The sequence below is a fragment of the Pteronotus mesoamericanus genome, unplaced genomic scaffold (assembly GCF_021234165.1).
Source record: "Pteronotus mesoamericanus isolate MK-2021 breed Mesoamerican mustached bat unplaced genomic scaffold, CSHL_Meso_final scaffold_45, whole genome shotgun sequence".
In the NCBI taxonomy this organism is placed as follows: Eukaryota; Metazoa; Chordata; class Mammalia; order Chiroptera; family Mormoopidae; genus Pteronotus; species Pteronotus mesoamericanus.
This window is the reverse complement of record NW_026555317.1, coordinates 4,864,274-5,008,452: the sequence shown is the minus strand read 5'-3', so window position 1 is coordinate 5,008,452 and position 144,179 is coordinate 4,864,274. Positions and strand designations below refer to the sequence as shown.

At 42.0% G+C, this 144,179-nt stretch overlaps 2 protein-coding genes and 1 non-coding gene across 3 annotated transcripts; 2 read left to right on the top strand and 1 right to left on the bottom strand.

The window, feature by feature from the left end:
• The first annotated feature begins 17,660 nt into the window (after positions 1-17,660).
• BMP10 (bone morphogenetic protein 10) lies at positions 17,661-23,519 on the top strand. The gene is made up of 2 exons (XM_054593514.1): positions 17,661-17,994; positions 22,579-23,519. Exons 1-2 carry the CDS (start codon positions 17,661-17,663, stop codon positions 23,517-23,519), a joined length of 1,275 nt encoding a protein of 424 aa, XP_054449489.1.
• Positions 23,520-34,818: 11,299 nt separating this feature from the next.
• On the top strand, positions 34,819-34,920 carry LOC129086863 (U6 spliceosomal RNA). The gene has a single exon (XR_008530856.1). It is a non-coding gene; the product is annotated as a U6 spliceosomal RNA (small nuclear RNA).
• A 20,258-nt stretch (positions 34,921-55,178) lies between these two features.
• Positions 55,179-139,355, bottom strand: ARHGAP25 (Rho GTPase activating protein 25). The gene is made up of 11 exons (XM_054593497.1): positions 138,902-139,355; positions 99,288-99,487; positions 88,489-88,576; positions 83,099-83,215; positions 70,244-70,451; positions 65,421-65,553; positions 64,502-64,575; positions 62,836-62,957; positions 61,850-62,046; positions 58,589-59,118; positions 55,179-56,017 (listed from the first exon to the last, which is right to left on the bottom strand). Exons 1-11 carry the CDS (start codon positions 138,960-138,962, stop codon positions 55,810-55,812), a joined length of 1,938 nt encoding a protein of 645 aa, XP_054449472.1. The 5' UTR covers positions 138,963-139,355; the 3' UTR covers positions 55,179-55,809.
• Between the last annotated feature and the right edge of the window lie 4,824 nt (positions 139,356-144,179).

Here is a 144,179-nt window from a genome sequence, read left to right as displayed (position 1 = left end):
AAGTAGTTGCCTATTTCCTAAATTTCATGTATATATGAATTCATTACTCTAATTTATTAAGCATCCCCTATGTAGATAGCCCCTAGTTAAGTACTCAATTATACAAGAAGGAATAATTCTGACTTAAATAAACTTATAATTTGTATACCTGCACCTCCAGTCTTTGCATACCATGTTTCTTTTCTTATTTACACTGTTAAGGAGGTCAGTCTACTTAGATCTGATGGCAGCCAACATAAGCCCATCTAGAAAACACAGCATAAAGTTGAACCATAGGAAGTTACTAATATTCTACCATTTTTAATATGCAAAAATGATGATTTCAAATGGCTCCATCTAATAGAAAAAGAAAAACTTGCACTAACTAGCGACAGTGAATGCTTAAAATTTACCTACATTGGACTTTTATAGGCATTATCTCATTTTAGTCTCACAACAACACCATGATAAAGGTAGTTACTTTGATCTCCATTTTATAGGTGAGAAAACAGAGTATCAGAAGGATTCAGTAATCAGCTCAAGTTCATATGCCCAATAAGTAGTCTTACTGTCAGATACACAAAAAGGTCTGCATGACACAAAAGACTATGCTCTTAAGTATTGTATTAAAGAAAACATTAAAGGAATTGGAGAGAAAGTAATACCTTTGGGGATGCTTTTATCCATGTGTCTAGCATATAGTGTTTGCTTACTACATTTAGAAGTCAGAGAAGGGAATGATTAATGCCTTTAAAAAAGCTAAAATATGAAATCCTTTCTGTATCTGAAAGGTCCAGAAAAAAACAACTCCCTTCCAGCTGTAACATATGCCCCATTGAGTTCCATCTTCACCTGATTTTGTTTCCAGCGATTCTGAAAAATAGAGGATTTACTCAATTCTCCTATAGTCAGAAATCTGATCACTACCAAAGATTTTCAACCTGTTGAACAAAAATCTCACTTTCACACTAAGCTCTTCCTTTTCCAACAGGGCCTCAAATACCTCTGGTATCTACCCACAAACTAGCTGAAGATAAAATATATAGTCATGAAAATTAATACTGATAGAAAACATCCATAGAAGAGATATACAAACTCTAAATGGGTTCTGTCCTGACTAATACATTGCAGCAAAATTCTTCTGCATCTGTGATTCAAGCAGTCTTTGGGCAGAAGTCGTCTGTCTGGTAGGATACCTCTGAGTTTACTAACAACAATCAACAACTGATAAAACACCAATGTGTGAGCCACTTGACTCCATCTTGTGATGAATTCACTTTCCCAAAATTCTGTCCTTGTAATCCACCACTCTATAAGTTTTGTTTGGAAATTGTGTGCTAGCAACTGCTCGCACAGCTATTTCAGAATCCTTGACATCTATCGATGTTTTTTCGGCCATGGAATGATACAAGTCGTTCTTATAAATCATTGGTCCCAAAGGGCAATGCTAAATTCTTCCAAAGCATTCTGGGAAGAGCATCATGAAGGTGGCCATAAATGCTATCAGGCACTGCCTGCCACATGAGCAAACCATTCAGTGAGAGGAGAGATATAGAGGAGTGTGACCGGGGTGAGCATGTGCAGGATAACTAAAATTAGTTTCCAATCTGAGATCCTCCTTTCTGCCTTCTCTGGAATGGCTGTCATTATCCACACTTTTCCCCATACATGGTCCATTCTGAAATAATTGCCATTCAGAGGTCTAAATGTCAACTGCTCTGAAAAAGCTACTGAAATTGTTGCTGATGATGTATAACATTTCAAACAGATACTCTGTGCAATCTTATCAGTGCCAGAAAAGCAGCCAGGGAGAGAACCATTGTCATATATTGATGAAAGGCCTCGTTTATGGCCTTGTAAAGCAATGTCTCCTATATACAGGCACATAATTGCAGGTTGTTACCTCATCCCAGTAACAGATCTCCATCTTGACTACATGCAGTTCTCCAGCCTTCCCAGTGTTGCCTGAAGGCAGCCCCATCCCCCAGTGAGGTCAGAGGTTGGACTGTGAGTAGGCAAATGGAAAAACCTTCTCCCAGAGTCAAAGCATAGAGCCCCTGAGAGACTCCCTGTTGTATAGGCAATGATTTCCCCCAAAGTTCTCCTTCAGAGAAGAGGTCACTTTATATTTGAGGGCCTTACGACATCTCCTCCTACAATGACCATCTCAGTTACTTTCTTCTGATAAGGTACTGCTTGGGGAAAGCATCAACCTAACAACCTTATTTGAATATTTACTGAGGTCTGTCTGTTTGAATTGGCAAAATTTAAAAAAAGAAGCAAAAAAAATGTAACCCACATTTTGTAATTTTTCCTGGAGTTACGCTTCCCAATAGCAACCACTGACTGTGACGAGACAACAAAAAAACCCTTTTAAAGATCAGCTTTAAAAAGCACTAAAATAAATTGTTACCTTGGACAGGTCATAAATATACACCTCAGGACAATCAAAAGATTAACAGCTAATGCTCTCCAAATTCATGTTTGTGCTTAGGGTCAATTTTCTAGTGAATAGAAGTGAAGATGATAAGATCTATGAGTCATGCTGAATGACTCAAAAAATGGCTCAAGAGATGTCACTGATGTTGAAGATTCAAGTAAAGAGTTTACATAAAAAGGAATATAAATAGTTTCAATGTCTCGAGCTGAATAGAGCTCTACATTCATGGTAACAATTATTAGAATAAATCCTTCTTATACCAAGCACCATTATCCTTTCTTTGTAGATGATAAAAGTAAAGCTTTTTTGTTTTGTCTTGTTTTTGTCTTTTGGCTCCTCAAAAGGAGAGCAGCAGTTTCCACTTTAGGAGCAAGAAGATCAACCTAAAATAAACTCAGAGGTCTTGTAGTATAAAAGAGCCCAGGGGCCCAAGGCTACAGTGAAAAAAAGAGAAAGAAACAATTTGCTGGTATTTGATTGTGAAAATCTGGCCTATAAAAAGGAAATAAATTTCCCATGAACTTGGCAAAGCATTTAACCAAGCTTTTAACACTGCAATACTGCCTTTTAGTTTTACTTCTCTAGACTAACAACAAAAACAATGTTAATTAATGTGTATGTAATGCTTAGAATGCCCCACACACTGTCCTAAGCACTTTACCCTCTTCTATAATTTTTACACCAAGTGTGTGAAGAAGTACCATCATACCTCTATTAATAATGTGGAAACTGAGGCTCAAGAAAGCTAAACAACTTGCCTGGAGTCACATAAGTAGGAAGTGGTGGAGTTCATAGACAAATTCATGTTTGTCAAACTCCAAAGCCCTTTATTCTCAATTTAATTTTTTTAGAACACTCAAATCAATGAATTTGTTATAAGTCTGAATGATTTTCTGTGATCATGAAGTCACAGAATTTTCAAGAACCCTAAAAGTCTTGTTTTCTTTTTTGGATACATAGTAATCCCCATCTCTCTCTCTCACTCTTTTTTTTTTTAGTATATTTTATTGATTATGCTATTACTGTTGTCCCATTTTTTTCCTCCCTTTTATTCCCCTTCCCCAGGTACCCCCCTCCGCCCAGCATTCCCCACCCCCTTAGTTCATGTCCATGGGTCATACATATAAGTTCTTTAGCTTCTACATTTCCTATACTATTGTTAACCTCCCTTTGTCTATTTTGTACCTACCATTTATGCTTCTTAGTCCCTGTACCTTTTACCCCATTCTCCCCCACTGCTTCCCCGCTGACAACCCTCCATGTGATCTCCATTTCTGTAATTCTGTTCCTGTTCAAGTTGTTTACTTGGTTTGTTTTTGTTTTTTTAGGTTCATTTGTTGATAGTTGTGAGTTTGTTGTCATTTTACTTTTCATAGTTTTGAGCTCCTTCTTTTTCTTAGATAAGTCCCTTTAATGACATCATATAATAAGGACTTGGTGAAGATGAACTCCTTTAACTTTACCTTATCTGGAAAGCACTTTATCTGCCCTTCCATTCTACATGATAGCTTTGCTGGATAGAGTAATCTTGAATGTAGGTCCTTGGCTTTCGTGATTTTGAAAACTTCTTTCCAGCTTCTTCTTGCCTAGAAGGTTTCTTTTGAGAAGTCAGCTGATAGTCTAATGGGAACTCCTTTATAGGTAACTGTCTCCTTTTCTCTTGCTGCTCTTATCTTTATCTTTATCTTTAATCTTGGGTAATATAATTATGATGTGCCTTGGTGTGTGCTTCCTTGGGTCTAACTTCTTTGGGACTCTCTGGGCTTCCTGGATCTCCTGCAAGTCTATTTCTTTTGCCAGATTGGAGAAGTTCTCCTTTGGTATTTTTACAAATAAGTTTTCAGTTTCTCACTCTTCCTCTTCTCCTTCTGGCACCCGTATGATTTGGATGTTGGAACATTTATAGTTGTCCCAGAGGTTCCTAAGCCTCTCCTTATTGTTTTGAATTCTTGTTTCTTCATTCTGTTCTGGTTGAATGTTTATTTCTTCCTTCTGCTCCAAATCATTGATTTGAGTCCTGGTTTTCTTCCCTTCATTGTTGGTTTCCTGTGTATTTTTCTTTATTTCACTTTGCATAGCCTTCACTTTTTCCTCTATTTTGTGACCATGCTCAACTATTTCTGTGAACATCTCGATTCCCAGTGTTTTGAACTCTGCTGATAGGTTGGCTCTCTCTTCATCACTTATTTGTATTTTTTCTGGAGTTTTGATCTGTTCTTTTATTTGGGCCATATTTGTTTGTCTCAGCACACCTGTTTTATTGTAAGGGGCGGAGTCTTAGGTATTCAACAGGGTGGGGCAACCCACATCAATGTGTTGTGGTGTTGTATGTGCGGGAAGGGTCAGAGAGGGAACAAGGCCACTTGCTTGGCTCTCACCCAGCTACAGTCACTTCCCTGCTACCCACAAGCAAATTGGGCCCTTCTGGTGCTGATTCCTGGGAGGGTGGGTTTGCGTAGGTTCTAAGATGCTGTGGGTCCCTTCAGCGAACTCCTCTGTGGAGCTCGGAGTTTTTCCCGCTGCCACAACCCTCATAGACTTTTATAGCCAGAGGTTTTGAGGCTTACTTTTCTCGCACTGAAACCCTGGGGTGCATGGTCTCTCTTGCTCCCGAGCTGTTCCTCTGCTTTATCCGCATGGAAATGTAGGACCACCTGGTCTGCCAGCCACCGCATCACCTGCCCAGTCCAGTGCCTTGCCATGAGTTCAATTTTATGGCAGTCCTGGTTGTTTCTTTTTTTAAAATTTGTTGTTGTTTATCTTCTTTTGGTTGTGCAAGGAGGCAAAAAATATCTTCCTATGCTTCCGTCTTGGCCAGAAGTCTGATAAAAGTAAAGCTTTGAGGGGTTAAGAAAACTGCCTAATCAAAGCAGGTACCAAGGTTCTCTGGACACAGGTCACACTCTAAACAGCAGCAAACCCTTGGCTAGACTGTGTCTGATTCTGGGCAATACATTTTGATTTATATTGTCAAGCTGTGAAAGTGAAAATAAAATATGCAACTTTTTAAAAATTTCCTAGAAATAAAAAGAATAGAAATTTATCTACTGACTTAATTCACAGCCAAAGTGGGACTACTCCTTTGCTGAAGGGTAATGAACATTGAGGATGCTATAAAAGAGAACCCCAAAGGATTGACTACTTGCTGAAAGCCCTGCAGATGAAGTCTCTACAGGTTTCCATCTGCGGAGCATGGAAACAGGTGTGCCGTGTGTGCACAGAGCAAGGGAGTTTGTGGGCTCAGCTAACGGTGATGGGAAAGAGCAGATTGAGGGTCATGGGAAGGAACAGATGGAAAAGGCCTGAGAAACGTTGGTGATAATGGTAAAAAAAAAAAAAAAAGGTAAAGATCATGTTATAGACTTTCAACAAGTTACTTGGGACATTCATTAATTTAGTAAAACACTTGAGTGAGTGACACTGGAAACTGACACCTTTAATTGAAGAAATTTAGCAATGAAAGGAGGAACTTCTCTCAATGGAGAAATTAATCTCTCGTGGCTCTGTACCAAGACAAGAATAGCAAAGTAGCAAAGGAAATAAAGCAGAAGCTAATCTTTATCTTCTCCCTGGAAAACCCCCTATTTCTCCAAGGCCCTCTCCCTCTGGTCCTTGGCAGTTTCCTTTGCAGCTTCTTCCTCCTCTTTTCACTGTTCAACTCACTGACTGTTTCCATTGAGGACCTCGTCCTGCTGTAACGTGACTGCTTCTGGTGCTGCAGATCATTTGTATTCATCCTGTTTACCTGGAGGCTTGGCTTATGTACTGTCCCAGGGCAGCCCTCAGTATTTGTCATCATCCCAGTGGTTCTGAGGACCCAGGTTACTTTACTACTGAAGTTTACAGTGTCACTTCAATACTGCTGAAATTCAAAGTAGAATTGACTTTAATAATTCTGGAAATGGCTCTAGTCCTACTTGTGTTGACTAATTAAGATTCTTTAGGGATTGCTTAAAATTTGTTATATTTTATTGAACTTTATGGAGGGAAATGATATGTTTTAGTGACATTTACAGGTACTGGAATTTATATTTGGGTTGAGTTGTATTGCTCACGAAGTGAAAATTTTGGAAACTATAATACCTGCATGACATATTGTTACTATTAAAACACTACATATATTTCCTCTATTGAACTTCAGTTTTAGTATATCCAGCTACCTCCTCAATGTGTTGATTTTGCTGGTCCATTTTCAGTTCACATGTGCTAAACTAAAAACTTCCCCTACAAACCACCTCTAAGACCACCAATTTTCTAATTTTTTATATTTTAAATGAAAGTAAATTAAAGGTCATTTTTCATATGTTCCTCAGCAGTCTTCTCACTTTTCCCTAAGCTGCTTGGGCTCTGAAGTCAGGATTTCTGGATTAAAATTTTAGTTCTACTTCTTAGTACATGATCTGCAATGGGCATATTAGTTCACTTCTTTGAGCCTCAGTTTCCTGGAGTGCAAAATAGTGCCTTCCTCATGGAATTGTGAGAACTAAAAGAGATCACGCATGTAAATAAAGTACTGCATTGTCAAACACAGAGGGAACTCAATATTTGCTGTTATCATCATCATCATCATCATCATCATCATCATCATCATTCTTACTTTTACCTCATTCTTGCACTCATTTTACCCATCTGATGACTTCTCCTACTTCCCAGGCTATTAGGTATGAAGTTCCTCAACTTCTTCTACATCCACAAACATGGCTGTATTTCCACACATCTTTTCCTCTCTCTGTCCGTTACAGACAAAAGAGTTACATTTTTTATGGCTTATCTTCCTCTTCCCAGCTGTGGTCCCTCTGCCACCCTGTTACTTCATCGAATCAACTCCTCTTGGGAATGTGGGAAAGTGTTGAAGTGAATGACTGGACTCTGGGATTGTCAGTCTTGGATCTTCTCCCTGGCTCTCTGTCTTGCATCTTCACCTGTAGAATGGAGATGATGACAGCACCTACGTCATGGGGTTTGGCAGAGAATTAGGTGAGGTAATAAGCAGAAATCATGGGGCTCAGTACTTGGCACAGAGTAAGGACTGAATATATGGTAGCTTTTTATTGTTATTATTATGTCTGTTAGTGTTGCCAGAGCGGGCCTTTCTTTGCCAGCGTAGTGCCACTGTGCACTACAGAGTGCAGGTGCTTAATAAACATTTGTTCTAGTGGTGGTGGTGAATGATGAATTATTAGCCGTGATAAGTTGCCTCTGGCTGGGGCTCAAGATTCCTGATTCCTCAAAGAGCTGCCTGATATCACCACCACAAGTTCCAGAAAGCGACACTTACATAGCAGGAGGATGCTGCAGACAGAATAATGTTATTTCTATGAAGATTTTTTCCCCAAATCCAATATAGTCTCCTGATGAGCTGGACTGGACCAGGCAGAGGAACACTTCTTTTTTTTGCCATAAGCAAGTTCAAAGTTTAAAACCCAAGGGCAACAACAGTCTCCTCTTCTCTTTCCTTGAGGACCACACTTCAACCCAGTTTAGAAGAAAAAACAACCCTAGAGAAAACAGTCAAAAAAAAGAAGGGGTCTAGAGACCTTCATCCAGAAGGTGGGTTGGGAAGGATATGCCCTCCTAATGGAATGATGCCCAGACCCTTCTTGTCTCATCAGACACTGGGAGAACCAGGATTCTCATGAGTTAAACCCTGGCCAGTATTCCCTGGCCTGTATTCTACAGAGAAATAGTCACTGGGAATTTTAATATTTTCAAAGAGATTCCTGAGGAAGGAGAGTAGGTGGCTGTGATGTGGGACAGCAGGTGCATGGCAAGAGGCAAGAGATGTAAGTGCACTTAGGAATTAAAATGCACCAGAAGTTTGGAAGAACGCTGGGACATTTATGAAGCTTAGTATCCTTAATTTAAGTGTAGATTCCTTTGAACATTTCCATGCTTAATTCTCTGTATAATAATATATAAAACTCAAAGCAGAGAAATATGCAATAACATTGATCACAAATGTGCTCCTTTGTTTATTGATTCATTGGGCATGTACTGTGTGTCAAGTTTCATACTAGGTTGTAGGGGTAAATGAATAAAACACAGCCTCCCCTCTCAAATGTCTGTGGTGTTCAAGAAGACAGGCATTCTAACCTTATCTCAACGAAGCTGACACAACTCACAAGTATGTCAACCATGCAACAGAGAGTGGCCATTCCTGTGCCTGGAATGACAGCGTGGGGATGAACATTTTGGAGTTCTTTTGATCACAAATTTGGGCATTTGGCTTTATTACAGAGTTCATTTGGGTCTCACACCTTAGCTGAGCCAATGACTTGTGTTGCAAGAGTGGCAAAATCAGGGGACTGAAGAAATCACCTTAAAACAAGTCTTAACATTTTCTTATTAATCAGCTATCCAAACTCCATTTGGTTGTCTGTTGGGCTATTTAAAGAATTCTAATGTTATCCTCAACTAGAATTCTTTTATGTTCTGTTATCAATCCTAAATGCACAAAATCTGCAGAGGTAATTAACCAATAATCCTAAACGCAAAACCTTGATAGATAATTCACCGATAATAATTTTGGTGGGCGTGTGGAAGACCACATAAATGGCTTTATTCTCCTGGACTTCCACACAATGCGAATTGCATCAGAACAAGCTTAATTGAAGACGTGTATCTAAAATTCACGCTGTCATTTTTCAGTTATATATTCACATTGCTTTATAAGGATTGCTTAAAGAGAATTGTTGTCTTATGTCCTCATATGATTAAATTGAAACTTGACTCTGTCACCTGACCTTTTTCCACTAAAGAGAAGAAAGAAAAAAAGGTTGTTTTGGGGGGAGGGGGGGACTCAACCAAGCCTTTTAAGGCAGAACTCCCCACCCCTTTCTGTTTAGAAGCCAGAAGCTCGACTCAGTAATTAGATCTGCCATTTCCACATTACCTAAAACCAAAGATTATCCCTGGCTTCAGGTTTCCTCTTCTCTTTGTTCTATGCACAGCATTAATGAAGACGGGTTACATGCAGACTCTGATTTCACAAAGAAATGTATGACGTTCACCAGCAGTTCTGTCACAACACACTCAGGCTATCGCTCTGATACGGAAGACCTTCTCCAAGAAGCCCTTCTGGCATGCAACCTTCTGAACTTGTCAAGTGAAAGTAGTCAGAGAAAGTGGCTGCCCACTGATAAGGCCGGTCTCAGTTATTTCTCTCTCCATCCTTCTCTCTTCCTGCAGACTGTCTGAGGTCAACTGGGTTGACTGCCAGTGTCCTTTCCAACTTTGAGAGTCAACGATTCTAAGTGTTAGGATATGCCTCAGTGGGTCATGAAACTGGGGAGCAAGGGGTTACTTTTGTAACATTCTGTATGGTTATACATTCTCAGACCATGACACTGACTTTCACAGACTGATATGGCTGAAATAAATCTTTTTTTTTTAAATAAAACCATGTGTATTTTTCTTCTAGTTATTCATCATCTTGTCATAGTCACTTTCCAAGTTCAATAATATCATGGGGGTGGCTTGTCTTGACCTTGTAGCTCTAAATAAGGTCTTGGTGGTAATGACTCGAAGAGGGGATGTGTGTTGTTCTTTTAAAGTGTGTGTACAATGAATTCTACAGAGAGGTGACCATATTTTTTTTAAAATAAAAAAAGAAAAGAGATTCATGTTTTGCCTATACTTCTGGAGAAACAGGACAGAGCAGTTGAAATTGGAACTGTCCCAGGAAATTAAAAAATATTAGAGGATTCATTCGGCTTTTGGGAAAACCACACTAACACCAGTGCAGAGAAGTGTATAATCAAGCAAAGTCTTCCATCACGCCCTCTCCACCTTCTCAAAGTCCAACTCTATGGACTAGTAAGTAACGTATCAAAAGTTGTTCGGACAAATCGGAGGTAGCGGTGACAAGAAGGTGAGTATGAATCCAAGTTCCCCGGCATGTGACATTGGGGAGATTCATTTAACCTTTTGAACCTCAATTTCATCTGTAAAATGAGGACTCAAAATGCCACCTTAGATAGCAGGGCTCAGATAACACATGCAAGATGGCTGGCTCTGCGAGGGACTCAGTGTAAGACCCTGATGCTATTCATTTTTCTTTTCTTAAAATTTTATTTATTTATTTTTAGAGTGAGGGAAAGGAAAGAGGGAAAAAAGATATAAAAAGAAACATCGATCAGTTGACTCTCCCACATGCCCCAGCCAGGGGCCGGCCTGCACCCCTGACCGGAATCAAACAGGCGACTTTCGCTTTGCCAGGCAATGCTCAACCGACGGAGTCACACCGGTCAGGGCTGGGGTTATTGCTTTTCCACATAGTCCTTCTCAGGAAGCCCAGGAATACATGCTCTCCATGGCTCCTCATGGAACAAGAGTCAAAACAACTTGAAAACTACTCATTTCATTGACTGAAAAATAATTGTACTTATTCATGTCTCTTAGTTTTTCCTCTGAGCTGCTTTCCAGATCTGAGTGTCTTGTGAGGCATGAATGGCAGCTTATCTTGCTGAGAGTGTGGAATAAACCCTTAGCAGCCTCTGGTGTTAAAGGGCTTGACTTATCTCAGTGTGGTGGCAGAACGCCCTGGCTGGGTTTACATCTTTGTCTTTGCACTCTGCACGGTTGCTTAGCACAGCTGTCAAACACCTCTAGTGATTCTAAGAGCACGTTGAGGGACAGTCCATTCCACTCCAAGGATATCCTAAATCAGCGGGCATTGTCATTTTTAGCATTTACTACTTAAGAAACACATGCCAAAAATTTTTTTGTTAGATTTAAAGAACTATGAAAATGTTTTTAAAAATAGAAATAATGTAATCTCCTGCAACCTGTGAAGCTTGCCTCACTCTATGAACAAATGTATTTCTAACAGGAGGTTAAGTATAACAAACTTCATTTAAAATGTAACTTGGGAACTCACTATCCCAAGGAACTCTAGGTGAAGCTTTTTGTGAAGCTAATAATAATAATTAATAACAATAACAATACTTCGTTACTTTGGAATTTGACAGATAATATTAATTTACATACTTTTTCTAAATGTGGACTGTCTCCCCCACCACCCCACTTTTTGAGCTAAGAGGGAGAGGATAATAATTTATCTTCTTGTTCTCATATGAGGTGCTAGTTCTTAGGATGAAAGGAGCCTTGCTCCCAGGCCTTCTCCCAAGGGCCTTTATATGACTTAGATAAAGGTTCCAAATTGTTTTTACAAATTCAGCTCTTCTTTATCCTTTTGTCCTGAAGTCCATCTCACGCTGTGTTGCAGATCCCAGGAATGAATGGGGAGAGCAGCGAAGAAAGAGCCTCCAAGCCTCCATCAGAGTCCCCAAAGGCAACCAACACAGGTGTCGGCAAGGATGTGAAACAATAAGAACTCCTGCTGGGAAGGACAGAATTGGGAAAATCATCTGGGAAAACAATTTGGCTATAAGAGTATTCACAACACACTCTATATAATGGGGAAAAAGAAATAATGCAAGTGTCTATCAGCAGTGTAACAAATATATATATATATTATATATTTTTAAAACAGTGAAAATCAATGAACTACAGCTACATGCATCAACACGTGTGCATCCAAAAACATTCTGTTAAGTGCAAAAAAGCTAGAAAACATATAGCATGATTTCATTTATATATAAAAATAGGCACAACTAAACTATATACCTTTAGGGATGTGTTTGTATGTAGTAAAATCATAAATATGTAACAGATTGATTATCAGAAAATTGTCTACTAGCTACCTCTGTTGGTGAGAAGGAGATAAATTGGGAATGGTTGACCTGGAGGTTTTAAAGGTACTGGTCTTTGGTACCTGGTTGTGTCTGTTTTATTATTGTCTTCAAAAGTTTGTATATACTTTATATAAATATTTTGTGTATGTGGTACATTACATAATAAAATTGTAGAAGAATGATAAATTAATTCTTTGCAAATTTTTAGATGAATAGTGCATATGATGGTATATAAACCAATCTAGATATATAGTGCGTCTCGGAAGAAATGCATGCATACTTTCATAATGGATAGTCATTTTAAATGGCATTTAGGCCTTTATGATATTACTATAAGTAATCTCAAGATGAAAACATTTAGTTGTTTGCTATCATCTATTCCTTCAATGGTTGTTTATTAACTACTATGTGCCAAGCCCTTGGCATTTAGGATATATCAGTAAGCAAAACTAAGGTCCCTGCCATTGGGCAACGCATACTCTAGTTAGGGAGTGAGAGAGATGGCAGAAAGAGACAGGCAGAAAACAAGGAGCATGCTGTATTAATAAATTGTATCTTAAGTTGGGAGGTGATAGGTAAATGCTAGAGCAGAGCAGGTAGGTTCAGAGTTGCCTGATGGACCACCATTTTGAATAGAGGGGTCGGGGCAGGTTCCATTGAGGAGGTTAATTCTGAGCAATGACTAGAAGCGGTTGAGAGTGACCAGTGACCATGTGGACTATCAGGGGAAGATTGTTTCAGGTGGAGAGAACAGCTGAAGTAAAGTCCCAAGGTGGGATGTTTAAGAAATAGGAAGGAGGCCGTAGGGCTGGAGTGGGGTTAACAAGTGTCCATGATATCAGAGAGGTAACGGAGGGATCCCAGGACTTTTGCAGGACTTTGTCTTTTCCTCTAGGATCTGACTGTCATGCTGAGATAGACTGTTAGGAGGTGGTTGCAGAGGCAGGGACCCAGTTAGAAACCTGTTTCCTCAATCCAGGCAAGAGGCTATGTGGTACAGACTATGTCCATTTATTTCTGAGACCACTGTTATTTTACAGAGAATAAATGGTATTTGACCATTCTGCTTTTTTTCTTTCTCTGACCCACATTTTAAGTAAGCAAATACACGTTTTGTTAGCAAATGTTGGCACTTGTATTTCAAATCTAAAAATCCAATGTCTTTACATTTCAACAGAATTGTTAGTATTTCTTTACTACTTTAAAAATCCTCTTACGAGGTTATGGGACAGCCATCCAGTGGAATTAGGCAATTACTATAATTAATGGTTGTGAAGATTATGGGACAACATTAAAAACCCTTAAGCTGGAATGTTCAGAGAAAAAAAAAAAAAAAACAAGCAGCAAAGTTGTGCATTTGCATAGTATGACTAAAAAAAAAATGTTCATTACCTCCTAATTGGTCCAGGCTGCACTTACTCTTGGACCTCATTTCCTGTGACTCTCCCCTTTTCTTGATTTTCTACACCTATCCTGACCTGGCTGATGCTTAAGCCTCCCAAGTATGCTGTCACTTCCGAGCCTTCACATAGGCTGTTCCCTCTGCTGCAATGCCCTTCCAGCATGGGCCCAGGGACCTCCTTAACCTCCACCAGGGAGGACTTTTCTGGCCTTGACAATGAAATAGCAACCACTTCCCATGACGTTTCCTATCTGCTTACTTTGGCTTCTTTTTTTTCACTGTATTTATCACCACCCAACAGGCACCTCATTTTATTTGTATATTTGTTTATTCTCTCTCCATCCAACTGGAAAGTAAACTCCACAAGACCAGGGATTTGGTCTGTTTTGGACAGTACTTGACACAAAGTAGGTACACACAAGAAATCTTGTTGAACATAATACCCTTCAAAGACATCACATTTTTTGGTTGCCAGCCTAATTATGGATGATTATTCACAGTATAGGCCTTATTAGACTATGAAGAGCTCATGTGAAAGGTTACCGAAGGAGTGAGCTTAGGGACTCTTTAAATCACTTTACTGGAGGAGCTGAACTGAGTCGAGGAGATGGCCTCTGTGTGTTGGTGTGTGGGAGCCACTAGGCAGACCGATGAGCCTTGGGTAAGCAGCAACCTAAAGGCTGCAGGGTCACTGGAGGCAAGGAAACATTTCCCCCAGTGAAAACGTGGACTCTAGAGTATGGAGTTGATGAGAAATGCCACTGCCAAGGAAAATTCTAATCCTAGATGCAAGTGCTGGGGTAGATGGTATCAGAGAACAGCAGGGATCCCTGACTCATCCTAGGGGCAAATCTCGCCCCACCCCAATGGTTTCCTAGGTCTGAGTACAGTGAAGAACAAGGGGACAGACAGAGAGTAGATTCTGGCAGCAGTCAAGGGAATAACCAGTGCACACTATTTGTCCTCATATTGAATTTGTAAGTTCCAATGAATGTAGCTTGCAAAGCTCTAGCTTAGGAATTTTAGTCTGACCTTATAGTCACCTGTAATACATAGTACAACAGCACTGTGTAGTGCTAAAATATCAAAATATTACCATGCAAGTCTGTAACTGGCTACTGCCCGAGCCCGTCTCTCAGAATCCCGCTTCCTCAGGGTCCAAACCTTCACAGGTTAAGTTTGGGGCCTGTGGGATCTGGCTCTGGCACTACAGCTTGGATCTATTCTGACTGGCTGGGACCTGTTTTGTAGCTGGTATACCCCAAAGTCCTGAAAATTTCTGAGTAGGCAGATTCTGAAGTGGAGTCCAAGGTGAAGGGTGTTTCAAGAACCTGGAGTCATGTTGAGAAACCTCCTACCTTCACTGACCTCTTGTCAGTCGGAGCTTTACTGATTACATGGATCCAGGGTCTGCGCACTACTCACAGGAAACAGCACAATTCATACGGCTATTGTCTGAGGGGTCTCACCTTGTCTGGACCATAGATCCCTTTGGGAGACCAGTGAAATTCAGTGATCCCTCAAATTTGTACAGTTTTTGAAACTAGCCTTAAAACTTGGCCCAAAACTCCATAAAGCAGAGACTCTGGAACATTTTGCAGTGGGATCGGAAAGCAGTGGGATCCAAAATAAGGAGATCACTGCAAATAAAAGATGGCGTTCAGAAAAATCAAAGTAGTGAAGGCATGCAGAGATATTTGGACCTTTTAGAGTCAAATAAGAGTCATCAGGGACAGCTTCACTGAAAATTATAGGGATAATGAGATTGTGTAGCTAAATGATAAGCTCTCCCCGGCCTAGAAGAGGGAAGAAGCTCACGTCCCCTTCCTCCATGCACGAAGCCCAATCTCCTTCCTCATCTTCCCCAGCAGGGATGAGAGGCTTAAGGACCTTGCAGTTCAGGAAGTCACAGGCTTTGAGATGTGGTTATGGACATTTTCCTGTTCTATCTTTCAATCAGCCTTAAATATAAACATTCACCATTCGGAAACCTTTACCATTTAACCCCATAGTTACTCTGGCACAAAGAACAAGGCAGCGAGTGATACGTCAGTTGCACGTCTTACCCCTGAGAAAGTAAAGAACTAGAACTCTGCAAGTGGGATGCCCATCTCTCCTCCTGGCCTTTGAAACCAGCGCACCCAGGTTATAAGTACCGCCACTTACTTTGCTGTCCTGGGGCAGTTACACGCAGATGCCTGCCATTTAGACATTTGGAGTGTGCGTTGACATCGGTGTGTGTGAAGATAAACGGGGCTTGTTTTGATGCAGGGCATGATATAGGAGCCTTCCTGGCATGCTGTCAGAAAACTCATGCTAAAACGCACCACCCGCAGGATGTGGTCCGGCGCTTGGACTCACCCACTACTGGACCTGTTTGGGGTATAATATATTTTCAGTATATAGTTGTCTTTTTAATGTAAGAGCAGAAGTTTCCACTGAAATGGAGCAATGAAGCAAAATTAACAACTACTAAACAAATGGACAATTTTGAAGAGAGGTTTCTCCTCCAAATTCTGTTCTTTCTATGGCAATTCAAAAAAAAAATGGCTGCAAAATTTTACATTTTAAGAGAAGAAAGAATCAAAAGATGAGCATTAAACTTAGGAGCCCGGGGTGGGGGGGAAGGTGAAGTTATTATAACTAACTTATTGGGGTAAATACAGGAAAATTTAACTCAGAAATTTAGGCTATGCCAGTGTATCCACTATCTAGACACAGCCCTCTGGACATAGTGCCAGGGCACCTGAGTAAGCACACAGAGGGTGCACTTGGCAAGTCAGGGAGACACCATCAGCCCCACCTGCTCAGTGGCAAGACCCCCCTCACTGCCAAAGTCGTCCACAGGACCATCCTGACCAGGCTATGCTGCTGCCACCACTGTTTGGGGCTGGAAAGTGAGAAGAACTTGATTTGTCTTTTCTAAACCGGATAAACAAAGTGTTTCAGACCATGGCATTTGTCATTTTTCATTTGCCTAATAATGTTATGTGCCAAGCTTTTACTGGAGCCACTTAATAATCAATTTGATTGAGCCATAAAGATAGATTTGGCAGGGATTGGGTCACGTTAATAAGTCACTGCATGGGTGAAGGACTTACAAATTGTTGCCTGCCTGCTGACTGTGGACTTTCTGGGAAGAGCTGGGCCAGGGCTTAGTTAGTCTTTCTGTATCGCTGCTCATGCCCCAGTCAGAGGGAACGCTGGTTCAAAAGTCCGACTGTTTCATTTTTTAAATAAGAGTCAGACTCCCTGGGTTCAATTCCTGTCTATGTCACTTTGCAGCTTTGTGACCTCTGGAAAGCTATTGAACCGTAGTGACCCATATATACAATGTGGATAATAAGGTTATTACAGGAACACATTAGGTGATACACTTAGCACAACGCCTGTAGAAAAGCATCTAATAAATTTTGGTTACTTTTATAATATAGCACTGTTTCTGTTTCTCAAAAGCCATTTTAGTCAGGTCAAATCTGTACCAAAAGAAAAAAAATGGCTATTGATTGTGAAGCTTATATTTTCCTATTGCTAATGCATAAGATTCTAAAAATTTATATAAATTCATTTATATCTATTACCTTAACTTGGAGATTTTGGATATTTAGTCTTTCTTAAAAATGTTTATGTGAGGATGAAAGCCCCATTACTCAAATTAATACATATTGCCATTGATGTGCACTGTGTTGATTCTTAGTATTTATTACATTCATGTGTGAAACTGAACTGCGTGAAAGCAAACTTTAGGCATTCTTGCCAAAAGGAAGTGAATTGAAAGGAAGAGAAGCAGAGCTTTTGCAAGGAGAAAAGTGTCCTCTCAGCCAGTGTTAGAATGTGAAAATGTTTACAAAATGCTCATTAAAAGAAAAAAGGATTGCGAGATAGCAACAAAATCTGGTGCGCAAGTTTACACTAGAGAGATAAGAAAGGCTAGGCCCCTATAGGGGATTTTGTTATCCAATTACTGCAACCTGACTTTTGGGGGAAGAGGAAGAATGGTAGGGGGAGGGAGAGAGAGGAAGAGTTTCCAAACTTGTCTCCAGTGACAGGAGACATTTACTCTCAGCTCCGCAAGATAAAACTGCCACTTAGAGCCCAGGAGAGCTAAACCTTCCTGGGTTGGTCTGGGGGCTCGAGCAGAGTCATGGGTCCTCTGGCCCTGCAGCTGTGCGCTCTCCTCTGCCTGGTGGCTCACTCTGTTTCTGGCAGCCCCATCATGAGCCTGGAGCAGTCGCCTCTGGAAGAAGATATGCCCCTCTTCGATGATGTCTTCTCAGAGCAAGATGGTGTTGACTTCGACACACTGCTGCAGAGCATGAAGAATGAGTTTCTCAAGACGTTGAACCTGTCTGACATCCCTATGCAGGATTCAGCCAAGGTTGACCCTCCAGAGTACATGTTGGAACTCTACAACAAATTTGCAACGGACCGCACCTCCATGCCATCTGCCAATATCATTAGGAGTTTCAAAAATGAAGGTAAGTTTACATTTTATTGATGAAATTTGGCTTGGGTGTTTTCTCAAGAAGTGACAAGTAAATTTATAAGACATGGGAATAATATAGGTAAAAGGGGTGTGTACACAGATACACAAAGCAACACACGTTATGGCCTATACCATTTTAATGCTTATTTTCCAAAGGGTTTTATAAGGTACTAAAGAATATCTTTTAATTTGAAGTCATAAACTGTCTACCATTTCGACATTATAATTGGGTCTTTAAAATTTTTTAAATTTTGACAGCAAGTAATACAAAAAAATTAATGTTGGCTTAGTATTACACCTTTATTGTTGGTTTTCCAGAGAGGCCTTAGTTGGTTTTTGATTGATTGCAAAACTTTTCAACTTCTGCTTAGAATGAAAATTACGAAAATAGACACAAACCAGAAAGTTGTGATTTGTGTTTTGCTAAAACTTTGGATGAGTTTCCCTTTTGTGACCTTATTCAAACAAGATGGAAACTTATATTAGAGGGTCTTCCTAAAATTTTGTTGCATTTGATGTGACATGTATATCCTTGAAGCACTGTTTATAGTTCAGGAAGTAAGCATGGCCCAGGTAATGATGCAGCTTATAGCTATGTCTTTATGGAGAGTAATGCACAATCTTTAAATATCAATGAGAAAGTGTTTTTTCTTCCCAGATCATTATTCAGTAACTAAATCTAATGAACTAGAAAGTTAATCCTTTGTTTATTATGGTGTTAGTAGGCAAAAAAAAAAAAAAAAAAAAAAGGAAAAGAAAAAACCAGTATCTATGGTTAAAAACTGTAAGTCCAAAGAAACTAATTCATTAATTATACTTTTATAGTCATTAATCAGGTACACAAAAGGGTTTTAGATCAATGTTGGCCAGACATTCTTAAAAGAAGAAAGGTGGTGTCAAAGAAATAGCTCAGAATTTGGAATTCTGAGAGCAGGTTGACTTCGTAATTGTGAATAATGAGTTTAGTTTCTCTGAACCTCAATTTCCTCATCTGTAAATTGGGGATAATATAGCTATATAATACAATCGAGTAATTCAAAAGAGGTTCTAAGAAAGAAATGTTTGGTTTGCTATGAAGTGCTGAACAAATATGAGTTATTTCTGACTAGTTCCTTAGATTCTAGGCATTACAGAAAATGTTGAATAGGTGTTACTCAGTCCTGAAGATACCATTTGCCTTAAAAATTTAGTTGACAGACCAAAAATTCTAATATTTAGTAACAGATATATTATTTAGCAACATTTAATAACATTATGGAAAAGGCAAGATGAAAGTGAAGATTTCTTTGAAGGGGAGTCTGAATTGAAAATGAACAGTCTCCCCCCGTGGGAGACTTTCCTTCCTAATGTTTCTGAGCCCTGAGCCCTAGGTGCCCGGCTCGGGGTATGAGTGGAAAAATGCTCGCATCCTCCGAGGAAACTGGAGTTTTCCAGTTCTCGCTTCTCCCGTAGTGGATTTGGATAACCCAGGTCCAGAAGTGGAGTTTGCAGAGCTTCTTTCTCATTACTGGAGGTCATTGAGGGCAGGAGCATCTCTCCTTGGACAACTCAGGTACCTCTGCCAGTCTGCAGGAGGAAATGTGCAGCCCCCAGGACACGAATTTTGCACTGGGTTTGTCCTGTCAGCTGCTGTTGTCTCTCTGGTGACCCTTTGGGTCTGCTCAGTGCAGCTTCCTAGGAGGAGACAAAGTCCAACAAAACAAAACAACACAAAACAAAACAAATCCCCCAGTCCCTCCCTAACTAACTAATCAGAGGGAAACAATTGCCACCTCCAAGGTGGAAAAAGCACTACGTGTATTCCTGCCACTGCTGTGACCTAACCTTGTCATCTGGGGGAAGTCACTTCTCTGCCTTGAGATTCCATTTCTTCTGGTGTAAAATGAACAGAGTAGCAATGCCTGCACTGCTAAATAAAACCATGCTTGCAGAGCACCTGGAATAAGAAATTTGCTCAGAAACGTAACTACTCCCCCTATTACTATGTTTGCAAATGCACAGTGAACTTATTTTTAAACAGCTTTATTGAAATATAATTGATATACAATAAACTGCACATATTTACAGTATATATAATTTGATAGATTTTTTTTTATCCGCACTCGAGGACATGTTTTGGTTGCTTTTTTAGAGAGGAAGAGAGAGAGGAAGGGAGAGAGAGAAACATCCATGCGAGAGAGAAGCATTGATTAGTTGCCTCCCATAGGTAACCCGAGCAGGGATCGGATGCGCCCAGACTGCGGACTGAACCTGCAACCTATGTATGTACCCTGACTAGGAGTCAAACCTGAAACTTTTAGGTTGTGGGATGATGCTCCAACCAACTAAGCCACACCGGTCAGGGCAATTTGATAGGTTTTGACATGTGTAAACAGCCATTGAAACCGTCATTACAATCAAGACAGTGAACATATTCATCACCACCAAAAGTTTTCCAGTGCTCCTTTCTAGCGCTTCCCTCTCACTATACAAGCCTTCATTCTGCACTTTCCTCGTGGGTCAAACAACCAGTCTACTCCCCTATTTTTGGTCTTCACATGTTCCCTGTCCAAGGGGAATCATCTCCTCCATTCTTATAAATGGGGGAGAACTCCCAATCTACTTGATGAAATAAGGGCATATGTTATAAAACAGCTTGATCTGATGCCCAGAATCACCAATTACTCAATGTGTTTAAAGAGTAGCCTCTAAGGCGTCATAGCCGATTGTAGGTATAAAGTAGGGTTTAACATGTGGTACCTGCCAGCATGGTGACAGCCTAGTTGGGAAGATCCTTTCATAAAAGATCTTTTCATAAAAAAAAAAAAAATACAAGGATGTAAATGGCAAAAGTCAAAGGAGACATAGAGAGTGAGCGCTCAAGTGATTCCGAGGGGCGTGAATGTCCAGATAGGAGGTGAGGAAGGGAAGGTCCCACCAGGGGGAGTCACAGACTGCATGGGTGCAGATGAGGGGGTGGGGCTTCCCCAGGGTCAGAAGAGCCTCTCCAAAGGTGCAGTGTACAGTAAAGGGTTGTTTTGGCAAATGATGAAGATATCGGTCTACTTTAAATAGGAGGGCTTATACTTTATTTCATCTTTCAACAAAGATCAGTGGAACAGTTACAATGTTTCATCACTGGAGAGGATAAATAAAAGTAATGACTGGATTAAGAGGTTTAGACCTGGTTATAGCTGGTTTTGAGAGCCATACTGGAGAGTTTAAATTCTTGCCATCAACCAACATTTCCCACTGGCAGAGAATACAATGACCTTAGGCCATATCTAGAGGAAGCTATAAATCATGTGAAATCATTACACATTTTTATTATTGTGAATTAGAAAAAAAATCCCCGTATCACCTCAAACCTGTCATTATATAAATGCCATTGCTTAGGACAAGTCTAAAAGAGGTAGGAAGTATAAAATAAACAGACCAAGTTAAATAAAAATATTAAATTCATGAATTGGGTATACAGTTGGGAAAATGTTGCTAAAGACGGTAGAGAACCCCTCAATGGGTGGTCCTTAACCTCTTTGGTGTCATGGAACCCTTTGATGACAAAGGCCCTCAGGGATTCCTTTTAGAAGTGTATTACCTGGGGCAAGAATACAGGAGTTTTGGATTCCTATAAAATTCTTAGAGAGTCAACCTGACAATATTTGGAGATGTGCTTCTAAGACTAAAGGACCTTTAAAAATTTATTTCAGTAAGTATTCTTGAGTGATTTGTGTGTGCTAAACCCCATGCCAGGTCCTAGGGTTATAAGACTAAGGCAACCAATCTATCCCCAGCGTTCATTTCCCTCATTTCTCCTTGTCAAAGACAACATATCCAAAATCAACTGCTGTGACCCCCACCCCCACTCCCACCGGTTTCTGGCTATCTTCTTGACCTTTTCAGGCAGGGGTTAGCAAACTTTTTGGTAAAGGGCCAGACATATAGTACATATTCTAGGTTTTATGAACCCCATTTCTGTCTTATGAGTACTTATGCCATTGTAGTACAAGTCATCACAGATAATACAGAAACAGATGGGTGAAGCTGTGTTCCAAAAACTTTGCTTCCAAAAACTGGTGGCCCATGGGCTATCATTTATCAACCCCTGGTCTAGATGGGGGTCTTCAGGAAGACCAGTGCCCCACTAACTATGTGGAGATATCCATCCATTACAAATGTATATATAACCAATGATGAGACCCTTATCCCCAAAAAGCTTCAAGGGAACCACCACCACATGTTTCATTTGCTAGCTCTTTACTGGTTAGAAAAATTGGGGGCTTGCCCACACAATCTCCAAGGTCCTCCCAGTTCTTTAATTCTGTGGCTGACAAACTACACGAGCAAGGCTGGGTGAGGTTTCCACCATTCATTAAGTTGCCATTTTCCTTGTTAGTCTTGGCAGCCGAACTCAGTTTAACATTCTACCATTGACTCAGTATTCTCTGTGTCAAAGAATGCTAATATTGTGTTTATTTTCTTTTACAACCCCTCATTTTCTCTGTATCAAACTTCCTTCATGGACAGGCCCTTTAATGACATAAATAAGTGTCTGTTTTTCTCTGTAACATACTGCAAATTTCATTTTTTTTTTTAGATGTGTTTTCCCAACCAGCCAATTTTAATGGGCTCAGAAAATACCCTCTTCTCTTCAATGTGTCCATCCCTCACCATGAAGAGGTCATCATGGCGGAACTCCGGTTGTACACACTGGTGCAAAGAGATCGCATGATATATGATGGAGTGGACCGGAAAATTACCATTTTTGAAATACTTGAAGGCAAAGAGGACAATGAGGGTGAAAGAAACATGATGATCTTGGTGTCAGAGAAGATCTATGGAACCAACAGTGAATGGGAGACTTTTGATGTCACCAGTGCCATCAGACGTTGGCAACAGTCAGGCTCATCCACCCACCAGCTGGAAGTCCACATCGAGAGCAGACATGACGAAACTGAGGGCACTGGCAGGGGGCAACTGGAAATAGACACCAGTGCCCGGAATAAGCATGTCCCTTTGCTTGTCGTGTTTTCTGACGACCAAAGCAGTGAGAAGGAACGGAAAGAGGAACTGAGTGAAATGATCACCCATGAGCAACTTCTGGAGCTGGACAATCTGGGCCTTGATGGTTATTCCAGTGGACCGGGCGAGGAGGCTTTGCTGCAGATGAGATCAAACATCATCTATGACTCCACTGCCCGCATCAGAAGGAATGCCAAAGGAAACTACTGCAAGAGGACCCCGCTCTACATCGACTTCAAGGAGATTGGTTGGGACTCTTGGATCATCGCCCCGCCTGGATATGAAGCCTATGAATGCCGTGGTGTTTGCAACTATCCCCTGGCAGAGCATCTCACACCTACAAAACATGCAATTATCCAGGCCTTGGTCCACCTCAAGAATTCCCAAAAGGCTTCCAAAGCCTGCTGTGTGCCCACCAAGCTAGAGCCCATCTCCATCCTCTATTTAGACAAAGGTGTTGTCACCTACAAGTTTAAATATGAAGGCATGGCTGTCGCTGAGTGTGGCTGCAGATAGAAAAGGAGTTTGTTGCTTATTTAATAACCGTATATGTGTATATTTTGTGTCCCTATTTAATAAGATTATTTAATAAGGGTGTACAGATCATAGAGGCTTACTGCCCTAGGGAAATGAACAGGTGAATTTGTTGTAGGAAATGCTTATTATGTTATACAGTCTTGTTTCTTCCAGTCTGGTTTTCTCTGGACTTGCCATTTCCTGGCAAAGCCACCTTTAACGGCAAGTGGCAAGCCCCTACTACTTGTCTTCTATGTCAATTTGAAAACAGGAACCCCTAAACAGAAATATAGTATCAGAAGATAGATATTTGTGTATGTATATGTGTACATAGATAAACATAAAATTCTTTTGGTTCTATAGAGGTAGATTAGACTCACACATGTGCACAACTCAATCAAATGTGTATATATCAAAAGCCAATGGTACGTCCTCGGTCACCTCTTCTCTGAGTAGGATTTATGTCAAGATAATTTGCACCAGGAATTTAACCATCCTAGGAAGTACTACATTTCCTAAATGCCATTGAGAATGTAGATGAAGCTTTCATCAGTTGAATTTCTGCCATTGCTCAGAGCAGCAGGGTCTGGTAAAGGATGTTGTATGTTAGAGGAGAGGGTTATTTGATGCAGAAACCAAATGGGTTCAAGAGGTGATGGCCTTAAAGCACAATAGCAAGGAGTAAACTCATGGGGGTATCAACATGCTCTAGAGGACAGTGCCTGGTCAATGAAGGAAAACAGTGTGGCATCAGGGTGACATCTGTTTCTGAGATAAGAGGAAAGCAAGGCCAATGTTGGACTTCACTGCTGCAGAGGGTAGAGATGGTGGGTGGGGGCACCTAGGGGAGGAGGGGAAGAAAATCTAGATGTTACCCTAGGATGTGCCTGTGACATTATAAGCAGTTCTAATTGGAGAATTAAATCTTTTGGATGAAATAAAATTTTCAAAGAACAAGAGGAGAAAAATCAGAAGGGATCTGTCTGTTGGACTCTTCACTTAATATTTTTCTTCTATTCTTAACATTTCTCTCTTGCCTCTGAACTCTACATTTGTTCTGCCCACCTTTTTCCTTCCCTTTTCCTTCTTTGCCTCAGAACCTCATGTCCTTTTCCCATTCCTATGTCCCTTGACTTCATTGTTTCTGCTGTGACCTGGAGGGACACCTAAAAGCATTTCTTTTAAGATGAATGAAGTTAGCACTCTAATATCTAGTTTCCTCCTGACATTTAATTTGATTGGCTTTTAACAATATCCTTTATGAAATGGTTTGTTCGTGAAGTATTCTTAAGTATAAGGAAAAGAAAATGAAAGTCCAAATGGATCCACTTAACTAATGAATAAATAGACACACGAGCAAATGACTTAAGCTAAGCCTGAATTTTGAAATCAGGCTTGCTCCATGGTAGAAACCCTATAGCCTCTCCATTCTGCAGTCTTCCCACTTTGGAACTGGCCAGGACTAAGGGACTGGGAAGTATTGACAGGAATGATTCACTGGGTCAGCCAGCAGTTGGCCAGTGGGAAGGACAATGAGACTCTGGCTGTGGTCTTAGCCCCTTCCTACCCGCTGTGAGGGATCATGGGTTTTGTGCAGGAAGAACCAGAGCAGTGCAGTTCTCAAACTTATGACACCTCCAGACAGAAGACACAGATGGTTCACGTTAGAATCAGGAATGTGATTTCTAGTACATTGTCCCCACTCACCCTATTGAATGCTTCCTGGAGAAGTCTGGCAGGATTTTTACCCTGAGAAACCATCAGCCTCCCTTTCACATAACTCCTGGCATTATAAACTCATATTACACTGAAAGCAGAGTCAAGGGAAGTCATTTTGAAAGACATTTTACCCAATTTGGACCTCGGCTGTGCATATCTAGATGTATACAGATTCTGAGAGCAAACAGAGGGAAGATCCTGGAGAATTCATTGTCCTGAGAAAGTGATATTCTGACCACCAGGGACATATAGTGAGTGACATTTGAGACAATCATGCAATTCAGAATCATTCATTTATGGAATAGTCTCCATATACAATGGTGTGTATACGTGTGTGTGCGCGCACGTGCGTGCGTGTGTGTGCATGTGTGTGTGTGTGTGTGTGTGTAACTGGCTTTGGATAGCCACACTTAGAGCCCTCAGTGGGATGTGGTGCATCTTTTACATCCACGGTACACACTGTATACTTATATACTCTACGGTACTTCTAGTCTTTATCCTAAAGGACACTGTAATAGACATACAGGAAAACCTCAGTTGAACAAGATAGTTCTAGTTTGATAAAAATCAAACAAAATTTTGTCTAAAATATATAAGACAGCTGGTAAATGCTTCACAGCCAGCAGTCATAGGGTGAATATGCCCTGATTTGTAAATCTCCCACCATGGCCTATTTCAAGGTACCAAAGTGATGTCAACCGGCTTGCAAAAATTCCTGAACTTCACAGTCGTTCTCAAGAGCCACGCTTGCTGGCTCTGGCGCACCACTGCTATTAGCACTCTGCTTGTGCCCTCTGCCAGTTCACTAGTTTCCTGGAGCAATCTTGTTGCAAGCAGTTTTAATCACTCTGCTATGACAGACATGGGAAAGTCCAGGCTGTCTGCAATTAGGCTGCACATCCCAGATGCTCCTTCTTTTCCTACAGTCCAGGTGCAAACATGCATTTTCCTTTTTTCCTTCTTCCCTATAGAAAGTGGGTGCAGAAAGCCACATATTGGTTATTCAAATGTGCGAGTGGCTTTTTTATTTTTTGCTTTCTTCTCATCAGAGAATGAAAGGACATAAACCATAAATAGAGGAGCCCTCCCAGCTCTCATCAGGCCTCTTGAAGCATGCCTGCGTGTCTCGTTTGTTGCTGTGTTAATATGAAGCCATAAAGTTGTCAGAACTGTAGGAAAGTAGAGCTCACTAATGTTTTCTCTGATCGTAGACCTTGTCTACATCCCATGCTAGTATTTTTTCCTTACAGGTTAATAGCCAAATTATCATCACTTAAGTTGGTAAACCCAAACAACTCTCTAGGAGAATTGTAACAGGGAGACTTGGGCAGCCAACAACCACAATAGTCATGTAAAAGTTTCTAGGTGTCCTCCTATTTATTGATGGATATATTTATTTTTGTACTATAGTGTAGAATACCAAATATTTTATTTTTATGTTTGTAATTTCCTCTTGGATAAAATAGCCTTCTGTGCTTTTCAAGTAGTGCCTTTCCCAGATTACAGCTCTTTTACAATATCTGGCCTGTATTTTTATTCTCTCTTTTTGCATCATAATTTCCTATTATTTTAGGGAGTCTTGCAATAAGCTTGCCATCATCTTGTATATTTGTGTCTTGCCGGCATGCTGTGAGCCCCTTGGCATATTTACTGATGTGTAAATAGTACAGTTTTAACTGAATGCTGGCTTTAATTGAAGCGTAGGCATTCCAGAAAATATTTACCCAATAAATTGTCATGTCCTTCCATGAGTTGACATTGTCATTTTTCCATCAGAGACAAATGTTGTCAGGCTGTGAGGGACTATGACTGCTGCTCAGTATTTAACTGGCTTTTTTCATTTCCAAACTAAGTGCTTCCTTCTCCATCCCCCGACCTCAGCTGTATCCGTTGCTTTCCTTGGCCCACCAATTCAAGGACTTGGTTGGATAAATCCCTTTGTAATTGGACCAACTACTCTATAAATGTAAAAAATGTTCATTTAGTGATTCTCAAAAAAGTCAGCCTCAAAGTGTCTAATTCTTTGCCTGTGTATAATTTTTGACCTGGAAATTTAACAGTAAATACTTTTCCCAGCACTATTAGCAATTGTTTTGGTATTAGTTAGAATCTATATTCTTTAAGTAAAAGATATTTTCATAGAAAGAAATTTTACATATTACTTCTTACTGAACTCATTAACACCCCATGAAGCCCAGCAGTGTTGTGGCAAAACAATGTATAATATGTCTGTAGCCCAGAAGGGACATTGCCCTATTTAAGAATTGTTGATCTTTTCAAAGAGTCGCAATGGGTTACACTTGGCCCTTGGCCATCTGGTGAAAAAGGAACACTACTGTAACTGCATTTTCTTGTCCCCCAACAAGCACATTTAATTCACACATTAGATGGAAGGAAAGTACCTAATGCTGTGCAATAACCACATAAAAGGGTGTTTCTGGGTGTGGAAACGTATCCATAAAGTAATAACCTCATCAGGGAATGGCTGTTGTGATCAGCATGCGTGTGTTGCACATGAGCACTTGTTTTGTGAGTGCCTGGCCTGATCATAGCGAGGACGCGGACAGGCTCGTGCCCAGCTAACCAACTTCCACACATATGGGAAATCAGCTGATACCACAGTCACCCTGAATCAGCTGAGGCACGTTCATCTTCTTTTGTTCAAATCCTATTTGTTATCTATGTCCAAATGTTTGTAGAAATTACGAGACTAAAAGGAAGATGGAAAGAAATATTGTAACCATGTTCATAAATTAAATGTGTACATTCAGAGTTATCTTGTTAAATAAAATGGAAAAATTATTTTGATAATTATTTGAAACTTGTTTTTTCTTGAGATGAAATCTGTTTTGTTCTTCTTCTCCCATTTTTTTTTCTGTCTCTATTTCACAGGATTACATTGGGAATCAAACTTCTTTCTATGTTAGAAAAAGATGGCCTGAAGAAACAACAAGTAGGTTTTAGATTCCAAGTGGTCTCTCACCAGAGAGGGAAATTCTGTTGTTATATGGGCCTCCCACTTCACACAACTTTCTGTCTTTCAAGCCCATGGATTCCAGAGATATAAGTAGCAAATGTGCTAGTGGCTTTTTTTAGAGGAGAATAAGTATATTCTCTTCTTTGTCAATGACTGAGAAATATTTCTCCTCTGAGTTTAGAGTATTTCTTCTCTGAGTTCTCTGAGGCAGACTAAGGAGGAATTACTTTCGGGGAAATATCCAGGCTAAATTTCACTGAAATTTGATTACTGAACCTCATAGAACCTCAGGTTTGCAAGAGACTTTTAAAAGTTACCTGTCGTGCTCCACTCCATCCAGCAGCCCGGTAAAAATAGTTCTCTTCTTTTCTGCAAATGTAAGTAAAGAGAAGGGAGTGTGCTGCCTTCTTAAAGGTACCTATTACCTTTTCAGAGGATTCTGACTCAATTGTACTCAGTTTAGCAAATAGTTCAGCTCTTTATGCACGCAAGTCATGGCACAAGAGACAAAGATAAGCGGAGTTCTCCCTTACCCGGAACTAAAGTTTCTCCCAGTGTCCCTAATAAATTCCCAGTTCATAACTCTATCTAATCCATCTTTGTGACAGCCCCACAGTTTGCAAATAGCTCTCCTGCCCTTCTGGATGCACTGATCCCCATTTCCTGTGACAGTGTGTGTCTGACCACGTGGCCAGACACAGTGAGCTCCCTCAGCCAGACGGAAAAACATGGAAGCCTGCAATGGGCGTAGATCTGCCCCGAGTGTGTAATAGGCCTGGTGGACAGACAGACCCTGCTGCTTGCTCTGGAAGTTCATTCTTATGGCAGAATGTGAGTATTGAAGGACATTGAGTCCCATGTAGATAAAATTCCTGCAATCAGATAATCATCCTCCACTTCTTTTGGGGGGAATCCTCTGAAGTTCTGGCTGACAGGCTATGTCTGGCAAGTGCGTCAACAGGGAGCAAAGCCCTTGTTCCTCACTATCAGGACAACTGATAAGGGCGAGACAAGCATTCTAATCATGGAGGAAAGAAAGCTGAGAACCCAAGATGGGGCTTAAGCCAGGGCTGGATGAAAAAAGCCCAAAAAGCCATTCTTAGTCTTAATGTTGAATTCTTTACCAAACTATTCATTCCTTTCTGTAAATAATTCCATTTATGGATGTCTCTCACAATGTGGTGCCTGGGCCCATTCACAAGTGGTCTGACCAGAGTTTGGCAGCTCAGAACGAGCCACCTTTGTTCTAGGAGTTTCTTGTTTACTGGTACAGCCTGGGATTGCATTGGGTAGGCACGGCTGCAAGTTATTCTGGGGGAGAAAAAATTATTTTTAAAGCTCAGGTTATGCATTTAATAATATGTTAAGGTTTCTAATACTGCTCATGATGTGAATTGATCTTTGTGGTGTTGCAGGAAAATGATCCCATAAGACTGGCTGCATGTGACTCCAGTCACATGGCTGAGAGCCCACTTTTGCGCAGAAGTGACTATTTGTAAAGAAGGGGCCTATTTGGAGAAGGTGAGAGCTTGTTAACTTGGGTGGTTATAAATGGATTATGTGATTATCTCCGACTCACTCTCCCGAACTGTCAGTTTACAAGAACCAGTTCCTGCCCTCTCTTAACCTTCCTTAGACCATTAGCACAGATCCAAAGTGCTCATCTTGTCCTGAGAAGAAAGTCCAGAAATACATGGACACCACCGACCAGTTTTACTCTTAAATGTGGTTCTAAGAATCTTATCAAAAATTTAGGCCACTCAATTCAAAGTGAGGTTCTTTGGTGGAAGGCACGAAACAACACTGTCAAATTGGCTTCAGCAGAAAATTTTCACTCATAGGAAAAAGGGCCGACATTTTTGCACAATATGGGAATGATGTTAGAAAATCCAGTTCTATGCCTTATTACTATTTCTACTTAAAATGCATCATGTGACCTGACCAGTCATCAGAAAATATCAAATAAACCCATTTGAAGAACATTCTGCAAAATAACAAGACTGTACCCTTTAAAAATGTCAGTGGAAGGCAAAGGAAGATTGAGGAACTGTAATAGATTTAAAAAGATGAAAGGGACATGACCACTAAATGCAGCCTGTGATCCTGGATTGGATCCCAGATCCCCTCAAAAAAGGGCAGAAAGGACTTTTTCTTTTTGTTAAGTTCACCGCTGCTCAGCTGGTAGTGTCCAACTCCATCAATTGTATACTCTCAAGTGATATTCATTTTTAAAAATCTTCTGCATGATTACTGCTATTTTTCTAAAGCTCTGAGAAATTGTGTGGGAGGAGTAACTGGGCTTTGCCTACTACCATGTCTAAGCAACAAGCGGGCAGCGTTAAAAATAAGACCTTAGCAGAGCAGGAGAACTCAACGGAAGAAACAGATGCAACAGCCATCAGAGGAAGCTGTTGATCAGTGTGGCAAACCTGAGGTCAATACACCAGCTCCAGCAAAACATTTTCCTGAAATAACAAAGCTCGACACTGCATTCCCTGAAAAGAAGCGTGCTTTTCAGGCAACGAACCATCTGTTTCAAGTGTTTAGAAAACGGATCTCCAATCACTGGTAATTTAAACTTCCTTATACCCCAGTTCAATGTTTGATAAGAAAAGAGTGCTAACAGGATGGGAACGGAGTTACTATATTAAGAAGCCCAGCCAGGACAGAAACCAGCCCCCGGCAGTTATTTTGTTTATGCTCCAGACCCTTCTGCTTTAATTAACATAATATTTACACGAGACCAGCTCCTGTTACATCTTTTGCTGCAGCTGTCACATGTTTTGTTCTCTGTTGTTGTTCTTGCTTTTATAAAAAAGTTCCTGCAAAACACAGTTGAGAATATGCCTGAATGAGGTATGTACAGTGAAATCACACCATAGCATCCTACCTTCCAAAGGGCCAAGCCCACCTGCTTTGTGCAGTTTGGGGTCAGGTATCAATCAGGTTGCCAGGTAAAATACAGGATGTCCAGACAAACTTGAATTTAAGACAAACAACAAATAATATGCTTAGTATAAGTGAGTCTCAAATATTGCATGAGATGTACTTCTACTGAAATTAAAAAGTTTGTTCTTTATCTGAAATTCAAATTTAATTGGGTGTCCTGCATTTTTTTGTTTTCTTTTTTGTTGTTGCTGTTTTTGTTTTTTTTGCTAAATCTGGCAGCCTTAGTCAGATATTGCTCAGAAGTTTGCATGAGAGGAAAGAGTAAGAGAAAAATGAAATATCTATCACCTCCCTTCCCAAATGAGCTATGCAGAGGATCATAAATCAAGCCTATCTTGATTCATTGTTAAAGAACAGCTTTGAGATGTGACATTGAAATCCACTTGACCATAATACCCACTAACACTAAAACAGTAGCAATACCTAATACATCATCCTCGCATTTCCCTGGACATCTTACTTTCAAAAATTCTATTGTTCATGTTGACTTTGCTTATTTTAGATTTTGTTATATTCATAAAAGTGAAATTACTGGAAAGAAGATATGCACATTTAGAATATGTCATTCTGAAACAGGGCCGGCTTTAGCTCAAGAGGTTACTTCACCATGGCAGCTGCTAGAATATATCATTCTGAAAGATATTAGTAAGTTATGCTTCAAAATGTTTACTTAATTACACTCCATCAGCTGGTACAGGGATGCTGGATCTGTACAGTTTCCAATATGCAATACTATTGCTTTTCTAAGTGAAGGCTGATATGATTGACTTAGGTTCCCTAGAAAAGGTATGTTGAAGTCCCAATCCCCAGTGCCTCAATATGATCTTATTTGGAAATAAGGTCTTAAAAGAGGTAATCAGATTAAAAAGAAGTCATTAGGGTGGGCTCTAAGCCAATAAGAATGATGTCCTTATAAAAAGGGCAAATTTGGACACAGACAGACATGCACACTATGAGAACACCGTGTGAAGACGAAGGCAGAGATCAGGGTGATGCACCTCTAAACCAAGGAACCCCAAAGATTGCCAGCAAACCACCAAAAGCTAGAAGAGAGACATGGGACAGATTCTGCCTCGCAGCCTTTAGAGGGGACCTACCCTGCCGACACCTTGATCTCAGACTCCAGCCTCCAGGACTGTGAGACAATACATTTCTGTTCTTCAAGCCATGCACTTTGTGGTACTTTGTTACAGCAACGCTAGGAAACTAATGCAGTTGCTAAGTACAATAAATTTAATTAAATAAATTTAAATTTATTTCTGCAATGATTGGTGAGTTTGATTATATTTTCATATATTTCTTTACTAATTCTCTTTATTCCATCAATAGTCTTCTCCTGTCTTTAACTTATGGTTTATATTACTGATTTTCTTCTAACTGATTTGTTGAAATTCTATAATATGTACAATTAATGCTTTGTTATAGTCTACGAATAGTTTTCCTGTTTGTTCCTTATCTTTTAAATTTTCAAAAATAATGCATTTTGCTGTTCAAAAGTTTTACATTTTTATTTACTCAAATCTGTCAGTCTTTTCCTTAGTGGTTTTCTGGTTTTGTGCATCATGCTTAAAAATGACTTCTTCATGTCAAAATTATTCAATGTTTTGTCAGCACTGTTTGTCCTGACTTAAGAGGGAACAGGACAGTTGTCCCTGGATAGGGCCATTATAAGCCAAATTTTCATTGAGCCTGTAAAAAGTTTAAAGCTTCACTTTGTTTTAAATTCTTCAAAAACCTCCAATTTTGCAATTACCTCTCAATCTTTAGTTACTGTGACCTGAGAGCCAGTTGCTTACTCCTGTAATGCCTAGGGATCTGGGGGTCCAACCCCAGGTTCTTTTGCAATAATGGCCCTTCATGCCTTTAAGCAGTCTTCTTGGACAGTGTTCCTACTACTATTTATCACTGTGTGACTCAATGTACACAAACAGCTTGCAACAGCAATAATAAAATGGTAGCTGGGGCTTCGTCATCTTGAAGCCTTTCTCATTTACACATGTGACGCCTGACCGGTGGTTCCTTGAGTCCCTTTCTCTCTCTCTCTCTCTCTCTCTCTCTCTCTCTCTCCCCCTCTCTGCCCTTCCTCTCCATGCTGTGTTTCCACATCATTTCCTCAGGGTAACTGGATTTTTATATGGTGGCAAAAGATTGCCAGAGTGTGTGTCCCAGGAGCAGTAGTGAGGCAACAGCTGTATTGTCTTTTATCATCTAGCCTTGAAAGACATGCAACATCACTTCTGCCACATTCTATTTGGTAAGAGTGAGTCGCTAAGACCAACCCATAATCAACAGGATGGGAATTAGGCTCCATCTTCCAAAGGAGGGATGTGCTGATGAATTTTCAGACATCATTTAAAACTGCCATAGATAGTATCTAAGAAATCTCTAAGCCAATTCTCTCTTCTGGGCAAAGCCCATACCAGGTCCATGGGGAACACACAAGTGTCCCTTGCCTTGCCTAACGCTGAGACAGTGTGCCCATCCCTGCTCAACAGGAACCTTTCTTCTTCACTCTTCCACCAGCCTGACCGTTTCTTAAACTTTTCTTTTTCCTGGGTGGAGGTCAGACTTGAGTTCTAGACAACCCTCTCTGCAAAAATAGGAAACATGTATCAAGTCTTCTGAGGGGTACAATTTGAAGCAACTCTTACACTTGAAGAGGGAGCAGGCTTTCCTCCTCCTCCCCTTAATTCCAGCAATAAGAACTAGTCTAAGTAAATGAGATACAGTTAAGACGAATTAACTGTCACTGAAATCAAGTGTTCAAGAACACTTGTAGGTATGAAAAATATTTTTTCAACAGGAAAATATTTTTTTCTTAAATTAAGTCAAATCATGACAGATTTTAAAAACTCAAGATGGTTAAGAAATATGTTTAAGCTAGAACTATAAGCTTCTTTTAGTCATTTTGTTTATTAGATTTTAGAGCTCCATTTAGAATTCTTGTTCTTTGGACAAAGGAGTCAGAGAACAATTATCTAGTTATCTAAAGTTATCTAATCAGTCAGTGAAAAAATTAATCATGAGACCTAGATATCACAACTTGTATCAGGATTCAAACTCATGCAACCAAAATGTTTTTAGTGAAGTTATATCATAAGATTTGTCTCAATACTTGTTTATTTTAATGGTCAGAAAACAAAGAATTCCAGATCCTACTAGACTATCCTTTTCATTTTCTAGGCCTTCATGAATATATCTTTAACAAAAGCCAATATTAAACAAACAAACACTACTGAGAAATTTTATTTAGTGCATCTGGACCTACCTAACATGATTGAATGCCGTTGGCTTGAGGAGCTGCAAAGTGAGAAGCAAAGTGCTTTTGAAACAACCCAGGTCATGGTGTTGAAAAGCTACTTGTGGAGTTAAGCAAAGGTTGAAGACAGTGTGGATTCACAAGGCAAGTACAGTAACCAAGTCCCATGATCCATCACCTGCAGGTTTGTTGTCTTTGCTATGACAACTGCTTATCTTTGTTGGATGCTTTTGGATCCACAGCTGACACTTGAGGAAGCGGCTTTTCCTAACTGGCTTGACAAACAAAGACTGAATATGAACATTCAGCAACACAGCAAGAGATTTCCATATGGAGGATACTAGGGAATTTATTATAACTGATCTTTTTATGATCACATAAGTGATGTCAAAAAGATACTTGAGCAGCACATATAGTAAAATTGGAACAATACAGAGAAGATTAGCATGACCCTTGCACAGGATGACACACAAATTCATGAAGCACTCCCTACTTCTTTAACAACAACAAAAAAGATACCACATGGAAAATACTTGTTACTCTGAGCTCTGATATCCACCACTAAGTTAATCATCACCTAAAGCTAATTTGAGCCTTTTAGAGCTAAAACCAGTGCTATCACTAGGACAATAATTTAAAATCACTAATAGAAAGATCAATCTGTTAGCCTCTAGCCCTTGTGCTCAGGCAAATTGTACCAACCTGAAGTCCCAATGCTGGATTGGAGACTCTGGCATGCCACTCTGAGACTGTATTGTCATTGCATCCTCCGATACATCCCTAGTCCCTGTCTGTCTTCTTAGACCATGAAAGGACCCCACCAGTCTCTGTGAGTAGTCTAGAAGAGGGTGGCAACCAGCCCAGAGGCCAGACAAGTAACATAAACAAGTAAGGTGGCCTGATGACTAGGGACCACTAGAGGGCTCGGGCTTAGCCTCCAACTGTTGGCAACAGCAGCTGTGCAGTGCCAGACAGTTTGTTGCCACAGTAGAGTTTAGGCCCATGTGTGCCAGATCTTGAATGTTTAAAATAAACGAGAAATCTGGAATTTAAAAATTTTGAATTTTTCCATCTGATCCCAGAAAGTGCCTACATTTTGGAAAGTACAAATAATGCCTGTCTGTGATGCAGCCCATAATCAAATTTGGCCCATAAGCTACTTCTTTGCCTTTTCTGGCCTTGAGGTTCGTTGGAATGCTGGGAGAACCACATTCCTCCCGACTAGGACTCTCCACGCCCATAGTTGTAGCCATTATGCTCAGAACTGGAAAACTGTTCTTCTCAAGGGTCATTCTCTCTGCTTGATTCCCAGCAGTTTCACTTGGTCAAGATGGATCAGGATTTGGGCTCACCTTCCAGTTCAGGGGAGTCTGTCTCTGCTGCTTGGTGATGTAGAGCCAACATCATCCTTAAAGTCCCCAACAGCCCTGGCAGTGTTCCTACAGTTCAACATTAGAGTGAAACTTTCTTCAACAAAGAGGCACCCTATGTCAATGGTTCTCAAGCTAGTTTGAGCATCAGAATCATTTAAGGAATAATTTTTAAAACAGAGTCCCTGGTCTTACCCAGGACAATGAGATTTAGCCAAAAGGTAGAATGTGAGGCAGCAGCTCTCAAATGTTTTATTCTCAAGACTTCTTGGCATCCTTAAAAATTACTAAGAACCCCAAGAAGCTTGTGTTAATATGGGTTATATCTGTTTATATTTACTATATTATATTAGAAATTTAAACTGAAAAATTACAAAATGTATATTTTACCACTTTATTTAAAAATTAAACTCATTGTGCTTTAATATAAATAACAAATTCTTGTGAATAATATATATATTTCCCAAAACAAAATATATGCCATAAAAAGATTGGCATTACTTTACAATTTTTAAAATTTTTTCAATCATCTTGCTTAACAGAGAGCAACTGGATTCTCCTATCTGCTTCTGTATTCAGTCCATTGCCACATGCTTGTTTGGTTGAAGCAGATGAAGAAAATATGACCTTTGAATTTTGAGTTGAAAAAGGGGGACAAATTTTAATAGCTTGTATAGATAATTGTAGATATTATTCTCTAATACTACACTAAGTGTCAATGAATGACATTTTCTTAAATGCAAGTTGAAATCTTATAAATCAAATAAATGAACTCTTGGTACTCAGTTACTCTAAAATCCATTTATCTTCATGTACTCTTAAGGGATCTTTTATCTAAGAGTGATTCTATAACATTATGCATTTGTTATTTGAAAAATATCTGTTCACAGGTCTTCTAAACATTGCATTATACAGCATCATCACATATCATGTAGACACCAGAAAACCTCATTGCACACTCTTTAGGTTCCAGTGGCACAGTCTCCCCTATCACCCAAGCTGGGTCCTCAAGGTAGACCCTTAGTTAGGGCCAAGTACACATTCCTTTTGTAGCTGAGCCTTGATTGTTGTTGGTAGATCAAGGGGAGGGATTTACCCAGGCCAGTCAGCTGCAAGGACTGGATGTGACCACTGACCACCACCGTCTGCCCTCCATAAAGGATCAGCTGTTCAGGGATAGAGTGGTGGTGCTCCGACATGGTCTGTAGCTGCCCACTGTGTGTGCTGGCTCTGGGGTTTCCTGGGCGGTGCAGGGCAAGGTCAGTGGCACCTGTGGTTTGCCCTGGGCCACCCTGCCTGAGCTATAAAGCAATCTGAGATGGCTGCTACTTGTACTGTGTTTAGGTTCCCCAGCAAAGCCAAGCTGCGAATCTAGGCTGGACTGCTACTACATTAGGCCACACTACCAAAACAGAGAGTTATAGCATCTCTATGAAATATATAGAAACAAACACAAGGAGGCTGCCAAAATGAGGAGACAAAGAAACATGGCCCAAATCAGAGGACAGATCAAAACTCCAGAAAAAGAGCTAAATGAAATGGAGATAAAAGATCTATCAGATGCAGCATTAAAAACACTGGTTATAAGGATGCTCAAGGAACTTAGTGAAGACCTCAACAGCATAAAAAAGATCTAGTCAGAAACAAAGCATACACTAACTGAAATAAAGAATAATTTACAGGGAAACAAAAGTAGAGTGGATGAAGGCGATAATCAAATCAATGACTTGGGAGATAAAGAAACAAAAAACAACCAACTAGAGCAACAAGAAGAAAAAAGAATCCAAACAAATGAGGATAGCATAAGCAGCCTCTGGGACAATTTCAAGTATTCCAACATTCACATCATAGGGGCTCCAGAAGGAGAAGAGAAAGAGCAAGAAACTGGAAATCTATTTTAAAGAATAACAAAAGAAAATTTCTCTAATTTGGTGAAGGAAATAGATATGCAAGACCAGGAAGCACAGCGAGTCCCAAACAAGATGAACTCAAGAAGGCCCACTCCAAGACACATCATAATTAAAATGCCAAAGGTTAAAGATAAAGAGACAATCTTAAAAGCAGCACAAGAAAAGCACTTAGTTACCTACAGGGGCGTACCCATAAGACTGCCAGCTGATGTCTCAAAAGAAACTTTGCAGGCTAGAAGGGACTGGCAAGAAATATTCAAAGTCATGAAAAGCAGGGACCCACAGCCAAGATTGCTCAACCCAGCAAAGCTATCATTTAGAATCGAAGGGCAGATAAAGATCTTCCCAGACAAGAAAAAACTAAAGGAGTTTATCATCACCAAACTATTATTGTATGAAATGTTAAAGGGACTGATTTAAGAAAAAGAAGGTCAAAACTATGAACAATAAAATAGCAATACATACATATCTATCAAAAATTGAATTTAAAAAACAAACTAAGTAAACAGGAAGAACAGAGACAGATTCTCAGATGCCAAGAGCATTTTGATGATTGCCAGATGGCAGAGGGGTATGGGAGAATGGGTGAAGAAGTGAGGGGATTAAGAAGTACAAATAGATAGTCAGAGAATAGTCATGGGGATGTACAGTATAGGAAATGGACAAGCCAAAGAAATTACATGTATGACCCATGGACATGAACAATGGTGGGAGGATTGCCTCAGGGAGGAGGGAGTGCTGGGTGGAGGGAGGCATAGGGAGACAAATCAGGACAACTGTAATGGCATAACCAATAAAATATAATTTAAAAAATAAAAATAAATGAGGTCGATCTGGAACTGTCTCTGTTGGCAATGAAAGTCCCACAGATACAAGCCAAAATTGCAATGGACACTGAGAAGAAAATTCCAGATTTTGAAAAAAAGATGACCCTTGCTGAGTCTTTTCCATAGTAAGCATCTGAAAAAGTTCGGAAGTGAATCTTGGAGGAGTGTTTCCCCTTCTAAATTTGGCAGTTCACACCCTGGCTGGTGTGGCTCAGTGGACTGAGTGTCAGCCTGCAACCCAAAGGGTTGCAAGTTTGATTCCCAGGTAGGGCACATGCCTGGGTTGTAGGCCAGGTCCCCAGTAGGGGGCACATGAGAAGCAACCACCCATTGATGTTTCTCTCCCTCTCTTTCTCCTTCCATTCCCCTCTCTCTAAAAATAAATAAATAAAATCTTAAAAAAAAATAGTCTTTAAAAAAATAAAATAAATAAATCTGGCAGCTCATGAAAAGGTTGTATCTCTTCTCCTCCAGAAAAAAATATACTGATTTAGATTGTGCGTTCTGCTCTTTGCAGAACCTCTCCCTAGGCTCCAGAGAATTTTCACTTTCACATCACCAGAAAAATGAGGTTCTGGGGAGATAAGAATGCAAAGTTACCTACCAATAAGGTTAATTGTGCAACTATTTTCAACTTGGCTTCCAGCTGACTCATGGAATTCTGAGAGAAGAATTCTGACAGGTGTGTATATTTCATCATCCTTGCAGAGATAAGGGGGAGGTGACATCCTGGTAAAGCTTCTGCATGTCTGTGTGTCTCTGAATAAACACTCTGAAGTGGAGCTTCTGGATCTGTGTTTTTTATTTCCATTCTGAAGTGGCCTAAAAACTTGATCACTCTTCCCTGAAGCTTCTACCAATGACTAGTTTAAGTACTTGATGGGGAATTGGCAAGATGTTTTTAAGGTCTCTTCAACTCTGTAGCATATAAATTTACATATTTGTAGAGCTGGCAAGGGCTTTGAATTCATCCAGTTCAACCCTCTTATTTTTGACAGGGAAGTTGAGGCCAGAAAGGCTAAAATGAACTTCCTAGATCTGAAATTCCTTTCATAGCAAGAATGACTCTCTAGTTATTTCAGGATTCTTGAAATTGAGGTGCGTGTGCTTCCCTGAAGTTGTGTAACTATGTTTACAAGGTACACAAGAGTGACAGGATTCAACCTGACACATATTCTGAGAGTTTCAATTTTACCCTGAGGTCAATACTAAAACAATTTTCATATCACATGTACTCTGTTTATATCACATGTATCATACGTCCACCAGCTCTCAGAAAAGTGCCTGACATAGTAGGTAATCAATAAATAGTTGTAGGATGAATGAATAAATAAATGTCAAAAATAAAATATATTTCACCAAAATTTTTAACTTGCAGTGGCCTGAGGGATGTCAGTGGAAATGTTTGAGAAAACTGTACTGAAGCTAAAACCAGGTGTCTCAAAGAGGCAGCTATATTGTGGCCATGTGCCTCATTTGAAAATCTTTCTATATATTACCAACCTCCAAAGTATTTTAAAATCAGTGACTAAGGAAATTGCCTCCTTTGGTCATCTCTCTGGGACACAATTTCTCCCCTTTCCACCTGCCTTCCCTACCTTTTGCAGGGAAGGATTTCCCAGACCCCTTGGACTAGGCTGAATCCTCCAGTTTTGTGCTCCCCTGGACCCTGCCCTTCTCCTTTGTAACATTCAACACATTTAATTAATGTTTGTCTCCCCAGATAGACTGTAAGTTTCCTTCATGAAGCATGTCTTGTGCTGATCTTCCTCATTGTCTGAGATCTCTAACGCCTTGACCAGGACCTAGCGCATGGTAAGGACTCCATAGCAGGGACTGGAGGTGCCTAGTTTATGCTGCTCCAATCCAGAAACAATGCCTTTCAGGATATCAGCAGCTTCTGTCAGGGTCTAGACAGTGTCTCCTGCTGTTTTACTGTAAGAAGCTGAAACAGCTGCAGGTCGCTGATATTTCAAATCCCATGGCCACTCACAGTGACTCAAGGTATTTATCTGTCTCTCTCCACTAGGGTCCCTGGTTGCCAGGGTTTCTCTCTTTCCTAGTTGAGAGCTATGGGAGGTAAGGAGTCAAGCAAGGAAGTTGATAAAAGACATGGCTGGAAGCAGCCTAAGTGTTTCAGAAGGGAAAAGGATGAATTCAAGAGGTATTTTCAGAAACAGAATGAACTGAGTTTGGATGTGATGGGAACAGAGAGCAATGTGTTGAAAATTCCAGGTGATTCAGTATTTTGGAGCTTGGATGACTCATTGAATGGTGACACCAAGAATGGTGAAAGAGAGGGGGATGTCTGAAAGGGAAAACAAAGAGCTCCAGTTTGAAAATATTGAGTGTGAGATGCTCACCGCTACAGTGGATGTGCCCAGGAGTTAGAAATATGAATGTGGAAATGAGAGAAAGGTCAAGATTGAAGACCCATAGTGAGAAACTGGAAGATGGCCCAACACACTGCCACCAGATGACGCCCATTCACAGTCAACTACCTGTCTCTCTATTCAAGATCCCAGGGTAGAGACCCCTACTGGACACATCCTCTTTTTCAATAAGTGACCACTCTGCCTGTGGCCTTTGGGTCAGCATGACAGCGGCAGGGGAGTGGCTGTGGTGGCCTCAGTAGGAGACACACGGGTCAAGATCCTGGACTTAGACCAACCCCAGTTAAAGACTCATCCCTAAGCATGACCAAGAATAGGCAGTGGTTTCAGCACCATCAGTCTTCACGTTAATGATGATGCATTGGGACATGGAACACAGCAGTGAAAATATAATAGAAATACATGGGAATTTATAAACCTTGATAGAAAAATGGAAACTTGTAAACAATTTTATAGAAACACATGCCAAACAAGGTAAAACTGTGATGTGTGGCACAGGAAGACAGGAAAAGATTGCAGGTCCTCATTTTGTAAAACATGCTCTGTCGCCTGCCCCCTCTAGACTCTTAGCCAAATGTTCACTCTTCTGGCTTTCTGCTCTGCACTATCATTGACTCTGCCTATTCTTGGACTTAAAAAGGCTCCAGATTCCTTGCCCCCCACCCTTCCATTTTATCCTAATTTACTAGCTTCTCCAAGTTTCATCTCCTATCTATGTGTCATGGATCCACTATCCATCAGTCCATCCACTATCTGGCTTATATTCTCATGTTACTTTGTCTCCTGTCCTTTAAACTCTTCCACAAGGCAAAGCTCTTAGCCTGGATTTATATTACTTTTGCTTTCTTCACTCCTGCTCTGGGGCTGCTTGGGAGAAAAACTATACAGCCAGGAGATGGATTCAGACGCCCCATCATCACATAGTCTACAGATGATAAGACTGTCCAGGGGTGATGAAACAGGATCAAAAGTAAGATAAAAATAAAAAATAATAATAGGTAACATTTACTAAGCTCTTACTAAGTGCCAGGCAGTGTTCCAAGAGCATCACCTTATTTAATTCTCATGAAGTAGCAGATGAAACAGATCCCTTGCTTACTCCTGCTTCTTTGCTAAAAGAACCCCAATTTTGTTCATACCCATGGCATGACTCACCTTTGGTCCGAACAAAACAAGGTGTCCTGACCCATTTTGCCAGACACACAGTTCCCCAGCTGCCTTTATTAGAGACAAGTGGTCATGTGACTCTATTCTGAGTAATGAGAAGTCAGGAAAGTCTTCTGGGGATGATTCTTAGTCCAGATGAAAGGAAAGGTATTTCTCAAAAAGAGAAAGGCATTTGTATTATGCTCCTTGACTTTGAATGTGATCAAGTGGCCTGGAGTTGAGGTGGCCATTTCGGAGACCTCAGGTGACCAGCGTGAGACAAGCCAAAAGGCTGAGGCACACAAGGGAGGTGGAGCTAGAAGATGGCCCAACACTTCACCACCAGATGACTCCTATTCACAGGCAACCACCTGTCGCTCTATTCAGGATCCGATTAATCACAACTTGCAGGTTTTTTTAAATTTAATTACTTTCTTGTATCTGTCTCTCTCTCCCTCTTATACAGAAGGACCCTGTATAAGGGCAAAGACCTTGCTTTCTTGCCTCTGTCACAGAGGCTGGCATTCACTGGGTGCTCCAAACTATTAGGTAGAAAAAAAATAATAGCATGCCTGGCACACAGTAGTCAAAGATGCCTAAATTCAACCCAGGGCTGCTTTATTGCCTGTCTTTCCAAAAGTTAGTTATCTGTATTTTTTGTTATGAAAAACAGGCACAAAAAATGTTTAGGCAGAAATCACACAAAAAACTATTTCAGTGGGATGGTGTCTCACAGTGAAAAGGACTACAAACTCCTCTGGAAGTCCTGACTCTTCAGCTCTGAGCCAGAGCATACTCTGTCTTAAAATCGCTTCTTCGAAACTATTGGATATACCCTAGGGCATTCCATCTAGGTTTTAACAGAGCAGAGCAGGGCTGGACCTGAGGGACCTGCCCATAGCCAGTGTTGAGATACTTGAGATGTAAGCTCCAGCCTGGCACTCCACTCCCTATGAATTCATGTCCCAACTCACCTGTTCAGGTGGAAATGATGAATTCAGAAAATACTGTTTTTTCAGGAGTTCCTCCAGCAAAAGGTAATAATGGCTGCCACCGTGAAAGAAAGAAGAAACAATCTTTTATTTTTTTTCATTTTTTTTCTTGACGTCTGTCCTTGAGCGCACTACACAGATGATTGTAAAAGGAGTGGGATGAGGAAGGACCCCGAGGGTGCCCTGTCCACTGCTCTCACCCCATCACTTCAACACACATCACTCCCCAAAAGCAATTAAGTCTCTAATTAGATTAAGTGCCCTGTTTATGAGAGGCCCATGTGTCCCCAGAAGGCCACACAGCTCTAAAAAGAGCCACTGACTCATAGGAAGAAGCTTCCTCCGCCATCACATTTCTTAAAACTTCCAGCTCTCTCAGGACCACAGCACACAGTTACACAAAAACACAATGGAATTTAATGAGCCTGCTTCTCTACCCCTTGCTTTTGACAACAGTAACTATCCCTTGCCTGTAAGTAATTTTTCTGTCTAGTAACCAGGTTTTTCCCAAGAACTCCTTGTATCTTGCCAGCATTTTTAGCATGGAACACAACCTGAATTCAAAACCTGGCTCCGTCAGCAACAGCGGTGAGACATTGAGATAGAGACTGATCTCCCCAAATCTCCTTTATTTATCTGTTTGCTTATGTTTTTAGTTAGTGAATAGGAGTCACCCTAATAATACCTACTTCTTAAGACTTTATTATCAAATTAAATAGAATAATCCATGGAAACGGATTGCACGATGTCTGGCCTATTGTTAAATTTTAGCAATAGCAATCAAAGTATAATTACTTAAAATTGTAGCTAATCATGACAACTTATCAAAATTTATCATCATCTTTATCATTATGATGATTATGAAGAGAATGGGTGAGAGTATAAAGCCCATGTGCTTTTGAATGTTGTAGATACCACTTTTCCTTTTTGCGCTGTTTTTCTTCTATAGAACAGTCTCCCCCGAAAGATTGCTGGAAGAATTAAGTGAGGGTCCAGTAAAATGTTAATAAATAAAAACTTAGGGCCTGGCTAGTGGTTAAGCACTCAATGAACAGCATGTTGCTCAAAAAGAGAGCTCAGTGACAGAACTGCACTCTGTGAGGGAAAACAGAAGTTCAGCGATGCTTTTTCTCCAAGGGGGTTTTTTGTTCATTTTGAATTACTTTGTAGGCAAAGTGATTAGGCACAGAAGTGCAATCCTGAGTTCCTCAATCAACAAATTTTAATTAAGCCAGAGGTTCCCAAACCTTCTTGGTTCACAGTGCTCTTAGTTTGTCAGGAAATGGTTCATGGTATCCTTGTGCCAAAAGAAACACCAAGTGACACTGTTTACTAAATAGTTAAGTCTAAACAATTTAATAAGCTTTTATGTCTTAGTAATTTAGTAGCTATTTTAAAAAATATGTATACATCAAAATAAAAACAATACTAGTTTTTATTTCATATTTAAACGGCATAGAAGGAGAGTAATAGTGCCAGAGTGGCCTCCCTTTCTAATTTTGTACATGATAAAGTATGCACTTTATTAAAAATTATTAATAATTACAATTACTAATAGGATATGTGTTTTTGTTAGGCACTGCACGATTTCTCAAAGCTTGGAATCAGATTGGACACTGCTCCGCATTGATCTTTGTGCAACACATTTTATCATAGCAACAACCAAAAAGCCCAGCTTCAGTAGATTTGATATCACTGAAAGGAAGGCAGTTGATCAAATATTGAAGCTGTGAATTCCCTCAAGCTGGTTGTCTGCTCTGGATCCCATAAATGTCAAGAATTGCTGTGTTTCCCTTAAAAATGTAAAATATTGTGGTGCCCTTGTGAGTTTGCTATAGTTCCCAGAGCGGGGTGCCTCAACCCACAGTTTGGGAAGAACCAGGGTGCTCAGTTACTGTGTGCCAGGAACTCTGCTACACACACGGGCTCTAATGAATGAGCGCAGTCTGTGTCCCATGAGCCTTACAAGTTAGTGGATGAGACCAACATTAATCAAATCATCTTACCAAAACATGCATTATTACAAACTGCTATAAGCACAATGAAGTAAAATTAGCATGTTTCCAGAGGAATCTCATTCTTAGGCCGGAGGGAACACTCTATCCGCATTCGGTCTCAGCAGGTGTTTCCTTTGGCAGCCACAAACCTTCAGTTGTACTCAGCACCATCCTTCCTAAAACAATGATTTGGACAGAGAAGAAAACTAGTACATTAAAAATGGAGGGATTAAAAATAACAATGTTAGTCATAATGAGATGCATCTGGATGGGGTCAAACATGCTCATACCTAACTCAGTGTCATCTTGTTACCCCTGGTTCTCAGTGACGATATTCAGGGAGCTCTCGAAGGAAGAACGCTTTCCTTCAGCAAGGCTTTTGCTACAAATAATAGAGGTTGGATCAGAGTGAATGTCTGGGCCTTTTGTCCAGGTCCCAGGAAAGCTGGAACTTACAGCCTGGAGGAAGGTTGTCTGGTCTCCTGGGCCTCTGTGCTCTGGGCCTTCCTCCTCATCTGTAGATCGCATCTTTCAAAAAAACTCACAATGTGTAAAGAATTGAAGAGGTGGGCAAAGCCTCTGGCCTCTCTCGCCACTTGCTGTGTGGAGTAATGAGGCCCTTAGAAGATAACATTGTGGTGGAGACTTTTGATCTGAGTCTCTCATCCATGACCCTAGTCCAGCCATTTTCAACATTTTTTTATCTCGTGGCACACATAAACTAATTACTAAAATTCTATGGCACACCATAAAATATGTATATGCCAATCTGACAAAAAAAAATTGGTATAATTTGGATTGATTTACAAAAAAAAAAAAACAAAAAAAAAAAAAAAAACCAGTAGTAATCACCTACCCTTCTTGCTCCAAAGTAACTTTTAAAAAAATCACGTGCCTATACTTAAATATAAGGATTTCTGGTACCAAGGATTAGCCAAGCAGAAGCAAACATTATGTAACATGACTAATGAGATGAAACTCTGTTATATGACCTATCTACTTACGGTTCCAGACAGGGCATTCACACAAGATGGCTATTGTTGTGTTGGCTGTTGTTTTTTTATTTGACAATCTGAGCGAAAAGAGGTCAGTGCCTCTGACTCAATAGTCAGGTATTGCATGTTTTAAAAATTCTTGCAGCACATGGTTTGAAAATCACTGACCCAGTCCAAGGCTCCCCCCACCCTGACCCTCCCTGCCCCCCCCCCCCCCCCCCGCCACCAAAAAAAACAAATACCCTCACACTATGTTCTAGCCCATCCTGGGGTTGATGGAGAGGTATGAATCTAGAGCTCCCACTAGTGGCAGGAGTGGACTGCCACCATTTCTCATCTTTCCTTTTGTTTCTTCCCTGTTCTCATTGGGTTTAACAGCCAAGCCTATGGTCTACAAGAAGCATTCAAAAATGTTATCTTCACCTTTATGGGGACATTTCTACACACACTGGTCATTCTCTATGGACCAACAGAACAATGATGCCTCTAGGCCTTTATGAATCTCTTGTCCTTATTGACCCCCAAAGCTTCAGTTACCAGGAGGGAAGTGTAAATCACCTCATTCCTACCACCACCTCCCCCCACACCTTACTTCTTTCTTTTCCTGAGGACTGTTCAGAATCAGGAGGTGTGAATTTTACACACACCCACACAATCAGGTTATCCCTGCCTTGTACCAGCTGGGAGATAGGTTGGGCTGCTGCCGAGTCTGGAATGAGTGGTTTGGGAAAGCTCTACACAGAGAGTAAGAAATATACTCTTCCCCCTCCTTTCCTTGATGATGCTTCTCCCCTGTCTGCCTTTTCTCGGCATCAGCGTAGTGAGATTAGGGGCGCCCAGTGCAAAGGGCTCAAGTTCACTGCCCAGGTACAGAGGGTCCCTGTACTACCACGAGGTCCTGCTCAGGTCCCTGAAGGATTAAAATGTAGTTTTGAGGAAAATATTTATAGTAATAAAGAATGTGTCACTGTTCGGAATTTTCCTATAAATCTACCACAATAATAGCTGGGTGAGTGTAGGTTTGGCCATGCAGGGTTCTTGGGTCAAATTAAATACTGTTTCATTACACATAACTAAAAAAATATTCAAATAATAGTTTAATAAGTAATCTAATTAAAATGCTGTACATTACACATGAAAGCTAGATTTTCTGACCCCTACCCATTACCCTTTTTATGAGTCAGCAAAATCTTAGATTTATGATGTTATTCATCTCCTCCACAGGAAATTTTAAACAAAATGAAATAATTACCCATGGTGTGTAGTTATGAAGATATTAAAATTTTTACTGGTGTGCAGAAGAATTTCTGAATTATGGGATACCACTTCACGAGAGATCTCAGTGACAGTACCACAAAGGTTACCAAGTGTTATGGGCTGAATTGCGTCCTCCTCCAAAACTCCCATGTTGAAGCCCTAACCCCCAGTAGCTCAGGATATGACTGTAGTTGGAGATACGGCCTTTAAGGTGGTTAAGGTGAAATGAGGCAATCCAATGTAACTGGTGTCCCTATAAAGAGGAGATTAGGACACAGAGGAACACAGAGGGAAGACCACATGAGGACACAGGGAGAAGGTGGCCAAGAAGATGGGCCTCAGAAGAAACCAATCCTGTCGACGCCTTATCTTAGCCTTCTAGCCTCCAGAACTATGAGAAAATAAACTTCTATTGTTTCTGGCAGCCCTAGAAAACTAAGACAATAAGTCTGGGCTTTTTTCTGATAATTTTAATGGTGATACAGAATTTTAAATAATGTTATTTAATAGAGTAGAACTGGGGTTCAAATTCAGGTAATTCTCACTTTGGAGCCTTGAGGTAAATGGAAAATGGTATTAAATGTTTACAACCTTGGGCTGTTTTGAAACAATGGCTTTCAAACAGCTATTAAAGAGTGTTTTGGAGAATTTTTTTTTTTTTTTTTTTAGTAGAAAGGTTGCCTTCTAAGGGGCGTGGAAGGGCAGGTACATCAGGGTCACTTCATTTTTCTGTCCAGCACATGACGCTTCCAGCTGAAGGCACACCTCTGGCTTCTGATCTCTCTCAGGTGTTTCCTCCACTCTTAATGCTCTTCTGTGAGCGTGGTTCCTGGAAGACAAATCTGAGGAGCCAGATCCCTGTGTAAACACATTCTTACACATTGGGTCAAGGACTTAAACCTTCCCATAGTGACTTTGTGTACAATAACAGCCCATTTTCTCAGGCTACATCAGGAGGCCCAGATGCCCTCACTGTGGACAAAGATCCTCATCCTCCAGCCCAGGAACTCAAAGGAGATGGGACGACTCTCTTCTGGGAGAGTACAGCAGTTGCCTCTTATCCATGGTTTCACGGTTCGTGGTTTCGGTTACCCTTGGTCAACTTCAGTCCTATATTTCCCCAACCATCAATACCATGTGCTCCTGACATCCAACTGTGGACATTGTCACATCTCTATAATCCGGGATCATCCAAAGCAGATGATTCTCCTCTGATGTACGTCCGAAGGTCAATGGCAGCCTATCGCTACATCAGAAAGCCCACGTCACTCAGCTCACTTCATCTCACCGCACAGGTGAAGCGAGATGACAGGCAGTCTGTGGCCTCTCATCATCCCAGGAGGGGTCAGTGCACACAGTAAGATGTTGGGGAAAGAGAGAGGCCACATTCACATAACTTTTATTATAGTGTACTATTATAATTGTTCTATTTTATTGTTAGCTGTTGTTAATCTCATACTATGCCTAATTTATAAATTAAACTATATCATAGGTACTTATGTATAGAAAAATACAGAGTATACATTGGGTAGTGTCCTTGGTTTCAGGCATCTATTGGGGGTTTGGAATGTTCCCCAGGAAAAAGGGGGGAAGCTCTGTAGCGTGGTGGCAGGTCTTACTGTGAGAGCCAGTACGCTAACAAGGCACTGGGCCGCAGAGCCTGTTTTAAGGAGAATTCTTCATTCTGGGGGTCTTGAAGTGCAGAACACCCCAATCCTCAGGCTAATAGCTCACATTTGTATGGCTACATGTATCACCCTTGTGCAGTGGGGGGAAAGGGGGTGGCTCACACCATTACCCCAGTTTACAGGTAAAGAAAGTGATGGCTCACAGGTGACTATGGGGGACTCTTACACTGCCAGTGAAGTGAATGGCTTGACAACGTGTACAGAGAAGACACCTTTAAAGCAGCTAAGTGCAGGTTTCTGAGGCATCCTTGTCCTGGCCATTGCCCTGGGTCCCAAGGAAACACAGCCAAGCTGGGCTGAGGAGTGTGTTCGGCTGACAAGGCAGCAATGGGAGGAATACAGGCACCAACAGTGTGTGCGCGCACAAAGGCAGGGAGGGGGCAGACACTACAAAAGGGGCTCTGGCCTGACCTTTCTCTAGGTGCCCACTACACCAAGTGAAGGTATTTGAGCTCATTCTGTTGGTAAAAAAAGGTTTATGAGGCTGAGTCTCCTGAGGAAGCTATTAGATGTATAGTATGTCTGGAAGGAAACTAAATAATTACAAACTTGCAACAACTGCCCCAAGGTTATACCCCTGTTTAAACGTAACCAGGACCACCCAACACCTAGACAGGAGTAAGGAGGTAATTTTAGAATGGGGAGTCTGTGCTTCTAAATTTGCAGCTTACTGGTCTCCTCCATCACTAAACTTTTGATACCGACTTCCTTATCTACAAAATGAGCTTCTCATCTGTCGTAAGTAGTAATGATAGCTAATAATAATAGAGGTAGATTTACTTACTAATAAAAGTCTACTTTAAGATGGACCTCTTGGAAAATCTTCTGTGATCTAAGAATCCTCTTATCCCTCTGTCTCTGAGTTTTTCTGGAGGTCCCTGTTACAAGGGAGGTACGCCTGAACCGGCCGGTTCTCAAGGGGCTGCGCTGCCATTCCTGCCCCCGGGACCCCCTGCTGGAGGGCCCGGCGCAGCCTGCGTGGCTCCTTGGTGTGAGTTGAAAATTGTGCTCACTGTGGGCTGGCACAGCCAGCATGGCAGGCCCTTTATCTCTGTGAGGAGGAAAAGGCCTCTTCCCCTGGGGGAGCTGTCAGGGTTCAAGGCTCGGAGGGCAGGCTGTGGACTTGGATCGGCACTCGCCCCCTCAGCTGTACAACTGCACAGGGCAGCGCAGAGGCAAGGGGCTCTCACCACCCCCAGGCAACCCCTGCCCCCAGAGTTCCAAATGGCGAGCTCCTTCTGCCTTCTCATCCTGTCTACAGGGTTTCTAACCACTGCACCACCGCACCCCGCCTCGGCTAAGATCTTCAGTTCAGTGGTCCAGGAAGAGGCCTCAGCTTTGCATTGTACTTTCTGTGCAACTCTTTTCCTGCCAGGTGCAAACTTCACTTATGCTGTTGCCTCCTTTTTCACTTCACTATGGTTTCCAGTAAGTGTTTCCAGTTGGCCACACTTGGTTGTTAATACATGGAAGCAGGTTAATTTGCCAAAAGCCAATTTGTCAGATGAGCAATTCACCCAATTACTGGAGATTGTATGAAGCGTTAGCATTGCCCTAATGTGCCCCAAGTCCATCTCTGACCCCAGAAGCTGTCAGGAGAACGTTTTCCTCAGGACGTGAGACAGTTTGCAGAGTCAGAGTTAGAGGCAGGAGGAGCAAGAGCAGAGCAAGTTACTTTGCTGCGAAAGAGGGATACTGCTCTTGAGCTCTGGGGTTTGTTAGGATTAAGTTGGTTAATACAAATAAAGCACTGGGAGCAGTCTGGCAGGCAATATTCAGTACCCAATAAATGTTAGTGATTAGTACTATTAAAACAATTATAATTTTAATTTCACATGTTCATTTAAATTACATGAATTAAACTATACATATAAAATATAAAACAATATTAAAGTGAAAAATAAAAATAACAATTTAAATGGGAATGCAAAGAAAAGCAATCTGTAGGGCCAATTCAGTGGTCCATACACTTGGCCTTGTTGTTTCCTGGCGAGGTGAGGGGGTTGGAGATTGAGTTCAATGACCAATGGCCAGTGATGTAATCAATCATACTTATGTAATGAAGGCTCCATAAATCCCCCAAAAGTTGGGACTCAGAGAGCTTTGAGGTTGGAGATGTGGGAGAGCACAGAAGCCCTGCACCCCTTTCCCCATATCTTGCCCTATACATCTCTTCCATCTGGCTTTTCTGGGTTATCGTCTTTTATAATAAATGGTCATTTAGTGAGTAAAGGGACTTCCTGACTTCTGTGCCCTGCTCCAGGAGCTCTCCAATCCCACGGATTTGTTCATGACTAAGTTACTGTTATATTGAGATTTTTTTTAGGTAACATTGATTGTCAGGCTCAGTTTTCCCCATTTGTAAAGTGGGTATATAACATAGATCCATTTTGTATCTCTTAGGCACGTCTTATCCTAAATGAGTGAATATACAGGAAGCCAGCAAGTAGGGTAGACAGGAGTTTCGCTTTGTTTATTGGCCATGTGAGAGGGGAGCAGGTAGATTTAATATTATCATTAGTCATGACTTGAGCCAAACTTAGTGGTTTTAAAACCGTGCTTATAACACTGTCTGCAAATTAAAATGAACAGAGGAGGTTTTTTAAGCACAAAAATTCTTGGGCTCCACCCACTGCCTCCAATATTCTTACTCAATTGATATGAGGTGGGATCTAGGCAACAGAAGTTTTTAAAAAGTTCCTGAAGGTGATTCCATTGTGTAGCCACGACTGAAAACCAGTAATTAGTAATATAAATCAGTAATATAAAGTAAGTGAAAATGACATGATATAAGGTGGGTCTTGGCTGTGACCACGGGCTGAGCCCAGCCCCGCATTCTGGAAGCGCTCGGCAGCTGACGCTCAGGGAGTTTCCAGTCATGATCTGGGGAAAAGGACATTTGCATAAAGGCCAAGAATCACAAGAATCACCGAAAAGTAGGTTAAAAGGAGGCCTCAGAAATCATCCAGACTTAATTTTCTACCTGATTGCTGTGTGAACACTGGCAGTTCAGCTTAGATCTTTGGGCCTCAGCTTCCCTAGCCATTAAATGAATAGGTTAGACTGGATAAGCTCAAGGGTGTCTCCCCGTGCTGTTATTCTACGATCCTAAGATAGTTTTCAAGCATCAGAGAAAAGAGATGTTGACCTTGCACGCTTGTATTGGTATTCTCTGAGCATTCCTTGTCTGAAGTCACTCAGCAGCTCTCTCTGACGCTGGCTGAACACCAGCCTGAGCTCCTCAGGTGAGAGGCAGCTGGAGCTCCATCCTTGAACTTCCCTCTTCCCAGCCTTTTCTGGCAGGATAAAGGCTTTTGTGAGATTCCTGTAAAGGCAGCTCATTTGAATTGCAGGAGCAGGCTCCGAGTGATCTCTCTGCTCCCCAGCAAGCACGTGGCCTGACCACGGATGGTATCTGCAGAGGAAGTGGTGGAATGTAGAAGTTAACAGGACGACAGTGCACGCACATCCTCCTGTCTTGAGCCAACGGCTGCCATGCCCTGATTCTCCTTGCTTGTCCTCTTGCTTAGCAGCCTTGGGCTGCCTCAGAGTCTCCTGCTTCATGCTTTTCTGAGGGGTGGGCCTCTGAGCAGGGCTTAAGGTATCAGTCAAAACAACAACAGAACCATTCATTACTTACATCGTCCGCTGAGGCTCTGTACCGGGGATGTCACACTAGATCTCTGGGCCTCAGACTCGGACCACACTCCATTGGAAGGCAATTGCTGTGTCTGAGTGTTTGTTCCCACCCCCCAAATTCAAATGTAGAATTCCTAACCCCCAAGGATGATGGTATTAAGAAGTGGGGCCATGGAAAAGTGGGGCCTTGAAGTGGAGCTGGTGCTCTTGTGAATGGGATTAGTGATTTATAAAAGAAACCGCACAAAGCTCCCAGCCCCTTCCACCTTGTGAAGATGCAAGAAGTCTGAGACTTGGAAGAGAGCCCTCACCAGGCTTTGATTTTAGACTTCCAGCTCCAGAACTTTAACAAATAAATACCGCCCAGTCTGGAATATTTTGTTATAGCAACCTGAATGAACCAAGACATAAATCATCCCAGCCAATCCCCTAATGCAAAGTGTCCTCTCTGGTGCACAAATATACTAGAAAACTATCCCCAAATGCAAGAGAAAAGGACCTAATGTGCCTAATGTTCTCTCTTGACGTTGTGAGGGAAAGGAAGAATTTTAGTAGGAAGAGGGCAAGGGGTTTTAAAGTGCATAATACAGATCTTTTTAGGCTCTCAGTCTCTGTGCAGGTGGAATAGGGTAAAGGGGGCAGGAGGCTGGGAAAAGGCAGATTTAGTAGATATTGCCCATGGAAGGGCTCTGAAAGTAAAGGTGGGAGCCCCAGGGCCCAACCCAGAAGCAATGACATAGGTCAGCTTCTGGGTTCTGCTTTCCAGAAACCAGCACCTTGGTCCAGGTGAAGCTACCTTGTCAGGCATCTCACGTGCATCCTTTTGGGGCATTGAAGATGGTAATACCAGACCCCAGATCTCCTTTCCTGGCCCTTCCTTGGTCTCAGGAGTTCTCAGAATCCTGAAAACACTCTTTCTTATGGTCCCTTTTTACGGGAGGTAGCCCAGGAGCAGGTAGAAGCAGAATAAGCAAACACGGTTCCCTCTTGAACTTTAAGAGGAAGTGACACTCCAGCTTCTGACGCTGGAACAGCAGCGCTGCTATCTCATTGTAGTGGTGGAAGGAATAGGACCAGAGGCATCGTGAGACCAGATGCAAGTTGGGATTCAAACGTGGCCGTTCCACTCAGCCTGAGCTCCTGCTCCAAGACCCAGCAAATTCCTGTTAACACAGACCTCCAAACATGACGCACCCTATAGGCTTCCTGCTTGCACCTTCAAACAAATGTTTGTCCACATTGGAATTGTGATGCCAACAATAAAACCTTGTTATGCAAGGTTTTAGCACCCAAACAATCAGCGTGAGGAACTCACGGGAGAACACGGGCGGGAACAGATGCCTGACAGAACTGTACATACTTGTCAATGTAAATTAGGTGTTTGATAAGTGTTTCTAAGGTTGTTACTCTGTAATTTAAAAAAAAGTAAGCCCCAGGAAATCATATATTTTATTACTTTACTTAACATGTTCCAAATCATTCCCTAGCCTCCCAATCTTCTGCAAGCAGGCCTCTGAGAGAGCGCCCCAGGTGTTTTCTCGTCCTCGACCGGTCCTCGGGGCTGGGGTGGGGGGAGCAGGGCCTGAGTAGCAGGACTGAGAAGGCCTTCCCCCCCCCCCCCCGCCCACATCTGTACCTTTCACTCTGTGAGTAATAGGTCATGGCCACAGGCCAGGGGAAACTAACCAGAGCGAAGGACACAAAGAGAGGAGGAGGAAAAAAATGAGAAAACAAAGAGAGAAACGGAAAAATGGAGGAGATACAGACACTGGGGAAGGCTGAACTTTCACTGTGGTAACCATAGATTTCAAACCACCGACTAAGCCACGTGGCTTCAAGAGTTCAAGTGAATCTATGGGAGCAGTGGGATGACTCACCCAAAACCCGTGCAGCTAATACCTGCTGGGAAATTGGGCCAGTAGCCTCCACAGCTGAAAGCATATTTGAGACCATCTGTTTATTTTTGTTGTTATCGGATTATCTGATTTCTGTTCTGCGTATGTTTTATAATATATACAACATAGCAGTACAGTAATAAGACACATATATAATTTATAAATAAATAAATATTCCTATACTAGGGGGTATATGCAAAAATATTTTGTACTAAAGGGGTACATGGTCAAACCAGATTGGAGACCACGTAACTAGAAAACCATTAAAGACTCCACCATCCTACCTGCCAAGGCCTGGGGCCTCTGCCAGTTGGCCGACTGCAGAAGGAAAAGTCTGCTGTCTAGAAAAGCCTAGTGTCTCTTGTCCCCTTAAAGGGTGAAATCACCTGTATTTTGGTGAAATAGAAAAAATATTATTATGATTGTCGCTGTCTAAACCCCCAACCAGCCTCTAAGGGAGTCACATCAGAGTGGGTCTAACTATGCAGCTGTGGCCACTGAAAGGCAAGAAAGGACCGGAATCCAGTCCCTGTCCTGCTCACCAAGCTGTGTGTCTGCAGGGGGGCGCATCTGCCCCAGGCGAGGGGCGGGGGCTTTTACTGACTCTCACAAAGGCAACTGAATCAACAACCCTGCTTCTTTTTGTTTGTTTATTTGAGTATACTTTTTTCATTGATTTGCTTTCATAAATACAGTTTATTGTCCATTTTTTCTTAAGCTAATAATTTTGAGTTTCCAAGTCCTGGAGATTGTGCATCACTATGGGAGCGGTAGCATGGGGCTCTGGCTTCAGCAGGGCCATCCGCTCAAAACCATGGTGAGCACTTAAACGGGGAAATCATTTTCAGCCCTTGTGTCTCAGAGATGCCCTGAGGCCATTTGACTAAGTGAATTGTTCCACACAGAAAACAAAGAACTGAGCCTCAGCCCAGCCTTGTTTGGGGGAGGCCTGCTCCCTGGGTCCTGGGATGAGGCCCGCCTCAAATGCCTCCATTGGACATAGCCATCCAGCCACGGAAGGTTCCATTTCAGCCTGAGACCACAGTGGAATAATGCAATCCTTTTCAATACAGCCACAGGCAGTCATAGATGTCTGCAGACATCCTGCTCACGCTTATCTTCCTGCAAATTCCACTGATTTATTTACTGGGAAATGTGATGTTCCCCACCTCCCACCCCCAGATGTCCTCTCCTCCTAGGGAGTACTTTGGCTTCCCAGACATCAGGTAGCAAGGAGAAAGGGAGCAGTGTTGGGCCTCTGTGGGCCCCTGGGACCTTCATGCATCAACCTTGGGCTCCTTCATCAATTTGACAAATTCCTTGACCTCTGCTTCTAAGGTTTTGTTCCTCCTCTCAACATCCTCCCGGGAGCGCTCCACGTTGCGGAGGCTGATTTCCAAGGCTGCAGACCTCTTCTTCTCCTTCTCTAGTTCTTCATTGAGCCTCACCACCTTAGCCCAGACATCATAGTTTTCCTTCTCAAGGCTACAAGGAAGGAAAGAAAAGAATGAAAGAATTGGGTAGTACCTCTGGATTTGATCTTCACTCTTGCTTCACTCTTCTATTTTCCTTTCCCCATCGTAAGACCCATAGCCAACCTTACCACTTATTTATGTTCCAACCCCCACGTGAGCACTTCCTAGGAAACCTGAATTCCCAGAGCATATCTGAGCCCCCATTTTGTCATTTAACACCGTCTTGTGACATCTCTTGTATTGTTTTTTATGTCATTTTACATTTTGTATCTTCTACCAGTTAATAGTCTTTGAAAGAAGGGACCATGTTTACTTATGTATATTTCAATTCCCCCACCCCAAGCACCTTACATCAGTCCTGCCCAGGCCGTGAAAGACAAATACCATGTGGACTCACCTGTAAGTGGAATCTAATGAATAAAACAAACAAACAAGCAAAACAGGACCAAAGACATAAGAAACCAGGAGCAGACTGACAGGGACCAGAGGGGGAAAGGGATAACAGGAGAAATAAGGGGAAGGGTCTAGTCAAGGAGCATGTATAAAGGACCCCTGGTAATGGACAACAGGGCGGGGGCTGACTGAGGGAGGGGAGAGCAACGGGGGGGAAATTGGGACAGCTGTAATTAAAAATCAATTTAAAAAAAAAGAAATGTTGATTGACTGCTGAAGCCCCATTCATATTCCAGATTCCCAACACCTTTGTACACATGGGTGCCTTCTCAACCTGCTTCGGTGGTGAGTATGGACCAGTGCCTTCCCTTACTAAGGCCCCCAGGGACCAAGATTTGGCGGGGTCCAGGGAACTTCCCTTTGAGAGCAGCAGTCCTGGCATCCCGCCCTCACTTCAGAATCCTGCTCCCGGGGAGGCAGCTGTTGGATTTCTGAATTCAGAGGATTTTCACTGTTACTGGCCGAAATCTTAGTCTACCCCCGGGGTCCTCTGCCAGGCTGTGCTGAATTAACTCTTAGGAATAAGAGTACACATGCCATTTTTTTTTTTAAGCCAAAAGAGGAAATTTCAGGCCTGTGAGGAGATTGTGTGGTTGGAAATTTGCTTCGGAATTTCATTCTGAAAGGTGCTGTCTCTTATCGCCTGAGAGCCTGACCATTTTATATGGAGACCAGACCTCCCATTGGAGCCCAGGCCTGACTCCTGTCTTCAAGAGCTTTGCCCCATTCTGCATGTAACATCCCCTCTTCAGAGTCTTGTCTACCACTGCCTACTGCTTCCTAAAACTAAATTAGTTTCATTCGCTGTGGTCTTCCCATTACAAATCTAGTTTTCTTTTCCAAATTCTCCACATACCTCTTGCTTTAGGGGACATCTCAAATGAGACACTATGTTAGATCTTGACCAGTGATTTTGGTGGAGAGGTGAGATCTGAGTGGGCTTGGGAGCTAGTCGACCCAAGTTCAAATCCCAACCCCACCAGTGAGTAGGTGTGTGACCTTTGGGAATCTTTTTGTCCTTCCTGATCCCCCATTTCTTCTGTAAAATGGAGATATTACCTATTTCAAACAATTGCTGTGGAGGTTACATGAAAAAGTGTGCCTGAAACATGAAACTTAGACACTGTAGACTGTTACTTCTCCCTCCACCAAGGGTGGGAGGCCCCTGACAGTGGATTCAGAAGACCATTCCATTCAGAAGCAGTGGCTGCCTCCATGGCAGCCAGTTCTTTCCACACCCTGTCAATGACACTCATGTGAGAGCACAGTGGGAGTCTCTCCAGGACTGTTTTGATCACTGCCAAGGTGTCACATGTCTTGCAGTTCTACAAACGATTGACTTGTGCCCTGGTTTCCTGAACTTCTCTGCCCTCTCTCCTCTAGGTTACTTCCTCCTATTCTAGCTTATCCCTGCTCTGCGGTGCAGGAACATCCCAGACCTGCTCCCTTCCCCTGCCCTCTGCACCTTTGCTTCCCTCTGCCTGGCCTGCTCTTCCCCCGCAGGAAGACCTGACTTCTTCCCTCTTCTCCTTCAGGCCTTTGCTTTAATGCCATTTTCTCAGGGGGCCTTCCTGACCACGCTATTTACCACTGGGATCCCCGTCTTGAATCCCCCCAACCTCCAGCCCTGCTTCATTTCTCCCCACGGCATTTTCCACTACCTGGAATAGAACATACTTTCATCACTTATTTGTGTTGTCCATCTGTTCCTGCTGGAAAGAAAGCTCTAGTAACACAGGGACTTTCATCTATTGTGTTCAGTGCTACTCCCCAGTAGCTGGATGGTACCTAGCACACAATACATGCTCAATAAATATCGTCAGAATGGATAAAGCATACTAATATGAAAAAAATTTAAGCTCCTCTTAATTCATTAAGGCATGTTGATCCTTAAAGAATCACCATTTGGAAATAGTTGACTAAGCTACTCAAGCTACATAATTTTCCATGAGTTTAATTTAAAGCTTAGAGTTCTCACTAATTAGTCATCTCATCCTTCCTTTCACTGCACTAGATTACTGTATTCTCCAAACTAAAGGTTTATAATGTCACTTTTTTGGCAGATGAGAACAATCCTTACTGCTTCTAAAGACAGAAGCTGAGTGGTTCCCCTCTGTAAGTGACTTACTTTTTAATCTGTTCTTCATACATTTGTTTCTGTGTTTCTATTGCCTTTTGCAGCTCCTGAACCATCTTTTGCAAAGATTCAAGTTCCTCTTCTCCAGAGTTCTTTGTCCCAGGCCTGGTTTCAGAGTTTGGGCTGGAAAGAGTATCTCTCTTGGAGTCACAGGCATGGGAGGAGAGTGTGCCTGCTTCATTCCCAGGGGACCCTGGCAGCGTAGGGATGTTATCATAGGTGGAAGTCCTCTGGGAGTCAGAAAGGTTGGACACACCTTGAGACATTGTTCTCCTATGCCCGTCCCCTGCCTTCACTTCTGAAGAAGACCAGAACTCAGTTTTAAAGATCTCCATTTTGCTGCTGTTGGCACCTTGAAAAGATGCTGTCAAGAAACATTTCCGATTAGGGAGTGTCTGAGTCCTTTTTCGTGATTGCAGCTTCCAGTCTCCTGGTTTTCCCCTGGGAGCTTTGCTACTGTCTTCCAGACACACGTCACTCGGCTGTTGTCCAGTGGGGCTGGTTGCTTCCGAGTCGCTGGTCTAGAAAAAAATGACCATGAATGTTGCATAGGTTGTTTCCCACACATGTCATGTTACCAGGAAAAGAATTAGAGACTTGAAGGAAAGTATCTCCGGGCTGTATACCTGTGAAACTCTTAATTAGAAGACACTCTCTTCATTTGTTACGTTAGTTGATTATTTGACTGGCATTTGTTTTTCCTAAGAGAACACTGTTGTTAAAGGAACTCATATTCTAGAAGTGAAGAACTAACTACAAGCATTGTATGTTTGTCGTAAAAGAGTCATAAGCCAGGATTCTTTTATAACTTTAGAATGGGAAAGTTTTTCTAACTATAACTCAAAATCTAGAAGCCATGAAAGAAAAGCTTGATAAATTCAACCTACATGGCATGACCCCCAAACTAAAATGAACAAAATTAAAACAAAGAAGTCACTACACACTAAATCAAGTGAAAAATGACAAACTGGAAAGAATATTTGCAATGCATATCACTGACCACAGGCTAATTGCCCTAATGTATAAAATTCATAAAAATTGAAAACAAAAAGACCAATAACCAACTGAGAAGAAAAAGACCAATAACCAATGGGCAAAGGACAAGATAAGATGGTTCACAGAGGAAAATGCGGCTGGCCTTTACACATAAGAATAGATGTTTGGACCCTCTAATAATAGGAGAAACTCAAATTAAAATGACTGAAATATCAGTACTCACCTATTAAAAGGATACCCTCCCCAAAAAACCAAAATCTGACGACACACTTCTGCTGCTGAAGCAGGAAGCAGGTTGTTTTATGCATTGCTGATGGAACTATAAAATGGCACAAATTTCATTTGATAATATTAATCAAAATTACACATCACAAATCTATTTACCTTCTGACTCAGCAATCCCTGTTCTGGGAATTTAGCCCAGAAATACATCTTTCTGCATACAAAATGAAGCATGGTCAAGATTATTCATTGCAACCTTATTTGTACTGTAAAGGAATAAAAACAACCTGTTTATCTGTAGGGGCTGGTTAGGTAGATTATGGTACAAGTGCAGAATGGAACCCTATACACTGGCTAAAAACATGAGGTCATATAAGGTAGTTGTCTATGTATTGACATAAAAAGCTCTCTAGTATCTACCTTTAAGTGGAAAAATTCAAGATACAGAGTAAAGTGTGTGTGAGTGTATGTGAGTGTGTGCGTGTATAGAGAGTATGTGAGATTATGTTACATTTTGTAAAAAGAGGTATATAAAAATTTACATTAATATCTGTTTATATTTGCATAAAGGAACACTGGAAAGATATATAAGAAAGTAATAAGGGCAGGGAAGGATGGAGTGGGTGGACATAGAGAAAGGAGCAGGACTTCTCAGTGTCGCTCTTTTTCTTCTTTTTTATTTTTCTCAACTACACACACACACACACACACACACACACACACACTCTCACACACATTATACTTTAAGTTAAATTAAAAGGAAAAAGAAAGAAGAAATGAACCCTAAATGTAAAATCAGAAAATCAGGGCTGAAGTTCTCTTTCCAACCCTTCTAGCTAATCAACTGCTTCAACAGCCTCACCAGGGGTCAGAAGGACCTAGGCCTTGAGGCGAGAACTCGATCTGAATCTCGTTCCGTAACATTCTAGCATGCCGTCTTGGGCCAGCTGCTCAGCCACCCTGAGACTCAGATCCTCAAACATAAAATGTGCATGATAGATTCTGCCCTACAGAGTTTGGGAAGGACTCTAGAGGTGATCTGTTTATATCTCCCAGCACAGTACCTGTGCATAGCGGCCCGTACTTACACAGAAACCTGTCAAGTGAGCATAAGAATGTCTAGTCTCGAGGACTATTAGGATGATTCCATTGTATGAGGTATGAGCACTTCTAAATATTAATTTAATTTTTGAGTGTTAGTAAGATGCATTGTGCCAAGGCCACCCAAGAAACATTTCCACCACCACTACCCTTACCTACTTTTTCCCCCCAATCCTTTCTTAAGCACCCTCAGGATTAAAAGTACAATAGGTAACTTATATTACTTGGTCAACCCCAAAATTTTAATTCATTTCTTGGTCACACATAAAGAATCAGGCTGCTATATAAAGTTCACATGTTCTTTTATTTTTTTTAAAAAAAAATTGTTTCTATAAATATGTGAAAATATTTGACCTTTGTGACTTTTTGCCCTCAAAGAGTCTAAATTTCAGAGTCTGCAGAGTTTTCTGACATTGGGAACGTGAGCGCCAGCCCCTCAGTGTGAAGAGGGGGTTGGCATTGCTGAGACAGCTTATCAGGGAATGAGAAATATGACACGAACACATCACATGCTTTGAGGAAGAAATCACGTTTCATGGGTTAGCAGGAAACCAGTTCTCTCTGGACTTTGACCCAGAATTTTCAACAACCCTCACTGAAACATTTACAAGGTGATATATCTTTTTCTCCATTGAACTTCCCTTGACTGTGCTTCAAAGTGTTCCCCTTTGGGGTGGGCTTCAGTGAAGAGTCCCATTACTCAGTGATCTGGTGATTGGCACGCATGTCACTAACTCCACCTCCAGGTTGCAAACAGATGAGATTTTGAAAGAGGCCAAGCTTCCAAGATGCACTCAAATGAGCCTGTACCAACTGTGCCCACTGCCACGGCATCATCCCAAACTCCCCAAATTGACACCCAGAGCAGCTCTCACATGGGATGAGCTGGATTCAAGGAATCACATGGAAGGGAGAAGTCTCTCTACACCGTACCGTGTTACTGAAGCTGTTTGTCCTAGAAATTGGAGCGTCTTCAGAGGCATCCCAGCCCACAGAGCTTCGAGCCACTGGAGGCTTCTTGGGGTCATTTTGGGGGGCTGGGGGTGACAGGGGTGCATCCTTGGACTTGGGGAAGAGGACTTCATGGTCTCGGATCATCATGGTCATCACTCTTTGGATCTGAGGAGTTCCTGAAAGAAGGGAGAGATTGTAGTGCTGGGCCATGGGGCAGGAGGAAGGCAGTCAGTCCTCAAAGGTCTACCCATGGGATGTCTCCAAAAGTGACTAAAACCACACAGCCCCAAAGGACCTCACTTTTCTTCTCATAGGACTCTTCTTAATTGCTTGGGGTGGGAAATTACAGCAAAAGGGATAGAAATGAAGAAGGATGTGGGTTGGGATGAAAGAGGGTTATTTTCAGCCAACAATCCACTTGATCAGTTTTTAATCAGGAAATTAGCAATCTAACAGCAGAGAAAAGTAAGACATCTGTCTCTCCTCAAGTGGTCTTCAATATGACATCTGGTTTCCTATTGCACACACAGTGAACACAGGCCGGGCATACTGCCTCCCCAATTCCATGGCAAACGTCAGGACTCTATGGCTGGACTTTTGCCCACTGATCCAATTCACAGCCTCAGAAGCCTCTTCAACACAGCTTTACAAGTGTAGCCCTTTTTTGTGAGCTGATTTGAAAAATAAAACTTGTCTTTCTCTCTAAGGGAATTTAAACATAATAAAAGAAACACTAGCTGTTTTTGTGCTAGCCTATTGTACTGTATTAGGCAAATCTTTAACCTCTGCTTTGATCTGGAAAATGGCTATAATTCCTGCCCTGCTTACTTCACGAGGCTATTTTACAATTCAGACAAGATAATCAGTTCAATTCATGGCAAACTGCAGATCAGCGCACAAACAGAAGGGCTAGCGTTGTAACTGTTCATTCCTCTGTATCTGCCTTACCACAGGATCAGCCGTACCTCTCATAATCACAGCAGGGTCTTCTATCTTTGACCTGATGAGATTCACACCAATCACAGTAGCCAGATTATCCACACTCATCTTGTTAACAGCACAGTTCAGCTGGATTTCGTGTAGGAACCTGTGGATAGCCAGGAGATCCCAGAGTAGGAAATAGGAAGTTGCCAGAAGGAAGCACTTCCAGATACCAACGAGATCTTAGCACTGGATCCAAACTCTCCTCCTGATCTCAGGAATGGGATCAGCCTGCTCTTCCCCCAAGAGTTTAGCTTCACCCCAAAAGACTGAAGATCAAGGAACAATAGAAACCAGGAGGGGCCTACCCAGCTGTGGTGGTGGACCTGGGCTGGGAGCAGGGAAGGGAGTCCCATTGGTGGAAAGCAGCATCTGGTCCAGGGAGCTAAGAGGAGACTAAAAGGACTAAAATGGGTATTTGACTGCCCTTGTTCTGCCTCTATAAGCTTATTTCCCAGGCTCTTAGCACCCATTCCACCCAGGTCTCCAGACAGAAAAATCTCAGAGATGGGAATCCACAGTGCCTCCTTGTTCACAGCCTCCAATCACAGCACCACGCATCTCAGATTCTCAGCAGTTGCTCAATAAGTAACCATCAGTTTGTACTATGGTTCTATTCATGTGAGGCATGCAGTTCTCAAATTCACAATTTAAAAAAAATCAACAAAGGAATTTCTAAATACTTTTTCTAAAAACTATTTTTAAGTAGGTAAGCTAAAGCACAATAAAATTCCAAATACAGAAAAATCATCAAATAAATGTTGGTGTGTCTGAGCGAGGAAACCTTATGAAATATTATGAAGGTATTTATAACCCTGTTTTATGACATAGGGGAATGCTCACAATGAAACATTAAGCCAAAAAAGACAGCAGGATACAATCATTTTTACACACACACACACACACACACACACACGTGTATATTAAAGATATATCATTCTAATTTGGTATTAAAAAAAATTGTTCCAGTACATTTATATTGATATATGTAAAAAATACATTATAGAGAGAAAAACATCAAGAAGGAAAAACATCCAAATGTTAGTGGTAATTTTTGCTGGGTGAGAAGATTGTGGGTAATTTTTATTTCTCATTTAGAGTATGTTGCATTATCCTGGTTTCCAAAACAAGCATGCATCACTTTTTTTCATCTGGAAACTACAACAAATTATTTTATTTTTAAATTAAGATAAATTTCAGCTCTGTCTGGCATGGATATCCAGGCTCCCGACTCAGCCAGAGCTGGATCAATCCACATGCTACATGCTGCCACAGAAAGAGGAATTGAAAGCGTGGCCTGGAATGTGTGTCTCTGGGACAGTAATTTACGGCCCAGAGTCAGGAAGATGGGAAATTATCCTAGAGACTTTATAAAGATTCTGAGTTCTACTGCGTGTCCCAGGGCTCTGGGCAGTGCTGGGAGGGCCTAAGGAGGAAGCAGGTACATTTTGTGTGCTGATCAGATTTTCAGGGGATCATTTAAAGTATCTTGTGGACACAGGAACCTACCTCAGAGATATGTATAGAGATGCCCTTGTAAAGATCTGAACCAGAATCCCTGAGTTCACAGAGACCCTCTTTCCTTCTCTACCCAGGGGTTTCTTTCTGCTGTGACTGAAAACTGTGGAACCGATAGCAGGGGACTCTTACCTGCAGATGTAGCTCAGGAGGCTGTAGTTGTCCCGAGGAAGGACGGAAAGCTGCTTCATCAACTCCTGCTGAGCCTGGAAAGAGATTTTTAACACCAGTAAATGAGGCTGCTCACTTGCCAGCAATGAGGCCCTGGAACGTAATTGGTGTGTCTGCGTAGAAGCTACACTTTGGCAGTGTTATTGGAGTGTTACATTTCAAGCATTCATTAAGCAAACAATTATTGTGAGTATGAGTTGTTGAACAGCCCTTGCCTCGGGGTAGCACCAGGAAGAGAGAATAGTAACAAACAAATAAAAAAGTAACCCTGTACAAAAACAATGAGCCTCTCCATACAACCAGCTGACACCTTGCAACATTTGTGAATTTATAGTTATTTAAAAATAAAAAGTTATTGAAAAACACACACAAAACTGAGAAGAGGCGTTATCACAGGGAGCCACAGCTGCTACAGGCAGCTGCTGCTGAAAGGAACAAAGGAAAGCTCCCTGTCCTTCCTCTCTCTGACACATGGATTCTTTGTATGCCCATGTCGGATACTCACAGTCATCATGGAACTGTACATTCTGACCTTTCATCTGCTTTCCAAGTTGTTCAGCCTGACCTTTTGTCCCAGTGGTTCTCAACAAGGCCGTATTGCTGGAAACCCTTCTCAGATGCATCCTCCTTCTCTTACTGATTTTAAAGTGGCTTGGGGGTATTTGATTATAGTCCAATTCTTTATTGGACTCTTCCATCCATTGAAGGCTGTCACCAGGATTGGCTTCATTTGCCTTTTGTTGCCAAGGAAGTTCCAGCTAGACAAAGTATCTCACAAAAAGGTACCGGCCCCCAGCCCACTATTGCTTGCCTACTGGAATACTGTTCAGTATCCATCACCTCTTTCCAAGCAGGACACCTAACTCTATGAGACACCAACCTTTGCCTCATCGGCATTCATGAGACGCCCGCAGAGCAGGAACCCCTCGTACTGGCTCCAGGGAACCACCGGCTCTGGGAGGTCTCGGAGGTAGAGCTTTAACAGGGAGGCCACTGTGTGCACGTCTGTATCTCTGGAAGAAAATAAGCAAAGCTCTTTAAAAGCAAAACTCCAGGAGTCTCCTCACCTCCCCCTTGATGATCCACTGAATAGAATCCCATGTTCCAAAGAGGAGCTTTGCAGAGGAGTAGAGTCTGATAAAGGTGTATCCAACAAAAACATTTTTGCTAAGTCCCTTTATGGAATAATAACCCTCAACAACTTTCCCTTTATCTATTCTACCCAACTGCCTCAAAGGAAAGTTGAAGGTTTACTTTTTCATTAAATCTTCAACAGTTTAATCTTCATCACTTTCTTCTTTCTCCAAATCACTTAGCACTTCACAATTTAGCATTCTGTACTTAGTGCCTCATTTTTCATGTGATAACTGCTTTACATCCATGGTCCATCGACCTATTTGGCCCCTTAGAGCTTTAAAGTAGTTCTGGGATTCATTCATATATTTATGCAATCACTCATTCGATCAACAAGCATTGAAAGAACTCACTAGATGCAAAATACTTTGTCAGGCACTAGGACTTCAGCAGCAAACCCAAAGGACACACAGGACCCGTCGCCTCATTGAACCACAGGGCTGTGCAAACTCAAATCTTACCAAGTCATTACAGTACTGTGTGGTTAGTGCCATGATAAAGGAAGTCCAGGACCTAGGATCCTATGGAAATGTGCGAAGAGACACTGAATGCAGAATTGAGAGCCCTAGGAGACTCTTCAGACCAGATCTGTAGAGTGATGAACAGTTACAGCATGAAACAGGCCTGGAGGGTGAGCGGAGGAGACCCTGCTGCAGGAGCTGAGACAACATTCATTTGATTGCCTGATTAGCAGAAAGAGAGGCGGGCTCTTCAGCTCGGTTTGCCTGGTTTATACTAAGGGCCAACACACCTTGACCCAGGAGCCAAATCTGGCCCACTGCCTGTAATTTGTACAGTCAGCTAAGAATGGATTGTACATTTTTAAATGGTTGGAGAAATAACTCAAAACAAGACTATTTCATGGAATGTGCAAATTATGTAAAATGTGAATTTCAGCATCCATAAAGTGCTACAGGAACCCAACTATTCTCATTCATTTTTGGATAGTCTTAGGCTGAGTTGAGCTAAGAGCAGAGTTCAGTAGTTGAAGCAGGGACCATCTGTCTAGCCCACAAAACATAAATATTTCAGATGTGGCCTTTTAAAAAACATCTGCTGACCCCTGGTTGATAGAGCTATTGCATTTTTTGCATAGAGAAAATAAGTCTGAGTCTACCACATACTTGGAGGTCATTAGTGAAGAAATATTCATTTATTTCATATCAAGAAAAACTGGTGTTCTTAAGAGACAGTCCCAGCAGTGTTTTGAAAGCTGCGATGTGGTAAGAGGTTCAGATAATCTGAGTGTTCCCTTTTCTCAGCAGTTAGGAATATAGAATCTGCTGGGTGGAAACAGCTCCTGGATGAGAGACAGGAGGGGTGGATTGCACAGGAGGAGAAGGGAGGCATTTGCGGCAGCAGAAACAAGAACACCAAGACTTGACAATAAAGCTCTGTCTTGGCATTGCGTGCAAATATTTAAAAAATTTGTTTTTGACAGCCCATGGTTGGAGCTGCCTTCTTAAAGGCTCCCCTTTGCAGCTTGAGGACTGTGTTCCTCCGCTGGCGAGGCCCTGTCGGTGCTCCATGGCTGCCCTCCGGAAACCAGGGGTGGGGATTCTGGAAAAGACTTCCTTGCTGAGTCACTGCCTGAAAATATCCTGGGCAAAGTCCTCTTGTTGAAATACACAGGCAGTTCCCAAGAAAGTGTCAGAGATACAACCAGCTGGCTCCTTGCAGGAGTGGCATCCTTCCTCCTAGTGTCCCTACACGACGGCCCACCCAGGTCTTAATCAGAATCCAGGGTCTTCAGTTTGATTGGGGCCTCTACCTCACCCCATATCCAATGAGACTCCCAAATCCCCTCAATTCTGCTATCCAAAGGTCACATGAAAACCTCTAAGTCCCTCTCCTCCTTCCATTCCACATTTTCAGGACATTGTTGTTTGTTGTATCTGTTGTTTGGTTGTTTGTTTGTTGCCAGGATTAGGCTCAGCCTTCTATCTAGCCTCCTGCCCCCAGGCTCCAGCACTCAAAACACACCCATGGAAAGAATGTAGAAAACAAAGAATTTGAAATGAGAAAACAGGATAGATGACACGTCAACAAAGCAGAATCTTTTGAAGAGAAACAACAAAAACAAAAGAGACAAACACTAGACAGTTTAATCAGGAGAAACTAAGGCAGTAAAAATATCCAGCACTAGAAGAGAAGGGGGTTATAACCACAGATACAGTATATATCTTCAAAGTTATAATGAAAGAACACAGTTAGCTATATACAAAGCATCTTAGAGCACTGAGATCCACAGAGAGCTGCCCATTCATTTTACCAGGGGAAGATAAGGCTGCTTCCCCTGGCTAACTCCTCATGTTTGTTTATTGTATTTCAACTTAAATGTTATTTTCTTGGGGACCTTCCTAACTCTCCCAGAGCATATCAAAAGCCCCTGTTCTAAATTCTCATAGTACCATATATTTTTCATTTATAGCATTTAATACATGAAGATTATACAGTTATTTCTGTAAATTTTTGGTTTAATGTCTGTGCCCCATTGGAACAGGGCTGACTCAGGCGTCGTTATTATAGTCTAAGTGTGTAGCATGATATTTCTTGAACTTGCTCTTCCTCCAACCCCATGAAACACCCTTAAATATTTTTTTAATCAAGGACTAAGAGCAAGGCAGGAACAAGATGGCTTCTGAGTTGGACCCCTGGTCCACCAGAGATTAGCCAAGCCTCCTCAGATGGCTCTGCCCAGCCTTCTTTGAGGCTCTGACCTTACAATGCAGAATGTCTATGTGTGTTTCTCACTGAAATAATGGGCATCAGAAGTATATCAGCTTTGTAACCGGGCAGTATCGAGCCTAGTAGAGACTGGACAAAGAGATTATTAAATTCATATTTATATCTTTAATGAGAGCCAGACACACCTGCGCTAGAATCCTAAATTAGAGCTCCCTTGCTTTTCTTTGTTCTAGTGAGGTAATTTGGGGGCTTTCGTGGTGGAACTGCACATATGGTCAGTGAAGAAGATCTCGATGAGTACCCGCAAGAGTCATGTGGGCCCAAGAGTCCGCCCTGGGTGGACCCTGAGGAGCCCTTCCTATTTCTAGATGTGTGAACCCCTCAGCTCTGGTGGTGGAGATGTGTGATAACTTTGCTCCTTCCAGTCCCAAATATTTCAGAGGAATCAAAGACTCTGACTCTAACACCCAGGCTGATTTTATAGATGCATAAGCCCAAGCCTAGGGCAGGTATCTGGCAAACCCCTAAAATTACCTCTGTTCGTCCTGGCTGACTTCACATTGCTTTTGCAACAACCCACCTGTATCTTTTGATCAACAACCCACCTGTATCTTTTGAGCTCATTAAAAACATAAGAAAACTGAATATAAATATGTTGAGCTTAATTGAATAGGTGCCTGATAATTAAAAGCAATTTATGGTGCTGCTGAAAGGTCCTTAACTTTCATGCCCATAACCCCCTATAGTTCCAGTAACAACTCCGCCCATTGCTTTCATATTAAAATATAGCACTCTTGCTAAATTAACCTATTACATGCCAAGGACAGCAAAGACAGACCTATGGTGGTCCCAAGTCAGTGGCTGTGAGAATGGAAAGAGATGGGTCTTAGAGAAGCTTTGGAGGGAGAATAGACCAGGTTGCGGACTGAAGTGAGAGGTGAGGGAGAGGTAAGCAGTGAGCCTGTTCACATAGCATGGCTCCCAGCTATTCACTCTTTCCCCAGGGTCAGCCCTGCTCCTCAGTCCTAAATAAGCGTGTGAGGAATTTCAACCTTTGGAAACTGGATAGTGTTCAGGCCTGTCTTGCTAAATCTTGGTTTATGGGCTGCTGATTTGGAAAGAACAATGGCTCTTTCTTGTCCGCAGGACAAGTGCACGCAGGCAACCAAGGCAAATATTGCACAACAGGCAGAGCGTGTGCTATGTCGAGGTGGCAGTGTCTGAGCTGAGCATGGCAGGCAAGAAAGCCTCGGGAGGCTGAGACAGACAAGGAGAGGAGGGAGACCTTGGGGGAGAAATGCCCCTGCACAGGACATGCCCCAATCAGGGCTGGTCAACTCCACGTAGGAGACTTGGGAGAACACCAGGCTGCCAGCCTGTTAGTATGTCCTTCCTCCATAAGGGCTCAGATCTAAATTCAGAGTTGGATAATACTGTGCTTTCCCAAACTAACAAGTCCTGGTTCTTGCCACTCCAGGAAAGCTGAGGAAGACCATCGGAGACCTTAGATCTAGACATGGTGCATTCTCTGCCACATGGTCTGCTGTACAGCCAAAACAGCTCCAGGGTTCTTACCTGCCCCAAAGGCTGGGACTGAAGCTAGGACCTGTCTTTCTCCCCTTCCCCACACTCTCCCTCCCTCTATACCCTAAACACCTCCTGACTGCCCAGCAGGCTCCTGTCTCTCAGGTAATTGATCACCAGGCTCTTCTAACTATGCTCCAGGCTCCCACATTCTGAATAATGAGCAATACAAAAGGCTCTTTCTGTTTCAAGCCAGGGCTCTTGGAAGTGTCTGTGTGAGTCCCAGAGCTCAAATGGAAGAGAGAGGTCCTCTTACCCAAGCAAGGCAGAGGGGAGGGCCAGGTGGAGACAGCATACCTGTCAAAGGAGGGCCTCTCCCCTGCATCAAAAGCATCTCTGAGCTGCTTCACCTGGTTGTCCTGCCCAGGCAGTCGGAAGATGCCCTCTTCATTCAGGCCGTGCTCGAGGATGAACTCCGCACACTTCTCCACAAGGATGGGCACAAGGTGGGGGCCAAATTTCTGCTCGTAGGCCACCGTCTCATCCAAGCGCTGGCCAAACACCGCTGGGAAGAGAAAAACAGGACCTGCACATCACTCTGACTTCCCTAGGATGAAGTGACAGGCCAAGCTCTTTGCCTAGTTCTGGATTTCCCATGCTGTCTATGACCTCAAGGATTTTTCAGGAATGATACTAAACAAAATAAAGGAAGCGAATAACCCAAAATATTTCCTGGGACTATTAATTTGGGGCTAGAAATTGGGGCAGTCTCTGTCCGTCTTTTTCTATTGACACAGATGTTTGTGTATTTAGAATAACAATCCACTTTTACTGGGTACTGTGTGCTAGGAAGTGTGCTCTGCACTTTACACATCTTTTCTCTTTTAACCTTCACAGCAATCCCATAAAGCGTTATTATTGTTATACCCACCTTATTGTTAAAGTCACCGAGCCTTAGGGCACTGATGAACTTACCCAGGTCAGGTGCCAGAGCGTGGCGCAGTCAAAATGCAAGCCCAGGCAGTGAACGCAAGAGAATGTGCTCCTAACCACAGCAGCCACCAGCTGCTGTCATATAGCATTAAAGCAAAACAGTCTATCATATGGATGTCTCAGAGTGTATTAAACAATTGTGGCATTTTTAATAATCTAGGTTGTTTACTATGTTTTACCATTATGAACATTGCCACACAGAGAACAAATTCATTCGCCTAGCAGGGTTCCTGGAATGTACATAGTACAATGTATTATTTCTAATTCATTGTTTAATTATTTGACATTTGGATGAATGAACATAGGCTTTTTATTCTTTTGAACTATTTCCTTAGGGCAAAGTCCCACATGTAGAATTACTAGGTCACATGGTTTGAACATTTTTATCACTGGATGGTATGCAAATTGCTTTCCAAAAATATTGTTCCAAATTACACTGCCTCCAGCAAAGCGTGTGCGGACCAGCTCCACCCTGGCCCTGCCAGCACTTGGCTCTGGCCTTCCCCCACCCCAGTGGTATGACAAGTTTAGTTTATAAGCCAGGAGAATCATTGGCTACTCATTTTTTTTCGCTCCAGGCCCCCATGCCCTTTGTATCCTGGAGGTTCAGGATACAAAGCTTCGGCTCTGTCCTGCCTGAGTGTTCCTCTGTTATAATTAGGACTCTGGCACTGACCACTTCAACCCATGGACACAGGTTCCCAAAGCTCTTTGGTTGTCCCCATGATTCTTTCTTTGGTGGGTCTCCTAGACCCAGTCTCTGATTAATGTAGATTCCACCTGTAAAGAGCTTTAATGGGTTCTTGAGTCTCCCATGTTCTTTCCATCCGCACCCACTGCCCTAGGCCAGGCCAGGCTGGACTCCTCTCTCACCAATGACTTCTTCTCTTCCAATATGTTCAAAGCCCCCCTGCTACTTACCTTTCTAAATCTCTGGTCTACCTGAGCATGTTCCCCCTCTTTTTAATAGACATCCACTTCTTCCCAAATTGCCACACCAGTGTTTTTCAAATTACCCCTCAAAGTCCTAGGGGTTCCTCTGAAGCCCTTCCTTCATCACATCAAGTGCTTGAGAGGCGAGGGCATGGGGTCTAGGAGCAGCTGAACCAGTGGGTCTCTATTCTCCCTACTGCCAGGGGTGTCCAACCTGCGGCCCATGGGCGCATGCTGCTCAGGATGGCTATGGATGTGGCCCAACACAAAATCATAAATTTACTTAGAACATTATGAGATATTTTTGTGATTATGTGTCACAGTGTATTTAATATATGGTCCAAAACAGCTCTTCTTCTTCCAGTGTGGCCAGAGATGCCAAAAGGTTGGACACCCCTGAGTCTACTCCCAACCAGACTTTCTGGGCTGTTGTATGTTTTACTTGTGTTTCAGTGAGAGTGATTAAAATTTTTTCTTGGCTAAAGTTTGAGAGCTGGTGTTGGCATTCAGCCTGGCCCCCACCTACCTTTCTGGCCTGACTTCCTGCCTCTCCCCCAAAGGCACCTCACCCTGGTGTTCCCAAAGCCCACAGTGCTCTCCAGTGTTCATGCCTTTGGATGGTCTTTTCTCACTGTCCAGTCTTTTCATCTCTCCCCCTGCTGTCTGCAGGAATTCTGTTTGTCTTCCTTGGTCCAATTCAAATATTGTCACCTCTGCTAAGCTTTCCCTGACCCTGGCCTGAGAGATTCTCTCTCTACTGTGTGTGCCCATATCCTTCTCAAATATCCCAATCCCTTTCCACACTGTGCTATTATTATTGGTAGGTCCCTGTGCCCTCTGTATGACTGACTGTAGGCTCCCTGATGCTAGAAATATGGGATGGTCTCTTTTTATTCCCAGTGTTTAGCATACAGCCTGGCACAAGGTAGAGAGTCAACAAATTTTGCTAAATTACTTAATGAATTATTTCACCTTCAAGCAAATGATTTCCATGATTAATAATAATTTTGCCATTTATTTAGTTTAAACAGTAGTAGAGATCACCTCCGTAGGTAAATTCAGCTTCATGCTAACATTTTTTGAGTGCCCTGACATGTGCCAAGAGTTGGCCACATGTAATGGACTATTCAGACAAAGGAATGTTATATTCAATTAGCTTCCCACCAAATTGTGTAAATAAAAGGACCCCGTACAAAATAATGAAAAACAATTAAAGAACGTCAATACAATATAGAATAAGATTCCTATTTGTCTGTGAAAGGAGCTAGATAGATATTTTCACCAAATTGTAGGGAAATAATTGAAGTGATATGACTGAATATATATGACTGAAAATATAAACTGCATGGCATTTGTAAAATTCCCTTTGAGGAGTCCAGGGAGGAGCACTTCAAAGGAGAGGTCGATGTGATTCAGAGCAATTGAAATTGGAGCCCAAGTGCCCACTGGACCCATAAAGAAAGACCTCCCTAACATAATATGAGAGTGTGCACGGAGATGCCAGAGCTGGCAAATGTGAACTGCATTTCTGAGATCCCCAGGCAGGAGCTCCACTTTACAGGTGACCTGGAACCAAGCTCCTTTTCACATCCCTCTGCACAGTCAGCCCTCTAACCTTTCTCCTCCTCTGAGTCTCTCAGCCTTGCTCTGTGTTCATTCTCTTTTCCTCCCCTACTCCACAGTCAGTCATTTCAATGTCACTCTCATCAATACACTCATTTCCCAAATCCCCTTTTCTCTCCATCATCTCCACTCTCCCAATTTCCACCACTCCCCTCATGCCTTCATCAGGCCACTGAGAGCTACGAGGGAGCATAGCATAACGGATCATGGAAATTTTCTTTCCAATCTCTGTAAGATCTTGGTTCCAAACCTTCACCACCTGCCTTGAGCTCACCACCACTCTTCTCTTATCTCAGCAGGTGAAGTTGTCTCTTCTTTCCCTTAAGTTCCCAAATTGAGGATATCATGACTGAACTTCCTCATTTCCAGCTTCTGCTTCTCTCATCCTTCCTCCAGTCTGTCTGCCTGTCTCTCTCAGGGGAAGAAAAGGACCCTGTGCTTTTCTCTAAGGTGGTGTTTCCTTGAACTGAGGGTTTCATCCCTTTTTTTCTCTTTTGAGATTTCACTTCTTCTCTTTTGTATTTAAAAATTTTCTCTTTCAATTAAGAGAGCCCCCATGAGTTTAAGTCTTTGCCAATTTATTAAAGACTAATTTCCTACCCCAGGTCTCAAACAGCCAATACTTGCCTTGCTTCTGTTTGCCAGTATTCTGGTCAAAAAAAAAAAATGTGCCTACTTCATGCCCTGGCTCGTGTAGCTCAGTGAATTGAGTGCTGGCCTGTGAATCAAAGGATCGCTGGTTCAATTCCCAGTCAGGGCCCCTGCCTGGGTTGTGGGTCAGATCCCCAGTAGGGGGTGCATGAGAGGCAACCACACATTGTTTCTCTCCTTTTCTTTCTCCCTCCTTCCCCTCTCTATAAATAAATAAATAAATCTTTTAAAAAATATGTCTACTTCTCACAGCCTTCACTTCTTCCCTTAGCTTTCACTTCTCCACCCCTCAACCCATCCTCTCAAACCTTCCCCATATGGTTTAATCAGCCTGCATCTTTTCACCCAATCTGCTCAATAAAATTTCTACTGTCCTCTTAATGGGCAAATCTAACCTGTGTTTATTCCACACTCTACTGGTCTTCACTGAAGACTCTGATGGTGTTGATTCTCCTTCCTCCTCAAGACTTTATCCTTACATTACTACACAACCGTCCACTCTCATTTTATTCCCACATCCCTGTGGGCTCCTTTGCAGTCCCCTTTACGGTGCCCCTTCCTCCACCTGCTCACTCCAACTCAGTTGTTCTCCCACTCTAGACATTCTCTTTGGGAAACATCATATAATCCATACATCTGGATATTACCTACAGACCGGTAACTTAAAGTCCACATGTCTGGTCCAGATCTCTCCATCTCCATTCTCTCTCTCTCTCTCTCTCTCTCTCTCTCTCTCTCTCTCTCTATCATTTCTTTCTCTTCCTCTCTCTCTCCCCTTCTCTCCTCTATTCTATAAGTCCAACATCTAATGGCAGTTCTCCCAGTGTCCTCCAATTTCACTCTCATCCTGCACTCATAAATCACCCATTCTCCTGTAGCCTTCCTTGCAGGCAACAGCATTCAGTCAATCCAGCAATCAAGTATCAGGCACTTTCTTAGGCACTAAGAATACAAAGCCATTAACACAAGGTACTTGCACTCGACTAACCCAAGGAGCAAATGTGTGAGTGTTCAAATTACCTGCAACATCCCTCTTTCCCTTGAGATAGATCAATACATTCTAAAATACACTTTAAGCTGTCTCTCTTCTCTACCCTTGCTGCTACTTTCAAAATTACTATAATAGTTTCTTTTGCAAATTCTGTTTTTTGCATATTACTCTCACTGGAATTTACAAATCATTCAGCAAATATAGACTGAGCATCTGCTATAGACAAGCCTCTTTGGTAGCTGGAGATTATGACAGAAACAATGAAAAATGGTCTTTGCTCTTGTAGACTCTAGATCAAATGCGATTCCTCCTTCTCCCCAGGATTAGAAACCTGATCTAACTGCAGGCTGAGTTCAGATGTCTTCATCTCAGAGGGGCTTGCTCACTCTCCTCTGTGCTCATAGAGCTCCATGTATATACCTCTATTCTATCACCTCTCCTAGAGTTTTACAATAATTTATTTAAACATCTCTCTTTTCCACTGGACTGTGGGCTCCTCAAAGGCCGACAGCCTGTCTGGCTCACCATCTATTTTTATCTCCTGGCACAGAGCCTGGCATGGCACATGATGGACCAGTCCTCAGTGAGCTGTTATTACCTGCTGTCTCCCATCCCTCCTGTTCTTAGCCTTGTCTCTCCTGAATGCACTCTGATCAGCATTTCTTTGTACTTGCACTTGTCAAGATCAATGGCCTAATTTACATGTTTTAATCCTCGGGACACAGTCTCTGCCTTCATATTAATTTCTCTATCAGCAACATGAGACACAGCAAACCGCCCCTTCTTCCTGAGACACATTTTCACATGGCTTCTGGTCCACCACTCTCTCAGCTCTCCTTTTCTCTCATCTCTCAGCTCTCCTTTTCTCTCATTAGCTCCTTCTCAGCCTTCTCTGATGATTCTTCCTTTTCTCCCTGTCCTCTAAATGTTGGAGTGTCCCAGGCTTTCCTTTCCTCATCTGTACATCTCAATGCTTTATTAAATATCACCCATATGATAAAGACTTCAAAGTTTACATCTCCAGCCTGCAAATCAGCCAAAGCTATTCTCCCCAGCAACACATAACTGCTGCATGCTCTACAGATATCAGAACCAACAGGGTCCCTTCTCTTTTTCTTTTTTTTTTTTTAAGATTTATTTTATTTTTCAGAGAGAGGGGAAGTGAAGGAGAGAAGGAGAGAATCATCAATGTGTGGTTGCCTCTCATGCGTCCCCTACTGGGGACCTGGCCCACAATCCAGGCATGTGCCCTGACTGGGAATCGAACCTGTAATCCTTTGGTTTGCAGGCCAGCACTCAATCCACTGAGCCACACCAGCCAGGGCCAGGGTCCCTTCTTATGTGAGAGAAAGAGCATCCTTGTTTTTTTTTTGAGGGGGGGTGTTTTTTAACTGATTTTTTATTATTATTGTTTTTAGTTTGTCTACGTCAGGCTTCGTCATTCTTCATCTCAGGTCATATATAAGGAGTTTGGAGTATAAAACATCCCCAGAACTCCAGAGACCCAATCTTGTGTTCTACCCACCTCTGACTTCTGAATCCTAACTACCACCCTCTAATCCTGGGCAGACATGAAACAGCCTTGATAAGGGGACATAGATGAATGAGACATCCCGATGAAACTCAGGAAGGTTCCGGTGAAGGAGGAAGACAGAAGACAGGGGTGGGAGATACTCAAAGACCGTTCTCCAAGGATGCGAAGAGACCAAACCCGGCCTCCCATTCTGTGCCATGCCCTCCTAGGTTGCACCTGCCCCTTCATTGAACTGCTGCTCATAGCTCTTTCTACCCTCTGCCAGCCACTCATTCACTCGGGACCACCTGTCATGTTGAGACAATGAGAGAGGCATGTCCATCTTAACAGATACATACTGTAGTTGATTAGCTAATTATAATATGTCATATAATAATTCTTAATAAATTTAATTAAGCTACTTCTATGACAAACTGCCCTAGAAGCTTTCACATGTGCTCTCACTTGGTCCTCATAAGAACCCTCGGAAGTAGATATTATTGTTCCATTTTACAGATGACAAAACTGAGGCTCAGAATAGGAATTTCCAAGATCATATATCCAAGGTCATATTTGCTCCATGATTATAAATTCAATGATTTATAATCTGCTATAAATCACTCTGTTAAAAGTCAGTGGAATAAAATTATCTAGGAGAAATTTGAGACATTAGCCAAGCCTCAAGGGGAGGGAGACAGAGGTGGAGAGCTGCCCAGTCTCTGCTCACAGGCCATCCTCCAGCCCTTATTTCCCAAGACCCTTCCCCAGTTTTGATCAAAAACCCCAGGACATGAGGTTGGTTTGGGGAAGTGAAAAAATAGAAGGACTAGCTCTCACCTCCTTTCTAACCTGGCCCCTCCTTCATCATCACTCAAACACTCCTGGGTTCAGGAGAAGAGCCCCTTCCCACCCCAGGTCACCAGGAGAGCCCGCCCTGCTCCCCTCCTGCTCCCTGCTTCCCCCTTCCCCACTGGCCTGTGGGCCAAGAGCTGGTGCCTGCTTCCCATGGGCTCAATTCCAGGAGCCTCTCCATCCCTGCCAGCAGAGGGAAGAAGGGGAGGCTGGGCAAAATGTCTTTTAGTGAAAGAATTGAATCATAAAATAGGGAAGAAATACCTTGCTTTCGAAGCTTGCGGATTTTCTTCCTGAAATTCCAGCCAAAGAGCAGGACCAGGGAGGGAAAGCCACAGCCCATTTCCCACTGCGGCATCCTGGGAATATGAGGCAGGCAAGGACGAGGAATCGCAGCCTCTGCTGGGCCAGCCTCAAGCCTTTCCTCCTCCTCGGGGCTGGAAGAACCACCCTCTCTCGCTTTCAGACCAGCACATGCTTGTAAATACTGCTCGGATTCTGACTCCAGCACAGAAACTCTGGGATCTGCAGGCACCTGCCCCGGGCCCTCCCTTCCTCCTTCCCACACCACTTCCCCTCCCCACTCACCTTTACACACATGACTCTTGGCTTTTAAAGAGTGAACATAAAGCTGTCAGGGCCCACAATAAAAATAAGTGCCTCCTTTTACTTAGCAGCTAATTGTCAACTGCCATTCACGGGATACTACGGAGGTGGGTTAAAAAAAAAATCCCTCCCACAAGCCCTTACCAGCATTGCTCCATATATCAAAGCTTCTGGCAGGAACACAGGATTTCACTTAGCATTGATGAAGCCAGCCCACCCTCCCTGGAAATGCTTTCACCGCTGCAGGTGGTTCAGTCAAGCCTTCAGAAAGAATGGTCTTAGACATGGGTTGTTGGATAAACTGAGATGATTCTCCTCCTCCCATTGAGGTAATTTAGCAAATAGAGCAACAACCCTACCAGACAGGCCCAGGAGACTTGAAATGGACTCTTGGCATTACTGGGGTGGGAGATGGGGGTTGGGGCTAACAGATGGGGGTGGGGGTGCCGATAGGCCAGAGGAGGGCGGACAGCCAGGAAAGGTCCTGGGCAGCATGATGTTGCCAACCGAGTGTTCATCCCTCCATTCACTCACAGGCCAGAAATAGAGGACTCACCTTAGATACCACGTTCTCATTCAGAGCGAATTCACTCCCATGCCCTGACAACATTACCTCTGAAATGTTTCACAAACCTATTTACTTCTCTCCGTCTCCACCACCCCTACCCTCTTCCAAGCCACCTTGAATGAAGACCAACATCTTTAACGAGGCTGCCTCCACTGTTATCACCTTCCTCTCAATCCAGAGCCTGCTTTTTCTGTCACAGGACTTTTGTACATGCCATTTTTCTCACTGAGACACTTCCTCTTTCCCTTTCTCTGCCTACTTAGCGTCTATTGTCCCTTCAGATTTAAGCTAGTTTGGGGCTTCCCTGAATTTCTTGACAAACAATTTTTCCCCCACATGTTATCATATGTTCTTCCTTTGTGGTACTCCAGAGTTATAATTTTATGGTTTTCTTCAGATTTTTAAAAATTAATTTCTGTGTTTTCTACTATACTGTCAGCTCCTTGGGAGAATGGACTTTCCTTTTCTTTTCCTCTCTCTCCTCTTCTCTCTCTCTCTATCCCTCTCTCTCTCTGCTGCACTCCCGGTGCTAGTGCAGGGCTTAGCATAGGACACGTGATCAGGAAACACTTATTGAGTAAAAGAATAAATTTGTATCTGTCTGGTGGTAGGATATGGGGGGAGGGAAATGAAGGAATTAACAACAATAAGTAAAAATCATTTTTCTTAATGTCCAGTTTAGCTAGAGAGAATGAACCAGAACACATGGAATAACAATGAATCACAGCAACAGCATACTCTCACAGGCTGAACTCTGCTATAGATTGTGAAATCATGCTCTGAAGAACACAGAACTTAAAAATGGGAGGAAGTAAAGGAACCTAGATATTTAACAGTTCAATATTTATATACTGTATGCCCGGTGTTGGCAAACACACAAAGGCGCTTAACACATGGGACCTACCCCAGGGTCTAATAATCTAGTAGGGCTGAGCAGAGCCATGCACAATTTTAGTGCAGTGCTTATGCACCCAGCAACGGCTGGAAAAAAACCTCAGATGGCCAGGCTCCAGAGGAAGAAGACAGAGCAGGTCCCAGCTGAGTAACAATTTGCCACGTGAACTGCCTCCTCCCTGGGGACGGGACAGAGACCAGGTTTCAATGTGGGAATCCAGGGAAGGCAGAGCCTTCTTACTAAAGAAGGAGGTGTTTTGGAGAAAATGGGCAGCTGTGAGCCTGGGAACAGAAGTGGAGATGAGATCTCCTCTCTTCCTTTTCTCCTACTTAAATCAGGAATAGCTGGAATTGCATCCGGCACTTGCTCTCTTAGGTGTGATGGATAGTAAGAAATATGTATTTGGTCTTTGACATCTTTCTGGCACAGGGCTCCTAAAACTCTTGGAATTTCCTGTATGAGAGTTATAAAAGTGTCTTTTATCATTTGGAAAGTACCTAAGGACAGGGGGCTTCTGGCCATCAGAACAAACCATGTGATTAGAGGTTTGGACCTTTCAGTCCCACCCTCCGAACTCAGAACTCAGGGAGAAGAGAAGGCCTGGAGCTTCACTCAATTGCCAATGGCCAATGATTTAATCAATTATACCTGTGTTATGAGATCTCCATAAAGACCCCAGAGGACGGGGTCCAGAGAGCTTCTGTGGCAGTGAACACGTGGAGGCGCAAGCAGAGCAGAGCTCCTGGAAAGGCAGAAGAGGCTCCACATCCTTTTCTCCACATTTTGCCCTATGCCTCTCTTACATCTGGCCATTTCTGAGTTACATCCTTTTATAGTAACTGTCATCTAGTAAGTAAACTGGTTTCCTCAATTCTATGAGCCACTGTAGCAAATTAATGAAATCCAAGAGAAGGGTCATTGAAACCTCCAATCTGTTGCCAGTCTGTCAGAAGCACAGGTGATAATCTGTGCTTGCATCTGAAGCATGTATGTGATTGGGGTCGGTCCTGTTGGACTGAGCCCTTAACCTGTGGACCTGTTGCTCTCTCTGAATAAACAGTGTCAGAACTGAGTTAAACATAGGACACAGAGCTGGTGTCTAAGACGTGTAGGAATCATCTACGCAACTACATTGGAACTGGTTCCGGAATCAGATAAGGTGAGAGGAATGCTCCTGGCCGGTGAAGAGGCAGGAGGAGCCCCAGGGAAGAAGTTGGGTGTGCTTTGGAGACCATGTGGGCCCTTTCTCCCATCAACAGAGAAAGGGAGCCAGAAAGGAGGCTGGGGCAGGAAGAGGCCTTAGCACTGCACAACTATCACTAGAGTGACTTTTAAAACTTAAAGTTGGGATTCATTACATGGGGCATATAGATGGACTACAGGAGTCTGAAATTATCCTGTAGTTGAACTCAAAATTGTTTTGTCTGAACATTTTTTTAGGGAGAGTATCCAAAGCTTTTATTGAATTCCTTAAGGGGTCTATGAACCCAAAGGACTTCACTAAAGCTCACCATCAATGTGCATGGAGGGAGATAATTCTAGAGGGAGCAAAAACCCATTTACTGAATAATCTTGCAGATAAGCTGGTAGTCACTTAATGAAGTGGAGAGCCTGGGGGAGTAGAACACAGCGCTGCTATGGGAAGAGGAGACCATTCCTTTGCCCATTCATTTAATAAATATTCATTGAGCATCTATTCTGTCAGGCACTGATTAGATTCTGAGATACAGTACTGCCCAAAATAGAGGAAAAAATTCCTGCAAAGTAAATTGAAGCTTTCATTCTAGTGAGGGGAGAGCAACTGTGAACAAAACAAATGGGTAAAAATGTTAGAAGGTAAATGCCAAGGAGTAAAGTGAGGCAGGAAAGGGGGACAGGGAGGGCTGGGAGTAGGGTGGGGAAGGGGTTTAATGTTAACCCCTTGATCAAGGGTAGGCTCATTGAGGTGATGTCTGGACAAAGACCTGAAGAAAGCAATCAACCAAACCATACAGCTACCTGGGGAAAGAATTTCAGATAGAGGAAACAGCAACGCAAGGACCCTGAGCCAGAAAACATTTCTCTTCTTTAGAGAAAAGCAAGGAAGCTGGTGAATTTAATGGAATGAGTATGGGAGAAGGGAGAAGGTTCTGGAAAACAAGGTCAAAGATAAGGGAGGGGGCATCGTGCACTATGAGTCATTAAAAGGCTTTTGATTTTTCCTCGAGATAGAAAAGAAGCTATTGGACAGTACTAAGTGGAGAAAGACCTTGATATGACAGACAGGTTTAACTGGTTCACTCTGGCTGCTCTGCTGAAAATAGATTGTAATTCAGACAAGACAGTATGGCATCTCAACCAGGAGGTAGGAGGGAAGGTCGTGAGCAATGGGCAGGTTCTCAGTGGAAAAAGCCATAGATAGGTTCACAAAGCATTGCAATAAGGCAGCAGCAACATTCTCAGAGACTTTCCAATGGTTCAGGGTACATATCCTGCTCATCTAGCAGACCCTTTACAAGTGGCATCCTGCTGTGGGGAAAAGAGCCACCTATAGAGACAGAAGCCCGGGCCCCCTCCTCTACAGCTGTGTCCCTTGGAAAAATCATTTACTTCTGAAGGACTGGAGTTTCCTGACTTACAAACAGGAAGAATATACGTCTGACTTGCTCCAGGACCTCAGACTGGACTCTGCTGCTTGCAAATGTCTTCTCATCCTGAGATCTATTATTTTGGGTTCAATGGGAGGCTTAAAGAACATCTGAAATACCACATCAGAGCCAAACCTTGTTCCTTGAATAAATAAATAACGCTGTACTCTTCTTTCTCCTCCCTTGGACTTTCCCCTGCCCACAGGACTTATGCTTGACTTGCTTCTCAGGGCGGTGGCCCTAGGTTGAGGGGAAGGAGAAACCCCTGTGTGTATTATGACAGTGGAGCGTTCACCATGGCAAGGCTGAGCTGACCATCAAGGACACAGATGCTGATTACAATTCAGAGGCAGCGTTTTGACTCGAGGAGTGGGTGAATGATTAGACAACATCTACTACCATCGTCAATACAGACAGCCTAAAGCACTGGGCTAGGGAAAACAGAAAATGTCAACAATTTCACAATGCAGAGCAATAAGGAAGGTCAGCTAAGCTTATGTAGGTTGGATAGCATATAATAGAACTTTAGTAAATAAAAGAAAGACTCATCTCAGCCTGATTAGCACCATAAAAGTATAGTGTTTAGGAACTGGGAAATGGTTAACAAAACTATGCTACTGTTTTTTGTAAAAGGTTGCCACTGTTCAGGAAGACAAAGGCACGCACTCTTGAGTTTGGCTGTCTCATCCAAGTCACTGCTTTTCTTGTAGCCCCCACTGGGCAGGTTACAAACCACAGAATTGCCTCCCTGCCCCAGATCCTGGGTTCACAGGTGGACTCCAGACACCAGCTGAGATCACCTGGGGAGGGAAGCTAGAGGCTTGACAGTGAGCATGGCCTCAGAGTTGTCCTCTGGTCTTCTCTGAACATTGTTCAAGGAAAGATCATGTCTGGAGATACTTCCTCCCCATCCCTGAGATGTTACAGACACCTGTCCAGAAAAACCTGCCAGGTCCTTACCTCCAGACGGTGTGCCAGCAACTCTCCTAAGGAATTTAACCCACTCCTCCATCTCTGCCTGGGAGCTGGCCATGAGGACATGGGAGTCCTGTCCTATGCGACTCTGGTCCAATGAACCTGGAGGAAGAAGTAACAATAATGAAGGTCTCAGAGTGGTAAGGAGCTAGAGCATGGCAAAGCAAAGAGAAGCTGAATCTAAATCGCTTCCTTGGTTCAACTAAACAAGCAATGCCAAACAATGCCAAAGCATTATCTAATCCTCAGTGGCACTGAGTATCTGTGCACTCTTATTGTTTTCGGGGGGAAGCTCTAATTCTATAGACAAACCATTGACCATAATAGTTTGCAATCAGGATGACTTGGGCAGAGAGCTGCTCCCATGGGGGACAGACACTATTTGCTGCCAAAAAGGAAGGGGAAAGGCATGGGGTAGTTTCAGTATTAGAGAAGACAAGATCAGCCCTTACAGATTTGAAGACTTCTGTTCATCATGCCAATCATGGCTACTTTCCTAAGCTAACCTTAAAGTCAGTTGTAGGGGTGGGGAAGGGAACAGCAACTCAGGAGGAAGGGACAATAGATATATGTTTGCCTTTCACAAAATTGGTGCTTCCTGTTCAGGATTACTGGCTGCTCTCCTACCTGTACATTGCTCTCCTGCAAGACATTGCAGATGGTAAGTTCTCAATACATATCTAATGGACAAATGAAGATTGTTAAGACTTGCCCTGGCTGGTGTGGCTCAGTGGATTGAGCACCAGCTTGCGAACCAAAGGGTCAATGGTTCAATTCCCAGTGCAGGGCACATGCTTGGGTTGCAGGCCACGTCCCCGGTAGGGGGCACATGTGATACAACCACACATTGATGTTTCTCTCCCCCTCTTCCTCCCTCCTTTCCCCTCTCTAAAAATAAATAAATAAAATATTTTTTAAAAAAAGATTGTTAAGACTTTTTTTTACCATTTTTACTTTAAACACAAGATTATAAACAGATATATGTAGTGTTTCCTGAACTGGTGTTCTCAAATTGACAAAATCATAGAGAAAATGACAGGGGGTCGGGGGTGGTAGGGGAGAAGACCAACAGAAAGGATGAGAGAAAGTGACAAAAGGGAAAAATAGGGAGGGAGAAGAGAAGAGAGGAAGAAGGAGAGCATCAAATGTAGGTCTTAGGAAAGACAAGAAAATAATAGCAATCCCTTTCAATTACAAGGCACTTTTATCATTTCAAAGTGCCTTTGTAGACATCAATCCATTCTTCTCTCAGTGTCAGACATTTCCCTCAAAGAGAGCCTGTGGTAGCACCACATTTGTGCTCAAACCTGTATTTACTTGCAGGAAAACGAAAGACTTTCAACTTCCCATTGGTTCTGTCCCTTGAACTTCTCTTAATGTCACCAAGCCTCACCTTCTTTTACCCTTTGTAATGACCTAATTTTGAATCTACTTTATCTTGGAGACATCAGCTCTTCTGAGCAGAAGTGTCAGTCCACGGAAGCCCTGGATAATCAGGAATACCTTGAGATCTGGGTGTTTCCGAAAGTAGAACGGGAAGTAAAACATTCTCAGGCCAGAACTAAAACTTTCCATAGAAATCACAATAACCCTTTGCTCTAGTATCATTTCCACTCTACAGATAATGTAACTGAAGCCCAGAAATGCCAAGGCACCTGCTCACTGGTACTCAGCAAGTTACTGCCAAACTCAGGGCAAGGCTACTAGTCTCCTTTCTTCCAAAAGAGTTTCCACTAACCCATTTGACCTTGGTCAAAATTCATATGGCATCCTTCCCCACCACGGGTGCACTTCAATCTCGTCCATTGTTCAGAACATGACTTTTCAGTTTACCCTGTTTCTTGGGGGATCCTTCAGTGTTATCATGGCAACCCCACTGAGAAATATCCAGCTCTCCAGATGTGTCTGAGTAGCCAGGGCTTCCATGGACTCACCTTTCTGGTCAGAAAATCTGATAACCCAATAACAAGATAAATTTAAAATCAGGTCATCCCAAAGGGTGATGCACAGGGATGTTAATACAGGTTCTAGAAACCAGGACTAAAGGGAATTTGAAATCTTTTGTTGCCCTATAAAAAATAATGTTTGGCACATTGAGGTGCCAGGAAGAGCTCTCTTGGGGGAAATTGCCTAACACTAATACAAAGCCCATGAATAGCAACTCTTCCCTCAGGGACATACTTTCTCTAACTTATTTTGTTCAACATGTGTCACATATTGAGCTGTTTTCCTTGTCAGAAAGGAGCCTCCCTTCTTTTCTGTCCCTGCCTAAGGAACTCATCCATTTTTGAAACCTAGCTCAAATGTTGTCTTCTCTAGAGACCCTTTATTAATATCTTCTCCTCTCCAAATTAAGTGGAGAATCCTTATTCTATAAGTTTCTTAACATTTCATGCCTACCTTTCTCACAGCAGTAGCTAAATTATCCTGAACATGTTTCCTTATCATTAATATTAAGGTAATTACTTAGTATGTCTCAAACTAAAACACTGTTCTTCCCCAAAAAACTTGCTACATGCACAAATCTCAGCAAATGCATCCTTTCCGTTGTTTAGGTAAAAACCTTGCAGTCTGCCTTGACTTCTATTCCCTACATCCAATCCATGAGCAAATGAAGTCCCCTCTACCTTCAAAATGTATCCATAAAATGATTATTTTTCACACCTTCACTGTTCCCATCCCTGAGTTGGATAATTGCAATAGCCTCTTCACTGGTCTCTCTTCTCCATATTTGTCCCTTTTTATTCCCAACTCAAAAAAAGTTTTAAAACATAAGTCAGATCATGTCACTTCTTTGCTTAAAACTTCCTAATGGCTTCTCATCTTTATAGAATAAAAACTAAACATTTTACAATTGCCCGCAAGTGCCTGTGAAATCTGCTCACCCCTGACTCAATCTCCTACTCTTCTTTTCTGTCATTATTCCATCCTAACCACACTGGGCTCCTTGATGTTACCTGAACACGTGAAATAGGCTCAGAGACTTTGTACTGACTGTTCCCCTTCTTGTAATGCTCTTCTTCCAGATATGCACTTGGCTCACTTCTTCAGCTCCTGATCTCTCCTCAAAGGTCACCTTCTCAATGACACCTACTCTGCCTGCTCTATTTAAAATGGCAAATCAACAACTGCCACCTTCACCTTGACTGGTACTTTCTCTTTCTTCACTTAATTTTTTTCTATAGTACTATTCCATCATAAAAACTATATAATTTACTCATTTATTTGGTTTTTTGTCAGTCTCCTCCCATGTAGGCTGCACGCAGCCTATTTTATTCTTTGCTGGATTCCCAGTTCCTACAACAGTGCCTGGCTCATAGCAGGTACTCAATATATTTTTTGAATAAATAAATGACATCTAATAAGGCAGCATGAGAATTAAAGGCAACGTATGCAGAAGAAATAACCCCCCATCCCTGGTGACTCCCTGTGAATGGGAGAACAGACAGTTTTTCTGCTAGAGGTAACAGGGAAAGGAAAGCTTGCCCTACATTTTTGCCCGTCCCAAATAAAGAAAAACATAACTACAAGAAAAGTTTTCTCTGTGACCTTACGCAACTAACACTGATGATCACAGAGAGAGGGCCCTGTTTCAGAAGGTCATTTCTTATGCCAGCAATGGCCCCTGAGAATCATCTTGCACAAGAGGATGACAAAAAACAAAACTGAAAGTTCTCTGCATCATGACATAAAGGGTTGTCTCACTTTAGATGGGAAGAGCCTTGGAAAAGATGGCACCTTTAGGCAAATTCTTCCTTGCCTTACTATTGCTTTAGAATTGTTGTTCGTCCTTATGAGACGCTGTGTATGTGTGTGTGCATGTGTGATTCATCTAAGAATTTCCCCAGCAGCCCAGAAGACATTTGCAGGTGTGAGTGATAACGAGAGAACAAATCTTCATTTTACCCTAGCACGGCAGTTTATGAGGGTGCTGGACTTGTGGTGCACAGACTGTGGTGAATTTGCAGCTGGGGCTTTCAGTAGGGCTACCACAGATTGAAAGTTTAGGCTTTGGGATATGTGTTAACCATGGATGGTTGCACCGCATGAACTGTGCCGGGGAAGTGATGCTAGGAATGGAAGACACCATAGGGTGAGTTTTCCTGGAGAGGAGAGACTGAAAAAGTAAGCACATCCTCTGAGGAGGAGGAGAGATGGATAGACCTTCAGATAAGAAAATGAGTGTGCCTATGAGGGAGCTTCCAGGGAAGAGTTGCACTTTAAAAACAAATGTTTTTCTCTGTTTTCAACAAAGAGTCATAGCCAATTTTAGGATTGGCTTCTACATTATAATTTCCTCTAGTTCTTCCCAAAATAATAAATGCTTATATGGCACTAACTGTATACCAGACACTATACTAAGTGTTTCATATATATTTCTTTATTTAATCCTTACTATTGTCATCATTGTCTCCATTTTACAGAATAAGACACAGAAGCAGGGAGAAATTACGTAACTCAGTTAGAGTTACACAATTAGTAAGTGGCAGGGCCAGGTTTTGAACATGGGCAGGATGGCTCCAGACTGGGCATGGCTAACCTCTCCGCTATTCGGCCCTCTCCATCATATTTCATGTGCACATAGCTGCCGTGCGTGAGTGGTAGGGAGGAAGTTAAGGGGAGGGGCGTTGGGGGTGGCCTCCCCTGTCGTGTCAGCAGGGTGGCAGCAGTCTGGCTGCACAGCTGGAGCCACAGTTCTGAGGTTCCTGGTGGGGCTGGGATGGCAACTGAGCGAGAGACAGGGAAAAGCAGCCTCAGTGTGACAGTCACACAAATACAAACTCCCTTGAGACAAATTCCCCTTGCCCCCTACGCATTCCAGGAAGTAAAGTAACTCTTGATTGGTGGAAGCACCCTCCAGGGTGCTGCTAACATGTGAATTACAGCACCTGCCACGTGCTAAGTGCCCCTGTAAGTCGGCTCTGTCGCTTCTTATTAGGTCACATTGAACTATAGGACACTGTTGACTGTGGACCACTGTTCCACCTACCAAAATGGCAATTTCACATGGTTCAATTTATAGTTTAACTATTAATTGTAATGTCCTATTCACCTCCTAGACTTAACTTGTTTTAGTGAACAGGAGGGATGTACTTTTCACATCAGTGTCCCACTGCCTAGTGGAACACCTGGCTCCAAGTCCACACTCATGAAATGCATACAGAGTTGAACCGAACACACACCCACATAGTTCGCTTGCTAGTTAATGAACAAGTATGGGTCTGTTGACTATATACAGAACTACTATGCATTCTTATTAGGTTGGTAGGTGAGTTGTTGACAGACTCACTGAATATATCTCACTTCCAGGATCCAGAAGAAAATGGGAATGTAGTGAAATGTAGTACACCTCTGTCCCACCTTTCCTTGCTTACCTGGAATGATTTCAAAGACAAACTTCCCTGCTTCTTCTGGGTTGGTGGCAATCTCCCTGATCGTACTCCCTGGTAGATACATACAACCCTGAAAGATCAAAAGTCAGGACTTTAAGATGAGCAGCAACTTTATCATCTATTAGATAACATTAAGTTGAAAGACAGGTAGAGGGATAGAGAAGAATATGGAAAACTAACTTTGACTGGGGCCCTTCTGCTATTTAGGCCTTGGTCTAATTAAGTGGTAGATCTCTGAGAGCAAGCAAGGTGTCTAGAGAGAAAAGAACAAGGTCCTGACAAGAGAATGAGCTGAGGGGGAATCATTACCAACACTTGTCTCTTCCCATTTTTCCCAGGACCCAACTTTCTGGCCAAATCAGACACCAGGTCTGTGTGAAGGCAATGCTGAGACTGGGTGGACCATATATACTGCCTTGAGAACTGAACTACAGTTAGCCATTCAAAGGGGTGGAGTCTCCCCCCTTGCTAAGCACCTTGAATATATTATTCCTTTAGTCCTTCCAGCAATCCTCCAAGCGAGGTATTATTATGCCCACTTGCAAGTCAGAAAACAGGGGATCAGAAAGATTCTGTAATTTTTCCAATGTCATCGAGCCAGTAAGTGGCAGAATAGTAAATCATCTCAAGAGTGAATTCAAAGCCTCTTATACATGAATGTGTTATTAGAAAAACAAGTCACTTCCACCACGTGCATGCCCAGTGCTTTACCCTTCACGGTGCACTGTCACATGCCTGTCTCATCAGATCCCCACAACGGCTCAGTATCAGCAAGATTTGCCACTTTTACTTTACAGATGAGAAACCAACACTTTGAAAGTCTAAGTGACGGCACAAATGGACATAGTTCATATGTACTAGAGTTACTGACTCATAATTTATGTCACACTAGCATGTCTGATTCTGAGCTAAGTAGACATGCATATCTCTATTGTAGAAAAAAGTGTGGGTGTAGAGGACTGGCCATGAAGAAGCTATGAAGGCAAGAGTGTTAAGAAACTCTCAGATCAGCTCAGGAGCTTGAAAGAATAAATGTTTCTTGAGCGTCTAGAAATAAAAATGCCTGAGACAGAGTGAGAAAGTAGAAGAAAAAAAAGAAGGAGGGGAAGAGGGAAGAGGAGAAGAAAAGTGAGGAAGAATAAAAGGGAAGGAAGAGGTGGAGAGGGAGGGGGAAGGAGGCGAAGAAAAAGGAAAAAAATAGTCTGTAAAAGGGAATTCTGCATTTTTTTTTTTACACTTCTCTAATTTTGTTACTCAGAAATAACCTCCACTTCCATGGTCCTCACAATCTTTAAATATCAATGACCTCAGAAAAAAATTACCCTGAGGTTGTGCTGTGGGGCTACTTTTCATGAGTTATGGCACCAAAATAAAAGGCTGTGTTATCTTTAGATAGAAAGGAGCACTGCCTGAGAGGAAGGGGGAAAAAAGATGTACCTGCCTCTCCTAAGTGCCTCTCTAAACTATTACTTGATACCCCAAACCATTTCATCCAAAAATAATAAAAATAAAATATCAAATATATAAATACCATTTATTGAGCAATTACTATGCTCTGTGTTAAATGCCCTGAATATATTATCACTTCTATCTTCAGAAGAACTCTTTGAGGGATGACTGATATTTTCCTCATTGAAGAGATGAAAAGGTAAGGCTCTGAGAGGTTAGTTAGTAATCACAAAGATCACAAAGCTAATTAATAAGAAAACTATAATTTAAATCTTGATCAGTGGGATTTCAGAATTACAAGGCTTTATTTACAGATCCCACTTTTTTGCTGAAGGAAGTACTGATCAGAGTTAAACTAAATCACACCAAGGCATAAGTGACAAATTACAAGACATTTCCCCATATTGAGCACCATGGCCTTGAACAAGAGAGAGGAAGAGCAGGAAATAGTAAAAAACATTAGTAGGGGTGGGGGCAGGTGGGGTGGGGACAGTTATAAGGAAGAAGTATTATCTGGGAAAAGGAAGGACCTAAGTTGCTCATGGCCACTTTCGCCTACTTAGCAAGTTGATCAGGGTAGACTTTGTATAAAGATGGAAGGAGGGAGAGGTGTATCCTGGAGGCCACAATCCCTACAGTAATGATGCCGAAGAGAGAAGTGTGTGGGTGGTATGCCAGAACTCGCTTATATTGGCTTAGAACTGTTACATTTTCAGGAACTCTGTGAACCAAATGTTAAACACAGCCATTACTAAAAGTTAAATTATATAAACTTACAATGAAATATTTTATATTAAAAATAAAGGTAATACAAAATCAAGATGGTGGAGGAGTGAATGGAAGGTCACACTGACCCCTCGGGACCAATCTGGAATTACAACTAAATTGTGGAGAAATCACCTGGAACAAACAACTGAACAATAGCAAGAGAGGAGTCTTATAACCTTGGACAGACAGAAGAATCAGCATTAGCACAACCTAACTGCCACTTACCCTGGTCTCCGGCAAAGGTGGGGACAGAGGTGGGTAGAGACCTGAGGAGAGACTGGGGAAAGAGGCTTTGGAAAGAGAACTGAGAGAGTAGCTTGTGAGATCCTAGTGCTGACTCATCCCCCATACGGCATCAGCCACCTTGCTCAGGCAGACCACTCCCCTGAGCGCCAGCAATGTGAGAGGACACAATAGTCCCACCCCTACAAGACTCTGCCCTGGTCTGGTGGTGCACAAGCAGGACTGCTGAGTACAGAGTGGCAGCCACAGATAGTAGATTGCTGGCTAAAGGGGCACAGAGTGGTCTAGGGACACTTGAGGAGAGATTGGGGATGAAGGCTTTGGGGAGAGAACAAAAGGAGTATCTGGCAGGATCCCAATGCTGACTCCTCCTCCACATGGCAGCAGCCATCTGGCTCAGGCAGACAAATCTCTTGAGTGGCAGCAGCGTGAAAGGACGCAATAACCCTGCCCTCAGGAGGGACTCTGCCTCACCCTGTGGTGCCTAAGCCTGACTGCTGAGTGCAGAGTGACTAGATTAACAGCTGAAGGAGACAGCCAACAACAGTAGATTCCTGGAAGTCTCAAACAGACTGCCTAAGGTCAGACAGGGTCAACACCTGACATCATCAGAGGCAGATCCAGAGAGAAAAAACAGTGGTCTCCTTCCATAGAAGGTCACACCACAAAGTCAGGAAATCAAGACAGATCAATTTAAGAAGCAGAAGCAAAAAAGAAGTCTCACAAATCATGGGAAGACAAAAAAATACCACCCTCCAATCAAAGGGAAAGGAGGAATCTCCAGAAAGAGAACTAAATGAAATAGAGGCAAGTAAACTATCAGATATTGAGTTCAAACAATGATTCTAAGGAAGCTCAATGAGCTCAGTGAGCTCAGAGAGAATTATCAAAAACTACAGGGAAACTATGAGGAACCTACTACAAACTGGATCAGCATGAAAAAGGACATAGAAACTATCAATTAGAGACAGGAGGAAATGCAGAATACAATTTATGAATTGAAGAACACAGTAGAAGGAATCAAAAGCAGGCTAGATGAAGCTGAGGACCAAATCAGTGAGCTGGAGGACAAGGTAGTAAAAAGCTCCCAGAAAGAGCAAGAAAAAGAAAAAAGACTCAAAAAGAATGAAGAGGCATTGAGGGAAATGCAGGACAACCTGAAACGTAATCGTATCCATGTAACAGGGATATCAAAAAGCGAAGAGGAGCAAGGGATAGAGAATCTGTGTGAAAAACTAATTATGGAAAACTTCCTTAATTGGAGGAGAGAAAAAGTCACAGAAGTCCAGGATGCACAGAAGGTCCCATTCAAGAGGAACCCAATGAGGACTACTCTAAGACACATCATCATTAAAATGGCAAATATCAAAGATAAACAGAGAACCCTAAAGGCAGCAAGGGAGAAACAGGTAGTAGCATACAAGGGAGCCCCGACATGGCTAGCGGCTAGCTTCTCAACAGAAGCACTACAGGTAAGAAGGGAATGGCAAGAAATATCCCAAGTAATGAAAAGCAAAGGCCTGCAACCAAGACTGCTCTACCCAGCAAGGCTCTCAAAACAAAAGGCGAAATAGGGAGTTTCCCAGATTTTAAAAAAAAGCTAAAAGAATACACCTCCACCAAACCAGCATTGCAAGATATGCTAAAGGGACTGCTTTAAGAAGATGAAGAAAAAGAGTGTTTGAATACCCAGTTCCTTTTGCAGTCACCAATACTTGATATTACCAATATTTTTAATACTTATTAATCTGATTGTGACAATGATGTGTTATTTTAACTGTTACTTTATTGTTTGTTGAAACTAAACCTATTTTTGTATATTTCTTGCCTATTTCTATTGTTTTTAAAAGCTTTAAATGACTTTTTGGTATTCTTTATCTGTTTTTTGACTAAAGGTTTGTTGAATTTTTTTCCCTAAAAAAACAAAACAAAACTATTAACTCTTTTTTAGATCTGTTGCAAATACTTTCTTATTTACTATTAGGAAATACTATTCTATTACTTGTCCTTTAACTTTTTCATATGTATATTACTGTACAGTCTTAAATGTTTAATATAGTCATATTCTCAATATTTTACTTTATAGTTTCTGGGTTTGAATATTTTACTTCAGGGTAAGAAAAATATTATTTTATATTTTCTCTTAAAACTCTTTAGATTTTACATATTGATTTTTAGCTCACCGGAAATTTTTTGTACAATGGGTGAAATATAGGGCTCTATATTTGTTTTATTTGATGTAATAGTTAGTCTCTGCACTTCATTTGTTGAATACATTTTATTTTCCCCCATTGATTTAAAATATCAATTTAATCATATATTACATTGTTATACAGATATATACATTTGTTTCTAGAATGCTCATTTTATTTCATTGATCTACTTGATTATTTCTGTACTGGTGTCATGTTGTTTTAATTGCTGAGACTTTATAATGGATTTACATTTTTTAATATTTTATAATGGATTTTGACATTTAAAAAAATAAATAAAATCAATCTGCATTTTAAAAAAAAAAAAAGAAAGAAGGAATGATGGAACTGGAGAATGTTTTGCTAAGTGAAATAAGCCCGATAGTGAAAGTCAAATACCATATGATCTCACCTATAATTGGAATCTATTCAACAAAATAAACTAATGAAAAAAATAAACCACAGGCGTGGAAACATGGAGCAGACTGAAAGTGACCAGAGGGGGTAGGGAAGGAGGACAATGGTGGAAAGAAGGGGAAGGGACTAGACAAAGAACATGTATAAATGACCCATGGACATGGACACAGAGTGGGAATTGACTGTGGGAGCGGGGTAGGGGTGGGATGGGTAGAGGAGGACAAATGGGGAAAAAATTGAGACAGCTGCAATAGAATAAACATGATTTAAAAAAAAATACAGGTAATAATACGAAGAATTCATCACTTCCTAATTATTTACTATATTTAACCGTGACTTTTCTTCATGTGTGTGTTCACGTCTAATCTATCTGTGTGGTAGAAATTCTATATAACATTGCGCTACTACTGTACATTTCTTCTCAACTCTGCATTCAGTGACATCATGCTAGTAGCTTGAATCAACCATAGTGGGACTATTTACACCACAGAAATTAGCAAATGCTGCATCTAAATCAGCTCCCCCGCCACAGTATTTCCCAGCAAACCACCATAGACAACCACCTGGGTAACTTCACAGAAAGCAGGAGATGAGACTATGGGGCAGTTCGGTCAGGATTATGTATATCATCATTGTAGCAGAGACTTGAGGGCAAACTGCTGAGATTCTGTTTTAAACAACTTCCCTGACAAGGAACCTTTTGGGATGAGTTATATAAAGGCTAGGTCATAGAGTTACAGAGCATTATGCTGTGAGAGCTGCAGATCTTTTTGAGAATTCAGAGGAAAAAAAATGCACAGACTGCCTTCCATCAAGCCTTGAGGTTCTCAAAAGCATATACACAGAAGTCCATCATTAGCATTCCATAGCTACTGTAATCATTCTCCTTTGTTGGACATTAGGTCCAATATTTCTCACTATAAATAGCACTCCATATGTCATTACTTTTGGATAGGTTCTTAAAACCAGAATGATTGGGTATGATATTTTTTTTGGCTCTTGGAAACCTGGTCAAATTGTTCTCTAGAAAGGTTGCACCAACTTATACACATATCATCAGTACACTTGAGGGCCTTTTCACCTATTTGACTGCTCTTAGATTTTTAGGGTGTCTTCATCTTTGAGGTTTTCTGGAATCAGTGTGTATTCTTTTTAAATTTACAATGAGTTTGTATTTTTGTCATAGAAAAATTAGAAAGTAAACAAAAAAGAGGAAAATGTAAAATTATGTGTAATGCCAGTACTCAGAGATAACCAGTTAACAGGTCTATGTATTTCCTTCCAAACTTTTGTACACTTCATCCTTTGTTGTAAACTATTTTTTTCAAAACAATAATATTATGGATATCTTCCAATTTCAACAAGTACTAATTAGGGTGTCAATGGAGTATTCTAGTGCGTGTGTGTGTATGTGTGTGGAGAGAGAGAGAGAGAGAAAGAAGTTCCCTGATATAATTATATAATTTCACCCCTACCACTGAGCATTATTTCCATATTACTGTTACAAACAACACAGTGGTGAAAACGTGCATAGCTAAATTTAATTATCTTCATCAATGTTAATCACACATTTAGGTTAAATCACTAAAACTAGAAATGCAGGGTGAAAGGGTTTGCATTTTTAAAAGGTGTATTACTCGCCCGGAAAGCTGTATGAATTTCCATTTCCACCAGCTGCACCTGAGAAGTCCCATTCCCTACCACAATGAAATGTTTAGAAAATCTTTGCCAATTTGATTAAAAAATCTTTGCCAATTTGATAAAATGACAGTGGTATCTCATTGGCTTACACTGCATGTTTTTAATTATTACTGAGATTGAAATTTTTATAGGCTTTTTGTGCATTGCATTTTTAGGGAAATTGACCATTTGTGTCATTTGCTCATTTTTCTATTGAGCTGTTTCTTAGAGACTCGAAAGAATACTTTAAATATTAAGAATATTTGTTAACTATATGTATATAAATAATTTTCTGTTTATTATTTGTTTTCTCACTTTATTATGTTGGTTTTTAAGGTACAGATATTTTCATTTAAATCTGCTTTCCTTTGTGCTGTTTTGTTGCTATGCTTAAAAACTTCTGCGTCCAGGAGAGTATGGGAATAACTACATTTTCTTTTAGCTAATTTTTATTAACTCATTTTTTTACAGTTAAGTCATTTTTTAATTCGTCCAGAATCATGAATGATATGAAACATAGTGTGCAATTATGCCTTTACTTTTTCTGAAGAATTTAGCTCACGTCTGTTACTTTCATTTCATTTTAGATATTTGCAGCGTCTATGAATCCCAAAACAATATTAAATGCTAATATAATGAAAGCATTATATTTTGAATAGATTTTTCTTTATCTTAATAATTTAAGCATGGATATATAAAAAGTCTACAAAGATATCCTTTTAATTCTTGTTCATAATGATAATATAGGAACATCAGCCCAATGACATTCCTATATTATCATGAATTATAAAATGAATTATAAAATATCCATGCAATAGATTATTTTACTACCATGAAGAATTACATTGTAGAATATTTAATTATAATGAACAATATTCATGACAAACTGTTCATTTTTTATTAAAGAATATTATTATACTTTTGCATTTAGAATATTGTTAATTTTTCATTAAAGAATATTATTATAATTCTGCATTTAGAATAGACAAGTTTCTAAATGTGTATATATGTAGAAGAAACTGGAAAAAGTAAGGATTTGGGCAGTTATTTTTGCTGATGGGATAATTTTTATTTCCTACTTTGTGCTTTTTGACATCTTACAAATTTCCTTTCATGGAGCTTTTGTACGCATATAGCTTTTGTAATCACAATATACACATCTACATAAAGTAAAATATTCTTTCTAAGAAATTCATTTCATTTGTAAAAACTTTTTAAAAAACTTTTTATATATGAAATGAGTATTTGATTTTACCCAAAGCTTTTTACAGCCATTGATTTAGGGGTTGTGTGGTTTTCTTTATTTGACTTATTGATTTTGACCTATTGATCCGATGCATTATATTAAGAGATTTCCTACAAAATAACCCATACTTGTCATCCTAGAAGCAGCTTTATCTAATTATCTCAAGATAATGTAATCTTGAGAGGACTTTGGGTTTCCTTCTCCAGAAGTAAGGGAGAAAACCTAGGAACTTCAATAAATTATTTTACCCTTTGACATCAGTTTATGCTTTTATAAAACTGCATTTTCTTTTTTTTTAAGATTTTTAAATTTATTTTTAAAGGGAGGGAAAGGGAGCAAGAAAGAGAGGGAGAGAAACATCAATGTACAGTTGCCTCTCATGCACCCCATACTAGGGCCCTGGCCAGCAACCCGCGCATGTGCCCTGACTGGGAATCAAACCAGCGACCCTTTGGTTCACAGGCTGGCACTCAATCCACTGAGCCATACCAGCCAGAGCTATAACTGTATTTTTTAAAAACATGCTTTATATCATTTGATTCTGTGACAAATGTAGGCCAGCTATGATTGCCTCATTTTACCAAAAAAAAAAAAAAAAAAAAACCGGGGTCCAAAAAGATAAATAATCACATGGTCAGATGGTAGTAGAGCCAGAAAAATAACAAGCTCATAGAGGACATACCTCTCATCCTCTACACCACATGGAAGTAAACCCCACTGAGCTGTCCTTTCCACTGATTCTGGAAAGCCCACACATTGTCGCCATCTCCCTCACTCTCTGCTGATGGAAGACTTCTGGCATCAGCTATAAATGCGCCAGTCACCATCATCTGAGCCTGTAATTACCCAGCTCTGATAGAACTCGGTTGTTCACAAAGTAAAGAAAGTCTGGTCACAATGCAAGGACGCTGAGCAAGAACCAAGTCTGCAGTGGGGTCTCTGGGCCTTCTGTAGCCTCTGCAGTGACAGACACTCACAGCCCTCAGTGGAGGGCCTTGTTAACCAGGTACTGCTGATACCTCATGCATCCTCAAGTCTGTCCTTAAAGAGAACTGTCCTCTACCGAAATGACTGTCTCCTTTCTTTACATACCCTGCCATGTACCCCCAATATCTTCACCCTTCTTGGGGCTTTTTGGGGGGGGGCGTCCAGAAGGATGTAGAGTCTATCTTTCCTAATAAGTTCTTTCTGGCCAAGCCCATTCTTCTACCTCCAGAGAGACATGAGCTCTAGATAGGGTGACCAGTTGTCCTGGTTGCACCAAGACATGAAGTTTATACCTGGGGTCTCAGGATAATTGTTAATAACACCCCCTTTCACTCTCATGCACTATGACAGCCATAAAGAATCGTGATGCAGCAACCAAAGATCTAGGCCCAAGCTCTGGCTGCGTGGCTCAGTTGGTTGGAGTGTCGTCCCCTATACAAAAACGTTGCAGGTTGAATTCCCGGTCAAGGTACAAACCTAGGTCATGGGTTCATTCTTAGGTTGGGGAACATACAGGAGACAACTGATCGCTGTGTGTCTTCTCACATCAATGTTTCTCTCCCTCTCTCTCTCTTAAATCAATAAACATATCCTCAGCAAGGATCAAAAAATAAAAGATCTAGGCCCAAAGTTCACGATCAAAGCCCTCTCTAGCCCCATTCAGTACACCAGGAAATCCTGTTAGCTGTACTTTCAAAGTGTATCGGGAATCTGATCGTTTTCCTCTAGCCCACAGCTCCCACTGAGATTCTAAACATCATAACCTCTCACCTTGTGCCTCCTCCCTCTGGTGTTGAATCTATTTTTGAACACTGTGTCCAGGGCCATCTTTTTACAACATAAGACAAAGAATTTCCCCCTTTCTGCCCATCACCTTCAGTGTAAACACTCAAGTCCTTAACATGACATACAACGTCCTTTGCAATGTGTCCCAGCCCTTCATCCATCCCCCCACCTGTCTGACCTCAGCACCTCTGATTCTCTCGGTCCTTAGCTCTGCTGACCACACACTGACCCCTTTGCTTTTCCCCACACATGTCAGACATGCTCCAACTCAGGGCCTTTGCACTGGCTATTCCTTCTGCCTAATGTGCTCTTTCCCCAAGATCTGCCTGACTTCCTGTCTTTCCTCCTTAGTCTTTGCTCAGATGTCACCCTTTTCATAGGATCATTTTGACCATCCTTTTCAAACTTGTAACACCTCTCGCAAACGCTTGACCCACTGTTAACCGATTCTATTTTTTCCTCATAGAACTAGTGATTTTCTAACATACTACATAAATTTTATTATTCCTTCTGTTTTTGCTCTGCCTTTCCCCTCATCTTCTACATTTGACATGGCAAAGCTTTTTATTTATTTTACTCACTGGTTTATTTCAAGTACCCAGAACATGGTCTGGCACATAATAGGTGCTCAATAAATATTGAGTGAACGAACAAATAAATGAAAATCCCCAAATCAATTTTCCTGAACCCAAATCCACTCTCTCTAAGCCCTCATACTCAGCATTACCATCAAGACCATGTTGCCAGCTGTGCCTTAGAGCTGCATTTAGGAAGTCCCACAGTGTTCATCTCAGGGCTTCCTGGAGGAGGATCACCCTGCCATCTTTTCAGCTCAGGATATGTGACTAGAAAATGCTGAAAAGGAGAGAGTAACCTCCTCTCAGATAAATGTGTGTCTAGTCCTAGGAAGAAGGCCCCAGAGAGTTGACAGCAATTTAAGTGCGCTCCACACCCGCCTCCTGCGTGCCTGGACAGAGAGCCCTGGGAATCGGTAGAGACAGCCTGGCTGGTACCTGTGGCTTCGTGTCCTCTTCGTCCTTGTAGTAGTAGAGCTGCTGTGCCCTCAGCACGAAGTACCTCTGCTGCCAGTTTTTCACGATGGACCTCTGTTTCTTCAGCCAGCCCATCTTGATAGGCCTTTCCAGCGGGTTGGGAGTGGATGACGCGTGGAAGGCCGCCATCGGCTCACCGGTCATCACACTCTTGGACCGAGCTGTGGGGAGGAACACACAGGCAGTCTGACTGAGGGACATGAAGCAGTGTGCAAAGAGTGGGTGGAGAGATGAGAGAGGAACCCCCGAGGGGGCCGAGAGGTGGGTGGATCCCCAGCCAGGTCCAGCTCAAAGGTCCAGGTCTGTATCAGAGAAAATCCCCGGCGACCCAGAGAGCCAACTGCTCCCGACGAGGCCGAACTGCGACCTAGTAGGAGGTGAGAGCCAGCGGCCAGTGCACACGCAGTCCGGCAGCTGGGGTCGGCCCCCTCATTCTGCAAAGCGAAACATTGGCTGGAGACTTCTGAAGAGGAAGTGGCCGCAGCATCTGACAAAAGGTGCTTCCTTTTTCCTGCGTGGGAGTCAGTATCTGACAAGAAAGGGGAGAAAATAATGCCTCGCTCTGAGGGTGCAGGGTGAGCCCCACACAGCTGCACAGGCGCCGGAAACTGCCGGGCATTCTTCTCCGAGGAGGAGCTCCTGTGCGTCGCTCTGGCCTCACTGTCAAATAGAGTCCTTCCCTGGCGGACCGCAAAACCCAGGCGCTGTCCACGCAGCCAGCATGCAGGAAACTGGCACCTCCTGAATTTTCCTGACGAGTGTCATTGAGGGCCATTCTGTCCCCTGTCCACTGAGAGTGTTTACAGCCTTTTCTGCTGGACCAAGAGCCTCCCGGTAGCTGCTCCCTTTTCAATTAGAGTGCCCCTCCCATGCGGCTGCAGCACAGAGGCATTAGAAAGGAAAATGAATCAGCTAACAGAAGGCAGATGCAGAATTTGAATCCAGGCCCCTTAGCCCACTGCATCGTGTTGTTGCCTTTTGTTTTTACATAAGAACTCTGCCTGTCATTGGATCAGGGCCAGATGTCCCGTTTGCCTCCACAGTCCTTTCCATCCAGTACAACGCTCTCCTTTTCTTTCCTACACATTTATGAATCACCTTGCCTGTCGTCCCATTTCAAAATGTCTTCTGAGCCTCCCCTTCCTTCTTTCCCAGACATTCAACAGTGCCCTCGAAACTATGCTGGAGCTCCTTATCTCCTTGACCTTGCGTGGTGCTCCACACTTGCCAGGCCCCAGTGTCTACATTCCTCTCTGCTGGAGGAAGTCTCCATCTTCCAATGCCTTTGTTCAGCTTTTGCCAGTTCCCAGAACATCCACAACTGAACTTAGCCAGCTCAGCTCTCCCCACATTGCATTTCACCTTGTTAGAGACCAGTTCTTCGCTTCCTGGCAATTTCACCCTGAGTCCATTGTGCAACTTCTCTGTGTCTCAGTTTCCTCACTGGTTAAACTAGGATAATAATAACCCCTTCTCTGTGGAATTGTTGTGAAGATTAAACAAGCTTACATATATAAGCCCCTTAGCACAACCTCTGGGCCAATGTAGCACATGTTACTCATTTTTATCAACAGCTAACTTTACTTCTTACTGCGAGGATGGAGATCAGCTTTGGAAGCTCCTTAAACTTCTCTCTTCATTTCATAATGTCACTCCATCATCAAGCTTTCTCTCTTCTTTCATCCCTATCTCTAATGCATTGAACTGTCAACTTTTCCCATTGCTTTGTGTTCCTTTCTTTCTATCCCATTCTAGGCCTGTGGTTTTCAACCTCTATTTATGTTCACGGCATACTTTCAATTACCAAAATCTTATGTGGCTTTACAGAATCTTTCTTCCATCAGTTCTAATTGCATCCACAGTTACCACCCTGTTTACATGTGTCAACTTTCAATCCTGAATAGCCATCTGATGAGGACTCTGCCTTAACTGGGCTCCTTGGACCCTCACAAGGGGTTTGAGTTCTTGTCACATACCTTTATTCTCAGATGCCAGCTTGCAGTCACCCCTTACCTCCCACCAGGGACTGCAGAGGTCAAACTATGTTGTACATAAGGGACAAGACACATTTGATTCAACAGCCTCCTATTGGACAGACATCATCATAAGAGTGCATATACTCAACTGTAGTAAAAAGTAATTTGACATTTTGATGACAATTTGTCAGCATGATTACAAAAAGTTTGCTTTACATCTGCGGGTCCTGGAATCCCAGCTAAATTTTTTTAGTTAACTGCCGTCTTCCAAATCTTCCATCTGTAACACATAGAACAGACATGGGCTAATCACTTATTCTAAGGCTGCACAAATGATCTGAAGGAAACATAGGAGGGTTTCAGCAGAAATACAATGGAGAGGAAAGAATCCAAAGAACTGTATACAGCTCTGTGTTTCTCTAGGTCTGAGACTGTAACCTGCAAAGAGTCATATCTGTCCTAGAAAGAGAGTAAGTAGTAGGGAGAGCTGAAAAGAATGGTTCACACACACACACACACACACACACACACACACACACACACACACAGTGGAAGAGACATTGTGGCAAATGCTGGGGGATTCTCCCCACCTTCATATAGCCTCTGTGTGGCCCAGCCCAGTGTGACTTTTGTAACCATGAAACTATTGCCCTGGAACAGTGCTGGAGCACTTTTCCTATTGCTTTAGTTTCATGGTTACAAAAGTAACATTAGACTCGGGAGGGAGGACCTTTTCTAGCAGGGGCATAATGCAGATTCTTCATTTGGTTTCTGGGGGATTATGTTACCACATGAAGCCAGCACAGGAGAGAAGGAAAACAGACAGATGCCACCTGATGAATACAAAGACTTGGACTTCATGGGCTACACCGAGAGACCCAGGGAAATCGTTAAAACCACTAGAGGAGATAGGAGAAACTAAAGGTCTCCAGCAGCATTAAAGAAGTGGGTTGGGGGGAGCAGGAGCCAAAAAGACACTGTAGATTGAAGAGAATTAACTCAGCACAGAAGAACTCATTGCTGCGATATTATTTTATTGTTAGTTTTGAGAAAATATTTTCTGTTCTGTTGTGGCAAAAACAAACACACATAAAAACAAAACCCCCCTCTAGAAGCATCTGTGCATTGCAGAATGGCCTAGCAAAGGTAGGTATGAGGATCTAATGTTCTTAGATTTGGCCAAGAGGGGCTTGGATGCCACCTTGTCGGCCCACATATTGTCAAGGCCTTGACTAACTTTTATATTCCAGATATGGTGCTTGCTGTTCACCAATACATCCACCCAGCATTTCTTGAGTGCCTGTCATCATCCCCCGTGTAGGTGGTATGTGGTCACTGGGTCATGCGTTAAAGGTTAGAGTGTGGATGGCTCAGTACCTAGCGCTCCACACTGCTAACATCAGTCCCAAACAAGGGGGAGAGGATGTCTGGGGCTTCAATGAGCCAGTGACTAAGCAGGGGAACTTTCTGTCCTATTCAAGGCCATGTTTCACCCCAGCCCTCGGCATTGCTCATCAGCCAGGCATATCATGAGATGACTGAAATATCAAGGAAGAAAGCCTGCTGGGCCTTGAGTTTGATTAGTTTTGACTAACTTTCCTTATTAGTTCTTTTGAACAGTCTCTCTTTGTGGGTGTGACTTGTTCCCGGATAAAGTAAACAAAGAAATCCGTTACTATTAATGGAACTATTTCTCATAATGAAAATAATAACTATGATAAGCTTTGCTTGTGATCCAGAGGTTGCACACTGAATGCATGCTCCCAGCCCTTTGGGAAGGGTTTCTGAACCAGGTTGTGGGCTGGAGAGGGGGCTGCAGACAGACCAAGGAGGCAAGATGGGAAGTCAGATGCAGAACACTCTGGGGAAGGGGGAAATGAAGGCCCATTAAGTCAGAAACCCCCCTTTATTCTAATAGAAAGAAAAAGAACAGCCCCTAGCATTGTGCTGTTCAGTACAGTAGACAATTGCCATGAGTGACTATGTACATGAAAATGAGTTAAAATAAATGAAATTCAGTTATTCAGTCATAACAGCCACATTTCAAGTGCTCAGTAACCCCATAGGGTGGACAACACAGATAAAGAACATATCCATCATGTCAGAAAGTTTTATTGGTCAGCACTTCCCAGAACATGGGTGTTATCGTTACTAAACATGGGACAAAATAGGTCATAAATATTGGGCAGCATCTCATCAAATAGAGAAATCAAGCTGGAGAAAAAGTAGCTTCAGGTGGCAGAGTGAGAAGTCCAACCTTGATCTAAAAGATAATAGAGAGTCATTTCACATACTTTAGCAAGGGAGGCCCATGATAAAATACAGACAAGTTCAATAATTGTACTGCGTATTCTGAACTTTAGTGTGCAGGAGAGTGAGGGCACCAGAAAGGAAAGAAGAGAAATGAGAGAAGTGTACATTCCCAGGAATGCTGTTTCTGCAGAAGTTGGATGGTTTTTTTGCTTCAAGTTGGATCAAGAGAAAATTAAGGAAGTATAGATAGAAAGGTCAAAAGGTCAGCTTGAGAAGCATTATCACTTCCTTTCTTTATCTTCCCATCCTCTGATCCCCGCCCGCTGCAAAATAATCAATCACAAAATCTTCTAGGGTCTACTTTTGAGCTAGTCCTTCTTTCTGTTCTTAACTCTGTCTCAGTTTAGATTCTATTTTAACGATGATTCCAAATTTGTGGGTGAGATGGAAATAGTTCATTGAAAGCTGGAGAAACTACTAAAGGTATTTTCTCAATATGCTGACAAGAGAAGTGCGTTAGTCTAGGAACCATGTTTCAAAAGAGAATAGAATTTATATGCTGTCACCCAAGAACCCTCTCCTGAGCTGCAGACCCATCTATCCAATTGTCTGCGGGAGCCTTCATGAGAATCTCAAGGTCATCATGATGTTAGTTGAACTTACCACCTTCCCCTCCTCTCCTCCCACTGTTCCCCTGTGTTGCACCAATAAATACACCCAAGCCTGCTTTGCCTCCACTGGTCTATGTGATGTGATGTGAGTGACCTCTTCCAGCCAACCAACCAAACCAGAAAGATAGCCCATTCCTAGAGTCATCACAATCAAAAACTCCTTTTTTTCCTGATCCAGTTTTCTTTTCCTCATTACCCTGACCTGGGTTCCCCCCTTTCTATCTTTTTCCTGGATTTCTACAACAGTTCTCTGACCTATCTCCTTCCTATCAGACCCACCTCTAGTCCATTGCCAGACATTGTCTCTGACATGGTCCTTTTAAAACACAAATCTGATAATGTTATTCTCCTGCCTAAAAGCCTCTGATGACCCTCTAACATTTTGTCTTAAAATATGAAGGCTGAACTCCCTACCATGGGGTTTAGAGTCCCTTGTGGTTTTCCTACTGCATTCCCTACTCTTCCTCCATACCCATCATGAACATCATCCATTACAATAAGCTATTCCTTTTGCAGGAATATCCTCCCACCCATGCCCATCTGCCTCTAATTTGACCTCTTGAAAAGCTATTGTTCATCTTTCAAGATTTCCTTCAGGCCCTACCTTCTCAGCCCACCCAGACTCAATTACTCCCTGGGCTCTGTTACTTCTTAACTGGGTTCATATGTCCATCAAAGCATTCCTGCCTTGCCCTTTTTCTTACTGTCTTCCCTCTCCACTACCTCTAAGAAGACAGGGACTCTGCTTTGATGTTTTGGGCTTGCTCACCCTTGTATACCCCACAAGCAAGGTGAAATAGGGCACAGGCTTCTACATATACAGCCTTGGGTGAGTCATGTTCTATCTCTGAGGGTTTGTTTCCTCCTCTGTGAAATTGTGATAATAATATGTACCTTGTGGGGTGGCTAATCTGTAAGAATCAATAATGATAAGTAGAAAGACTCCAGCCAATATCTGCTTCTTAAAACATAGCCATTATAAATGGAAGCTATTATTATTAGCATTATTAGTATAGTATGAACTCATTTTTATATTAAAGGAAAGAAAAGAAAGAAGGGATGAACAAGAGAGAGAGAGAGAGAAAAAAAGGGAAGGCTAGCTGAACATTATATAATATTCCAAGTGCAAATCCAGAGTGTGAATTAGGATGGTGGCAGTGGAAAAGGAAATAATAAGAGAGGCCTCTGTGAAGCAAACCACCAGACCTCAGCAGCTGGCTGAACAAGGAGGATGGGGAGGCAAATACCTTTGTGAGATTTGGGGTTTAAGAGGCCCAGGTAAGGCAGTCTTCTCTAGCCACTCATTCGACACACATTGGCTAAGCACTGGCATGGATCAGGGACACTGTTGGGTTCTGGGATACAAGATCAACCAGACACAACTCTGGCCCGAAGTAGCTCATAGACCTGGGAGACCTGCTCATGGAAGTAGGGAAGGAAGTCAGAGAATAGGGTAGGTGAGAACAGGTAGGGCATCAAGCTCTGGGCATGATGAAATGTGAGGGTGGACTAAGAGCTTAGACTTCCCTAGAGTTCTGGTTTTGACAAGTAAAGCCTGTGGATTAAGAAAGAAGTTAGGGAGAAAAAAGAAGTACAATGGAAAACCAGGAGTTTTGAGCAACATGAAAATCTCAGATCTGAAAAGAAACAAAATAGGTGTTTAGAAACCGAAGAGAAGAATGAGCATAAAAGACACTAGCATCAAGGGAAGCATGTTTAACTTGAAGCTATAGAGATGAACTTAGATACAAGACAGAAAAGGATACTTTTCCTGTATTTCCTTTGGGACTTTAAAGAGAGCTTGCACTAAGTATGAAAGAAACAAAGTGCATCGAGAAAATCCATTATCCGCAAGAGCTTGGCGATGGTACAGGGGGTTGCAACCTGGAAGGGAAATGGAAGGAAAGAGGCTATCATCCTGTGCCAAGTAAAGATCTAGGGCCAGTTCTCCCCATTTCACACCCTTGGGGAACAGATGGTGCTTTTGGGTTGAGAAATAGTTTCCTCTGCCTTCGAGTGGATGGATGCAGCCATGCACTAGGGTAACAGCTTGATGAGAGGAGCACCAGCTGGGTTTCATCCCTACTCAGCCTTTTTGCTAAGACCCTTGTACAGTGCACACTTACACAACCTTACATGCTCTGCTAGAGGCTATTTAAGGATATACAGCATCACTCAAAAGCAAGAAGTCCTTTTTAAAGAAGTATTTGAGTTTGTGATCTTTTCTGTCTCTCTCAGAAAGGTGTACTGGACTACAAAGGTAAGCTGAAGGCTCACTCTGTGACCTCAGGAATAAACATCATTATGCTTCTACTGCATGTCTGCAGGGTATAAGGAGCTGGAGTTATAAAAAGGTTATTGAGGACAAGGACCATGTATTGTTCACTAAAGTATCCTGAGGACAATCCGGTGTCTGTCTCAGAAAAGTTCATTGGGAGGAATGAAGAAAGGGAGTGTATGCCTGTGTGTGTATGCGCACATGTGTGCATACATTATATGGAGAAAAAATAATGTTCAAATAAAAGATTCAGAGGATGGGTTCTCTTCAACAAAGAAACTTGTCTTTCTTATCCCTTTAATTAATCAATCAAAAAATTTATCAGGTATTTCTTATGCACAAGGCATGGTTTAAAAAATAGAATAAACCCTCTAAATTAGTAAACTCAAGACGTGTGGGATTTCAAATATTTACTGTGTACCCTAACAGACAAAAAATGTGTCCAATGGCTGCTTCAATTGCAGCCTATTTGATGATAGTCTCCTTGCATGAAAAAGAGGGGATTAGCAATCGATCTTGAACCACAGTGTTAAGGAGAGATAAGCATCTCATTGAGACCTTTTTTTTCTGATAAAATCAGAAAGGGAAGAGTACCACCGATGAAGAATATAAAATGGGCCCTGACAAGGTGACTCAGTTGGTTGGAGTGTTGTCCCCATATACCGAATGGTTGGGGATTTGCTTCCCTGTCATGGCATGTACCTAGGTTGTGGGTTTAATCTGTGGTCAGAGTACAGGGCACATATGGGAGGCAACCAATCAATGTTTCTCTCTCCCTCTCTCTCTCAAATCAATAAACATGAAAAAAAAAAAAGAAGAATGTGGAAAGGAAGCTCAACCATCAGAAAGTAGGTTCTCATGGGCAGGGGGTTTTACAGATTTTCTTCATCAATCTAACCATACCTCCTAGAAAAACATCTGGCCAATTGAAGTTACCCAATAAATAATAGCTGAGTGAATAAAATAAACATTTTAGAATGAAATGTGAATCACTATCATGTATTTTATATTTGCAACAAACATTGACCAATTTACCTACATGTGAGGTTTTTAGATAGGCTCCCTACGGCCCACTCGAGTAGACTGGCCAGTAGAAGTTGTCATTACTGATGTAATAATAATCCACATCAAGAGTGATATGTTTATTGAGTATATACCATGTGCCACAATGCAAACAATTTATAAGCCTAGTTCCATTTAGTGATCACACTAATGCTTTAAGGGAAGAACCATATTGTCATCCTTGCGTTACAGAGAAGGAACTAAAGCTCAGAGAAGTGAATTGGTCTGCCCCAGTTACATGCCTAGAAATCTGATTTCAAAGCTCAATATGCATATCCAGGTCATGCAGTCCCCAGAGAAGCATGTGTTCTAGTGATGAAAGAGGCACCTAAATTCAAAATCAATGTGTAATAATTCACAGGGTTGGACAGAGTCAAGTGAAGGAGAGACAGCACCTCTCCTCCTCTGGGAAGGGAACAAAGCCATCTTTGGGTTACTCCCAACCCATCCCACAAGACACTTGCCTCAGCTTCCACCCATTTTGCCTTAATATTATGTATAAACAATTTTGTGGGTTTTTTTTACCCCGTCTAACATATGCTCAGCAAGGCTTAGCAGACCTTGAAAAAGCAGTGACAACGCAATGGCCCTGAAACCTCAAGTCCATCACCCAGGCTGTACTGATACCCTAACAGGAAAATGGACATATTAGGTGGTCCTGCTATGTCTTACTAGCTCTCTGCCCAAGCTCATTTGAAGAGACCTAAGGATTCTGACCAAAGCCCAGTGTGGCTGAGGCGTGGGAGGGAGGAACACTGAACTAACCCAAAATGGACCCAGTGCTCAAGTCATAGCCCGGTTCACAGCCTGCGCCCCACCCCAGCTGAGAAGGCAGCTGCTGGGGAACGCGTGAAACAGCAGGCCCATCGTCACTGCCTCCCTGATAAACAGGGATTTGTACACCCTGCACACACACACAACCCCTGCGTGTGTCTTCCACACACCATACACATGCCAATGCTCAGTCTGTCCAGTTATAGCACTATGGGAAGATGGTCCACATAGGAGAAAATTAGGTTTTTAACTTCAGAACATCCAGTATTTCTTTCTTTATCCCCTCTCCAAGGCAAACTGCCCTCCATTTAAAATCACCCACCATTCAGGAGGGTGGGGAAAATTTTAACATTTTCTTCTTCCAAAACTGGAAATTTAGACTTTAGGATAAAGTTATCCTGTGATTACTCTCCTGGATTCTTTTTTTTTAATTGTAAGTTTTGTTTTTAACTCTGGTATAAAAAACTTGTCCCCCTGCCAAAGGCAACAAGCTATGACTGAGGACAGCAATGGGGCTTGCTCTGTGCACCTGAAATTCAACCACACAGGCTCTCATGGGTAAGAAAAATTTATGTAACTTCAATAAAAGAAATATCTAAGTGTTGTTCCTTTGCTGTTTGCTTCCATTTGCAGCAATTGAGCAGGTTGAATTTTCCCGTGTTCTATAGCTTATAGAAATCATCTTCATTGTTTGACAAGTGAGCATTACAGCCTAAAAGAGCATATTCTGCTTTGGAAAGGGACTAAGCACACATAGCTATGTCGTTTGCAGGAAGAGGTAAAAATGTGGTCTTGATAGCAATGTGAAGAGGAGAGAAAGAAAGAGAGAGAGAGAGAGGGAGGGAGGAGGTGAGGGTGGAGACAGGAAGGACAGAAGTGAGAGAAATGGTTTTCTGTTTCTTCTTCGACTTGTAAGATCTTCTGCACTCTGGCAAATTCCTTCTGCCTAGGTTGCCTTCCAGGGCCACCCCTCTGGGTGCACAGTTGGTTTGGAGCTTGTGTGTTTGAATTTCCAGAGCAGTTGCTTCTTGTGGCTCTGTGTCTCTATCAGTTGCAACACTTCACTGGGCCCCCTCTGCCTATCTTTGCATAACAGGAAGCCAAGCATAATAACAAGAAACTTAGAGAATTGTGAATGCTTCCTCCTAAACACTGCTTGGGGCTGCCTGTTCCTCAGCACAAGGTGAAGTGAAAATTTGGCAACTGGAAGTAGACACTGTGGCTGTTAAACTGTGCATCAAGCTAACTGCCTTCCCAGACACCCATCTAAGGAAGGACTTGGCATCGCGCAGGACTGGGGGACACGCTCTGAAGTAAAGTGGTGTGCTGAACCAAGAGGGCATTAGGAGTATTGACCTTTCCATCGTCAAAGCTAGTCATTTATTCTAGGCCAGAGGTTTTGCTTCATCACTAACATTCATAAATAAATAGAATTTTAGAACACCTAAAATATTTATATTTTATAAACCAAAATGAATTCTGTGGCCCCAGTATTTCACAGCAGCAATCAAGCCAGGGCAATCCTCAAGGGCTGGCACCAATGATCGAGCACTAGACCTTGACAAGGCTACTAGCCAGCACCTGCCTTACAGATGTCACTCTTGGGGCCTTCACTGTTTTTCAGAAATAGTGATCCTTAACCTTGAAATTCTACTAAGAGCGTGAACCATGAACAATTCTTGCAGAGGGATGGGCCCGGCATGCAAGTCATAATAAGTTTCTCTTATTCTACAACCTGATAAAAAAAATTCTATCAAATATTGGGGCAGTTAGATTGTGGAGAAAAGGTAGATGATACCAATAAATTATTAATTAGTTTTGGTAAGTGTGGTCGATCAGGAAAGGTGGCTAAAAAATCAAGTGTTCTTATTTTCAAAGGTATATACTTAAGCATGAGGAATAAAATTACATAGTTTCTGAGATTTGCTTTAAAATATCCCAGCAAAGAAAAGAAAAAGAAATGGATAAATAAAGCAAATGTGACAAAATTTTGATTGTTGTTGAATTTTAGTTATAGATATACATGGGGGTCCATTATATTTATTCTCCATGTTGAGGTTTGAAATGTGTAGAAATATGCTCTTTTTCAAGATTCTCTTAGGCTTCACAAAATAGATTCTATTAGGCGGTTTTTTTTTTTTTCCACACATCAGCTATCACCCTGAATTTCAACTTGCTTTTTTTCCCAGGCCTGTTTTTCCAGACCTGTTAGCTATTCCTCTGAGCACAGCAAAGTGATACTATGCAGATGTTATACCACACACGTACACATTCCCTCCGGGACAGATTCTGCCCCTCCATTTCCCCTGCACTGTCATTTTATCAGTTAATGAAGGGGAAGAACCGAGGGACTCCTGATGTTTCCAGCTATGGATAGTATTTCCTGTAAAGTCAACTTTTATTCAAACAGTCAGTGGTGTTGACTCTGTGTGTGTGTAATTCCTCAGGGTAGGAAAAGGAGGAGTGAACAATCCCACCTTGAAAAACAGCAGTTGCAAGGAAAGCAAGAAGGCTTTGTCTTGCATAACAATTCCTTGTGAATGGGAGTAACAGTCTGGGTCATCTGAGGCCTACTACAGGTTCACTTGAAAGAATGGAGGGACTGATTATCAATATGTGCAATGACAAAAGTTAGAGGAAGTGCTAGCCCATAGTCTACCACTGGAACAGGACAGATTGTCAGCACTTAATGATAATTCCACTGGCCTTGAGGTAGAGAGGCAGGCAGTATGGTGCCGTGAAAGGTGTATTTGATTGGGCATCAAAAGACTCAGCTTAAAGTTCTAGCTCAGATACAAGCCAGCTGTGGAATTCTCTTGGCCTTTGTGAGCTTTCATTTCCTCATTTATAAAATAAAAGAATGGAAAAAAAAATTGAATGAATTTTCAACTCCAAATTTTTTGATTGACCTATAAAACACCTTTCAGCCAACTACTTTGTGTAGTAATGATACAGGAAGACTTGGCCAGATGGTGGGCAATGGAATGCCCAAGTGAGGAAGAGGCCCTGAGGCAGCTCAAGAGAGGTTGCATTCCCTGGAGTGCGGGAGGGGTTGCAGGAAATGCTCCAAGCGGAGTGGTGTTGCCCCCGGCCCCCCATAACCGAGCTAGTGAGGTGCATGAGGACAGATTCCCTGCTCAGGGCAGAGACACACCAGGAGGAAGCCTTGCAGAGTCTGCTCAAAGCTAGAGCATGATGGACAAAGGGAAAGGCTTTCTACCCACTTCCAGTTCCTGATTGAAGAGGAAACCAGAGATCACAGAGGCACATGTACCTGAAGGTTAACATGGCAGCAGGAGGAGGTACAGATCTGCCAGTGCGTAGCTTGGGGGAAAAGATGGGATTTGCTTAGGAAGCTGGACCCTTCCAGAGCACATGGAATTTTGGGCCCAGAGATTTAAACAGAGGGAGAACAGAGACTGAGCCCTACTCCTTCCTCTTGCTCACCCTATCTGGTGCCAAAGGATACACGGACCAATGGGCCCTAGAAACCTCCCAGTCTGACAGCAGCCCTGCGTCCAGAGTGGGAAGAGGTGGTATGGCAATGGGGGCACCGGCCCCACACACACAGGCTCCGGGGAGGGGGGAGTGAAGCCAGAGAGCTGTCCACTTAGCAACTTCAGGCTACAGATAAGGATGCAGCAGGATTTCTGGACACTGTTTCTAGTCCTGGGGGAGCTGGGTTTTATCTGTGTGAGATTGGCCTGGAGCCAAAGAATCACCCACTCTCCCAAATTGTGCAACGTTTTAATAAAGACCTTTTTCCTTCCCCACCAACCTTTGTCTTATGCCTGTGTTTGGCAGTGAGAAGCCAAACCCCACTTTGGTAACAGTAATCCTATTTTAGGTATGACATGTCAAACTTAATTTGCCAACTCACATAGGACTCCAGTTCTATACCTAGAACATATTCCTCTACGGATGCATTTATTGAATTAAGAAAAATGAATTTGGCAAAAGACATACTCTGGGTAATTTTCAATCAAGTAATTTCATAAGTTCCTGGTTAGAGTGTAAATTTTAATATTAGGGTAAAGACGGTCTCCTGAGCGGTCCCAGTAATAACACAGGGTGGGAGGTAGAGAGACAAAAGCTGCTGTAACTATTACTCAAGGGTTGACAGTTTAACAGGTGTGTGCCCAATTTATTCTGAGGCAATACCTTACTTAGTTCCCAAATATTACAGACCCTCCATCTTCCGGGTGTATCTCTCCAACTCTAAACCAGACTTTATGTATCAAAACTGCAAACACACCCATGCCCTTTTAACCAAGAAAGTCTTATAGTCATTTAGTTAAGGCAATAATATAGATATATTAAGTTTCTTTACAAGGGTATTCACTTCAGTACTATTGCATAATAAATGTAAAACACTAAATGTCCAATAACATGGAATCAGTTAAATGAAGTGCAATGGCCATAAAGTAAAATACTTTACAGCCTTAACGATGATGTTTTATTGGCTTACAATGACATGGGAATACATTGAATCATGCAGTAAGCTTAAAAACTGTTTCTTCCAGAATAGTATATACAGGGGGACTACATTTTGCTTTAAAAAAATACACATATATGCACATATTGTAGCATAGGAAAAGTATAAATACATATGGAGTGCAGCACAGAAAAATGTAATGGCAAGATTCACACAAGGCTCGTTATTTTCCAGAGATGTGGAATTATGACTAATTTTTACGTCTTTTATTTGCTGTAATTTTTTATTTTAAAAAAACGTTATTTGTGAAAGCTTTATGTCAGTTTTCTCTTCAGTTACCTGAAGGTTGAGTCTCCCAATCTAAACATTTTAAGACTCAAATGAAGCCAAGAAAGAAGAAATCACTGAGGGGAATCTGTCCCAATGTCAGGAAGAATTTACAGAATCTAAACCAAAGTGAATTCCCAAAATTTTGAAATATTACATTTCAAGAGCTAGCGCTGTCATCTTGGGCAAATCACCCCTCTGTGCCTGATGGGGTATTGCACCAGCAGGATACAACATATAGGTGTCCTTTATGAAATGTAAAATAGGTATAGATTTGCTTATCATGATTATTATTGTCATTAATAAGAATGACTTGTGCAAAGCTTAGTTTCTTCATATAGAAAATGAGGCTTTTGAAGAAGACGCTTGCTAAGGTTCTTCTCAGCCCCCAATTTCTTCTATTTTCTGCATATAACAGTTTCTACTACTACCACAGTGTATGCAGAGTGTACAAGTAGAGAAAGGGCAGCAGAAATGAGAGTTTCATTATTTGGGAAAAGAAAAAAAAGTACTTGCTCAGGGAAGGAAAGGACCAGTATAGCTTGGGGCTGTCAGGCAAGACACCACAGAAACCGTAGAACCTGACCACGGTCTTTGGGGAGAGCAAAGGACAGTGGGAATGCGGCAGGGAGCGTGACGGGGTTGCTCTGAGGGTGCACAGGAAGGGACCGCCACCTGGAATTCCATGCGGTTTGACCTCATAGTGCAATAAAATTCCATTTCCAAATTTCCATTGAAATGACCAAAGAATTACTTCAGTGATAATGAAAGAAAATGGGAAATGCTATCTGTACGGTGTTTGTTGGGAGAATTTCTCTCCAGTGTCGGATGGTGGCACTGACCTGAGAGAAGAACTGACCAACCCGCAGTTCAGTCTATAGAGGCAACAGCTGCCCCAGAAAGGGAGAACATGCTCCAGAAAGAATCTGCAGCAACTCCTCGAAAGGAGCAGTAATGCTGGGGTGGGGGACAGATGGAGACCCCAAGAGTCACTTCTGGAAGTGCTCGCAGAAGAGAGGCCTGGCTGGGGCATGTTACTGTCAGCTTAGCCCATGCCCTGAGAGTCTGGCCAGAGAACTAAATGGTGGTCCTGTCTTGCTGGCCCCTAAACAAAGTCACTGTACCAGTGAGGACAGGGAGTACTTTTCCAATTAACGTGGGGCTACCCCCAAAAGAAAAAGCAATGAAGAAGCTCTCTCAACAGAGGGAAAGCTACTCTCTCTAAATTGGATGCTTCTTACAATGTTATACGTAAGCTTACCTTTCCACTGAGCAATTCCACTGCTAGGAATCTCTTCATGAGAAGTGAAATGCATGTCCACAAAACTTCTATGCAAATGTTCCCAGCAGCATTATTTATAATGGTCAAACCAGAAACAATCCAGACTCCATCAACTGGCGATGGGTAAACGGGACACTGGATCTCCATGCCACGCAACACTGCTCAGAAATGAAAAGGGGTGCAATACTGATACAGGCTACAACACGATGAACCTCAAAAGTATTATGCTCGGAGAAAGCAGCTGAATGCAAAAGACAAGCATATTAGGAGTCGATATATAAAAAATACCCAGAAATGTAATCCTCTAGGGACAGAAAGCAGATCAGTGGTTGGTTGTCTGGGGCTGAAGCGGAGAGCAGGGATTGACTGGAAATGGGCAGGAGGGAACTTTCTGGGATGATAAAAGTGTTTTAAAACCACATTGTACTGATTGCTATATAATGTTATAGATTCAGTAAAAATCATTGAGTTCTACACAAATAATAGAATAATTTATGGCCTATAAATTGTACCTCAATAAAGCTATAATAAGAAAGATCAATAACTATAAATATTTACTTGCCACACATACAAAAGAAACCCACATGGAAGTAGTGAGGAGCTGAACAGTTGGCATAGAAAAATAAAAAATGATTCTTCAGTCGTTTTATAAACACTACTTTAAATAGACCATATACTACACAAAATTTAAGAGTTATCCCTATTTTGTCACTTATGTATCCCAAGTGTCTAAAATACTCCAGGAATACAAGGGTAATTTAACATTAAGAAAACTATTAGATGATTTATTACATCAATAGGTAAAAGAACTAAAAAGCCATATGTTTTCAAAAGATTGTGAACTTACATTTGACAAAGTTCAATATTGATTTATATTAGAAAGTTAATTATCAAGAATAGAAGACTACTTTCTTAGGTGGTAAAGGATATCTATCTCTAACCAGGAGGAAGGAATTGAGAGAATACTCTATGTTCCTGAAAATTCAACTACTAAAAATGAGAAGAATCATAAGTTTTTAGGAATCAGGCCGAGTGTTTGGTATTCTAGCAGTGCAAGGAGGAATTACATAAGGGTGAAACACTTCAAAGAAAAAAGGTGACACAGCAAAAAGTTTCTGACATTTCTAACACATCACATCATTGAGGGTTATAGAATGTGTGAAAATTTTCATCGCTGTGATATTTTGCAATGCTGTTAAAAATTTTTATGATTTAACAAAAGAAATCATCCTAAGATTTATGAAACATAAATTTAAAAAAATCAATGTCAATGTCTTCTTGCTTAGGACTACTGACTCGTGGGAAATTATTGAGAATTTACTTGGTCATCAAATCATGTCGTTTACCAGCATTTCTGTGCATTTCAGGCTGTATTTCACAGTACTTGACTGAGGCTTTGCAGAATGCAGAATTTCTCCTGCAACGTTGCCACTGACATCCTGCATCCTCTTTTAAACTCTCAAACTTTATCAGCTGTCTGAAAAAAAAAATGGTTTGGGGTTTTCCCTTTTATCACCTGCAGTTCTCACAAAAATATTGGGATTTAGTTTGCATGCATCTGCGAGCAACAAAAGTGCCTCTATCTAACCCTGACTGCTTGGTGAGCAGACACAGACCTGGCCCTAATATGCCTTTTTGTGGCTGACCACTCCTTGACAGTTCTCACAGCCTCTACACCAACTTCTTGTTACCCAGGGAAGAACTAGAAGAGCATCATTCTTTCTGTTTGTTTGTTTCTCCACGTGTTTGCTTTCAGCCAATGGTCACTGAAGGACACACTCAACATTGAAGTCTTGGGTGCAGAGGCTGAAGAAGCAGGAAGCTAGATGGACAAACAGGAAGTGGAAGAAGGGGAACCACAAATGGGTAACTTTGTGACTAACACTGCAACACAGAAGATTCACTCCCATTTTTGAGTATCTCTGACCTGACACATCCTATAGCTTAAGAGAACTTTACAGGGTGAAATGTAATTGCAATGTTTGGATTGGGTTTTATTTTAAGGGAATAATTTCACTAACCTCCGTAGATGCTCTAAATAGAGATTCATCAAACAAATAACTGGCATGCCCTATAATAAATTGTCATGGGCCACAGAAAAGAATTGGTGATACAGGGTCCAGCAGAAGTAATACCTGCTTGAGTGTGGTTGGTAGGGTAATAATATGGGTGTGATAACTAATAGTTTTTATTTGAACATTTCACCTACAATGTCATATGGTGTGCTTGAGCATGATATTGTTATATTACAGAATTACATGCTTATGATTTTGTAATAAAAGATTTTATAATAAAAAAAGTTGTGTTATTTGTGCTGGACCCTGTATTTTAATGTGAAATTTTAAAAATGGGAAAAAGAATTAATTTCATGTGCTCAGAATGAATCATGTTTTTTCTCCCTCAACTCCACCCTTTCCTTCTTTCCTCTTTCCTACCATTTTTTATTGTGCCAGCTATGATATGGCTGACTTCAAATCAGACCTAAGAAAAGTGGGAGGAGGCCCTGAAATCATATCTTTCCTTTAATATATGGGAAGGTATTTCAAAACACAAGTAGAAAAGCATAATTAATTGACCTGAAGATTAAATTCCATTGACATATAGCATGAGTTTTTGCTGAATGAGTGTATTTTTTAGGAGGTGGGCATCCAGAATGCCTTTCTACTTGCATCATTTTGCAAAAGAGGATTCAGAATGGCCTCCCGGAGTGTTCAGCTACAAAAGTAGCACTGGCTATTCCAAACTTCCAGCACTTTCCCTTGCATCATAAAAAATACTTTGGAAAATGTGACTTTTGTGATCTTTGGGAGGAGACCTGGAAGGGGAGGGGTCACAGTGACACAGGAAATCTGTGTTTGTAATGTTGAAGTGTGTGGGTGTGTTCACATGGGCAGTGCTTCAGGGGGGAAATGAAAGAAAGTGTTTGCAAACCATTGCAGGCAGAGGCTGAATGGCAGCATCAAAGAGCCTATAGCATTTATGAAACATATTTGATATCTACAAACTATCTTGGGTTGGGATGATCGAACACAACTCTTGACATCAAAAGTGCAATCTATAAAAGAAAAATTTGATATTGGACTTCATCAAAATAAAAAGTTTCTGCTCTATAAAAGGCACTAAGAGAATGAAAAGCAAGCCACAAGTAGGAAGAAAATATTTTCGAATCACATATGTGAGAAGAGGAATGTATCCAGATATATAAAAATTCTCAAAACTCAACAATAAGAAAACAGACCAATTTTAAAGATGGACAAAATATTTAAACATATACTTCATCAACTGAAAAGATGCTAAACATCATTAGTCATCACGAAAACAATAAGTAAAATCATAATGAGATATCGCTGCAAACATTTCAGAATAACTAAAATAAAATTTAAAAACAAACAAATAACATCAAGGACTGGTGATGACGAAACACTGCTGGAACTTTCATACATGGCTGGTGGAAACACAAAATAGTACAGCTACTTTGGAAAACAATTTGGGAGTTTCTTACAAAGTTAAACATATAACCCAGCAGTCCCACTACCCATGAGAAATGAAACGTTATATTCACACCTGTGAGCACCTGCTTATAGAAGCTTATTCATAATCTCCAAAAACTAGAATCATCCCAATGTCTTTTAACTGATGAATGGCTACATCCACACAATGGAACACTACTTAGCAACAAAAATAACAAAAATATGTATACAAGCAATAAGAGGAATGAATCCCAAATACATTCTGCTGAGTAAAAACAACCAGACTCCAAGAGCTACATACTGTATGATCCCATTTATGTGACATTTTGGAAAAGGCAAAATTGTAGGGATGGAGAGCAGATGAATCATTAACCAGGGTTATGGTTGGTGAAGAGAGGTTGACAGAAAGAGACAGTAGGAGAAAATTCCTTACAGTGATGAAACTGTTCTGTATCTTGATGTGGTGGTTATCACATGACTGTAAGAATTTGCCAAACTCACATAACTGCAGATAAAAATGAGTACATTTTCTTAGACGTCAATTTCAAAATACTTTTTCATTTGCTCACATTTCTTACACAGAATCAGCTGACATTCTCACTTTGTTCTGACCTTCAAAAGTTTCCATAGCTAATACAAGCTCTAAATGGAAAAAAAAAAAAAAAAAGTGACATCTACCATTTCACAGTGATTTGGGTAAGGTGTGTGGCCTCAAAAAAACATAGAAATGTGGAGGAGATTAACATATGGAGCTAAATCTCCCCAGATGATAAGAGAGTAGGGCCCTGGAGTTGGCAGCTGGTACCCTCTCATTTAGCTTATCCTTTCCAGGGACATTAGAAAAGGCCAAGGCATGTCATCCCCAGCAACAAGCCCAAGCTCTTGTGAAAAAAGTTCAACTGTACTTCTCACCCAGATTATTCATTTTGGTGTCCCAAATAAATAAGAGCATATAGATAGGGGTGTTTTATTCCATAAACACAATCTCTTAATTCCAGTGTACTAGGTTTTAGCATAAAGCGTAGCACAATATTGCCAAGTTAGTGGGGTTAAAGACCCTGCAAAGGAATTATCTTATGAAAAATAGTAGAAAACCCACTGGATAGTGTTCAGGAGACCTACTATCCAGTCTTGGTTCTGCTGCCAACTTGCTGTGTTCATACTTGGGCAGGTCAAATAATTTCTCCATGTTTTCTCATTGTCTTAGTCAACAATTTTTTGGCTGCAAGAAACAGATTCTGAATCAAGCTGGTGATATATACATACATACATACATACATACATACATACATACATACAAAAATAGATAAGTGGTTCTCATCTGGGAATGGCTTTATCCCCCAAGGGATATTTGGCAACGTCTGGAGATATCTTTGGTGTCACAAGTGGGAAACCTGCTACTGACATTAGGTGGGTGGACTCCAGAGATGCTCTGCAATGCACAGGGAAGACCCTGACAGCAAAGCATTCTCTGGCCCTAAGTGGCAATAGTGCTGAGGTTGATAAACCTTGATATAAATATAGACAGATACACATACATATATAGAGATGATGTGTGTGCTTGCGTGTATAATTTTTTAAGGATAACATTATTTCAAAAAGATCTAAGATAACATTGAAAATAATATCATGGCTTCAGATGAGTAAAAATCGAGGCTGATTTCACTAGTGTCGAGTTATTAACAGAGTTCAAAAGCCCTACGATTTGCAGGGCTTAATTCCAAATGCCCATTCTCTGTGAACCTCAGGCCAAGAGAAAATAAGACAGAAACAGCTTGAGCCAGCTGTCTTCTTGATTTGGAGCTCCAGTCAACACTGTCCAAAGTGAAGGTTACAAAGGCCAGGTCTACGGCCACCCATGGAGACTGGGAGCCCTCTGAGAGCAAGAGCTGGTGAAACAGCCCCAAAGAGGCCTATTACATTCATCTGTAAAGTAATAATAATGCCACATATTTTCTAGAAGCCTATCATTAGACAAATGACTTTGGGCCTCCGATCACTTGGAAGGAAAAATAACAGGTCTCTCCTTGAAATGGATTTCTTAATCTGTCTTTTTTTCCCCCCTTTTTATCATGGAAACAGTTTCCAATCTTTACACTCCTTCAGAACAAATGAAACTATAACTTATCCTCCACAATTTGCATGGCCAATTTCAAAAACGTTAATAAGTTTTGCTTCTTTCTGGCGGTCCCAAGTTTTCCCCCCTTAGTTGTCAGAACATGGAAGATAATTTTTCTGTCTGTCCGTTATGATACAAGGAGCAAGTGAGATAACAGAAAGGGCAATATATCCCTGCCCCAACACAATAAGCAAAGTCCAAAACTCAATCATGTGCTATACACATGCAGTCATGTTATTTTGAAGCTAATGAAATGGAAGCCGTGAACCTACTCAGCTCGCAAGCGGCAGCTCCCGAGACCTGCCAGACGGCTGCACCAACCGGACCGTCCCAGCCTTGGCTCTTGTGCTGCCATCTGGTGGTCATAGTCAGCTTCAGTTTCCACATCAAGGACCAGGATGTGGTCCTGTGGCTGGCTAGGACCTGCAGCTCAGCAACAAGAAGCAGTTCTAGGAATTTCCCAGTTAGTTGTCAGCATCGCTTTGGCCCCAGCCAGGAAGACTGGGCTAGAAAAAGACTATGGACTAGGAAACCCATGTGATAGTTTCCCGCTCAGCCTTATCTCTTCCTCTACATCTCTACACATAAGACCCAGAAAAATCCTTTGGGCAGGAGAGGCAGGACAGAGAATGAGGGCTGTTTGCCCCTTCTATCTGGGCTAATTATTACAGGGCTCCTTACTGAGGGGTCTTCCCTGCTTGCACACATAAAGCAGTGGTTTCACCTTCGTAAGATTACAGACCCCTTTGAATACGTATAATTTTTCATACAATTTCAAGAGGGACTATGGGCTTACTGAAGCCAATCCAGGACACAAAGAGGACACTGAATATAGGCCTGGTGCAGCTGGTAGTTGGGTGTAAGATGTATAATCATAAGCCACTCTGAAGTTATTTGGAACAGAAAGGAAAAACAGCAGGAGTAGACATGAAAGAGGAAAGCTATGCTAATTGGAGGATAATAAGGCCCTTGCTGTCCTGAAGAATGTTCCAAATGCCATATATATTCATGCTACACATCTTCCGCCTTCTCTCTTAACCCTAAACATTGGGTCCTTGTTTTCCACACCTGAGGTTCTCCTGCCCCTTCGCATTCCCACTCCCCTCTGGTTCCCTTCCAGAGTCCCTGGCAGACACTAGTGAGGATTAGAGCAGCACCCCTGACTCATTGAGTGAAGATGAGCAAGTCTAGAACCTTCTCTGGGCTCTGAATGAAGACAAGCATCCTAGTCCCTTTTGGGATGGAATGAGACACTGTACAGGTGAAAATTATCGAAAGAGTCAGAAGTGGCCTACCATGTGGTGATTGTGGTGAGGGAAGGGAATAAGGGGACTAAATGGTAATGGGAAAAAAATACAATAAAAAAACTTTTAAAAAAAAGAAGTGGGCTACAGTTTTTGGAGTCTGCAATATTATTCCTAAAACAAATCCTTGAATAATACTCCACAGGCAATTCATGCTTAGAACAGGTGAAGTAAGTGTCAGCTAGACTATTTGGGAGAGAAAGGATGTAACTTCCTTTTTTCCCATGAGTCTGTTGGCAAACAGCATCAATAATACTAGCCTCCCCTCCCTCTGCACACGCACACATCATAAACAAAAACTTTCACCTTTGGTTTCAGTAACACCCTAAAACATCTTTTTTACCTTTGGACTGTTGTACATTATTAAAAGCTATATTCTGGAATGTAAGTAATGCTTTAATGTACATTACTAGAGAAGAAAAAAGTTTCAAAACTCAAACTACAAAAATAAAATTACACTACACGAAACATTTCAGGAATCACTGCCCTGGTCTCCTTTCCAACTTGACAGGGTGTGGCCATTGTGCAGTGGCTGTGCCTTTAGGTGGCTCTCAGAGAAGCAGGTATCCAATGCTGCTGCATATCACTTGGGGTTTTAGGAAATCTGGATACTTAGACTGCATCCCTTGCCACTTAACCTTTGCAATGGGAACCAAGGCAGCGGAACTTTTTAAAACCTCCCTAGGCAATTCCCATGGGCAGCCACATTGAAAAACCAGTGATTTAGAGGAGGGCTGGGGAAGATTCAGCTCAAGAGACTGATGCCACCTTCCCTTAATTCCCCTGAGTCCTGGAAAGATTATTCTGATCATTGAAACTGTCTACACATGGAAGCACTGGGGAGCTTGAAGAGAATAAGTTAAAGACCGTTAAAACTAGAAGCCAGACCATGGTTAGGAAGCTTGCAGTGTAATTGGGACCTGAAACTGAGATAAAACAAGTGGGCAGATTTGACATGCAGGTAAGAGGTAATATTAATAGGACTGGCATGCACTATTTGGGGTAGGAAGAGGTCCTGAGGTTGGAGGCTGGCTCAACAATGTCCCAGTTCCTGGGATAGAAGGTGAAAGAATGTCAGAGTCAGCTATATAAGTTGTAAGGCCCACTGCAAAATGATATGAATCTCCCTGTTCAAAAATTATTGGCTTTCAAGATGGCAGTAGCAAAGCAGTAAACTAAACTTGAGCCCTTTCTGAGCTTGGGGCCCTGCGTGATTCACTATACAGGTAGCACATCCATGCAGTCAGCTCTGAGAAGGAAGGCTTGGCCACTTGATAGAGTAGAGATGAGTGGACAATAGAGGAGGTACGTGGGGACAGACAACTAGAAATGGAAGGTCACTGGACTGATGATTCTGTCTATATGAAGAAAACACAAAATAATTTTGTGTGAATAAATAGCTAGAATTATTGTAGAGATTTTCCTCCTGGTGGGTGAATTTCTTGGGATATTTGACCTGCAGAAGTGTCCCTGAGGCACTAACCCTAGGCACTAACTGGCTCCTGGAGTGTCCATGGTACCAGAGATTCTGGAGATGTGTCTGGTGAAAGAGTGTATGGAATGGGCAGTTCCAGGTGCAGATGATAGAGTTGTGTGCCAACTTTGCAGTGGTGACATAAGCCAATATAGCAATTGAAGTTTAGTATAAGAAGTAGGACATACCTTAGAAGGATTATGATCAGCCCTGGCTGGTGTGGCTCAGTGGATTGAATGCTGGCCTGCGAAGTAAAAGGTCTCCAGTTTGATTCCCAGTCAGGGCACATGCCTGGGTTATGGGCAAGGTCCCCAGTAGGGGGTACACAAGAAGCAACCACACATTGATGTTTCTCTCCCTTCTTTTCTCCCTCCCTTCCCCTCTCTCTAAAAATAAATAAATAAAAATCTTTATTAAAAAAGAGAAAGATTATGGTCTTATTAGAATTATTATTACAAGGATTATTTTTACTATATGTGGTTAAGTTTATGAAATATTTGGAGGAGCGGAAAGCGTAAGCACTAGGTGCCTGGAACACCTCCCAGAGAAATACAGAACTGATACCCTCAAGGAGTTACCACCTTGGAGGCCACTACTGGGGAAATTTCACAGGTAAGGCCTCAGCACAGTGGCCGCTGCCACTGCCCCTTGTGGCTGGGATGCTGGAGTATGGACTCTAGAGCTTTGCTTCCCAGGAGGCTTGCATGCTCCAATCTTGCATGCCAGCAGCAACACCCAGGGAAGGAGTCACAGGAAGATGCCTGCACTTTCTTCCACCTTCTACATCTCATATGAGTAAATTTAATTAGCAGCATGTAATCTATTTCTAGAATCCTAGCTGCAAGGGAGTCTGAAGAATCTTGGTTTTAGCTTTTTAATCTCCAAAAATGGAATAGAAAGGATGACATTTGTGTGACATAGTTCAGAGTAACAATCATAGCCTGTTTTGTCATCAGTAATTGCCTAATAGTGAAATTATCTTCCGAACATGTGAACATGTGGTTGATAAGCTCAGTCTGGCTGCTGGGGGGTGGCTGGTGAGTCAACCTGTGAGCCTTTGAATAATGTCTTCCCAGATTGCACACCATACAGAGGTTTTTCTCTTTCACTCACCTCTCATATTCTCCACTTTCCCCCTCCTCCTTTTTCCAGACCCCTCCATCTGGGTGCCTATGTCTTACTCCCTTTGTCTCTCTTCCTTTCCTCCTCTCTTTATTTGCTCCTCACACCTTGTCTCAGCTATGCATTTATACTACATGATCATATAATAACACTGTTATAGGCCTTTAGTATTTGTACATCCTGAGTAAAGCTGTCTTGTGCCTGAGTTTGGAGCTCCCTGGATGCTAAAGATGTTAAAAAGAAGAATTTGGGGAGGGAGCAGGGCTAGAAAGCATGGCTCCCACAAGCCCCTCGGTCTGAAGTGTGGAAATTTTGGGGCTACACTTGAATCTCTGTCATTAAGAAGACTTTGAGTATAAGAGCTAAAAGTATCCCTTGTGACCCTATCCAGAAATCTAAGCCCTGTAACTTAGTTCCTGACCTCTTTCCAGAACAGCTGAATGCTCAGTCACCCATAAACTGTTCCAAATTAGTTTCAGAAATAAAAAGCCCTACTTCCTTCTCCACGAGAAAGTCAGAATTTCCTCTCTGGGTCAAACCATTGCTCAACACTAACAAGGGCATTTGAAAAATCATGTGTTGGTCTTATTTTAACTTACTTCAGTTCTTGGGGGTGGAAGAAAGTGAGCAGACTTTTTTTGGTCACCTACTATATGTCAGACTATTCTTGGTGCAATGACCTAGAAGTGAAGGAAATGGACAAAACTCTGCCTTCAAGTCTAGTTCAGGCTGGAAACCAAAGACATGCAAACAAATGAATATTGGTTCAGGTACAAAAAGTGTTATAAATAAAATAAAATAATGGGAAAAGAGAGATTGGGAGTAGTGGAGGCCATATTAGATACTGTCATCAAGAAAGAACTCTTTGAAGAGATAATATTTTAACTGAAACTGAATGGAGTGGACAAAAAGCCATGGTAAGAATTGTGGAAGAGCATTTCAGAAAGAGCAGCAGACAGGTATTGAGGTAGCCTTGAGCACCTAGTGTTTAAGGAACTAGAGGGTGAGTGAAGCTGAAGGGCAGAGTGAGAGGAACAGAAGAGTGGCAGATGGGTTGGAAGTGAAGGGCAGGAGTCAGGTCCCACTGGCAGGGACCATTGGTTTGAATTTGATCCCATGTATCATGAAGGATTTAAAGAAGACGTGACGTAATTTGATTTCTACTTTTAGAAGACATTGAGTCTGGCCATGGTAGAGAAAATATATGGTACAGAACAAGAGTTGAGGCAGGAAGATCAGTTAGTGAATAATTGCAGTAGACTAGGCAAGGAGTGATAGTGTTTATAGTATCAGGGATAATGGAAATCATCAGATTGAACACATTAATCAGCAATGGGTATAAAAGTTTTTTTCTGGTGGATTCAATGTGTGGTGGGAGAGAAAATAAAGTGAATGAAAGATGACTGTAGGCTTTTAGCTTGAGCAACTTGCTGAATATTAGTGCCTTTTATTAAGGTCAAGTAAACTGGGCAGGAAGGTCTGGGAAGAAAGGTCATTCCAAATTTTGTGTTGGACACGCAGGACGAGAGAAGCCCATGAGACATCCTTGCAGAGATGTTGAGCAGTCTGGAAGCCAGCAGGGAGGTTAATGTATAAAAGTGCACGTGGAATTTAAAACCATGAGAAGGGAGAAGATCACCCAGTGAGCAAGGGTTAGAAGAAGAGGACAAGGGAACTGCATCCTGGGGCCAGAGCTGGCTTCACAGACATGCAACCTGTGCAGTCATCTTGGGTCGACACTTAGACAAGCTCTGTGCTTGGCTTAATGCTCTGCTGTCCCCATCTCAAAATGCTTAATGATCTGGAACAAGGAGCTCCAAATTTTCATTTTGCACCAGGCCCTACAAATGATGTAGTCAGTTCTGCCTGGGACACTTCAAAATTAAGAGGTCTGGTGGAGGAGGAGACTCCTTCAAAGAGGACTCAGAAACAGTGGCCGGTGAGGCAGGGGGAAACCAGGAAGCATGGTATCAAGGAAACCTTGAAATTATTTCAAGGAGGAAATGGCTGAGTGTGTCAAATGCTGCAGAATGGTGGAACGAGAAGAGGACACAGGATTTACCCTTGGCTTGCCAAGGTACAGATTATTAGTGACTATGGTGAAAACCTTGGTAGGATGGTGTACACCAACACTTAATTAGGTTGACTACAGTATGAGAACTGACTAGGTTCACAACTGACATTTGAGACCCTGTGGCAAGAATAGAAATGGAAGCCACATCCTGCAGCCCACACCCCTTCCCACCTCCAGCTCCGTGTCTCATAGTGAGGGACCTCACACTCACGTCCATGGACACATCAGCCCAGGCATCCAAGCTCTGCTCTGGGCCTCCCTGCAACCAACCATCTGCAGAAAAATCATTGGAGGGACCCAGGAAAACATTTCTGTGGGCCCTGTAAACAGTTCTGGCCTATACAGAATTTCACAGTCCCAAGTGGTCTAGAAGGCAAACACAGCACAGGCTACAGGTGGGCCCATCCCACTGGCCAGACACTTCACCCTGTGAGGAGATACAGCTGGAGAGGGAGCCTCTAAGATCCGGGCCTCTGGGTAGAGGCCCTCATTGCCCAGGGCTAAGGGTAGTACTGGAGGTGACAATGTGAATAGACAGAAGTATTTGAAGGAAACAAAATGAGAAGCTTCTCTCTCATTCAGTTGAACCTATTTTTCCTTATGGCATATAAAAGTGAGAGTGATGGTGGGAAGAGATGGTAAGGTCTTGAGGACCGAAAAATAATTTTGAGGGGAAAGGAAAGTAAATTTACTAGGTAGGTGTAGCAGGCTTGTCTGGTTCTGTTGAATGCCTATCTAACATGATTGGTCACAGATTTCAAGTGGATGCAGGAAGCTCAGTGATCTGATTTTCCCACCCATGCTCAGCTGCCCAGGTACAGGCACCAACAAGGTGGACCAATGGTTTAAACAGGGTTAGGGATTCTTTCAGGTGGTTATGTCAGTGGCAGAGAGGCTGGGGACTTAAGGGTATTTGTTTTGCAGTTCTACAATGACAGAAGTAGGAATCTATGCTAAAGAATACGTAGTGGATGACTGATAGTGAAAAAGTCATAGAACCAGTAAGATCAGAGAATTGCTGGAGTGGATGAGCTGGGCACATAGGGTGTGGTGGGCACAGTGTGGGAAGAAAACAAGATTTCAGCAATGGTCCAGTTATAGAGATGACATGGTTTACTCATGAGTATTAGTGGCAGAGTTGGTTGGAGGAAGTATTATTGGAGATGAGGTCAACAAAGGAGAAATACAACCAATAGTAAAAGGACAATTTGTGGCCAGGCACTATGCTAAGTGGCCTGTACACACATTATGTCTTATAATAATGCTGTAAATGGGGCAGGACTACTGTCCCCATTTTTCAGATGGGAAAACTGAGGCACAGAGGGATTAAAGCTACTTGCCCAAATTCAAAGAGATGATTAAAGTCTGCACTGGAAATCAAATACAGGTTTAACTGACTCTTAGGGTGGTGTTCTTAAGAATAGGCCTCCTGCTTGCCCCTGGCACCACACATGCCCTCAGGTCTGGCTTCTTAGTTGAGTTGAGGGGTAGAGGGGGATGCTGCATCATTCGAGAAAACACCTTTTATCTTGAACTTACTATTTATGTGTAAAGACACAAAGATGACTAAGTCATCACTCACTTTTATTTTAACGTTGGGGGCTTCAGGCCACAGAAGGATAGGCTACAAGAATAACTTTATTTTGGCCCAAGGCTGGTTAAATCCAGGGCTTTCTGGAGAGAAACGATGGAAAACAGACCAAGTTGATCAGTGGAAATGCTAACTGCTGTACATTGTCTGCGTGTGCCCTCTATTGGCCATTTATCAGACTAGCAACCTGGGATTGGAAACATGGTGTTTTGGTTTTGTTTTGTTTTTTTTTTTGGAGAGCATAGACTTGAATTAACAAGTTAAAACTTGCCCTTTGTGGATAGTTAGGGCCCATATATAGCTCAGGTCAGCAAGGAAACTTCAGCTATTGAACAAACCCTGCGCCATCTTTTTAAATGTCAGTTGCAATGACATCACTTATGAACTGATACTCGTTAGCGGGAGAGCCTTGCTCCCCTGTGAGTGTCTCTCCAATGAGACTGTGAGCTACTTGAGGCCAAGAACTTAATCTTTTTTATCTTCTTACATCCTGAACCTAGTACAGTGCCAAGTGTATACATAGTAGGTGTTCTATAAAGGTATGTCAACCAGAATAGAAAGAAAATAAGCAAAATGGTATAATTCCACAGAAAAAGGAAGGGTTAATCCTACTTCCTACTTGGGCAATTCAGGAAGGCTTCCAGGAGGAGAAAGGTCGGGGTGGCCATGGTGATGGGAAAGGAACAGTAGAGTTGAAAAAAAAAATCCACAGAGTGGAATGTCAAACCTAGAGGCCAGATATAGATTCCACAGGGCGGGGACTTTTGCGTGATTCTGAAAAGAAGTACATGCCATATGACTGGCAGCTGTGGCTCCCAATCCTTCCAAAGAAAGTATAAGAAAGAATAAAAAATGTCATAAACACAGATGGAGGGAACTAACATAGCTTATTCAGGTAGGCTAAAGAAAGAATTTGAAAAGACTTCTGACTTGAGTATTGAAAAAAAAAAACCCACAACAATATAAGGTTTTAAAAAGGTTTCCTGTAATTGCATTTGTTTTTTACCTTCAACTGTGTAGCCCCACCAGAAATTTGATTCAGTAGATGTACCGAGGATCTATCACAATGATGGCATTGTTTTCTCAGAATATCTGGTTTTTTCAGGTATAGAGAACTGGGTCACGGTGACTTTCCTGGTTTTCTTACCAACTGACTCATATCTCAGCAACCTTCTGAGCCTGAGACAAGTTGACATGGCTGGTCATCCTAGCTGAGCCAGAGAACTGGAAATGGCTCAGAACAGGATCAGTGCAGAGCAGAGAGAAGGCAGGAGGGCCTTAGAACACAGCATAAAGGACCTTGGCTGATAATCGACCTGGGGTCACAACCGTACCCTGTACCTATTATTATCATAACTTGGGTGTGTGCATGGTTAGAGTCCCCCCCTCCCCCAGCTATGGGTTTCTGGGTTCTAAATGACGAGGTGCACAGAATAAACTACAGAAGGATGCACACACCCAAGTGATAGGGAGAGGATGCACTTGCACAAACCCTTTTGTAGCAACAGCGGAAATTGAGGCCAAGGAAGACGGGAGTCCCCTTTTGAAGGTCCTGTTGTTTCCTCACAATTGTATCTAAATATAAAGACCTGGAAATGAATAATAGGCCATGCACAGGAGTCTTACAGTAAATCAGAAAAACTAGTTGGCTGCTGCTATAACCCCTATGCCAGTGATCACAGACATTAAGCACTGGCCCCGGTGAGGCCCAAACACACAACAGTCAACTTCACTCCAATGGCCAGAGGTACATGTGACATTGGGAGACATTAATTAGCAGCTCTGGAGGAAGTGGCTACTCAGTAATGAGGGAGGGTGCCCAACCCAAAGTCGCTCTTTTCCTACCCAGAGGAAGGGAAGTTTGAGGAACTGCTCTCACCACAGTAGCACAGAGGCAGGGACATGTCTACCGCAGGCATCCTTCAGGAGACTTACCAGAGCTCCTCATTGTTCTTACTGGAGGGTCAAGGAAGGAAGAAAGGAGGAAGGGAGGGAGTGAAAAAAGAAAAACAGTAAGAAAGAAAAAGAAAACTGACACAGCTACATAAACATGATTGATAAAAATTCATATGCATTAGAGACAGCACATTCATACACTGGAGATAAGAGGAGTAGAAACAAGATATTGCCAGTCCACTATAGACCAGCAGGTGGTTGTGGGCCAGGAGAGCGGATTCACAGATGTTGCAAAGACTATTTCTCTAAAGAAAAGAAAGAAGAACTAAACTGGACTAAGACAAGCCAAACCCTATCACTGCTGGCTGTGGCTTTTACCAATGACTTGGTTCGTAGGAGTTGATATCATACCCACATTGTGGCAATGCTCATAGTGGTGATATGATGACAACCAATATTTATGAAGCACGTACCAAGGGTGCTATTATGTGAAGGATTTCATAAAAAACATCTCTTTTAATCCTTACAGTAACCATATAGGTCAGCACTATGTGCCCATTTTACAGATGAAGGAAATGAAGATCACATAGCCAGTAATTAGTGATGGTAGAATTCAGATTTAGGTACTCTGACTCCAAAGCTAGCTTCCTAACTACCCTATTATATATAGCCAGCTTATTTTATTGTAGCTAGTTCAGACTTTGTCTGAAAATCCTTTTTGTTAAGTTTAAAATTATTTTAAAATATTTTTAAAAATATTCTACATTTCTCTCAAAATGTTTATACTGTAACACTTCTTCTTCCACTTTGAAACTCCCAAACCAATGAGGAAGCATATGAATAGTTTAGAAGCCACAGACCGGGGGTCCAGCAGTAGAGGATCACCTGCCCCATTTGTAATGAAGATCTGTGTGTGCACATTTGGGGAGGGTTGTGGGTAGCACAGGGAGGAAGCACGGAAGTAAAGCACTTGTCACCTGAGTCCATTGCACTCCTGGTGACGGACACCTCAGTGCTTATGGAGAATATGTGGTGGCACCAAAGTTGAAAAACACTTCTTTTTTTAAAGAAAGATGGAGGTATGGATGAGGGAGTGCTCTCAGCATGAGAAGTACAATATCAAGAATGCTCCTTGAAATGGGCCTATTACCTAGAGGTGAGTAAGTAGATATTTTATGAATGAATGTATGAAATAAGAGGAATAAAATGATCAGCCTCAGTGTACTAAAGATACCATCATTTTATGCAACTCCAGGGAATGAATATGTGTGCTTGTAGAGCTGTGTTTTCATTTAGGAACTAAAAATTGTAATGCCCAGTTGCTACTAATAAGTATGAAATCTACCCACAGGGTATCTGAGTTGTGTGTACTGATATAATGCATGTCCTTACATCCTCTTTTTAAAAGAAAATATTTAATAGGATTTTCTTATTTAAATAGGAAACTTATTTGCAATCAAGATATAAATTTATATCAAACACAGAGGAAAATAATGTTGTGGTTGAGAGTTAGTTCAACTCTGAGCTTCCTGATAGCCAAGACAAAATGGGAAACACAGTAAGTTGCACAACGGTCTTACCAGAAAGGAGGAAGCATGGCATCCTTCAAAGAAACATAGTGTTCCTGAGCACTGAATTCTCAACAAATTTTCTCACATAAAGCCACACATAGGAGAGTCGCTGGCATTGCCCATTCCTTGTTCTCATTTTTACAATACACTGAAGAACAAATTTCATGAAATAATTCCTTGCGGTAATGATAAAAAAAAAAATGTAGGCGTGACATTAAAGCATAATTCAATGAACCCATACTGTGAGGCTGTTGAGGTAATGTAATTTGATCTGAGGTTGGAAATGAGATTATCTATCAGGGAGGAAACACATGTTTGCTGAACATTTAATGTGTGTTATGGGCATGAAATATTTTCTTCCTTTCAACATATGTATTATTAATCCTATTTAATAATTAAGTTAAGCAACTTGCTCTGGGATTCACTGTAAATTAGCAGAAGGGTCCCAAGCGCACGGACTCTTTTCTGTACCATACACCTTCCTTCCCTCCCATACTCTTGCCAAGAAAAGTCAATGGGCAATTCATCCTTTAGACAATCTTTTGTCAATGCTGCTCTTCACAGGAAATTTGAGTTTATTCTCTCCAGGGAGGGCCTAGAGCACTGGTGTTGGGTATTACTGATTAATGACAAATTTCTTTGTTCAAAACCAAGCCATCTGTCCATAAGGTTGACTCTATCATGAAAGTTCAGGAGCATTCACTGAGCACACCTCAAAGGAAGCCCACAGTCTCTAGAATTATGAGCCTCTCTGTTTAAATGGCTTAAGGAAGGATTATTATACTCTCCTTCAAGTGATTTGCAGACTTAGGGACTCCCAGAGGAAAAGACGTCTACACTTGTGACTAAAGCATGGGTAAGAATTAAGTGATAGTAAGGGAACCCCAAGTAGAGAGGGCCCCAGGCAGATGAGAAAGAGCAGGGAACTGAAAAAGATAAGATGTGACTGAGGTCTGGCACGTGAGTATGTGTGCGCATGGGGATGTGGGTGTGGGAAGAGACAAGTGGGCAGGGGATCAGGCCAGCTCATATGGACTTGCAGTGTTAACCCCTTCACAAGGAAGAGCTATAAAAACTTAGAAAGGTTTTTCTTCTCCAGAGAAACAGAGACTGTGTACAGGAAAAGCAGTGTGAGAAAAATGGCAAGTCCCGGACTCACTGAAGACCATGCATGTTTATGTCTTAAAGAAAATACCATGGCAGCAATGGAAGAACGAGGACAGGACCAGCTCCTATTCAAAGTCTCCCTGCGGTGGCTCCCATGGCTGGGCTTAGCCCAGTGCTTGTCTAGATGTCATGGAAGTGTTTCCCTTGCCTGTGCCCCTACTAGCCCATAAACTCTGAAAGCAGGAATACCTTTATATGAAAAGGTATGGCTATAACTTTTTTTTTGTAAGGTGATGTTTGTTTTTTAAAAAAATATTCAAAGTAGCGGGGGAAGCTTACATAAGGAGAAAAATGGTGATGAGTAAAACATAAGACCAAAAAAATGTAAATTATTTCCTCTCTTTGTAACTTCCACATGTCAGTTCCCGTCTGGGGAGTCTACAAAATTCATGCACCATGCCCTGGATGGAGTCACTCCAGGTGTCCTGGGATTCCCATGAATCTCCCATGGTATTTTCCTGGCTCCCCATGGTGCCCTTTGGTCTCAGTTGTTGTGGCCACAGCTGGGGCTTCACTTCAGCTCTTCACATACTCCCTTCTCTTGTATCCAATTAGCCAACCACAGTGCTGCCTCATAAGAGTTACACTTTTCTTTCAAGCAATATTGTGTGTGAAGAAACCATCATCACCAACTTGTTCTTCTCAGTTAGTCCTAGGGTCTTTCAACACCCCCACAGTGGGCATTCGTTATTCAAAGGACCATGTCCCAGCTCTGGAGGGAACAGGTGTTGTCTCCCTAGTTCTCCCATTAGATATTCTATACACATACTTTATACACTGTAAGCCAGAGACAGTAGACGAGCACGTCTGAAAGGTATTTATTGTTACGTATACCAGGCCAGGATCGGGGGGCATCTCACACTAGACCCATTATCACAGATCCATGCACCAAGAGTCACTGAGCTCACCTCTGTCGATCAAAGTGCAGTTTGTCTCCCAACCTAACACAAAATATCCATAAGGGATCAAAAACTAGAATTCTGACCTCCCATCATTACGCAAGTTGTCTCTTGCTTCTCCTGAAGGTTAGGATAACATCAGTCCTTGTTTCTCAAGTGGCCAGGAGGTTCTCGACCTCCAGGGAGAGCCTAGAGCACTGGTGTTGGGTATTACTGATTAACGACAAATTTTTGGGGGGGGCAGTAAGAGGCATGGGTCTTTTGGAAAGAATTTAATTTATGCCTAAAGGTAAGCTGATGACAACATAGGGACAGGCATTTTTACTTGAACAAGGAATAAAGACAGGTAAGGCCCTCAAGAGGAGCAACACTCATGTCCATGTTGACTGTCTGGGGAAGGTATGCTCTTGTCCTTGACTCTGCTTACATGTGTGGAGACCTTTATCCATTAGGGACAAGGAGCTTCTCAGGGAGTGCAAAAGCTTGAGCCATAGAAAACAGACTACATTTGGTCCAGAATCCAGTCCAGATTAGCTCATTGTATGTTTCACAAAGCTGAACACAAAACATAGACAAGCTCAGCATGGGCTGCATGGTCTTGGGATTGCCATCCTGGGGAACCACCCTTTCCGTGTTCAGAGAAAGTGAGAAATATGCTCATGTAGGCTGACCTGGTCACTGGCGGGCTATGTCACTCTTCTAAAAAAAAAAAAAAAAAATCCTGTATCCTGAGTCTAGTGGCCCAGAAAGTCTATAGGTGACCGGGTGTGGGTCCTGGCTTGTTTCAACCTCTGCAGGCCAACGCGGGCTCTGCAGCTGGCTGCTGAGAGCATGTGCCGCCTATGAGACCTGCACCATGCCTGGCCAAGCACTTTGGAATTTGTTTTAGCTTTGAGTATTTTTAACAACACAATACTTGTTCATTATAGAAAACATGCAAAATACTTACAAAATAATAATACCTATGTGTGTGGATATATCTCACCACACTGTGTGAGATATAAATCCTTCTCTCATAATTAAGTACTAATAACACACTGTGTGCATCCCTGCAGATTTCTGAGGGTTTATTTACATGTTCATATCTTTTTCCATTTCACATGCAATAATAAAAGAAATTATCACGTACCTATTACTGAGGTTAGGCACCTTCAAAGCTTCCCAAATGCATTTCCCTTCCTTTCCACTCCAGAAGAAACAACCATCCTGAATTATATATTAGTCAACTCATTTTTCTTTATAGTTTTCCCATACACATGTGACTTTTAACTTTAATATAACTGAATCTCATTCTGCTCTTTTGTGACCTCCCTTTTCTCCCCAATATTAAGTTTTTGCAATTCAATCTCACTTGAATGTATAATTAATAACTGATTACTTTTTGCTCTCATGTAGTATTCCATGTTATGAAAATACTAGAGTTTATTTTTCCTTTCTACTATTGATGGACATCTAGGTTGTTTTCTGTCTTCTGTTATTACAGCAACACTACTGTGGAACTTCATATACCTGTTTTGGTTCATATGTACAAGTTTCTCCAGGGGACAGGTTCCGGAGTGATATGCTAACTTCATAAGGTTTGTGCATCAATTTCACTAAGCAATGCCCAATTGTTTCGAAAGTGGCCGTATCTTCAGTTGTATGAGAGTTCCTTTTGCTCCACATTTTGAATAACCCTGGTGTTGTCAGACTTTTTCATTTTAGCCAATTTGTGGGAAACAACCAGTATATTGTGCTTTTAATTTCATTTCCTGGTTATTGTAATTACAAATATTTCCATATTTAATAACAATATTATTCCTATTCTGCAAAATATCCATTCATGTTGTCTGTTAATTTTTTATCATTTGTATTGATTTATAGAACTTCTTTATATATTTAATTCTATCTCTTTGTATCTATGTCATTTATCTACCTAAAACCACACATTCAAATACAGCTTCTTTTTAACAAGATAATAAACTATGTTGCATAAAGTTTTATGGTTTTAATACATTGGTCTAGTTATGAAGGTCTTAAGTACAAATGTTTTCATTCTCTTTACTCTGATTTTCTAAGGGAAAGAACTAGACCCCGTATGGGACAAATCATGATTTATCAAATGAAAAAAAAAATAAAGTGGAAAAAAAAAACCCTCTACTACTGTCATTATACACTTTACCATTTGAAAGACTAGAGTTATGATTTTTTTGTTTCTGAATATTTTTTTCAACATTAAACTTCAGAGGAAAAAAAAGTTGAAACACCCACCCTTCCATATCACCTTCATTAAGTATCTCAGAGTCATATGCTCCCTAAAGACTGTTTTCCTGTCCTTTGGCTTGGGGGGACTGAGAAAAAAAGAAATGTGCATGTGACTGGATACAACGTGTGTGGTCCTGAAATTCACCCAGCAATCTTCCAATTAAACACTCCCAAACCACAGGGCAGAAGGGGGCTTTTCCTGCATGGTCAATGTCCTCTCAATAGAGCGTCTACATGCAAAGCGCTGAGTGTCAGAACCCCAGACAGTGTGAGAAAGGATGCTACATCCTGGAACCTGCCCTCCAGGGCTTCCAATGGAGTTAGAAAGACAAATATATGAAAGTGTCAAAGATATGAGTACCAGCGTGGGAAAGCAGTGGAAGGCTGTCACTATTTTAGTCATTGGACTAAGATGGATGATAAAGCATCAAAAGAAGAAAAGTGTACTCTTCATGCCACCTCAAGTCCAGTCTGTTGGCTCTGCATTTCCCTTTCTTCCAACGCCACCAGGATCAATAAGTCACATGCAGGGTGGCCAGGGTCAGTTTCTCCCCCTCGCCGCTCCCACCTGGCCAGGCCCATGGTGGCAGTCTCCCGGGAGCGCTGCCATTTCACAGGGCCCTCTCCAGCTCTCTGAGGTGGAAGTCCAGTGGAGAGTCCCTCTGCCACTCTCAGAGACTTTCACTTTCATGTCAGCCCTGGTTCAGCACTCACAAGATTTAGGGGAAACTAGAAGCTCAGGCTGTCACGAAAAAAAAAAAATGCTGGGGCCCCATCTGGGCCACATAATGGGTCAGTTTCTTGCTATTTTCCTAAGTAAGTGCTGAATCTGCTTCTTCCTTATGCTACTACCCATCCCTCTGAAGTTCTAACTTACTAAAAGCCTCTTGAAAATTGACCTAGACAGTGAATCATGAGGTAGTGTTTGGGTCCCAGTCCCAAGTGACCTTAAAGTCACATCCTTTTGGTGATCATCTACTCCAGTGGTTCTCAAGTAGGGAAAATGTCTCTTCCCAGATGTCTGGCAATGTCTGGAGACATTTTTATTTGCCACAACTGGAGGTGTTAGGGGGGTGGTATTATCATTTAGCGTGTAGAGGCAAACAATGCTGCTAATGTGCTATAATACACAGGTTAGCTCCCATCACAAAGAATTATCCCAGCCCAAAATATCCATAGTGCCCAGGCTGAGAAACCCTGATTTACTCCTCACTAGCCCAGGCTGGAAAAACCATAGGTCACTGACTTCTCTGACATGACTCCCAGTTCCACACATTTTCTTAATAGATGTGAGCTTCTCTGACATATGTATTGTTAGGCCAGTTCACATATGGACACAGGGTTCTGGAGAGGGGACCAGATGTCCTATGGCTGAATCAGTGACTCTCCCCTTGGGAGACTCAGTTTATAATCTGAATTCTCATTGATGTGATGCTCACGAAAGGTATTCTAACTACCGTCCAATCTCTCTGGATGACAAACTTATAAATGGCAAGGAAAATGACAACTCCTCCTCTACATTTCATGATGTAATTACTTTTTTAAGATTATATTTATTTATTTTTTTAGAAAGAAGGGAAGGGAGAGCTAAAGAGAGGGAGAAACATTTATCAGTTGCCTCTCTTACACGTACCAACAAGAACAGAACCCACAACCCAAACCTGTGCCCTGACCAGGAGTCAAACTGGTGATCTTTGTGGGACTATACCCAACCAACTGAGCTACACTGGTCAGGGCTATAATTATATTTTACTAAAAAGTACTAAATGATATCATCTGCTGGTAATCAGTCATTGATTCAGTCAACAAACATTTATTGTGGGCCCATGAAAACCAGGTACCATGCTCTATTCTAGATAAGTGGTAACTCTCCGATCCCACTAACTTAGCCCATAGATTCTGCAGCAGGACATCTGCATCCAGTGGGATGGAGGGGTGAGTGCTTGTTAAACTGCAGATGCTTGGGCCTCCCTCCAGAGATTCTGATTTCACAAGTCAGGATGGTGCCCAGGAGTCTGCATTTTGAGCAGCATTTTAGGTGACTGTGATACAGACTATCCATGGGACCATGATTTAGGAATCTCTGGTAGAATGCATGAAATCTGCCCAACCTAATCCCAGGTCTGAGAATATGCAGACCTGAGCACTAATGTGGTAATTTCCTATATCCCTGGAAAAAAATCATTTAACCTTTTAATCAATTAATCATTTAATCATTAATGTTCTCACATTTCCCATTTTTAAGTAGAAGGCAAGCAAGGCCTTTCAAACACAGATGGTGAGAAAGTAGAGTGATCCCATGCAAATAGAAGCAGGACACTTTCAAAGGAATAGAACCATAGAAGTTTTACTTCTAAAAACAAATTTTTACAACATACAATAGAATGTAAACTAGCCAGATACATTGATGTCAGCGGTGGATGGGAGAAGAATCTCTTGCTTGTGTAAAAGAAATGCGCACTGTCCGCTCTCTGAACTGACCTCAGTACGCCATGATTCCTAGCTTGAATAGCACTGCTAATCTTCCCTGGTTATCAAGATAAATGGTTTCTCTGACTACTCTCAATTTTCTTTTAAATCCTTTCTCAGACCGACATATTAACTTCCCATTTATGTGACTTTACAATAGATCATTTATTTTAGCAACACATTAACCACCATTAGAAACCCAAGTCTAAACCTTGCTCCAAGGAAAACTTTTCCAAGCCATTCAAAACACCTAACACTTGTCTAATACCAAGGAAGTTATCTCACCGTATGGGTAGAAGCATAAAACACAGGCAATCACTTTTGGCCCAATTGCTCTACCATAAGTTACTGTGAACAGTTTAATACCAAAAGAAACCCATATAAAGAAACTCATAATGACTATATAACAGATTAAAATCAACATGTCACTATCATTATTAATAAGAAGAAGTATGGATTAAAGGCCAGAGAATTCAGAAAACATGCCAGCATCCCTTAAAATAATGACCTAAAATGCATTTCTTTTACAAATCCTCTAAGAATTCCCTTCCATTCTATCTCTTTAACTAAAATTGTCTTTATTATGCCTTCAAATGTCTCCATATTCCTATCTTGTCTGTATTGCTTACTTTTGTTGCAAATAACAACCCCACCTCACACCCAAGTCCTCAGAGAGGGCCTGGAGGCCCGACGGGCTCGCAAAGCAGGATACCTTGAGTTTAATCACAGATCAAACACTTCAAAGGACCACTCTCTGTGCTCCTATCAAAATCCACTCAAAATATAGATGAGTGTCCATACAGGAGGGAAATGATCCTTCCATGATGGAGAAAAACTCACAGTTTTGTGTGTAATCTGTAGCCTTAAGCCATCCGAAGTAACTCAGATCCCACAGTCCGGGGAGCTCCATTCCACCACCACCTCCAAACAAAAAAGAACCCGCTCCCAGCATTTGGGAACTTTAAGCCTACTTATCAACTTGAATGCAAATTTTCCCCCAAACCCAGATTTGCCAAGGTCCTTTTTTAGGTAAACTATGCGCCCTGAAGACCAGCATGCAAATGGTGGGTGCTCAAGTAGAAGAACCACAAAGTCAGCAAAGAGACATCGACTGTACCTATTTTCCCAGCCTCTCCTTTCAGGTTGAAGTCCCAGTTTCTTGGCAACTTCAGCGACATTTTGCTTCTGGTTCTGATGAGTAGTTGCCGCAGTGACGAGTCTGTCTCAGTTCGCGCCCTTCTTGCCTTTTAGGTCTTTCCCTCTGGCTGGTGTGTGCAGGTTTTCCCTCTATGATGGCTTCACAGACAATCTTGACTTTGAGGTTGATTCGCCAGCGTGTGTCTTCCTTTCTCTCAGATGAAAGGTCCAATCATCTGTGACTTGAGGATGGCATCCAAACCCCCACCAAACCCCACCCACAGTTCCTAGGGGCTGGTCCCTCGTGAATTATGCACCCTGCTCCTCTTGCTTTCAGTTTTACTAGAAATATCCCAGTTGACACTTCGCTCTGCGTCATGGGAAGCAAAGCTCCCGTTTGAAAGAATCTCAGGCCTCACTGAGGAGAGGTCATGATAAACAACGGCTGCCTCTTGGCTTCTTGGCTTTTTTTTTTTTTTTTTTTTTTTTAACTGTCTGCTTCCTTGCATTTGAGGAAGTGGTGGCTGTTCAGGGTAGATGATACATTATGAACACTCTTTCTTAAGAAAATGTTTTCGGAAATGCTTGCATAAGTAGAACAAGTGCTCTTATAATATAAGGTTATAGCTTTGATTAAAAGAAAAAGGAAATTCTGAGACTCATGCCATATACTTCTAAGCCCTCTTCCTCACCAAATGGATCAGGCTTCCAAAAAAGGTCAGTCAGACAATCAGCTTTCTCCCAAAGTTACCTGTCTTTAAATGCTTCCTGCTCTAAGGGCCACGTGGTAAGTTCTCTACTTGTTCAGGATAAAAGTTCCTTGTGACCCCAGCCTGATGCAGGGAAGGTTCTGATGAATTTAGTTAATAAGTTAGCTTTATGTAGGGAGCCCCCTCACATGTTATAATGGTTCTTTGACATTATGTACAGAGTGTGGGTTTGAAAATCAGACCACATGGGGTCAAAACTCAGTTCTTCCACTTCCTAGCTCTGCAGCTTTTAACAAACAACTGGATCTCTCTGGGCTTCAATGTCCTCAGCAGTAAAATGGGTTTGACAAGAACCATGACTGCACAGCGTTGTGAAGGCATCTAGTACAGGGCTCAACAGACAGCGGTTGCACCACAAATGTTAAATCAGCCTTTATTCTATTTAGTTCAGTTCCATGACAGGCTTTCATATGTTTAACCAACTCTCCCTAACTTAGTGATTAAGTATTTGGGCCCAGAGCCAGAGTGCCTGTGTTCATATCTTGACTCCCCCACTTTCTAACTGTGTGATTTTGGATAAGTTTCTTGATTACTCTGTGCTTTAATTTCCTCATCTGTAAATGAGGCAAATAATGGGGCTTACTTCATAGGGTGGGTGTGAGGCTTTATTAGATAGTAGGTAAAAGAGTCACTGCTGGCTAGCATTCAAGCTACACATCCTTAGTCCATTCAATCTCGGACTCTCCTGGACGGCTCTGTCATACTCTCTTCTTCACCTCCCATGTGCTGACCTTTTGTTGATGACCTGGCTTCCGGTTTCATTGAGAAAGTCATTGCAACTGGGAGAGAATGTCTGCAGGCTTGCACCACTTTGTCTGCCTGCCTCCCTGCATGTGAGCTGTATGCCCAGCTTCCTCCTCGTCACGATGGGTGAGCCGGCTGTCATCGCCCCTCATCATCAGTTTCTCCTTTCTCGTGGATCATCCCAATCAGCGTTCAAACTAATTGTTTTTATCACATTACTTTTTAAAAACTAAACTAAAATTAAAAACCTCTCTTGATGCCACTTTCCTCATGGGTGACAGGACCATTTCTCACCTACATTCTTGAGCAAAGCTTTGGTAACAATTGCCTATACTTGCAAATGTCTCTGCTATTATTTTCTCCTGAATCTCTTCTGTTGATGTTTTTGCCCTCCTGACTCCACAGAATATATTTTTATCAAGGACACCGATGACATCCCTGTCACTAAACTCCACTGGTCAACTCTCCATGTCATCTCACTGTTTATCAGCTTTGGACACATCTGATCACTGTCTCCAGCTCCAAGCCCGCCCTCCTCTTGGCTCCCAGGACCCTTCCCTGGCCTGGTTGTCTGCCTGCCTTTCTAGCTGCTCCACCGCTAATTCTTTGCTGCTTCCATCTCATCTCTCTGACCTCTAAATATTGAAGGAAACCAAGACTCCCTCAGTGGACTTCTTTTCCATCCATACCCACACCATGGTGAGTCCGTCTGTCTCAAAGCATTAAATGTCACATAGCTGATGACTTTTCCAGCCCAGAATCCCCCGGCCCCCAAATCATACACATCTCTGCTTAGATATCTAATAGTCATCTCAAACTAAACATATCCACAACTTGTATTCAGGGGACCAGTCTGAAGAAACAGTGGTGACCTGAAGCATATTCTTCTCATTGTGGATGAACGGAGCATAAGAGAGAAGCACCATGTAAAGCGTCTGGTCATAACACGTCCGCTCACATTCCAGGGACTAACACACAGCATGTGGTCAAGTCCGAAATCAGTGAGTCAAGAAGTACACGCAGTCCTGAGGGGGCGGAAGAAAGGAGAAGGCAGTAAATATTTGCTGATCAAGCCTCCAATGCATCACACCAACCCAGTTTACTGAGGTACCCTCCAACCCCCTTGGGAGTCCTAGATTCCTCTGAACTTGACTCAGCCATCTGGAGGCTTTGAAACCCCAACTCGGCATTAGTACATGCCAGACACAAATGCCACTGTTCTTTCTTCTGCCCGGACTTGGGTTGGGGGCAGTAGACAGCTATCCTGAGCCTCAGCCAGCGGCATCTTCACCATTCAAAGTTTTAGTCCTGGGATCTTTCACTCAGGAACTCTGAAATTATTTTGAAGGCAGCATTTAGAAAAATACAGAGAACTTCCTTTACTCTCTGGGGTACATTCCTGTAAGGCTTGGAAAAACTCATGACTGATGGGGAAGTTGGTCGTGAATACTTGGAAAGGCAATCAGAGGAAAAGCACCCCTGGAAAGGCCTAACCCAGCTGCCTTCCCTCCAAGCCCACTGTGGGTCAGCCCGCTGACTGGTTACGGGCAGAGGGTGACTCTCCACTGCAGTGCTGCTCCCCTCTTCCTGACCTTCAGAAAACGAAGAACTATATGTCTTGTCTGGTCTCAAAGTTAGAATCAGCATCTGCACTAGCAAATGCAAACATTCATTCATCTATTTGCTTATCAAATGCTAACCATTGAATTTGCTGGGCATGGGAGGAATGTTCATAAACAAATGGTCTTGGTTTCTGTCCCCATTCAACTTACAGTCTGTTGAGAGAGAAAATAATTAAATACAGCAGTGGAAGCGCAGGGAGCTATGGAAGTTTATACCAGAGGGGCTTAATTGGGACTTGAGGAATGAGGGGAAGGCTCCCGAGAGGAAGTGCCTTTTAAATTAAGACTTGATGAATGAGTTATGGGGGGCAGCAGGGTCAGAAAAGGGTTTCCAGACAAGGCACACGGCACGCAACAGGCACAGATGCAGAAAAGGACTCACCGGGTTGCTCCTGAAAAGAACAAAGGGGTGGGATGGAGGAGAGACAAAGCTGGAGAGACAGGCAGTGCTGGGCTCAGGGGCAGGCTCTCTGGCAAGCCTTGGTAAGGAGTTTGAATTTACCCTGAAGAAAATAGAAGCCATCAAGGAGTTTTTACTGGGGTCGGGATGATGAGGCTGCAGCGGATTTCCAGGTGAGAGTGAGCACGATGGAGAGGAGTCAGCAGCATGTGTAGGGAAAGAAGGCAAAACAACTCAAGAGCCATTCATACGATGGGATTGAGAAGCCCGGCAAGTTTTTATGGGAGAAAAGAGAGATGCCCACAGTCTGGCACCAGTTCCCGGAGGGCTGGAGGCTCCAGTCACAGAGAAGAGGAGTGCACAAGAGGGTGGGTTGCTAATGGGAAGGGGGGAGGGTTGTCGAGGTCCCCCAGAAAGGAGATGCTGGGCTCAGCGGGGGGGGGGACGCTACGTTTAGAGACCTAAGGGGTGCTTGACTACAGATGTCCCACAGGTATATGAGCCTAGAGCTCAGTAGAGGGATTCATTTATTCATTCACTCATTCACTCCATAAACATTCATCCAGGACTTTACCAAGTGCTGAGTAAACAAGGATGATTAAGAACCTAATCCTCAAATGACTCATAACAGAGAAGTGTAAACATAAGTGCAGTGGTATTTGAGGTACAAAAATAGTGCACACATAAGCAGGGTGAGAGCAGGAAACAGTGAGTTCTGCTTGGGTGGCTGGGGATGGCTTCCTGAGGGAGGTGACCCAGGAGAGAGCAATCAGGCAAGAAACGATGTGGGGGTGCTGGCGGAGGGTGTTCTGGGCAGATGGAATAGCAGAGAGCTGCTGGTGGGTCCAGGTAGGGAAGTACCAGGAATGATGCGTGGCTACAGGGTAAGCCTGGAGGAGGGGGTGGCAGAGGTGGCGGGGGCCGCTGGGCCAGGGCCTCTGGCTGAGAGATTGGACTCTACCTTGAGGTGATGGTCATTGGAAAACTTTTTAAACGTCCCCTTTATTGTTATTTTTATCATTTGAGATGTCTATGAAACTTTAAATGAGCATAAGGAAAATAAAAATTACTGCTGCCATTTAATGCGTAATGAAATTTTTTTCCCATTCCCATTCTCCATCTCTCCTACTCTTTCTGTTTATGTGTATATATAGTATATGAGATCTGTCTGGAAAAAGTCCAGCCATTGTTACTATAACAAGAACCATTTGCACAACATCAATGTAACCTGGCAGCCAAGGAGAGTGGACTGGAATGTACATGTGTGAACAATGATGAATTCACTGTACTAGTCAGTAGCGGGAGGGGGGTGGTAGGTGCCATTGAGTGAGCATGCGTACTGTGTGGCCGTTGCATTCAAAATGACTGAGCGAATAGAACAATGAATCTGCATCACATTTTGCATTAAGTTTGAACATTTCTCCATGGAAATTATTCGGTCAATTCAGAAGGCCACAGCTATGGGCAACTGGTGATTAGCAGCTTCATCACAACAATGCACCTGCTCATGTGTCAAGTCTTGTGAAAAGTTTTTTACAAATTGTCAAATCACCCTGGTGACTCAGCCCCCACTGCAGTCCAGGTTTGGTACCCTGCGACTTCACTGGCTTTTCCCAAAACTAAAATCACCTTTGAAAGGGAAGAAATTTTAGACCATCAATGAGATTCAGGAAAATATGACAAGGCAGCTGATGGCAGTTGGGAGAACTGTGTGAGGTCCCA

Excerpts from the sequence above, each read along its gene's own strand:
- BMP10 (XM_054593514.1), top strand. The coding sequence starts at position 17,661 with ATGGGTCCTCTGGCCCTGCAGCTGTGCGCTCTCCTCTGCCTGGTGGCT. Across the intron at positions 17,995-22,578 it reads TAGGAGTTTCAAAAATGAAG|ATGTGTTTTCCCAACCAGCC; the intron begins GTAAGTTTACAT and ends TTTTTTTTTTAG.
- ARHGAP25 (XM_054593497.1), bottom strand. The coding sequence starts at position 138,962 with ATGTCGCTGAAGTTGCCAAGAAACTGGGACTTCAACCTGAAAGGAGAG. Across the intron at positions 64,576-65,420 it reads TGAATGCCGATGAGGCAAAG|GCTCAGCAGGAGTTGATGAA; the intron begins GTTGGTGTCTCA and ends ATCTCTTTCCAG. Across the intron at positions 62,047-62,835 it reads CCCTGCTGTGATTATGAGAG|GAACTCCTCAGATCCAAAGA; the intron begins GTACGGCTGATC and ends CCCTTCTTTCAG.